The sequence below is a fragment of the Salmo salar genome, chromosome ssa22, assembly GCF_905237065.1.
Source record: "Salmo salar chromosome ssa22, Ssal_v3.1, whole genome shotgun sequence".
Lineage (NCBI taxonomy): Eukaryota > Metazoa > Chordata > Actinopteri > Salmoniformes > Salmonidae > Salmo > Salmo salar.
Window position 1 is genome coordinate 16,165,731 of NC_059463.1, and position 144,179 is coordinate 16,309,909.

At 41.2% G+C, this 144,179-nt stretch overlaps 7 protein-coding genes across 24 annotated transcripts in view; 2 read left to right on the forward strand and 5 right to left on the reverse strand.

Annotated features, from left to right (window-relative positions):
- Positions 1 to 1,663: 1,663 nt before the first annotated feature.
- On the reverse strand, positions 1,664 to 27,316 carry LOC106582873 (coiled-coil domain-containing protein 120). Of its 2 annotated transcripts, none has more exons than XM_014166441.2 (11): positions 27,173 to 27,316; positions 8,906 to 9,068; positions 8,712 to 8,814; positions 8,131 to 8,249; positions 7,192 to 7,296; positions 6,966 to 7,086; positions 4,771 to 4,830; positions 4,182 to 4,338; positions 3,969 to 4,070; positions 2,584 to 3,612; positions 1,664 to 2,481 (listed from the first exon to the last, which is right to left on the reverse strand). In XM_014166441.2, the coding sequence occupies exons 3-11, from the start codon at positions 8,758 to 8,760 to the stop codon at positions 2,385 to 2,387; spliced, it is 1,839 nt and encodes a 612-aa protein (XP_014021916.2). In that variant the 5' UTR covers positions 8,761 to 8,814; positions 8,906 to 9,068; positions 27,173 to 27,316; the 3' UTR covers positions 1,664 to 2,384. The 2 variants fall into 2 exon arrangements, with proteins under 2 accessions (XP_014021916.2, XP_045561524.1); XM_045705568.1 differs by lacking the exon at positions 27,173 to 27,316 and adding an exon at positions 26,595 to 27,161.
- Positions 27,317 to 28,606: 1,290 nt separating this feature from the next.
- On the reverse strand, positions 28,607 to 41,102 carry LOC106582874 (uncharacterized). 8 transcript variants are annotated; one of them, XM_045705158.1, is made up of 17 exons: positions 40,864 to 41,102; positions 39,044 to 39,744; positions 38,349 to 38,492; positions 37,908 to 38,046; positions 37,461 to 37,783; positions 36,297 to 36,379; positions 36,085 to 36,134; positions 35,740 to 35,880; positions 35,603 to 35,656; positions 35,380 to 35,400; positions 32,178 to 32,276; positions 31,733 to 31,897; positions 31,325 to 31,513; positions 31,101 to 31,172; positions 30,686 to 30,772; positions 30,400 to 30,573; positions 28,607 to 30,184 (listed from the first exon to the last, which is right to left on the reverse strand). In XM_045705158.1, the coding sequence occupies exons 2-17, from the start codon at positions 39,517 to 39,519 to the stop codon at positions 29,708 to 29,710; spliced, it is 2,694 nt and encodes an 897-aa protein (XP_045561114.1). In that variant the 5' UTR covers positions 39,520 to 39,744; positions 40,864 to 41,102; the 3' UTR covers positions 28,607 to 29,707. The 8 variants fall into 8 exon arrangements, with proteins under 8 accessions (XP_045561114.1, XP_014021922.1, XP_014021924.1 ...); XM_014166447.2 differs by having other exon boundaries at positions 31,044 to 31,172; XM_014166449.2 differs by having other exon boundaries at positions 31,325 to 31,534.
- A 1,188-nt stretch (positions 41,103 to 42,290) lies between these two features.
- On the reverse strand, positions 42,291 to 59,762 carry LOC106582875 (CXXC-type zinc finger protein 1). Of its 3 annotated transcripts, none has more exons than XM_014166450.2 (14): positions 59,629 to 59,762; positions 47,449 to 47,561; positions 47,255 to 47,355; positions 47,029 to 47,171; positions 45,376 to 45,531; positions 45,108 to 45,254; positions 44,847 to 44,954; positions 44,444 to 44,622; positions 44,150 to 44,357; positions 43,893 to 44,003; positions 43,496 to 43,545; positions 43,303 to 43,399; positions 43,029 to 43,181; positions 42,291 to 42,706 (listed from the first exon to the last, which is right to left on the reverse strand). In XM_014166450.2, exons 1-14 carry the CDS (start codon positions 59,629 to 59,631, stop codon positions 42,560 to 42,562), a joined length of 1,716 nt encoding a protein of 571 aa, XP_014021925.1. In that variant the 5' UTR covers positions 59,632 to 59,762; the 3' UTR covers positions 42,291 to 42,559. The 3 variants fall into 3 exon arrangements, with proteins under 3 accessions (XP_014021925.1, XP_014021926.1, XP_014021927.1); XM_014166451.2 differs by having other exon boundaries at positions 59,429 to 59,727; XM_014166452.2 differs by lacking the exon at positions 59,629 to 59,762 and having other exon boundaries at positions 47,255 to 47,302; positions 47,423 to 47,561.
- A 2,260-nt stretch (positions 59,763 to 62,022) lies between these two features.
- Positions 62,023 to 66,180, forward strand: si:dkey-245f22.3 (myoD family inhibitor). The gene is made up of 4 exons (XM_045705731.1): positions 62,023 to 62,221; positions 64,196 to 64,358; positions 64,723 to 64,977; positions 65,126 to 66,180. Exons 2-4 carry the CDS (start codon positions 64,238 to 64,240, stop codon positions 65,437 to 65,439), a joined length of 690 nt encoding a protein of 229 aa, XP_045561687.1. The 5' UTR covers positions 62,023 to 62,221; positions 64,196 to 64,237; the 3' UTR covers positions 65,440 to 66,180.
- Positions 66,181 to 71,915: 5,735 nt separating this feature from the next.
- On the reverse strand, positions 71,916 to 83,107 carry LOC106582876 (transcription factor E3). Of its 3 annotated transcripts, XM_014166454.2 has the most exons (10): positions 82,710 to 83,107; positions 81,514 to 81,638; positions 80,989 to 81,200; positions 80,615 to 80,839; positions 79,892 to 79,987; positions 77,422 to 77,533; positions 77,205 to 77,255; positions 76,995 to 77,070; positions 76,663 to 76,810; positions 71,916 to 74,242 (listed from the first exon to the last, which is right to left on the reverse strand). In XM_014166454.2, the coding sequence occupies exons 3-10, from the start codon at positions 81,178 to 81,180 to the stop codon at positions 73,796 to 73,798; spliced, it is 1,347 nt and encodes a 448-aa protein (XP_014021929.1). In that variant the 5' UTR covers positions 81,181 to 81,200; positions 81,514 to 81,638; positions 82,710 to 83,107; the 3' UTR covers positions 71,916 to 73,795. The 3 variants fall into 3 exon arrangements, with proteins under 3 accessions (XP_014021929.1, XP_045561189.1, XP_014021928.1); XM_045705233.1 differs by lacking the exon at positions 81,514 to 81,638 and having other exon boundaries at positions 82,745 to 83,107; XM_014166453.2 differs by lacking the exon at positions 81,514 to 81,638 and having other exon boundaries at positions 82,710 to 83,106.
- A 13,403-nt stretch (positions 83,108 to 96,510) lies between these two features.
- Positions 96,511 to 99,055, reverse strand: LOC106582877 (red-sensitive opsin-like). Its single transcript, XM_014166455.1, has 7 exons — positions 99,001 to 99,055; positions 98,768 to 98,884; positions 98,175 to 98,471; positions 97,837 to 98,005; positions 97,582 to 97,747; positions 97,205 to 97,444; positions 96,511 to 96,994 (listed from the first exon to the last, which is right to left on the reverse strand). The coding sequence occupies exons 2-7, from the start codon at positions 98,868 to 98,870 to the stop codon at positions 96,896 to 96,898; spliced, it is 1,074 nt and encodes a 357-aa protein (XP_014021930.1). The 5' UTR covers positions 98,871 to 98,884; positions 99,001 to 99,055; the 3' UTR covers positions 96,511 to 96,895.
- A 42,951-nt stretch (positions 99,056 to 142,006) lies between these two features.
- LOC106582878 (host cell factor 1) overlaps positions 142,007 to 144,179 on the forward strand; it is a 13,863-nt gene continuing 11,690 nt past the window's right edge. For 5 of the 6 annotated variants that reach the window (XM_014166456.2, XM_014166458.2, XM_014166459.2 and 2 more), the window contains exons 1-2: positions 142,007 to 142,170; positions 143,331 to 143,525. In XM_014166456.2, coding sequence (XP_014021931.1) covers positions 143,336 to 143,525 — 190 coding nt within the window. In that variant the 5' untranslated portion in view covers positions 142,007 to 142,170; positions 143,331 to 143,335. The remainder of the gene's footprint in view (positions 142,171 to 143,330; positions 143,526 to 144,179) is intronic. The other variant, XM_014166461.2, reaches the window with a different exon arrangement.

Here is a 144,179-nt window from a genome sequence, read left to right on the forward strand (position 1 = left end):
GCACATACACTATAAATACAAAAGTATGTGGACACCCCTTCAAATTAGTGGATTCTGCTATTTCAGCCACAACCATTACTGACAGGTGTATAAAATCGAGCACACAGTCATGCAATCTCCATTGACAAACATTGGCAGTAGAATGACCTTACTGAAGAGCTCAGTGACTTAACGAGGCACCTTCATAGGATGCCACCTTTCCAACAAGTCAGTTAATCAAATTTCTGCCCTGCTAGAGCTGCCCCGGTCAACTGTGAGTGCTGTTATTGTGAAGTGGAAACGTCTAGGAGCAGAAACGGCTTAGCAGCGAAGTGGTAGGCCACAAACGCTCACAGAACGGGACCACTGAGTGCTAAAGCGTGTAGCGCGTAAAAATCGTCTGTTCTTGGTTGCAACACTCACTACCGCGTTCCAAACTGCATCTGGAAGCAACGTCAGCATAGTAAGTGTTGGAGCTTCATTAAATTGGTTCCCATGGCCGAGCAGCCGCACACAAGCCTAAGATCACCAGGCGCAATGCCAAGCTTCGGCTAGGGCGGTGTAAAGCTCGCCACCATTGGACTCTGGAGCAGTGGAAACGCGTTCTCTGGAGTGATGAATCACGCTTCACCATCTGGCAGTCCGACGGACGAATCTGGGTTTTAGAGGACGACAGAACGCTACCTGCCCAAATGCATAGTGCCAACTGTAAAGTTGGTGGAGGAGGAATAATGGTTTGGAGCTGTTTTTCACGGTTTGGGCCCCTTAGTTCCAGTGAAGGGAAGTCTTACCGCAACAGCATACAATGACATTCTAGACGATTCTGTGCATCCAATTTTGTGGCAACAGTTTGGGGAAGGCCCTTTCCTGTTTCAGCATGACAATGCCCACGTGCACAAAGCGAGGTCCATACAGAAGTGGTTTGTCGAGATTGGTGTGGAAGAACTTCACTGGCCTGTAGAGGCCTGACCTCAACCCCATCGATCACCTTTGGGATGAATTGGAACGCCAACTGCGAGCCAGGCCTAATCGCCCAACATCAGTGCCCGACCTCACTAATGCCCTTGTGGCTGAATGGGAGAAAGTCCCAGTAGCAATGTTCCAATATCTATTGGAAGGGCTTCACAGAAGAGTGGAGGCTGTTATAGCAACAAAGGGGGGGGGGATCAACTCCATATTAATCCACATAGTGTCCACATAGTTTTGGTCACGTAGCATATCATGGGAAGCTTATAAAAGGGTCGTTCTTGAATTGTGGTGGCATTAATGACTTAAAATATTTTTGACCATTATGATAACATTGTGCCAACACGATGCACCTGCGTATGACAACATGATACATTGGAAATGGAATCTCCAACTAGCACAGTTCTGACACAGTTTTCTTATTTGCTCAAACTTGATACCCTGTCAACCATGTTCTGGTTTTCAAGTGTTCTCTCTTGGGGGAAATGTCCCATCCCACTGTTCTACTTGTTTTGAAGGGTTAAGGCTTTTTGACATTCATAAAGTGCTCTGAAGGAAAACATGCTACGCAACTGAATGAATAGAAATGACTAGAAAGTTCATTAAACGACTGTCCTAGACCACTAAAAGCCCCCAGGTGTTTATCTGAACTTTACTATTATGACATTTCAGCAGCTGGACTCAGAAAATGCAGAAAAATTAGATTGCATGAAACAACTCAATTTGGCAACAACAGGCATTACTTTCATTTGTTGATTGAAGACCAAGCTTTGAAAGGATTTGTGTTAGCATTGCAGATTATTAGAAAGCACTAATGTTTTTACAAAAGGTAGGGTTCTGTATTAAACACAGAGCCACAGCTCCTGTTCATCAGTCTACGATATTGCAATGTAAGTCCCCATTCGTTTTACAAAAAATGAGAAATAGCAAGCCAATGCATGTTTGATGGACAGATGAAAAGACAGATGTAATATATTCATCTTTACAAACATGTACATTTACACATTCACTGGTGTCTAAATACTTTTTAGATCATATGAGTTCATTACATATTTTTCTAAATCACAAGACTAATGAGCAATAAATTACCTCTTCTATATCTATTCTTTATATCTCATAAGATACAAAATAGTCATTTAGAATACATATAATATATTCTGTAAAAAATGATATCTTGGGAGATTTGTTAGGTTAAACAAGGAGGATGTTTGTTACATGTGGCTTGGGTCTGACCAACGATAGAATACAATACAGCATACGGTAGCTACAGAATAACAGGGCATTCAGAACGGCTTTACAGTCTTTTTCTGCTGGGGTTGTAATGTGTTTTTTTTAGCTTGTGAGGTCACCTTATATCAGCTCCTTTTGCATTGTTCGGATCTGTGTGTGTGTGTCCGTGAGTGTGAGCAAGTATGTGTTTAAAAAATGACTCGGCTACATTAGACCAACGTGCCAGGGTCAGCACTGGGCTCCTTCGGAGTCATGTCTTGCATCTGAGGATGAACGGGCTCTTGATAGAGTGAGAACTCCATTGACCTGCCATAGAGAGGGCACAAATCATCACAGCACTCAAAAGTACCGTAATCTGCACCTGTGTGAATGTTACCAACAATCATTACAAAGTACAGAAATACTCACCTTCCATGCAGTGGGTGGCCATGGAAGCTGGCTGACTGAGACATCTGGGACCTATGGAGTGGATCACCTTGTATAGACTGAGCCTGGTGCACCAAAGGGTGGGGGTGTGAGAGGCGGGAGACCCCTGCATCATGCCCCTTTGACGTGGTAGTAGGGTAGCCGAGGGCGTTCCTCAGGTACCAGTCTCTGAGACCCTCCAGTGCCAGGGCTTTATGTAGACTCCTCGTCGAGTCCTCAGCGGTTGGGCGAGAGAACTGGGGAGGCCTGTGATTGAATGAGGGGCCGGACAGCTCAGTCTGGTAGGGGTGCAGGTTGGGAATGGAGGAGGTAGTGGAGCTTGGGGCAGGGTGGGGAGACTCATAGGCAGAGAGCAGGATGGTGTCATGCTGCAGGGGGATGAAGGGTCCACAGGACTTGGTCCGTGTGACTTTGACTCGGTGAGGCTCAGCCTGGGAGCCACGGATCACCATGGGGCTGTAGGGTGGGGCAGCACTGGGAAGATGCACCTGGGATAGGGAGAAGCCGTTGGCTTGAGGAGGCACTGCAGCAGTGGACGATCGAGGAGAGGAAATGTCCTGCCAGATTCTACCCGTTGATTGGTACAGCTCGTGTTGCACTTGAATCCTCTGTTGCTTCCCCCAGATGTAATCCATTAGGAGCTCGTTGTAACCCCCTCCCCCTGCTTCTCCTCTCCCACCCATGGACAGTCGCATGTTGCCCTGCTCCACAGAGTTGTCCAGGTGTCTCTCAGGACTGCCCAGGTGGATGTGCCTCAGCTTGCCATCAGTGAGGGTCTCAGAGCTTTTGTAAGGCCCTCCTTTGGGGGGCATCCCGTTCCTGGGGCCTGGGTCCTCGGGGAGACTGGAGCGGTCAAGCAAGGCCTCAGAACTGTTGCTCCGCCGGGCACGGGAGCTGTAAGGGCAGCCTCTGCGCTCCGAGGAGGAGCCTTCCTGGGTTAAGGGCACCATATGAGGTACATCCATGCTGCCAGACCACTGCTTTAGTGCAATCCCACCAGAGCCGTCCGATCTGAAGGAGAGAAAGAGAGCAAGGAGCAGCATTTGATGAGCTTATTGTAATAGGTTAGTCCTAATGTAAACACAGTATCTTTACAATTCATATTCCATTGATTGAATGTGTTATATCAAAGGGAACATGATATAAGTATCTATGGCACTAAGCATCTGACTTCTCACAAATAAATAATATTGAGAGCTTTGATGATAAAATGTTGATGCAATGTTTACCATGGCTGGCATGTTCTGTAGTTTAATTACTTGCTACACTCATCTGTTATTCTGTCAGTCTCTCTGTCATCATAGTGGGTGGGTAGCAGTGGATGTGCTGCATTAAGCAGAAGCACTGGACCAGAGGAGGAATATTACCTGACATGAACACTGATTGGGGCAGTCCGGGCGATGAGGGGGGTAGCAGGAACACTTCTGCCTTCAACATTAGATGTACTCCTTGGTAGAGAATGACTAGGGCTAGGAAAAAAACATGAGTTCATAGCATTAGACACAAGAAGGAGTGCGTTACACACACACACACACACACACACACACACACACACACACACACACACACACACACAATACCTGATGGAGCTGGTCACAGAGTTACGCCGCGTCCTCATTTCATAGTATATCTCCACTGGGGACAGTTTCCTACAGACCTGGTGGTCTGGGCTGCCCAGGGACAGATGGGGCTGGGACATGGAGCAGTGGTCTGCTGCCACACTGGGAGAGGACTCCTCTAAGGGAGGGAGAAGATGGGGTTTGGTCAACTTGAGTCACTAACTCACAATGGACATGCAAATACAGTAAACAGAACATTCTCTTTCATGAACATAATCAGACAGCAGCCGTGTAATTCTGAATTTAAGGAAGACAAATGTAATTCTTCGCTCTTCTCATTTTTACGATAGGTACTGAAATGTGATCTGTCATCTAGTAACTGATTATAAACTGTGAATATGCACAGTACCAATCCTCCAATCTCTCTTTTTCTGTAGCCTCATCGAATAATGCAATGAAAACAAACTCTGTCTAGACGTTTGGATAATATTTTGCAAGACTTCAGTGTTTGGGTGAAACAGACAAAGATAACTGCTCATTGATTTTTACCCTACTAGCATTAACAGATTGGGTTGTTATGATTGTTTTTGCAGCTCAACGGCTGACTCACCATTGTCATGGGATGTTGAATCTGACATGGAGCTAGTACTCTCTGACATCACCGTGTCCTCTGCAAGAAAAACAAACAGAACTTCTTTATATCAGGGAGTAGAGACCAAATACACATACCATCACATCATTGGAGGAGACAGGAGAAGAAACTGGCTCATATCAAAGTGAACTTCTGTGAGGTTAACCTTTCTCTGCAGTGGGCTAAATCAGGGTCACACAGAGAGTTTCTTGGTAGTCTTAAACAAATACACCTCACACACATGGTTATAGGCTTTAAAACAACAACGTACCATGTACGTGCCATGTCCGATATACAGTCGTGTCCAAAAGTTTTGAGAATGACACAAATATTAATTTCCACAAAGTCTACTGCTTCAGTGTCTTTAGATATTTTTGTCAGATGTTACTATGGAATACTGAAGTATAATTACAAGCATTTCATAAGTGTCAAAGGCTTTTGACAATTACATGAAGTTGATGCAAAGAGTCAATATTTGCAGTGCTGACCCATCTTTTTCAAGACCTCTGCAATCCGCCCTGGCATGCTGCCAATTAACTTCTGGGCCACATCCTGACTGATGGTAGCCCATTCTTGCATAATCAATGCTTGGAGTTTGTCAGAATTTGTGGGGTTTTGTTTGTCCACCTGCCTCTTGAGGATTGACCACAAGTTCTCAATGGGATTAAGGTCTGGGGAGTTTCCTGGCCATGGACCCAAAATATCAATGTTTTGTTCCCCGAGCCACTTAGTTATCACTTTTGCCTTATGGCAAGGTTCTCCATCATGCTGGAAAAGGCATTGTTCGTCACCAAACTGTTCCTGGATGGTTGGGAGAAGTTACTCTCGGAGGATGTGTTGGTACCATTCTTTATTTATGGATTCTTTATTCAAGAGCCCACTCCCTTGGCTGAGAAGTAACCCCACACATGAATGGTCTCAGGATGCTTTACTGTTGGCATGACACAGGACTGATGGTAGCGCTCACCTTGTCTTCTCCGGACAAGCTTTGTTCCGGATGCCCCAAACAATCGGAAAGGGGATTCATCAGAGAAAATGACTTCACCCCAGTCCTCAGCAGTCCAATCCCTGTACCTTTTGCAGAATATGAGTCTGTCCCTGATGTTTTTCCTGGAGAGAAGTGGCTTCTTTGTTGCCCTTCTTGACACCAGGCCACCCTCCAAAAGTCTTTGCCTCACTGTGCGTGCAGATGCACTCACACCTGCCTGCTGCCATTCCTGAGTAAGCTCTGTACTGGTGGTGCCCCGATCCCGCAGCTGAATCAACTTTAGGAGACGGTCCTGGTGCTTGCTGGACTTTCTTGGGCGCCCTGAAGCCTTCTTCACAACAATTGAACCGCTCTCCTTGAAGTTCTTGATGATCCGATAAATGGTTGATTTAGGTGCAATCTTACTGGCAGCAATATCCTTGCCCGTGAAGCCCTTTTTGTGCAAAGCAATGATGACGGAGCGTGTTTCCTTGCAGCTAACTATGTTTGACAGAGGAAGAACAATGATTCCAAGCACCACCCTCCTTTTGAAGCTTCCAGTCTGTTATTCGAACTCAATCAGCATGACAGAGTGATCTCCAGCCTTGTCCTCGTCAACACTCACACCTGTGTTAACGAGAGAATCACTGACATGATGTCAGCTGGTCCTTTTGTGGCAGGGCTGAAATGCAGTGAAAATGTTTTTGGGGCATTCAGTTCATTTACATGGCAAAGAGGGACTTTGCAATTTATTGCAATTCATCTGACCACTCTTCATAACATTCTGGAGTATATTCAAATTGCCATCATACAAACTGAGGCAGCAGACTTTGTGAAAATGTATATTTGTGTCATACTCAAAACTTTTCGCCACGACTAGAGTTGAAATGTATTACATTTTGAGTTTGCATCCCAATATTACACTTTATATACAGTACATCATAGAAGACTGAAATATAACAAAACCGTTTGACATAGAAACACAGGATTTCTGGCAGTAAATTTGTATTTATTTTATTAATTATCAAATTATGAAAAATATGATTAACATTCCACCAATGAAGCCACTAGGTAATTTGACTGCAGGAAAGGGCTACCCAGTACCCTGGTGTTTGGCCTAGATGGATATCATGGAAACATTGATCAAGATATGTATGTATAGCTGTTAAAACGTCTTTGAACTCTGCTGTATACAGCACTGCCTTGCCTGTGTGGCATCCCCGGTGAACGGTCCTCTTGCTGTTTGGGACATTCCTGTCTGACTCTGAGTGCCTGTACAGAGCACCACTGAAGATTGTTTTCATCTGCCTTCGCTGACCTGTCTCATCCTGCACAAAGCAATAACTTAAGTCAGTTATGTGGTGATAATCAGTATTAACAGACATACAGGACCTCTGTGACCAGTGTCATAGTATTTGAGAAAGTTCTCTGACCTCTCCCTTGGTGTTGTTATGTGGCAGGCCAACCCTGCGCTGTACAATGGGAGCTCTCTCTCCTGTCTCCAGGGGAAAAGCATGTGGGACCTTCCCGGTCAGCTCCTGCAGACAAAATACATGCCACAGAATTAGCCTAGTTAGATTAAAAAGCGAACACTGTTTTCATATAGCCAATGCCAAGTCAAATGTCATACTGTCTGTTATATAATATAGTTATATAATTGAGCAACAGAAACAAATGTAATAAACACTGATACATATACTGTTACAGTCTCCAGCCTTTGTATTTTAAAATAGTTGATTGTTGCGCCGGAATAAATGTGCTAGAACTAATGTGATAATAGTCCAATGAAGATTAAACTACGTTGGTCAAGAATAGTATAATTTGAATGGTGGTACATCCGACCACCAAATAAAAAGTACTGTATATAGAGAGTATATAGAGAGCGTTCCCATGCATTAATAATATTATTCTAGGGAGAAGCTGAGACACATCTGTGTTCAATTTCAAACCAAAAGCAGGGGGATGTGTGAAACAGCTGTGAGTGAAAAGCTGGAGCTGCTGCCTGGTATGTCTGGCTCTGGAGAAATCAGGCTAACATTGATACGCTGCCGCTACATATTCTTGACTCATGCAGCTCTGGAAGGGGAAAGCTTTAAACTTCGCTATGTAACAAAAGCTGCCAAATGTTGTTCTTTCATCTGTGTAGCCAAACTCAGTGAGCCTGATTTACAATTTCAGGTGGTTGAGGTTTACAGGGGTTTAGAGCTGCTCCGTAGTGAGTCAGATACAGAAAACAAACCCAAAGTTGGTTTCTGCTTTTCAATAATCTGATAAAGCGCACGTCTCTATATCATGGCTTGGGTGAATGGAGCCATTCCCTCTAACCTGCCCTGAGACCTACAATGGTTAAAAGGTAGGAGAGAGGAACTGACCGCCTCCAGCAGACACACTTGTCTCAGCTCTCCCACTCGGCTGCTGAGGAGGTCCTCCAGGAGTTGCTTTCTCTCCTGCAGCGCGGAGATGCGTTCAGCTTGCAGCTTGCTGTCCTGATCTGCACACCAACACACACATCAACACATTCAGCTGAGCAACAACCATTTATACAATTACTTTGTAGCAACAATGGTGTTACCAGGTAATTACAGTATTACTGAGTACTTAAAATATTGTGTAATTGCATCAGATTATCAATTAAATTCTGGGGGCAGACGTGTTAGAAAAGATGCTAGAACGAGGAGCGGAAGCAGGGCGGTAGTTCCAACCCCCTGTCTCTTCAAGTTCCGGCAAGTCTATGGGCCAAATGTCCCCTCCCCGAAAGATGCGAACACCTGCGAAATTGGGATTTGTCCGAATGATCAGTGACGGAAAAATCTGTGCGCCGGAACAAAGTTCGTTGTTAGTCGTTACATCCCACAGGCTGTTGACAGATGCTACGATACCATCTTATGTTACATGCGTCTGTCCACGAGAGATTAGTAAGTACCCCCAAATCTCTTTGTGGTGTAAAACTCACCTGGAGCCCCCACACCCATGGATGTGATGAGGCGCCCTTTGACCTCCATGTGGTCTGATTCGTGAGGTCTTGCTTCTCAAACCTCAGCCAATCAAAACCTCACCTGTTGAGAGAGAGCACTGTGATTACCTAATAGAAATGGGACAAATAATGTAGGCCTAGAGCACAGGTTGGTTTAAATACATTCATCTTACCTAGCAACTTCAAGCATGTGTTCTCCAGTAGTTTGGTTAGCCATCTACTTTTGTTAAACCAGTAAGAATGGGCGTCTCCACTAGTCAAAAACAATAAAGTGATCCCAGCCACCGCCAGTGGGGGGAGCCTCTGTGACTCTTTTCAGGTGTCTAATGCTAAATCCTGTAACAGAGAGGCAGAGAGTTTCAATTTTCAGTAATGTGACTAAAAACGAATAGGCCTACAGTTAATAATATAGAATAACAACCGTGTGTGTTGTTTCAATGATAGACTATCAGGCCTAGCCTGTCTATGTCCATCGTAAGTGCATTATATAAAATGTATGCTTGGTGGCATTGGATGGCTTCATCTTAACAGGTTCATTTAAAAGTTTGCTTAATAGAGTGATTCAAAAATTAAATAACTTAAGTATTTAACATGATAGTGTAGACTGTGCCAACATAATAAATAATATTAAAGCAATTCTACACAAGGGCATGGTAAACAACTTTTTTAGCACTGCTGTGCTGCGATCATAGGTATGCCTGCCTGCCTGCGTGCGTAAAATGTATCTCTTAGCTCTGACAAACATGTCTTCGAAGAGGAGTGAGAGTGAAACAGAATTAATAACATTTGGAGAAAAACAGATGGAGAGAAACCTAAACTGTGTTTCATGTCTCAATTTCCAAAAGGTAACCAACACAAAATAAAATAATGAACCAAAAGTAACAGCAATAACTTTGCACTGAAAGTAAGACACAACCTGCTCTGTTTATGCGCAGTTGCACACATTCAGTGAAGACAACTTACACCCAACAGTTTATTTCAAGTGACAGCATTCTCCACACGTTCTCTAAAACAGTGGCTCCCAAACTTGTTTGTGTTGTGAGCTGAACCTTCAGGATTTTCTTGTGACTCACCCAATAAACCAAAAACAACATTTCTAATCAGAAACCCAGGAACACATCCCACAAGTGGGTCCTGATTCATCATTTTGGAAACATTGCTTCAAGATATTTAGCTGACATCTCAACAGAACCTTTAAAGGCAGTCTAGCACCTATTTCTCAATGCCAGAAACGCATATAATAGTAACTTAAAGCACCCCAATAAAACATTCTCAAATGACAAACTCTTCAATTAATTGTTATAATAGTGTAATGTTGTTCTAGAAGGTGGGTTTGAGGTTCTCTCTAAATCAAACTTCAGAAACAATCCCACAACGCTCTGCAGTCAGCGTCACTTGGTGAATGAAAAACTGGGATAAATTTGTGAATGTTAGGCGGGCGAATTGGGCGTCTACTCGTCAATCTGCGGGCACATTTCATCCGAGAACTTCCACGGCAATAAACAATGAAAGGAGGGCTTCAGCAAAAAAAATATTCTAAAAGCAGATGCTGTGCCTACCATTAATGTTACTTCTTAAGCATCTCAGACAGCTAGCAGCACCAGCAGAGACCGCAAGTATGATCCCTGGCATGGAAGTGAACCAGGTAATTGAAAGAGCAAGCTAGCTTGCTACCTCTATGCAAACGTTAGCTAGCTATAGAACTACCGCATTTAGCTGACGTCGTCCATCTAAATAACACTGATAAAACTAACCACATGTAAACATGTCTGCCAGCTGTTGGTAGCTAACTGCTGATGCTGTCATAGATAGTACAAGCCTATGGGAAAGAGTAGTTTTCAAGGTATTTTTGGGGGCTGCATGTTGCGGTAATTTGTCACTCTGTGGCTCTGGGGGAATTTTCTATACGGCCTGCTGAGTGCGGGCTAAACTGAAATGCTATGCTTTGGCCATGGCTCGGATCGCGGATCAGGTGTCACTTCAGAGAAGCCCAGGAGCCATGTTTTCTTTGGAGGGATGGATTTTGGTCCATGGGAAAGTTTTTTTTGGGATCTTAGGATCAATGTGGTCACAGTTTTTTCTTGTTGAAGAGGCAGCAGATAACTTTAGCTTGCTATCCTCTTACTCCATTTCTGGATGACTTTTTGGCTATTTCTTTCTAGCTGACAAAATAAGGGAGCTAGATTTTGTTTGTGTACTACCATATGTCGATAACATAGCTGCGTTTATCACTGGTATGGGCTAGTAAATATCCTAAACCTAGCCAGTTAAACAGTGATAGCTGCAAGCTAAACCCTTGGAGAGAGGATGGAGAGAATTCACTTTCTGTTTCATCTGTAGCTGGCTTTCTGATATTCACTCAAATATGTTTTTACACATTTAATTAATGAAATTATATTTTTACTCTAGAAAGATTGTAATTGTATCAATATGTTGTGAATATTGTTGAAAATCCTCAGAGCCATTTTACATTTAAAAAAAATTAAGTTCCACTTGGTGCGCCCCATCTTACCATGGGTGAGTCATAGAAATTACAATCTTGCGTTCAGGGCTTTCCGGCAGTCTACATGGTTTTTATACGCGGGGAGCATAAATTGTACAATTGTAAGTAACAAAGAATTTTTCAAGTTAGAACCCATGTATTCTGAACAAAAATATAAATGCAACATGTAAATCCCAGAAATGTTCTAAACTCACAAAATGCTAAATTCTCTCAAATTTTGTCCACAAATTTGGTTACATCCCAGTTAGTGAGCATTTCTTCCTTGCCAAGATAATCCATCCATCTGACAAGTGTGGCATATCTAGGAGCTGATTAAACAGCATGATCATTACACAGGTGCACCTTGTGCTGGGGACAATAATTCTGTATACTTCTGGCCCTTCTTTGGACACTGTGTTAACCAATCTCCAGACAAGCTTCAATGCCATACAACACTCCTTTCGTGGCCTCCAACTGCTCTTAAATGCAAGTAAAACTAAATGCATGCTCTTCAACTGATCGCTGCCCGCACCCGCCCGCCCGTCTAGCATCACTACTCTGGACGGTTCTGACTTAGAATATGTGGACAACTACAAATACCTAGGTGTCTGGTTAGACTGTAAACTCTCCTTCCAGACTCACATTAAGCATCTCCAATCCAAAATTAAATCTAGAAACTGCTTCCTATTTCGCAACAAAGCATCCTTCACTCATGCTGCCAAAAATACCCTCGTAAAACTGTCTATCCTACCGATCCTTGACTTTGGCGATGTCATTTACAAAATAGCCTCCAACACGCAAATTGGATGTAGTCTATCACAGTGCCATCCGTTTTGTCAACAAATCCCCATATACTACCCACCACTGAGACCTGTATGCTCTCGTTGGCTGGCCCTCGCTTCATATTCGTCGCCAAACCCACTGGCTCCAGGTCATCTACAGTGGGGGAAAAAAGTATTTGATCCCCTGCTGATTTTGTACATTTGCCCACTGACAAAGAAATGATCAGTCTATAATTCTAATGGTAGGTTTATTTGAACAGTGAGAGAAAGAATAACAACAAAAATAGAGAAAAACGCATGTCAAAAATGTTATAAATTGATTTGCATTTTAATGAGGGAAATAAGTATTTGACCCCCCTCTCAATCAGAAAGATTTCTGGCTCCCAGGTGTCTTTTATACAGGTAACGAGCTGAAATTAGGAGCACACTCTTAAAGGGTGTGCTCCTAACCGCAGCTTGTTACCTGTATAAAAGACACCTGTCCACAGAAGCAATCAGTCAATCAGATTCCAAACTCTCCACCATGGCCAAGACCAAAGAGCTCTCCAAGGATGTCAGGGACAAGATTGTAGACCTACACAAGGCTGGAATGGGCTACAAGACCACCGCCAAGCAGCTTGGTGAGAAGGTGACAACATTTGGTGCGATTATTCGCAAATGGAAGAAACACAAAAGAACTGTCAATCTCCCTCAGCCTGGGGCTCCATGCAAGATCTCACCTCGTGGAGTTGCAATGAGCATGAGAACGGTGAGGAATCAGCCCAGAACTACACGGGAGAATCTTGTCAATGATCAAGGCAGCTGGGACCATAGTCACCAAGAAAACAATTGGTAACACACTACGCCGTGAAGGACTGAAATCCTGCAGTGCCCGCAAGGTCCCCCTGCTCAAGAAAGCACATATACATGCCTGTCTGAAGTTTTCCAATGAACATCTGAATGATTCAGAGGACAACTGGGTGAAAGTGTTGTGGTCAGATGAGACCAAAATGGAGCTCTTTGGCATCAACTCAACTCGCCGTGTTTGGAGGAGGAGGAATGCTGCCTATGACCCCAAGAACACCATCTCCACCGTCAAACATGGAGGTGGAAACATTATGCTTTGGGGGTGTTTTTCTGCTAAGGGGACAGGACAACTTCACCGCATCATTTGACGGGGCCATGTACTGTCAAATCTTGGGTGAGAACCTCCTTCCCTCAGCCAGGGCATTGAAAATGGGTCGTGGATGGGTATTCCAGCATGACAATGACCCAAAACACACGGCCAAGGCAACAAAGGAGCGGCTCAAGAAGAAGCACATTGAGGTCCTGCAGTGGCCTAGCCAGTCTCCAGACCTTAATCCCATAGAAAATCTGTGGAGGGAGCTGAAGGTTCGAGTTGTCAAACGTCAGCCTCGAAACCTTATTGACTTGGAGAAGATCTGCAAAGAGGAGTGGGACAAAATCCCTCCTGAGATGTGTGCAAACTTGGTGGCCAACTACAAGAAATGTCTGACCTCTGTGATTGCCAACAAGGGTTTTGCCACCAAGTACTAAGTCATGTTTTGCAGAGGGGTCAAATACTTATTTCCCTCATTAAAATGCAAATCAATTTATAACATTTTAGACATGCGTTTTTCTGGATTTTTTTGTTGTTATTCTGTCTCTCACTGTTGATATAAACCTACCATTAAAATTATAGACTGATCATTTCTTTGTAAGTGGGCAAACGTACAAAATCAGCAGGGGATCAAATACTTTTTCCCCCCACTGTATAAGTCCTTGCTAGGTAAAGCCCCGCCTTATCTCAGCTCCCTGGTGACCATAGCAGCACCCACCCGTAGCACGCGCTCCAGCAGGTATATTTCACTGGTCATCCCCAAAGCCAACTCCTCTATGGCCGCCTTTCCTTCCAGTTCTCTGCTGCCAATGACTGGAACGAATTGCAAAAATCACTGAAGCTGGAGTCTTATATCTCCCTCACTAAAAGCATCAGCTGTCAGAGCAGCTTACTAAAAGCATCAGCTGTCAGAGCAGCTTACCGATCATTGCACCTGTACATAGCCCACCCAACTACCTCCTTTCCATATTGTTATTTTTTGCTCCTTTGCACCCCAGTATCTCTACTCGCACATTCATCTTCTGCACTTCTACCACTCCAGTGTTAATTGTTAAATTGAAATTATTTCACCATTTATTGCCTTGCCTCCCTAATCTTACTACATTTGCACACACTGTATATAGACTTTTCTATTGTGTTATTAACTGTACGTTTGTTTATCCCATGTGTAACTCTGTGTTGTTTGTGTCACACTGCTTTGCTTTATCTTGGCCAGGTCGCAGTTGTAAACGAGAACTTGTTCTCAACTGGCCTACCTGGTTAAATAAAGGTGAAATACAAAAATAAAAAGCCACTAAAATGTGCAGTTTTGTCACACAACACAATGCCACCGATGTCTCAAGTTTTGAGGGAACATGCAATTGGCATGCTGACTGCAGGAATGTCCACTAGAGCTGTTGCCATAGAATTGAATGTTCATTTTTCTACCGTAATCCACTTCCAACATAGTTTTAGAGAATTTGGCAGTATGTCCAACCGGCCTCACAACCGCAGACCACGTGTAACCACGCCAGCCCAGGACCTCCACATCCGGCTTCTTCCCCTGCGGGATCATCTGCGACCAGCCACCTGGACAGCTGATGAAACTGAGGAGTATTTCTGTCTGTAATAAAGACCTTTTGTGGGGAAAAACTGGCTCCCAAGTGGGCGGGCCTGTGTTTTCCCAAGCCCACCCATGGCTGTGCCCCTGCCCAATCGTGTGAAATCCATAGATTTGGGTCTAATGAATTTATTAAGATTGATTGATTTCCTTATATGAACTATAACTCAGGAAAATCGTTGAAATTTTTGCATGTTGCACTTACATTTTTGTTCTGTAAATATCAGTGGAGACCATCCTCCTCAGTTAAAAATAGTAAAACATTAAAAAAGTTATCCTTTTTAGATAAGACTGGTCACCAAATAGTTGATTAAAACACACTGTTTTGCAATGAAGGTCTACAGTAGCCTCAGCAGCACTCTGTAGGGTAGCACCATGGTGTAGCTGGAGGACAGCTAGTTTCCGTCCTCCTCTGGGTACATTGACTTCAATACAAAACCTAGGAGGCTCATGGTTCTCACCCCCTTCCATAGACTTACACAGTAATTATGATAAACTTCCAGAGGACATCCTCCAACCTATCAGAACTCTTGCAGAATGAATTGACATGTTGTCCACCTAATCAAAGGATCAGAGAATGAATCTAGTACTGAAAGCATAAGCTACAGCTAGCTAGCACTGTAGCGCATAAAATGTGGTGAGTAGTTGACTCAAAGAGAAAGACAATAGTTGAACAGTTTTGAACAAATTAAGGAGAAGCGAGAGAGAGAGCTAGCTATATTTCGTAGTATATATTTTTTTTACTTTCACTTACTTAGCTAGCTAGTTTAGCCTACACAAACACCTGGCTCAAACAGAGAGGGATGACATGTTAGTTAGCTGGCTATGGCTATTCAACACTGGAACTCTTCCAAGTCAAGGTAAGCTTTTGGTTTTATTAATTTATTGCCACTGGGGCCCACCGGTATAACTGCTTGCTGCTGATAGTTCTAGTAGCTAACGCGTTAGTACAATGTTGACTATGACGTGACAACGATGTAGGCTGTGTAGCAGTTAGTGGTCATGATATGAAGGTTTGGCATGGAAAAGTTGTTTCACCTGGTCACAGACAGCTGATGTGTTGTGTACTGAAGTCCACAAGCGAAGGGAAAAGGTGAGAGGAGGACAGCGCGTAAAGAGATGCGAGAAGGAACGATATATACAACGAGCTACTTGTATTTGTCTACTATGAAAGTGAACTGTGTTTGCGTGTGATGAAGGGTGTGTTCATTGCGCCGATTATGTTGAAACCCTTCTCTTAAACGGAAGCAAACGGAATGAAACGGAGATAAAAAAATACTTGAATTTCTCCAATAGAAACTCTCGTTTACAACTGTTGGACTAGTGATTACACCATAGATCAGCTAGATGCAGGCAAGAGTGTAAATGTGTCACTGTCTGTCACCTTGATTAATCAAAATTCTCTCGACCTGTACACCTACAGTTGAAGTCCAAAATTTACATACACTTAGGTCATTAAAACTCGTTTTTCAACCACTTCACAAATTTCTTGTTAACAAACTAGTTCTGGCAAGTCGGTCAAGACATCTGCTTTGAGCATGACACAAGTAATTTTTCCAACAATTGTTTACAGAGATGATTTCACTTATAATTCACTGTATCACAATTCCAGTGGGTCAGAAGTTTACATACACTAAGTTGACTGTGCCTTTAAACAGCTTAGAAAATTCCAGAAAATTATGTCATGGCTTTAGAAGCTTCTGATAGGCTAATTGACATTATTTGAGTCAATTGGAGGTGTACCTGTGGATGTATTTCAAGGCCTATCTTCAAACTCAGTGCCTCTTTGCTTGACTTCATGGGAAAATCAAAAGAAATCAGCCAAGACCTCAGAAAAAAATTGTAGACCACAAGTCTGGTTCATCCTTGGAAGCAATTTCCAAACGCCTGAAGGTACCACGTTCATCTGTACAAACATTAGTACGCAAATATAAACACCATGGGACCACGCAGCCGTCATACTGCTCAGGAAGGAGACGCGTTCTGTCTCCTAGAGATTAACGTACTTTGGTGCGAAAAGTGCAAATTAATTCCGGAACAACAGCAAAGGACCTTGTGAAGATGCTGAAGAACACCATCCCAACCGTGAAGCACGGGGGTGGCAGCATCATGTTGTGGGTGTGCTTTGCTGCAGGAGGGACTGGTGCACTTCACAAAATAGATGGCATCATGAGGTAGGAAAATTATGTGGGTATAATGAAGCAACATCTCAAGGCATCAGTCAGGAAGTTAAAGCTTGTTTGAAAATGGGTCTTCCAAATGGACAATGACCCCAAGCATACTTCAAAAGTTGTGGCAAAATAGCTTAAGGACAGCAAAGTCAAGGTATTGCAGTGGCCATCACAAAGCCCTGACCTCAATCCTATAGAAAATGTCTGGGCAGAACTGAAAAAGTGTGTGCGAGCAAGGAGGCCTACAAACCTGACTCAGTTACACAATCTCTGTCAGGGGGAATGGGCCAAAATTCACCCAATTTATTGTGGGAAGCTTGTGGAAGGCTACCAAAAACATTTGACCCAAGTTAAACAATTTAAAGGCAATGTTACCAAATACTAATTGAGTGTATGTAAACTCATGACCCACTGGGAATGTGATGAAAGAAATAAAAGCTGAAATAAATCATTCTACTATTATTCTGACATTTCACATTCTTAAAATAAAGTGGTGATCCTAACTGACCTAAGACAGGCAATTTTTACTAGGATGAAATGTCCGGAATTGTGAAAAACTGAGTTTAAATGTATTTGACTAAGGTGTATGTAAACTTCCGACTTCAACTGTACATTGTCAACTTTTATTCATAGGCTAGGTTGTCACAACCTCATGATGGGTACAGGGAACATTCTAGCATCATGTAGTAGCCTAAACCTATCGATGTTACATTGAGCTGGGTGAATGGAATATGAATGGCAGTCATCCAATACGCTGTAATAAAAAAAATCTAATCCTCTAAATGGCACCGACCACCACTGATGTATATTAGTTAATATACAGCACCAACTAAATAAATATCAGATAAGGTCCATCATCTACTGCCTGGACTTTTAAGCCTGAGCATCTCTCACTCCACAATCTTAGTCATAAAGAACAGGCAGCTCCTTGCAGTCTACTAAATTATCAAATCCTTCTTTCCTAAGCAAAACACCATCAACAACACAGAATGCCTCAAGGGCTAAGACTAAGGTTGGAAATGTTTTAAAGATGTGTACAGAGAACGGCACCATATTATCATCGTAAACAAATAACATGTATCTACCACCTCAGTCATACTATATGGGAGATTCATGCTTCAAATACCTCACACATTTAACATGGGGTCCAGTCCTGGAGTTGAGATGGTCCTGTTTGCGCATACTAGTGTGAAATTCCCCTTGTGTGACTTGACATTGATAGACACAGAGGAGCCTCTTAAACAAACAACTGACACAGTAATGATTCACTGTCCATTGACACTGAAAGTCTGACCCAACCCATCACAATAATCCACTCCAGTCCTAGTCAATCGATTATTCTTCATTTAACTTCATCTGCACTCAAGAGGAAATCATGTTATTGACCAGAGGGAGGTGGTGTACCAAACTTCGACCAAAATTATTAATAATGTGCCATTCAATTGTCTAAAAACATGGGGAAAAGGGGCAAGACTGAGAGATTAATAGGAAAAATGGCGAGACAGACAGGAACAGTTGGGTGTCCACTCCAAACAGGAACCGTTGGGTGTCCACTCCAAACAGGAACCGTTGGGTGTCCACTCCAAACAGGAACCGGTGGGTGTCCACTCCAAACAGGAACCGGTGGGCGTCCACTCCAAACAGGAACCGGTGGGCGTCCACTCCAAACAGGAACCGTTGGGCGTCCACTCCAAACAGGAACCGGTGGGTGTCCTCCTGGAGGGAAGGGGGTGAGTTGATGCCTGGAGCCATAAGGCAGGCACGTCATCTAGGAATGTTTTCTTCCACACAAACCAAATAATACACACACAGCACAGAAAGGCAGTGTGAGCAGCTAGATCTCTACTTTCCACAATCCGTTTAGAAAGTTCATAAATAATGAAGGTACGTTCATAAATAATCAAGGGAAACATGGCATGAGAGGGATGAGGAGCGGGGGAGCTAGTAAAATACAACGGGACTCCTATCTCACTGTTCTGGATTTACTGCCTTTTGAACCTAGAACCAAATAAAGCCCACCTGAAAGGACTACTGATCCCATGGTGTGAGTCAGAGGTAACTACTGGCACATCTGGAGGGCAGATGTGTTCAGAGAAACAGGTACAATAACTCAGCACTAAGCTCACATTCCTGAGTGAATCCTACGGGAAAGAAAGAAGGTTTAGAGGAAAATCATCAGTCAGACCAAGTGAGGTAAGAGACAGTGAGATGAGTGGGATGATCAGAGAAACGAGAGGGAGTGAGTATTGACAGTTTAAGAACCAGATGGACACTTGGGAGACCCGGCTAGAATATGCTAGGAGGGAGAGAATGGTTATCGTGATACAGATGAGCTGTGGAGAGAAACACGCTGATTAAAACATGAGCTGTGAGCGCAGGCAGGTAGCCCCTGTGCAGCTCGCGTCACACGCATGCAAAATGTAAATCAGCCAGGAGTTTAATATTCAAGTCCAGGGGGGCCACATAGTCAATGCTGCAGGGCTGGCCTCTCTTTCTCTTCTACTATGTCCACACTCACAACACCACATATCTTTACAAGCTTAGCCTATTATTTGATAATATTCACAGGCCGTATAGCCCCACCACTGCAGGGCAGGCAAAAATTCATCACAGCTCAGTAAACAATGCGTCATTCCAGCCCATTATAGATACTAAAATGGTTTTCTTCTGTAGTTTGGATTGTCCAAATACATATTCATTTGCATATTTTCATGCATACTACTATGAATACTGTGATGTAGGCTACTATATCTTTGCCAAATGGAAATGATTTCTTATTTGTAGGAACCCAATGCTTTGATACCATATAATGTTGATGCTACTAGCAGAGAACCAGAGAAGAGAAGCTGAAACGTGTCCTTGGCTCCAGTGCAGATAGATCGGTGATGCTACAGTGACACACTCAATCCTGGTGGTGGCTATAACCATTGTTTACACAGCTGCTGCCTGTTCCTGTCATGAGTTGTCAAAGGACACAAACTCACCTCAACAGATATGCTATGAATATATATACTCAGCATCAGAATTTAATAATAACTAACCAATTGTATTTTTTTTTTAAACGGACCAGCATCCTTCTTTAAAAAAAATTATAAGCGATCTCTCTCATAAGTAAGCATTGCTGTATCAAACAGATATATTGAATTTACCTGCTCTCTTCTGTAGCTCTGCCACATTTTCTCTATGTTCATTTGTGTAACTTTCCTGAATTGACTTCCGATAATAATAGTATAGTAAGTATGCAGTACTCCTGGAGGACAGTTATGGAGACTAAACCATTAGAAAGTTAACAATATAACAGAGGAAATGTCCACACCTGGGAAGGAACTTCAATTAAAAATGCAGAGTTTGAAATGCATATATCTTACCATATGCATTTTGGCCAAAAATATGTTTTCCGTTAAGTTCATTTTATAGTCATTTTCATTTGCGTACCCCTCTAAAGGTCCCTGACTCCTGTTGCTTTTGCAAGAGATACACTACATGACCAAAAGTATGTGGACACCTGCTAGTCGAACATCTCATTCCAAAATCATGGGCATTAATTTGGAGTTGGTACCACCTTTACTGCTATAACAGCCTCCACTCTTCTGGGAAGGCTTTCCACTAGATGTTGGAACATTGCTGCGGGGACTTGCTTCCATTCAGCCACAAGAGCATTAGTGAGGTCGGGCACTGACGTTTGGCGATTAGGCCTAGCTTGCAGTCGGTGTTCCAATTCATCCGAAAGGTGTTCGATAGGGTTGAAGTCAGGCCTCTGTGCATGCCAGTTCTTCCACACCGATCTCGACAAACCATTTCTGTATGGACTTTGCTTTATGCAAGAGGGCATTGGCATGCTGAAAAAGGTTGCCACAAAGTTGGGAGCACAGAATCGTCTAGAATGTCACTGTTTGCTGTAGCGTTAAGATTTCCCTTCACTGGAACTAAGAGGCCTAGCCTGAACCATGAATAACAGCCCCAGGACATTATTCCTCCTCCGCCAAACTTTACAGTTGGCACTATGCATTGGGGCAGGTAGAGTTTTCCTGGCATCTGCCAAACTCAGATTCATCATTCGGATTGCTAGATGTTGAAGCATCCCTCCAGAGAACGCGATTCCACTGCTCAAGAGTCCAATGGTGGAGAGCTTTACACCACTCTAGCCGACACTTGGTATTGCGCATGGTGATCTTAGGCTTGTGTGCGGCTGCTCGGCCATGGAAACCCATTTCATGATGCTCCCGATGAACAGTTATTATGATAACGTTGCTTCCAGAGGCAGTTTGGAACTCGGTAGTGAGTGTTGCAACTGAGGACAGACAATTTTTACACGCTATGTGCTTCAGCACTCGGCGGTCCCATTCTGTGAGCTTGTGTGGCCAACCACTTCGCGTCTGAGCCGTTGTTGCTCCTAGACGCTTCCACTTCACAATAACAGCACTTACAGTTGACCGGGGCAGCTCTAGCAGGGCAGAAATTTGTTAGAAAGGTGGAATCCTATGAAGGTGCCACGTAGAAAGTCACTAAGATCTTCAGTAAGGCCATTCTACTGACAATGTTTGTTTATGGAGATTGCATGGCTGTGTGCTCGATTTTATACACCTGTCAGCAACGGGTGTGGCTGAAATAGTCGAATCCACTAATTTAATAGGGGTGTCCACATACTTTTGTATATATAGTGTAAATTGATATTGATTGTTTATTCAGGTGAGTCAAGGGACTCCAAGGGAAAGTAGGCCTATACTTGTTTTGGCTCTAACTGTTCTCCTTCTATCACAACAATATCATTATTTCCTAATCTAATGCCAAAGGATGAAGATCAAAGACGTGAAGTCAAAAAAAGCTATATTGGTGCACTAAAATTCGTAATGTTTTAAGTACACTCTTTGAAAAAAGGTTTCCAAAAGGGTTCTTCGGCTGTCCCCATGGCATAGGAGAATCCTTTTTGGTTCCAGGTAGATCCATTTTTGGTTCCAGGTAGAACCCTTTTAGGTTCTAGATGGCAGCTTTTTTAAGAGTGTAGACAGAGGGAGGGAAGCCATTTCGTTGGGGGGGGGTGGTGAGTGAGGCGGTGAGTGAGGCTTCGATTAAAAAAAATATATTGTAAATACAGTCTTCAAGATTTATTACAGTCATTCTGTCTCTCATTCAACAAGCTGCACCTGAACAGCCAGCCACCAGCTGGACCCTGTGGAGAGATTATGGAGGGTGAGGTGACCTTCCAATATGATATCGTCTCACTCTCTGTACCTCCCTGAACTACTGATTATAACATGCTTATCAGCAAGACCTAGAGCAGTTTAGCACATGGTGGCCAATCCTATGGCCAGCGCAGTATTCCCATTTTGAAATCCTGCTCCCTTCCCTCTGCCCTTGATGGCTCGCTACCCTACACAGATCTGAAACAACAGTATAGGTGAAAGCAATCTGGTGATTCCTCCCACTACTAGATTTCTGGTAGGTTCAAGGTATAACAGAATGTAATAAAAAAATGGAATGTGGCCATATGTCCATGGAGATTATTACTATACTGTTTTCCCACATGAAGGAATCTCTGTATCTATTCGAAATCCTTGCAGTGAAAATGTTTTGTCCTAATCCCCAAGCCCTTTATATTGGTTCAAATCCTCGCTGTTGGATGAGACAGAGACTCATTGACACATCACAATGTGTATGATACAAGGTAACACTTTCAGCACTTTCACCTATCCAGCTGAGTCTGGATCAGTATGTGAGTGGGTGGGACCCAAGAATATTATTGTGTAGGCTACATTACACAGAGTGTACAAAACATTAAGGACACCTGCTCTTTCCATGACATAGACTGACCAGTTGAAAGCTATGATCCCTTATTGATGTCACTTGTTAAATCCACTTCAATCAGTTTAGATAAAAGGGAGGAGACAGGTTAAAATAAGGATTGTTAAGCCTTTAGACAATTGAGACATGGATTGTGTACAGAGCCTTTGGAAAGTATTCTAAAATAATAAAAACATGTACTCAGCCATCTACACACAATACCCCATAATGATAAATGCTCTGGATCGACGTGTACGACAGCGTGTTCAAGTTGCCGCCAATATCCAGCAACTTCACACAGCCATTGAAGAGTGAAAACATTCCACAGAACACAAAATCAGCAGCCTGATCAACTCCATGCAAAGGAGATGTGTCGGGCTGAATGACAAAAACGGTGGTTCTGATCCACGGCCCTTTTTCTTTAAGGCACAGTGCATTCAGAAAGTATTCGGACTCCTAGACCTTTCCACATTGTTACATTGCAGCCTTATTCTAAACTGGATTAAATAAATGTTTCCTCAATCCACACACACACACACTAACCCATCATGACAAAACGAAAACATGTTTAGAAATGTTTGCACATTTATAAAAAATAAAACCGAAATACCTTATTTACATAAGTATTCAGACCCTTTGCTATGAGACTCGAAAGTGAGCTCAGGCGCATCCTGATTCCATTGATCATTCTTGAGATGTACATGATTTGTCCAAAATGTGGAAAAAGTCAAGAGGTCTGAATACTTTCCGAAGGCACTGTATGTGTGCCATTCAGAGGGTGAATGGGCAAGACAAACGATTTAAGTGCCTTTGAACGGGGTATGGTAGTAGGTGCCAGGTGCACCGGTTTGTGTCAAGAACTGCATGCAATGGTTCTGGGTTTTTCACGCGCAACAGTTTCCCGTTTGCATCAAAAATGGTCCTCCACCCAAAGGACATCCAGCCAACTAACACACACACATGGACGCAGCGGTCTAAAGCATTGCATCTCAGTGCAAGAGGTGTCACTACAGTCCCTGGTTCGAATCGAGGCTGTATCACATCCAGCCCGTGATTGGGAGTCCCATAGGGCGGCGCACAATTGGCCCGGCGTCGCCCGGGGTAGGCCGTCATTGTAAATAAGAATTTGTTCTTAACTGACTTGCCTCGTTAAATAAAGGTTACACACACACACACACACACACACACACACTGACCAAAAAGTTATTTTGTTGGCATTTACGTATGTCCCCATTACCAGTAAAACATAAACAAAACCTATTTCTTTCACTTACTAGCTGTTTCGCTGTTCAGTCATTTCATTCTCAACCAGGATTTCATCATACATATCAAGCAGTGAAGTTTCAGCTCTGTCTGTCCGTGGCCTCTCTTCCTCGGTACGCACTGTGCCCATTTCCATCTTGTCCAGCTGTGTATGTAACATTTCACGTAAACCCTGTTTCTTGTCTGCATCGAAGTAGCGGTCCTTGTACATAGCATCGAGCATGGTGGCGACACAGTGAAGAGAGAATGCCACCGAATCGCTTGTTCACAGCCTGTCATCAGTTTTGTTGAGCAGGCGTTTCAATGCCATGGCAGAGGGTATCACATCTGCTGCAGACACAGTTGATGAGCTTATTTCTCGAGTCAGTTGTTCGAATGGACCTAGCTAGTGTGTTCATGTTTCCAAGTTTCAAACATGTTCTCAAATGCATTGAAATGGCAGCAGCGGTATGACAACCAGCACATTCATGATCATGAAATACAACTTTCCTCAGTATGAAATCCTCGATGACCCACTGTGCTGTCAGACTCAGCATGCTCATGGGGCTGATATCGCTGGTCCAAATGTCAATCATGAAGCTAATAGCAGTGACGCTCTTACTGTGTAACTCCGGTAGGGCAACATCTGATAAATAGCTCACTCGGTAACTTAGTGTGTACCGGTGCTCGACCAGTCGGCGAAAGCCAACATTACCCACGACAGAGAACGGTTGATTGTCAAGGGCAATGAATTCCATTATCTTGGCGTTAATGGATTTCGCCTTTTGAGTTGTCTCGCTGAAATTGTCTTACTCTTTCAAATGACTGCTCGACTTGGTGACTGCTCGATCCACACAGCAGACATTGTGGGCTAGGTTAGGAATGCTGTGTTGCATGTGTAGCACTAAATTTTACGTGGTGTCATTACGTCATCTACCTACGTTATATAGGTATGCACGTCAGCTTTGACATCGGTTTTGCACATCGCCGTTAAACTAGATATCGGGCCGATGTCGATGTTGGCATTTTTAGCTAATATCGGCCGACTCCGATATCTTCACCAATATATTGTGCATCCCTATTAGGAAGGTGTCCTTCGTGTTTTGTACACTCAGTGTATGTCTGGTAGCTGATAACTACATTCATGGAACATCAAGCCAGCTGCTCAAATCCTGTCAGTCCGTTCCAGTTCAACATCCAATAAATGGCATGGACATGGTGTCTCCTTGGCGTAACAGCCAATTATAATGTTTGTGTTCACCTGAGTCTGAAAACTCAATTTCCACACATTGTGAAGTGGAATTGACTGTACACAAGGTCAGAGCATGCTTTATAGAAAAGTAGAATGATAATTATACTTGATTTATATGAAACAATGACATGATGAGGGGAAGAAGGCCAAACCAACCTGCAGCTCTAGTTAACTTTGAAAACTGTGCACAAACGATACTCCTAGACAAGCATTCGAAAAGGTTTACTGTCTTCCGCCCACTGATTTCCAGACCATTCTTTAACTTCATGGATGTACTGTGACATCCTCTAATGGTCATGCTCAATGAACTCAAAGACCATGTGAAAAGGATAACTTCTAAAGTGACCAGTGCCAAGCATCACTGCATTTGCAACAATATAGAAAATCATTTTCTGAGAACACTGCAGTGTTTCCCAGACAGACCAAAGCGGCAGCAGCAGTGAATTACCCCGAGGCGCTGTCCGGGTGAACAGTACCTCAGATCCTGGCAGCTCTGGATATCCTTGTTCATGAATGTTTTTATAATAGTGTTAATATCAGTGCCGGTCAATGAGTGTGGGAACATGCACACCCTACAGACCTTGTCTCTAACAACTCCACTGTTAAAGCTGAAATGATAAATATAAGTAACATAATTAACCATCTTAAAGGTTTAGAAAATATACAAATATTTATCCTAAATATATATAACATAATTAACCATCTTAAAGGTTGAGAAAATAAAGAAATATTTAATTATGTTGGATAGTCAGACAATAACTGGGACAGATTACATGAAAATTGCTTTTGAGAACAACAAGTAAAGGCTCTAGGTAGTAACTGTATAAACTATTGATGGGCCCAGTGTATGTATGTATGTTCCATATCATCATCATATGCAGCAACAGCTCAAGGACATTAAAGCTCCCCCATCATACATGTGCCTCAGTAAATCCTACAAACATAGAATTTCATAGTATTCAGAATAAAATCTTGATATCTTTTTGGAATTTAGTATGTGTCCAACATGATATGGGAATTCATCAATGTGTCATGAGGAAATGTCAAAATGTAAGGTACAACCAGAAGAAATCACAACCCAAAACAGGCAGATGTTTTGGTTTTTCATGTGACAGGAACACAGTGGGGAAGGCTACAAAAATATTACAGTAGCAGTGGTGAGGTTGTTGAATAGAAGATATATAATTATGAAAAGTATATTTCAAAAAGAGCATGCTACATGTGGCCACCTCCCCATTCAATTAAGCCCAGCTTAATAGGCTAAAAGAGCAGTTGCCTACCCTACATCTGCATAGATGCTGCAGATGGACACATTAGACTGGTACAGCCTAATCAAAAACAGCTGTGGGTTGATGAAGGCATCTCATATTGCATTGCGTCAGGAAAGACTTTTAATGCACGTTTTTGTTGTAAAGCAATTCTACAACATGATATTGCAGAAGGTTTTACTTGCCTGAAAGGGAACCCCGTGATGACGAAGATTTGAATCTCAAATTAATTAAGACGTGCCATGAACTCATGGCTTGAGTATAGTATTGGCTATAGGCTAATATTTTCCATGATGTACACTTGCCTATACTGTTACAACGAAGAGGACATATTAGAGCCTATAGAATCCCCATCACTGGGAGTATGACCGGTGTGTGCGGAAGTCTCCATGATGCTGTTCAATGTGGTAACGCCACGGGAGACGGCCCGATCAAAGCGGCCGATCTTTGACTAAAATGTTACAGTGGAGCAATCAATGGCCCATTCGCTACAATTTCACGATATTCTTCTTCTGCTTATCCAATGTGGCTCCATATTCCAATTGAAATGCATCAGCTGCCCCTTTCTCGCGCGTCTACAACCCCCATTCTCCCTTGCGTCAACGCCTTCCGCATCTCAAACGTGAAATCTGTCTTCACGGAAAAGGTTGTCCTACCTAGTGCAACCGACAAGATATAGAACGTTTTGAATAGCAGGTTTCATATCACACAGACCTATTAGTATAATGTCACTGTCGGTCATGTTTCAGAATTAAATAAATACCTGCGTTTTGCAAGCCTACATTTCCAATCCGTGGCGCGCTCCGTGTCGTCCTACATTATAGCCTATACCGTTTGCTAAATTCACAAGCCATGGTCACCACACCTTGTATGTAAATTAGTAACGTGCTCAGTCCTTGATAAAGAACCAAATAGGCTTGTAGCTAGAATACCTCGTTTTTATTTTCATACGGTCCTTCACTGCCTCCTGTTGTAGCCTAACTGACATTTTACAATTAGTCCTATCCTGATAAAAAAAAATGTATTTGCCCTAAACACTATATAAATTCGTATAGTGAATCACAGCCACAATACTTCTCATATTTTCATCATAAACCACCACTTTATTTATTTTTTAATAGGCTTTATTATATCACCAGATTTTTCCCACTTTACAGATGCATATTTCTCTACGATACCAACAGTTTTAAAGAAACCATATGGAATAACTGCCTGAAGTAGAAAAACAAAAAATACACTGACCAAACTCATAGGAATAGAATTCACATGCTTCAAACAAGGGGCAATAACAGGATTTTTTTCAATCATGATAGAATAATTTCGGGGTTAATTTAAAACAAATTAAATACAAATATTACTTATGGAAATGAAATGTTTTCAAAAATAGCTGTACAGAAAACAAATTAGTGCTTACATTTTAGCACATCTGTTTTTTTCAGATGTGAATATCTGAAAAGTACATCTTCAACAGAGACCTGACTGTAGTTACATAGCAACGTTTCCATGAGCACTGTGAAAGATACAGCATAACATGCTTAATTCAAATCAAGCAAGCCATTTGGCTGTGGTTCTCTTCAGATGATGATTGACAGTGGCAATAGGAAGATAATGCTTCTGAAAATTATCACAGTCTGTCACCCTCTAGAAGAGGTTCTGGAAGCCCTTCTCTCAAAACAACAACATTGTGTTAAATAGTTGACAATGTGATAATCCCATCACAGGAGGTTGGTGGTACCTTAATTGGAGGAAGGGCTCGTGGTAATGGCTGGAGAGGATTCAGGGAAACGGTACCAAACACAGGTTTTTGATGCCATTCCATTCGCTCCATTCCGGCCATTATTATGCACTTTCCTCCCCTCTGTAGCCTCCTGTGAATCCCATCCATGTAGGTCTTCATTTGGGGCATTGGTTTCACATACTGATGTGCAAATCAATGATCTAATCAAACAATACTCATGTGCTAATGGTCAATAACTTGTCTGGAGGTTTCTTACTTTCCCAAGATAATCAGTGGTTTATCTACATGAGGAAATGTGGACGCACTGACCTTCCACATCGAGCACTAAACAGGAGAAAAATAAACAGGCCACACAGCTCACATTGGACTTCAGAGAGCAGCTGAAAGCTATATCTGTATTTTGTACTAGTTCTCCAATCAACCTGAACACCTATTGGGAAAAAAGCAGGCTTTAAACCCTCATGATTTGTACATTTATTTGTAAGACAGACTAACAAAATGGGAAATAAAAAACACTTTCCTCAATTTCTTAACAAATATCATTGCAAAGTCTAGTGGTAAAAGCGTAAAATACTAGACAGTCCTGGTTGTCCATCGCCAGCAGACTTGAGATGTTCTGTAAGGGCAGAGCTGTGATGCTCTGTACTGTGACACTGCTAAGTGCTGGTGACTCTTAACCCTGCGCTGCGGCACCAAATGTTCATAAGGCCAGGCACCACAGGCTGAAATGACATCACAGCATCTACCTATCCATTTTTAGATTTGTTGGTATTTTGGTCCATTAATATTAGTATTTTCAAAAAGTAAACAAAAATGACAATCTTGATAAACTAAAGAAAATATGCATTACTATCATACTACAGTCATCAAAATGTCATTAATTTGAACCACTTTAAAATGGACATACACCCATAATTTCAAAGCCCACTACATTAGATTACACAATTTATAAGCCCATTTCATAGAAAATGTAAAAAACTGAACTATATGTAGTAACTTACTTTGAAGAGATGGTGATTGGGTCTAAATAGGTGATTGGTAGTCTAAATTCAGTGTACTTGTCTTTAACTGCCAATTCCGAAAAGTCAAGACTCTTCCCACACGCCAACTTATTTCCACCCGCTTTAGAAGCATCTGTATTCACCAAATAGTGAACCTTAGATATATTCTCATACTTGCCCAGAAGGAATTGTAATTTTTTATTATTCTCAATTATTTTTTTATGTGCCAAAATGCATTTTACTTTCATGTCTTTAGTATTTTACAGATACAAATATTTAAAAAGTATTTGTCCACAATGCACTGAGTAAGTCCGGTCCTGGAGTGTCTTAACAATATGAAACCAAAAATATTTAGGCTGACTTAATCCAGTGTCCAGACTTTTTTTGTGTGGGATATGCAAATATGCAATGAGATGTAACCTAATTTGTATAGTTCAATAAAAAAAAAATGGAAATTGTAATACAACAAAATATTATTTGTGTCTACATTCAACTGTAGAAAGTTGATTGTGATATGATTGGGGGGGGGGGGATCCCTATTACGGTGTGGCGTCTGGCCTTAATAGCTGCAGGATAAGGCCTTACACCTCGCACAATGCTCTGTTTCTTTAAGTACCAGAAAGTCACAGGTTGATGCCCGCTCAATGATGATTGGAGCCTGGCTGAATGGCTGCTCCTTGGTCGGGACCCCCTGGCACAAATTGTACTTCTCCAGATCCAGGAGCAGGTTCGCCACCTGGGGCACAGACGTCAAGCAGGATGGGTGAGCTTCATACAGCGGGTGGGTGAGGAGCAGCGGCTGGCCCTGTACACAGATCTGATAGTAGAAGCTCGAGTCAATCTGCACGGTTGTGTCCACCATGTGGGAGAGCTTGGAGCACTGCAGTAGCTGTAGTGTCGGACCCTCCACCATTATGGCAAACCAGAGTGTGGGGAGTGCAGAGCTGTGAAGGGACTTCAGTAGCTTTAACAGCTCATGTTCTTGGTCGATCCCACTTGTTCCTGCACTGTCAGCCAGACTGAAGATCTGGGTGATCTACACAGAACATAATAGGGGTAACAAAATACAGTTGGAATCAATTCCACTCCAACTCAAGTCAATTACAGATTTACTTTCACATGAAATATCCAAGCATAATTGTAATCCCTAACTTCCTGTAGTTTGAAATTGAAAGGTAATTATTGGCCTTAAATATCAGTTACGATGTTGTAAAGTGTACTTATGCACGAAAGCAGGAAGTGGTCACTTACCATAGGTGTGACCTCCACTTCTGGCTCCCCAGACGGCATTTCTACATTTGTGTCCACACTTGGCCTTCCTCCGTTCATTCCACTCTGTCTGTCCGGAGCTGCTGAGGACGTATTCTCAACTGGTGGTCCAACATATTTCACTGCGGGGTCTGCCGGTTTGAACAGTGTGCAATACTGGGCAATAAGAAAGAAATACACCATTACACCATACTCCAGTCTAAATATTAAAAAGGTAAACACTGAAGAGCTTAAGAGAATTTCAATAAGGTAGAGAAGGGTGACTCACTGCTGGAGAACTTATAAGGTTGAGGATATCTGGGACATGGTCCAGAAGTGAATTATTTTTGACAATTTCCACAGTCTCTTTGTGAGCCTGTAAAATATGAAAAATCTGTTGAAAATATTGCGCATTGGAAAGATAAGAGTATTTTTTACCAATATAAAATGCCAAAAGACAAATGCCACAAAAGTAAACCTAAACAAAAGCTTAAAGGGAAAAGCCATTGCATTTTGCACCATCATGATGTGGCCAGTGACACTTTGCTTCTTGAAAGTCCTAGATCTTGAAAACCTGACTGCTGACATATAAACATTTTTTTGGGGATCAACAGTGGACTAATGAAAAAAATAAAATAAATAAACACCAAAAGATAGGTTTGAGTGGATGTTCTCTTTAAGGTTGAATCCAAATTGATTCCAACCTGGACTGTCGGTATGTGGTTTCTGAAGTTCTCATCCTGGGGTTTGCTGGGAAGCATAGGGCGCCAATGTGCCTACAACAATAACAGACACAATTAATGCACGTATCAGTATTTGCATGGAATCCTGTACTCAAGACAATGTGAGGTTAAAATGGGACAACAATAATACAACTTTTTAAACACTGCCTTTCCCTATTGTGCCATCTCCACATAGCAGTACTCACTGTTTCCATGTAGCGATAATCCTCTTCTTCCTGCAGTGGCTCATCTTCATCATCAGTGAACTCCATGTCCACTTCCAGATGCGGTGTTTTTCTTTTCTTTGGGGTTGTCTTGCGACTGTATGTAAAGTGAGGCCTAGGCCTGCCAAGCTGCACCCACCCCTCTTGGGACCCAAAATCAGTCTGGCCCAACTGAAAGGGCAACAAGTGTCTCTGTCAAACACATACATACACATAAGAGCACCATTGAAAGCGTTGTTAGAAGTCCATTCATGGCATAACAATGAGTACGGCCATTGCTTAATTCCAAACAGGGACTAATTCAAACGGTACTTTCAAAAAATATTGTCACCCTCAAAATGCTCATATGACTGACAATTATTTCAACATAGGTGAGTTATCAACCCTTACCATGGCTTGTCTCTGGCACTGCCGTAGACGGCACTTCTGTCTCTTCTTATTGCTGCCTCCAAACTTGGGTTTGTCTATGCAGAAATCACAAGTGCCACAGTCTGTCCTACTATTACAGGCTTCACATATCCCACAGGAGCGCCGCTTACGTTTCCTCACCCAAGCCTGAAAGTCAGAAAGATTATTAAAATGTTTTAAAAAAAGACAAATCATTATTTGTACTACCATCGTTAAATGTAAAAAAAAAAAAAATCCAACAAGTAAATGTCACTGTCTAAATATTCAGTGGACCGATATAAGGTAGCTTGTTGGCCCAAACTGTGACCAAATTCAGATGGAGACCTCACTAGGAAGAGCAGGGTTTAAATGTGGGAGAGGTTGTAAGTGGCCAGCAGAGGGCACTCTTAGATAGAAGTGGGGTAAGATATCTTGAAGCAGAGCTCACCTCATAGTCAGCATCATCACCATCAAATTCTTCATCGTCATCTTCTATATCGACATTCACAGAGAAGTCCTCAGGGTCACTGTATTGAGGAGTGGAGTTCTGTGGGAATAATGAGATTTATCTATTCTGCCCTCTCCTCTTTATTCAATACCAAATCCAATTTTATTTGTCACATGTGCCAAATACAACAGGTGTAGAGCTTACTGTGAAATGCTTACATACAATCCCTTAACCAACAATGCAGTTAAAGAAAATAGAGTTAAGAAAATATTTACTAAATAAACAAAAAAATAAAACAAAAAGTAAAAATAACGAGGCTATAAACATGGGGTGCCGGTACCGAGTCAATGTGCGGGGGTACAGGTTAGTCGAGTTAATTTGACTATGTAGGTAGGGTTAAAGTGACTATGCATAGATAATAAACAGCGAGTAGCAGCAGTGTAAAATCAAAAGGGTAGCTGTGCCACTAGAGATTCTAGGTTCGAGTTCAGGCTCTGTCGCAGCGGGCCGCGAATGGGAAACCCATGGGGCGGCGCACAATTGACCCAGTATCGTCCGGGTTAGGGGAGGGTTTGGCTGGCAGGTATGTTCTTGTCCCATCACGCACTAGTGACCCCTGTGGCGGGCTGGGCGCAGTGCACGCTGACACAGTCGCCAGGTGTACAGTGTTTCCTCCAACACATTGGTGCGGCTGGCTTCCGGGTTAAGTGGGCATTGTGTCAAGAAGCAGTGCGGCTTGGTTGGGTTGTGTATCGGAAGACGCACAGCTCTCGACCTTTATCACTCCCGAGTCCGTATGGGAGTTGCAGCAATGAGACAAGACTAACTACCAATTGGATACCACGAAATTGAGGGAGAGGTTGTTGTCACATTGACGGAGAGGTTGTTGTCCTGGCACCACACCTGCCAGGTCTCTGACTTCCTCCCTATCGGCTGTCTCATCGTTGTCGGTGATCAGGCCCACCACTGTTGTGTCAGCAAACTTAATGGTGGTGTTGGAGTTATGCTTGGCCACACAGTCGTGGGTGAACAGGGAGTACAGGAGGGGACTAAGCACGCACCCATGAGGGGCCCCAGTGTTAAGGATCAGTGTGGCAGATGTGTTGTTGCCTACCCTTACCACCTAGGGGCAGCCCGTCAGGAAGTACAGGATCCAGTTGCAGAGGGAGGTGGTTAGTCCAAGGGTCATTAGCTTAGTCATGAGCTTTGTGGGCACTATGGTGTTGAACGCTGAGCTGTAGTCAATAAACAGCATTCTCACATAGGTGTTCTTTTTGTCCAGGTGGGAGAGGGCAGTGTGGAGTGCGATTGAGATTGCAGATCTGTTGGGGCGGTATACGAATTGAAGTGGGTCTAGTGTTTCCGGGATGATGGTGTTGATGTGAGCCATGACCAGCCTTTCAAAGCACTTCATGGCTACCAACGTGAGTTCTACGGTAGTCATTAAGGCAGGTTACCTTCACTCTCTTGGGAACAGGGACTATGGTGGTCTGCTTGAAACATGTAGGTATTACAGACTCGGTCATGGAGAGGTTGAAAGTGTCAGTGAAGACACTTGGCAGGTGGTCCCGCGCATGCTCCGAGTTCACATCCTGGTAATCTGTCTTGCCCTGCGGCCTTGTGAATGTTGACCTGTTTAAAGGTCTTGCTGACATCGACTACAAAGAGCGTGATCGCAGTCATCCGGAACAGCTGGTTCCCTCATGCATGCTTCAGTGTTGCTTGCCTCGAAGCGAGCATAGAAGGCATTTAGCTCGTCTGGTAGGCTTGCGTCACTGGGCAGCTCGCAGCTGGGTTTCCCTTTGTAGTCCGTAATAGTTTGCAAGCCCTGCCACATCCGACGAGCGTCAGAGCCAGTGTAGTAGGATTCAATATTTGTCCTGTATTGACGATTTGCCCGTTTCATGGTTCGTGAGGGCATAGCGGGATTTCTTATAAGCGTCTGGATTAGTGTCCCGCTCCTTGAAAGCGGCAGCTCTAGCCTTTAGCTCAGTGCAGATGTCGGCTGTAATCCATGGCTTCTGGTTGGGATATGTACGTATGGTCACTGTGCGGACGACACCGTCGATGCACTTATTGATGAAGCCGTTGACTGCGGTGATATACTCCTCAATACCATTGAATGAATCTCGGAACATATTCCTGTCTGTGCTAGCAAAACAGTCCTGTAGCGTAGCATCTCACCACTTCCGTATTGAGCGAGTCACTGGTATTTCCTGCTTTAATTTTTGCTTGTAATACAGGAATTAGGAGGATAGAATTATGGTCAGATTTGCCAAATGGAGGGCGAGGGAGAGCTTTGTATGAGTCTCTGTGTGTGGAGTACAGGTGGTCTTGAGTTTCTCTCTGGTTGCATATGTGACATTCTGGTAGAAATGAGGTAAAACAGATTTAAGTTTGCCTGCATTAAAGTCCCCGGTTACTAGGAGTGCCGCATTTTCTTGTTTACTTATGGCCTGATACAGCTCGTTGAGTGTGGTAATAGTGCCAGCATCGGTTTGTGGACGTAAATAGATGGCTACGAATAATACAGTTTTCATCTATATCTTGGTAGATAGTGTGGTCTACAGCTTATCATGAAGTACTCTACCTCTGGCGAGTAATACCTCGAGACTTCCTGAATATTAAACTTTGCGCACCAGCTATTATTGACAAATAGACACAATCCCACCCCTCATCTTACCAGAGGTAGCTACTCTGTCCTGCCGATGCATGGAAAACCCAGCCAGCTCTATATTATCCGTGTTGTCGTTCAGCCACGACTCGGTGAAACATAAGATATTACAATTAATGTCCCGTTGGTAGCATAGTCTCGATCGTAGATCATCCAGTTTATTTTCCAATTATTGCACGTTTGCCAATAGAACAGATGGTAGAGGCGGTTTACCCACTCGCTGATGAATTCTAGCAAGGCACCCCATCCTCGGCCCCCTGTATTTCCGTCTTCACGCGAATGACGGGGATTTGGGCCTGGCCTCGGGGAAGCAGTATATCCTTCGTGTCGGACTCATTAAAGAAGCTCTTTTCGGCCATGAGACGGTAGCAGCAAAATTATGTACAATATAAGTTACAAACCATGTGAATTTTTGTTTTTTTTAAGCCCCATTATTATTAAATTACATTCATAGTTTCCTTTGCATATTAAATGATTACTAAGATAAGGATTAGAGGAGTATTATTAGAGAGGGCTGGGTATTGTTACCTGCAATTCTCTGCTGTCAATCTGCAAAACAAATGCTTTACATTCAGTTATGGGAGCTTTTCATGGAGAGGTGAAGAGAATATTCCAAATTCACATGTGAACTTGTGGGACATACTGCTCTATACTGAGTAAGCAAAATATATATAAATAGACAATAGCCTTCTGCATTTGTCATATACATGCAAACTTGGATATGCTAGGTAATGGAGTTCTAGAAAATTACCTTAAAATTCGTCATGGGATAGGAATCCAACATTTGGGGACCATCGGGTTTATACTGAAATACACATACATAAACAATCAAAATAAACTACCACTTGGATTTCTTCAATCTCTGTCTGTTCTATGGTAAGTCTGTACCTTGAGGATAGGACATAAACATTTGCGTTTCCGACAGCGGACAAGTTTTTTGGTGTCAGGGTTCAGTGTTTTTTTGCAGTTCGCACAACTCCCACAATCTTCTGTGGTAAGACAAGCCCTACAGTTACCACAGGGAATCCACTAAAACAGACAAGAAGAATTCTGGAGTTAGAGTATTCCTATCCATTTAGACCTATGTTGATAAATCATTGTTTAACTACGTAAAACTGAAATAAGTAAAAGGGAAAGACTCAAAAATACAAAACGGGAAGTCAAGGAGCCTGCACGCATGTTAAAAACAGAAATGGGAGTAGTAGACTCGTTAGTTGAGGAACACTTGTTTACCTTTCTGAATCTTTGATAAAGTGGAATCTTGGCTATAGCTGGATTGTTGGCTAAAATCAAAGAGGGATACTGTTAACACAATATTAAACGTATACTTCATAAACAGTAAAAACAGGCACATTTACAATGTTTATAAACTTAAAACTATGTCAATTCTGTTCCTCTTTGAAACAAATTTGTAAAATGGTTTTCCTTTAATTGGATTGACATACCCCTGCATTTGGTGCAACAGGGATTCTTCATCTGCCTTTCATACTCAAAGCCTGTATATGAATTACCACAAATGGCACAGATGCTGAAATAAAGAGTATCGAAGCAAGTTACCTAAGGTACCAAGTGCATAATATCACAATCATCCTCAAGATATAAACATCAACCCCTTCAATCAGTCCCATGTATTCTTCGCTTATTTTACATTAAAAAAAGCTGTATCTCAGGGGAAAACACTCAAGCAGACATGCAAAAAAACATTTCCAATTCACACATGCGTATAATAGGGCAAATATAAGCAAATAAACAAATATGTACTGAACAAAAATATTAAACGCAACACGCAACAATTTCAATGATTTTACTGAGATACAGTAAATCTGTCAATTTAAATAAATTCATTAGTCCCTAATCTATGGATTTCACATGACTGGGCAGGGGCGCAGCCATGGTGGGCCTCAGAGGCAGAGACAGCCAATCAGAATGATTTTCCCCCAAAAGGGCTTTTTTACACACAGAAACACTCAATTTCATCAGCTGTCCGGGTGGCTGGTCTCAGATGATCCCGCAGGTGAAGAAACCGGATGTGGAGGTCCTGGGCTGGCGTGGTTACATGTGGTGTGCGGTTTTGAGGCCGGTTGGACGTACTGCCAAATTCTCTAAAATGACGTTGGAGGCGGCTTAAGGTAGAGAAATTAACATTCAATTCTCTGGTGGACATTCCTGCAATTCACATGCCAATTTCACACTCCTTCAAAACTTGAGACATCTGTAGCATTGTATTGCGAGACTAAACTGCACATTTTAGAGTGGCCTTTTATTGTCCCTTCACAAGGTGCACCTGTGTAATGATCATGCTGTTTAATCAGCTTCTTGATATACAACACCTGTCAGGTGAATGGATTATCTTAGCCAAAGGAGAAATGCTCACTAACTGGGATATAAACAAATTTGTGCACAAAATTTGAAAGATGCTTTTTGTGCTTATGGAAAAATGTCTGGGTTCTTATTTCAGGTCATGAAACATGGGACCAACACGTTACATGTTGCGTTTATATTTTTGTTCAGTGTATATATAGCCTAAATCATGATTATGTATGAGGAATGTGTTAAACTTAAATTCTCAGAGATAAAATTATAGGATAACATAGGAGCATTTGACTCACCAAAAGCAGGGCTCTGAACCAGCCATCCCATTGATGGAGACTGAAACTGACGATGCAGGGCTCAAGGGCAGTTTAGTTGCATTTTGCTTCATACCTTCCACATCATGAGCGACAGAAGGAGAACTAATCTTTGCGAGAGACGAGTTCGGTCTTGGGGGAGTGGTATGTTGGAGATCTTTGCTTGGCGTGCCCATAGAGCTGCGACTCAGAGGGGTCAGTCTGTGATTGGAGTCAGGACTGTCTGCCCGGTCCCCTCTGTCCTTCAAGCTGGACTCTGAGGAAAATCCACAGTCCACTAAGGGAGGAGGATCCTTCTGTATGTTCTAACAGACCACAGGTTGGAATAGACAAGATGGTAGTTGTTAGAAAATACATTCAAATTAGTGAAGTGAAAGAAAACGTATAATTTCAAGTAGATACTGGGAGCTTTTTTTTTTTTATTATTACCGTCTTTCTCGCACGCAAGGGCTTGGGTTGTCCAACACCCCTGAACACCCCTGCTTTGTAATCAAACATTGTCATGTCCAGAGTATCTGCCAGGACTTTGGAAAGCTCAACCCTACTTCTCACACGCTCATTACTCGGACTTCAGGTTCACAGAGAAGAAGGGAATAAAGATAGTGTGATCCATTAGTGGCATCAATGGTTTATAAAGTTACCTTAAAGCATATAATACTGACAATGAAATGAATGCGCTGTGGGCCTGTATTATTAAGAAATTGGTTTTGCCGTGTTTTTATTTCAAACCAATGGCTTATTCAAACAGGTACAGCAAGTGAGCTCTCGTAAATAACAATGAACCTCATGTCATCAGACAATACCGATGGTTAAAAATCTAGACTGGCACTTGGTCTAAAAATGAACCGAGTTTTGCCAGAATGTTTTTACCTCATGTAATAAACGTCACTCTGGCCAACACTAGAACCTGAACGACGAACAACCGCTTTGCGCTTCCACCCCTTTCCAAGTGCCGGCCAGTCCTCCCAGCCCTCTTCAACAGTTACTCTTTTCTTCCGTCTATAAACAGAAAACCTGGCATAAAATAAAAACAAATGTCAGCAAAGTATATCAGCATAAGAGCATAAAACATACCAGCAGAGCATATCGACTGGCTAGTCTGTATAGTTTGACTGTCTACATATTTGCTACAAGAAAGAACATATGGGGCCCATTACAGAAGGTTGACGTTAATTTTGATGAATCTTGCCCTGGAGGCAGAACTGAGCAATTTCTGCTTGATAGGCCAGCTGCAAAGACAAAATTGTCTATATTGCAAAAAAATATGAAAATAAAAATGTGCTTTAGGTCTTAATTTAATGTTAAAATTTGATTGGATGACGTTGTGGCTGCGCCAGCTAACCTCCAGAACAAGATTCATGACAAAAAAAAAAAACACTAAACTGCCCCAATTCACTGCCCCAGATAAATCCTTCTTAAAAAAGGTAGGGTACTTATGTTGGGGAGTAAATTAGCCAACTTCTGTATTGATTTATGGGCCCTAGAAATCCTGACATGTTTTAATAACATTGATACAACAGCAGTCAAAGCTAGTCAAATCAAGTGTCACATCTCACTCAACATACAGGTTGTTGCTATTGATTTTCTTCTCAAGGCCTGCCACGCTACCGCTCCTTTCACTCCCTGCAACACTCTCCTCTTCGGCATCCCCTTTGCCATTCACGCGTCGCTCCCCCATCGCAAGGCCCAAGTTCCAACCCTGTGTGTCATCTTCATAATTGTCATCCTCCAGGGGCTCAAACCAGTCTACAGGTTGTTCCTCAGCAACTCCCCCTGGGATCTTCTCTGTCTGCCCATGGCCTGTCATCACAGGAACAGAGGTGGCATGGTCCTGAATGTCAAGACTGTCCGAGGGAGCCAGGGCCTCCAGCGGCGATAGGACCTGAGAGGTCCTTTCCATCCCATTGTCCCCGACCTCAGTCCTCTCCTCCTTTTCTATAAGTATATCATTTGTAGGTTTGAGTACCTCTCCGTTTATCTCCATGTCTTCCTCCCCTGGCCCTCTCCCGGAACCTAGGTTATCCACCAGTCCTTCACTCATTTCTGGGGCTCTATACACTCATGAAGCCACAGGTCTAAATGTTCTCCAAAATGTTCTTGAACAATGACTTCCAAGGTTCACACATCCAAGACTTTGCATAACAATACAGAGGAGTGCTCACATCCAGTTGAGTCCTAGAGTAACTCAAGCATAAACTTTGCTTCTCTGTATATGTTATTGCGTTCCCACAGTGCTTCCCAAAACCTTCCCATTGATGTATAGGACCTGAAAAGACAAAGTTGAGAAATTACAGCATTGGCTTTACGCAGGCTTTTAGCAGAATTTCACATGGGTATACCCTGAATCAATGCATCCACATCATAACACCATCCCAATACAGTCAGCTGAGCTGTTCAAGAAGTTTCAGCCTAATCAAGCCACTGACATTAATCATGATACTTGCTTGACTGACAGTCTGCTATTGCCAGAGACTGCTACTCATAATATATTTGTCTTGACAGTCAGTTGTCCGGTAATTGAAAGCGTGTAAGTTTTGTTAACGATTAGAAACATCATGTGGAGATATATATAAAAAAATAATTGGTACTTAGTTGTAATAGTAGTTTTTATTAGTTGTATGGCTATTAGTAGTTGCACCACAACTTTATTTTGTTAAAAATAAAAAGTATTAGTATTATTTGACAGTATTTGCCAATTATCGTTTCTACGGGTTTTTTTACACTTGAAACAAGATGGAGCATCATTCAAGACATTGTATCTTCCATGTCAATTCCTAGCTACTGTAACGTTAGCTACAATAATCAAACCAACGTTAATCAATTAACTCTAACAATGTAACAGTTAACTAATGCTCCTCTCCCCTATGTACTGATTATTTTAGTGACGGCGTTACCAGATATTATTTGGTAAGAACGACATAAGTGTTAGCTAGTAGCATCACACAGACAAGCTAGTTAACGTTAGTTAGCTAATGCTACCATACTTCGTCGCCTTTTGATTGTTAACTAACGATAGCTAGCTTGTTAACATAGCAGCTAACGTTAACAAGCAAGCGACAATACACGACCACCATGGCAAAAAGACTAAAGTCATTTCAAACACATTCACATATTAAAACCGCGAAACAGCTACCGAGATACCACAGACAAATATATGAAACATATTAGGGCTAGCTAGATAACGTTACCTATTCATATAATCGATGTTAGCGGAAGTATAGCTAGATGAGTTAGCCACATTAGCTAGCAAAAACGTCGTTAGTTGTTTATTGGACAGAGCTAACCCACCACTTGCGAGGAGAGACATACATGTGATAAATGGACGCAGCTCCAAAACAAAACGGCAGAAATATTTTCAAAACAGCATCAAATATCGAAAACTTACCATCGACGGTTAAGAACCGGAAACGACATGCAACATAACAGGAAACACAGATTAAACGCAAAAATGGATGCTTGGGTGGTTCCTATCCTCTACCCCTTACTATTTCTATTGCTACCGTCAGTTTACCCCTACCTTACCTTAACCTAAGACGGTGTGTATTACATTGACAAGACATTCGCGTGACCGCTACAACAATGGAAACTCATGTCCTCAAAGATGGAAGGCAGGCGGGAGGTGAAATCAGGTGGGACCATTCTAGCCAATAAGAGGGCAGATACTTATGTGACCAATGTCACCATATAGATAGATATTTGTTAATACAACCTGTATTTATTTTATTAACACTTTATTAACAACTATTAACACTGTATATAGACATATGACATTTGAAATGTCTTTATTCTTTTGAAACTTGTGTGAGTTTAATATTTACTGCTCACTTTTTGATTATTTCACTTTTGTTGATCCATTTCACTTGTTTTGGCAATGTAAACATATGTTTCCCATGCCAATAAAGCCCCTTGAATTGAATAAAAGACTCATCTTTGTATCTGTGACATTATAGCATCTTTAACAGCATGGGCAGGGCCAGAGACTCTCCATTTTAAAGTAGTCAATTTTCTTCTTCATTTGCTGATTGCTTGAAAATCATAGGAATAGCCACGCAGTTGACTACTTTGAAATGGTGGAACCCCTCAATGGCAATGTCCATGCTAAAACAGGTTATGTCCATGATGACTCAGTCCTCTATCTCCATGACAACAGGCATAACTCCAAAATAAAGTATTTTTTCAAAGTTGCCGAAATGCCACGTGCATCCACTCATAACAACCTAGCCATTACGAAACATCTATTCAACCAATAAGCCTCACGTAGAAAATTAGCAATTCAATGTATTTCTGCCGAAATTCGACACTCATTGACCTCCATACAAAAATTCCTCACTTCATAGGCTTATTTTCGTGGCCAGATTTTGGGCGGAGTTAAACCTCTCGCTTCGCTTAACCGAACTTCGAGTGGGGTGACGTGAGAGTTGGGACGTCTAGACGTATCCGTTTAGACGTATCCTTCCTCGCTCGCGTGAAACGCCTGCTTTTAGTAGCTAGTGCGTTTGTCTTTTTGTTGTTGTTGGTATACTGTGTTGTAAAGTATGACTGTATATTTTATATTTCTTAATAAAAAAAAGTATCTAGCTAACGACTACTAAACTAACTTGTCGTGTGAATGTGTGGAATATTCCATCTCATGACAACTTAACAGTTGACTGTGATAGTGCAGCTAAAGAGGTTGGGAACCACTGGTGTACCTGTTTCTTAGTGGGTGCATAACAGAATGACATTACACGTGGTGAGACAAACATCAAACCAAGATACAAAGCAAAATACTCCAAACAAATATAAATGCAACAGAAAATTATCAACTTCTTGTGTTGTTCACATATCCTTTATTTTTTTGACTAGAGAGATACCAGCAGTGACAGTGCAGCAATAGTACTGGACACAAGGAAAAATATATTCATTTACCATTCAAATATTTCAGTTCATCAATTTCAGCACAAAGGTCTTAAAATCCTTAATAAAAATAGCCAAAGTCTCTACAAAAAGATGGAAAAGATTATATTCTAAGATATACTATAAATCTGACAAATGTACAAAAATGCCACTCAGAAATAACATGAAGATGCAGATGTGGCTGTCTATCTGTCCTTGTTGCAACGGAGATCCGTTGTCAGGGGGTCGTGCTGAATGGTTTGGTGCAGCATGAGAGCAAGTAGACCTGCTCTGTTGGTCATAGCAGTCCTCATGTTGCGCTCCTGCTCAAAGAGCTCGTCTAGTTTGTACCACTGTTCACAAATACATTTTGGGAGAAAAGCAAGGTGTAATGATTAATATACTAAAATAATTTTTGAAAACTGTCTTTGAAATCAAATGTTGTTTAAAATTCACTTTCACGATCGTATCACCTACCACTTATGAAGGTCAATTATATGTTTGTTATAACCAGGGTCTTAGTCAATTCCAATTCAAGTTAGCTAGAAATCAAAAGATGAACTGGAATTCTGGGATCTTTCTGATTCTAATCTACAGGAATTCTAATGGAATTGACCCCAACCTGGATGACGTGGCCTAAAATAAGAGAATGATGTGGTGCATTCCACTACTAACCACTCGGACACGCTCCAGGTCCACCTCGGCTCTTCTGAGCTTCTCCCAGTTGTAGTGCTTATTACATTTGCGCTTAGAAACCCTGCAGTATTCTCCCGTCACCTCAAACACATTACGGACCAGAGGACAGCCGCACACCTCATCCCCTGGGACCTACCCACAACACATGAGAAGGGCAAGAGAAGCCAAGGTACAAATCATAAGTCAAACAGCAGGACAATTAGTGTGCTTTATGACAAAGTTCTTTGGATTTGACTTGCCAATCATCACTGACCTTTGGGTCCCTGGAATGCTCTGGGCACAAGACCTGAAGCCTCTTGCAGTAGGTCTTGCTCTGGGGATTGTACACATCGCAGAACAGTCTTGTTGCTCTGAGAAAACAAAAAGCACATAGAACACCTTGGTGAAACAATATGGAAACAAAGTCCACTTCTAGCAAACCCATTCAAAGTGCTTGACTCTCTTACCCTTCGATCTTAGTTGGGTACATGGAACCAAAAGAAGTCTGGCTCTCATACTGTCAATGCAAAAGAGCGAAATACAGAATGTTATCAGTTTATACAGTAAAGAGTACACATTTCCTTGGTCCTTTTGGTAGGAGTGCATATTTGCAACTTATATATTCGTATTGTTAGTACTCTATATTAAGTGTTCATTCTGTACGTTTCATCTTCTCCCCATATAGGATGTTGCAGTAACTGCAAGCAGACACTTATCAGGCAAGTGCACTGCAGTCTGGATGTATACCACAAACTGTCAGAACCAAGATCAGAGAAACTAAACAGGAAGTCTCTGTCTGAAGCCTCTCGCATGTTTCCCAGTCAAAAACGTTAGCGCATATATTATGATGATCTACAGGCTCACCTTAGCATAACATCTCTCCATGTGTCGCAATGCCACTTTTGGGTTGATAGGGTGACTGCAGGACACACAGAAAATCAGCAGATCTGTTTCTTCGTTATCCCCTTCATTCGCCTGAAACAGGAACCAAAAGATTTTAACAAAAGAAAGATTTTAACCCAAACGGGAAAAACATAGCTCTAGTTGAGGAGCTTCGACCTTACTGGATAAATACTGCAGTGGGCAACAACAACAACAATTCTTATACTGAAGGGGCTCACCTCCTCATCCTGCTGGACCACCTGCTGCTTGGCCTTGGCAATGATGCCCTCCAGCTCGTGGAAGCGTTTCTCCATGTCGGTGAGGCGTATGCGGGCGTTCTGCTGATCCCTCCGGATCCGCTCTAGTTGCTTCTTCCCCTGCTCCTCAGCGACGCAGGGGCTCTGCTGCCACTGCTGGATACGCTGAGGGAGAATCTCAAAGATCCGGCTGCACAGACAGAAATACAAAGTATTTTACAGTTTACACATTTTCTTACTGTTGCATTGTGTCAGTGTTGTAGTTTGTGTTCTCACTTGGTAGCCAGCTTTATGCCACATTCCTCTGAGCAGTATTTGGAATTGGCTCGTGCTGCCTCCACACAGCTGGGCCCGAGGCACTGCCGCTGCCCTCCTCCATCTCTGGCACCGCCCTTATTGTTGTGCCTAAGTTTGTCCTTGTGCTTCTGCTTCTGTTTGTGCCGCCGTGACTCTTTCTGATGTAAATTCACAAAAACAAATCCCATTGCACACATATTATATTGTCATGTAAAATCATTGCACTTTTATGTATTTTGTCACAACAGTAATATTCCCATGATGCCATAAAAAACTAAAGCTGAAATATTCAAATATTTGGTAGATGTGGACGGCAACTGCATGGATACAAGTAACAATAATCTTTGTGTGTTTGCTAGATCTAAAAATAAAGTTTGCTTACTTTCTTGTCAAATTTATTTTCCCGTCTCTTCACATGCTTGACCTTAACAGCTTTCTTTCGCAGGACAGGGCTGAAGGGAGGGCCGTCATCCTCATTACTGAGCCATGGCTGGGTTGAACAAAAACAATAGATGAACCCACATTCAAAATACTTGAAAGTGCTGCCCAAGCTAAAGATGATCTGTGTGTATTTTGAATGCATTTCAATTTGTTGTTGTTGTTAGATAAATGAGAAACTAGGCTGAAAATTCTATTGTAATACCATGTTTTCGTCGTATCCTGTCGCCTTGTACTTTTCGTAGAGTTCTGCCTCACTATCGTAGTCATCTGAATATCGTCTTCGCCGGTGGTAGGAATTGTCCCTCCTTTCACGCAAATTAAACTCTTCATCCTTTACACGCAACATTTTCTGCAGAGAATAAGAGACATTATGTCACATAGTTTGCAAGACTACAACTGTTTTTTGACCAGTTGAAAATAAGTTAGGAGGAAAAATAAGATTGATTGCATAGTTTCATTAGGAAACTGACCCTGGCTCGGACATCACACTGCCTAAATCGACACTTCTGTCTTATTTTGTTGGGACCACCAAATTTCTTCATATCCTTGCAGAAGTCGCATGTGGCACAGTCCTCAGTCCTCAAGCAGGGCTCGCACTCCCCACACATACGAGCGGAGCGCTTAACCTGAGAAACACAAAAGAGACAAAGATACAGTGCCTTCAGAAAATATTCACACCCCTTGACTTTTTCCACATTTTGTTGTGTTAGACTGAATTTAAAACTGATTACGATTTGTGTCACTGGCATACACATAATACCCCATAATGTCAAAGTGGAATTATGTTTTTCTAAATTTTAACAAATTAATAAAAAATGAAAAGCTCAAATGTCTTGAGTCAATAAGTATTCAATCCCTTTGTTAAGGCAAGCCTAAATAAGTTCAGGAATAAATATTTGCTTAAAAAGTCACATAAGTTGCATGGACTCACTCTGTGTGCAATAATAGTGTTCAACAATAATAGTGTTATCCCTTTGAGCATGATGAAGTTATTCACTAAACTTTGGATGGTGTATCAATACACCCAGTCGCTACAAAGATGCAGGTGTCCTTCCTAACTTTGTTGCCAGAGAGGAAGGAAACTGCTCGGAGATTTCACCATGAGGCCAATGGTGACTTTAAAACAGTTACAGAGTTTAATGGCTGTGATAGGAGAAACGTGAGGATGGATCAACAACATTGTAATTACTCCACAATACTAACCTAAATGACAGAGTGAAAAGGAAGCCTGTACAGAATAAAAATATTCCAAAACATGCATCCTGTTTGCAACAAGGCACTAAAGTAATACTGCAAAAAATGTGGCAAAGCTTTTTGTCCTGAATACAAAGTGTTATGTCTGGGGCAAATCCAATCCAATACTGAGAACCACTCTCCATATTTTCAAGAATAGTGGTGGCTGCATCATGTTATGGGTAAGCTTGTTATCATTAAGGACTGGGGAGTTTTTCAGGATAAAAAAATAAATGGAATGGAGCTAAGCACAGGCAAAATCCTAGAGGAAAACCTGGTTGTCAGCTTTCCACCAGACACTAGGAGAGGAATTCACCTTTCAGCAGGACAATTACCTAAAACACAAGGCCAGATCTACACTGGAGTTGCTTGCAAAGAAGATAGTGAATGTTCCTGAGTAGCTGAGTTACAGTTACAGACTTAAATCTACTTGAAAATCTATGGCAAGACCTGAAAATGTTGGTCAAGCAATGATCAACAACCAACTTGACAGAGCTTGAACATTTTTTTAAAAGAATAATGGGAAAATGTTGCACAATCCAGGTGTGGAAAGCTATTAGAGACTTACCCAGAAAGACTCACAGCTGTAATCACTGTCAAAGGAGTGTGAATACTTATGTAAATTAGATATCTGTATTTAATTTTCAATAAATGTGCGCAAATGTCTAAAAACATGTTTTCACTTTGTCATTATGGGATATTGTGTGTAGATGGGTGAGAGAAACATTTTATTTGATCCATTTTGAATTCAGGCTGTAACACAACAAAATGTGGAATAAGTCAAGGGGTATGAATACTTTCTGAAAGTACTGTATGTTCGCCAACAGAGTAGCTCCAAAGATACATTGAAAGAAAGTGGGGACATAACGTTTAGACGTAAAATAACTAACATTTGATCCACGGCGCTTTTCAGATGTATAATCTGGAGTGCTGTTCTGTCTTTCAAAATTTCTCTCTGGCTCTCTCTGGCTCTCTGCCTCCTTTTCACGGCTCTTCTTTGGACGGTATTTTATCTCCAATGATGGGTTGTCGTCTAATCAAAAGCAACGGACATTGTGTAAGGTTAGAAAGCACATGTGAGTAACCAATGTGAATGATAAACCATTAAAACCTCACCTTGGCATCGCAGGCAGTACCACTGCCTGATAGCTTTGGCCATCTTCTCTGTGAGATTGATGCAGTTACCATGAAACCACTCATTGCAATTGTCACAACCACTACAAGAAAAACAGATGTGAGCCCTATGAAACCAAGGTTAATGTTTCAAAGTCATTTCATGTTTACCTGTATGATCATCTGATTAAACTCACATCATGAAGCAATTGATGTCAGGTTTTCGACAAATGCAGTACACCGGTGCCTTCTCCCCCTCCATACTGCTCACAAGCGCCGGTGCAGGCTCGAAGTCTGACACTTCACTGTCCTGGAAGAGATAAACATCAGAAGATCATAATCATCTTGCCAATCAGATCAAACCTCCAGTGGCTTAGCTAAACTAGCCCATTGAATAGACGGTAATATTTAATTAAGGATCGGACCCTTTTTTTTAATTTTCGCCTAAAATGACGTACCCAAATCTAACTGCCTGTAGCTCAGGACCTGAAGCAAAGATATGCATATTCTTGATACCATTTGAAAGGAAACACTTTGAAGTTTGTGGAAATGTGAAATTAATGTAGGAGCATATAACACATTAGATCTGGAAAAAGATAATAGAAAGAAAAACATGCGTTTTTTTCCTTGTTTTTTTACCATCGTCTTTGAAATGCAAGAGAAAGGCCAAAATGTAATATTCCAGTTTCGGTGCAATTTAGATTTTGGCCACTAGATGGCAGCAGTGCATGTGCACAGTTTTAGACTGATTCAATGAACCATTGCACTTCTGTTCAAATGTTGTATCAAGACTGCCCAAATGTGCCTAATTGGTTTATTAATACATTTTCAAGTTCATAACTGTGCACTCTCTTCAAACAATAGCATGATATTATTTCACTTTATTAGCTACTGTAAATTGGACAGTGCTGTTAGATTAACAAGAATTTAAGCTTTCTGCCCACATCAATTTAAGCGTTCTGCCCATGTCTATGTCCTGGGAAATTGTCTTGTTACTTACAACCTCATGCTAATCACATTAGCCTACGTTAGCTCAACTGTCCCGCGGGGGACACACCGATCCTGTTAAAATCCTACACTGTTCGCTCAATTTCAGTTTGAGAGAAAACAAGCACTGAATAGTGTAGGGCAGGGGTGTAAAACTCAATCCATGGAGGGCCTTGTGTCTGCGGGTCTTTGGTTTTTCCTTTCAATTAAGACCTAGACAACTAGGTGTGGGGAGTTCTTTACTAATTAGTGACCTTAATTTATCAATCAAGTACAAGGGAGGAGTGAAAACTCGCAGACACTCGGCCCTCTATGGAATAAGTTTGACACGTGGCGTAAGGAATCATGGTACCATCTAAATCGCTGTGAAATATATTATTATAAATTGCGCACAGTAAGTGTATATTTTGTATTTGAAAGAAGATTTCTCGTTTTTATGAAAACGTTAAGTTTCAAAGGTTTACAAAACCGTATCGCAAGTGAGGTGTATTTGCGTTTAGACAGAGCGTTGGGATTAAATAGTACGTCCGAATTGTAGTTCACATGGAGCCAGCTGTGGTCCGTACTATCAGCTGAGAACCCAGCTGGGTATTCCCCCCTTGAGTACGAGAGCTATAGCTAAACTAGCTTGTTCTGGAGGTCGATCCGATAGGCTATTGAAAGCATTGTACATTTATTGTCAACCAACCTTGCCGAAACTTTCTTAATTCTCGATTCGGAAGGCACGGGTGTCTTATAGACGTCTGTTTCCAGTTGCAGGTGGAACTCTAATAAACAGAGTTCCCTCATTTTAGCTGCCAGATATCTCGCAAACCCAAACAAAGATTTACACACATGCGAGAAGCCATTTCTCAGTCAATACAAAAAGTGGATATAATATTTTTCTGAATTCTGTTTTATGGGGTTCCCCCTGAAACTGGAAACAGACATTTATAAGACACCAGTGCCTTCCAAATCGAGAATGAAGTATAGCCAACTAAAGGTTGGATGAAAATAAATGTCCCATGCATTCAATGGACCATAGGATCGACAACAAGCTTGCTGCCCCAGTATCTGTGCGATGAGTATGACATAGGGCTGTGACAGTAATTGAATAACCGTGTAACTGACGGTTATGAATGAAGACGGTCATGAAAATAAAATAATCGTCAAACCATATAAATAGGCCTACATTACACGTTACTATTTATCTTTATTAACTTTAATTTCATGTAGATAAACTTTACGTAATAGCTGGAATGTTTACTAATTATAAGCAAACAAATACAACTAACTTATTCTGTCTGTTAAACTTTCTACATCTCCTCTTACCAACTTTCCTTTGATGCTAGAGCAGCTAAATCACTAGATGCAGGGATGAACAGTGCTATAGGTTATGGCACTTCAGTAAAAAACAATTGTGGACTTTCTTTGATACAATGCACGTTTTCATTGCTTGATAGTATATATAAAAAAAAAGGTTGTGCGTGTCTTGACTATTCATTAATTATTCTACAGCAGTCGTCAAGGTTGTTCTGGCTCTGAGGCCTAAAATGTGCTAATGTTGTGTCAAATGGACAATTCGCCAATCCTCTCCAACCTGACATGTTATAATTTGATGCGGAATCTTTTCTTAACTTAGACTAATCAACGCTGATCAGGCCCGGTCCTGGCCGATATGCGGCCCTAGACGAGGCTAAAAAAATGTCCACCCTCCTATCCCCGCAAAGTAGAATAGTAGCCTAGGCTATTCAGTGTGAAATCAAATTGTATTTGTCACATGAATCGAATACAACAGGTGTAGACCTTAACGTGAAATGCTTACTTACAAGCCCTTCACCAACAATGCAGAATTAATAGCAAAAAAAAAAAGCTATATACAGGGGGTAGCAGTACCGAGTCAATGTACGGGGCTACAGGTTAGACAAGGTAATTGAGGTAATATGTACAGTACCAGTCAAAAGTTTGGACACACCTACTCATTCAAGGACTTTTCTTATTTCTTTTTTTATTACTATTTTCTACATTGTAGAATAATAGTGAAGACATAAACGATGAAATAACACATGAAATCATGTAGTAACCAAAAAAGTGTTAAACAAATCAAAATATTTCAGATTCAACAAAGTAGTCACCCTTTGCCTTGATGACAGCTTTGCACACGCTTGGCATTCTCTCAACCAGCTTCACCTGGAATGCTTTTCCAACAGTCTTGAAGGAGTTCCCACATATGCTGAGCACTTGTTGGCTGCTTTTCCTTCACTCTGCGGTCTAAACCATCTCAATTTGGTTGAGGTTGGGTGATTGTGGAGGCTAGGTCATCTGATGCAGCACTCCATCACCCCCCTTATTGGTCAAATAGCTCTTACACAGTCTGGAGGTGTGTTGGGTCATTGTCCTGTTGAAAAACAAATGATAGTGCCACTAAGCCTAAACCAGATGGGATGGCGTATCGCTGCAGAATGCTGTGGTAGCATGCTGGTTAAGTGTGCCTTGAATTCTAAATAAATCACAGTGTTACCAGCAAAAGCACCCCTACACAATCAAACCTCCTCCTTCATGCTTCACGGTGGGAACTACACATGCGGAGATCATCCGTTCACCTACTCTGCGTCTCACAAAGACACGGTGATTGGAACCATAAACCTCCAATTTGGACTCATCAGACCAAAGGACAGAATTCCACCGGTCTAATATCCATTGCTCATGTTTCTTGCCCCAAGCAAGTCTCTTCTTCTTAATGGTGCCCTTTAGTAGTAGTTCCTTTGCAGCAATTTGACCACAAAGGCCTGATTCACGCAGTCTCCTCTGAACAGTTGATGTTGAGATGTGTCTCTGTGAACCATTTGGGCTGCAATCTGAGGTGCAGTTATTCTGGGTCTTCCTTTCCTGTGGCGGTTCTCATGAGCCAGTTTCATCATAGCACTTGATGGTTTTTGCGACTGCACTTGAAGAAACTTAAAGTTCTTGAAATGTTCTGAATTGACTGACCTTCATGTCTTAAAGTAATGGACTGTCATTTCTCTTTACTTATTTGAGCTGTTCTTGCCATAATATGGACTTGGTCTTTTACCAAATAGGGCTATCTTCTGTATACCACCTCTACCTTGTCACAACACAACTGATTGGCTCAAACACATTAAGAAGGAAATGTACTTTTAACAAGGCACACCTGTTAATTGAAATGCATTACATGAAGCTGGTTGAGAGAATGCCAAGAATGTGCAAAGCTGTCAAAGGCAAAGGGTCCTCTTCATGCAAATGACAGGGATTTGGGCCAGGAGGAGCAATAAATCTTTCACCTCCGATTCTTTGAAGAAAGAATCTTTGTCCAGCCCGAGGTGAATAATCCCTGTTTTGATGTCCTGAAGTACATTATGTACAAAAAAAGTTACAAACAACTCAAACACACAGAATAGCACAATTTGGTTAGGAGCCATCCCCTCCGGCGCAATTATACACTCCCTTTCCCTTTTATGAATGCCCAGGGTCGACATTATGGGCGGTCTTTAGGGGCCTGCCTTATGGTATCTCCTTGCCCATATACATTTTATTTCTAAGTTGTTTAACCGAGACGCACACCGACAGAAAGACGCATTGATTTTAGTTAAATAATCTCTGCATGTGTACACCATGTATCTGATGCTGTCTGGATGAAAAGAGTATGATATGTCATTATTTCTGTCCAGACAGCATCAGATATGGGCTACATATACTGCCCTACCAAGCAAAAAGGCAGTAACTGTTCATTTGGTCAAATGTGTTAATGTCATTTTTGCTACATTAAATACATGCTTAACCATGTGGACAAGTATCATGCGTTTTGGAGAAAATGGGGGTCATGTTAGCAGTAACTGCATAAAGTTACAGTGAAACCAAGGTATATAAAAGCAATTTTTCATTGTTCCAAGCTTTGAGCAGTTATTGCCTTTTTGGGGAGGGGGGAAGGGGTCTTTTTCTGGTGATATACAGTGACTTCAGAAAGTATTCAGACCCCTTGTATTTTTCAAAAAAAAAATTACATTACAGCCTTATTCTAAAATTGCTTATATCGTTTTTTTCCCTCATCATTCTACACACAATACTGCTAATTTATAATAAAAGAAAAAACTGATATCACATTTACATAAGTATTCAGACCCTTTACGCAGTAAGTACTTTGTTGAAGAACCTTCGGCAGCGACTACAGCCTCAAGTCTTCTAGGGTATGATGCTACAAGCTTGGCACACCTGTATTTGGAGAGTTTCTCCCATTCTTCTCTGCAGATCCTCTCAAGCTCTGTCCGGTTGGATGGGGAGCGTTGCTGCACAGCTATTTTCAGGTCTCTCCAGAGATGTTTTGATTGGGTTCAAGTCCGGGCTCTCGCTGGGCCACTCAAGGACATTCAGAGACGTGTCACAAAGCCACGCATGCGTTGTCTTGGCTGTGTGCTTAGGGTCGTGGTCCTGTTGAAAGGTGAACCTTGGCCCCCAGTCAGGTCCTGAGCGCTCTGGAGCAGGTTTTAAAATCAAGGATTTCTGTACTTGGTCTGTTCATCTTTGCCTCAATCCTGACTAGTCTCCCGGTCTCTGCCGCTGAAAAACATCCCCACAGCATGATGCTGCCACCACCATGCTTCACCATAGGGATGGTGCCAGGTTTCTTCCAGACGTGACACTTGGCATTCAGGCCAAAAAGTTCAATCTTGGTTTCATCAGACCAGAGAATCTTGTTTCTCATGGTCTGAGAGTCTTTAGGTGGCCTTGGGCAAACTCCAAGCGGGCTGTCATGTGCCTTTTACTGAGGATTGGCTTCTGTCTGGCCACTACGATAAAGGCCTGACTGGTGGAGTGCTGCAGAGAATGTTGTGCTTCTGCAAGGTTCTTCCATCTCCACAGAGGAACTCTAGAGCTCGGTAAAACTGCTTCCATTTAAGAATGATGGCGGCCACTGTGTTCTTGGGGACCTTCAATGCTGCATAAATGTTTTGGTACCTTTCCCCAGATCTGTGCCTCGACACAATCCTGTCTCGGAGCTCTACGGACAATTCCTTCGACCTCATGGCTTGGTTTTTGCTGTAACGTGCACTGTCAAATGTTTTAACTTTTCATAGACAGTTGTGTGCCTTTCCAAATCATGTCCAATCAATTACATTTACCACAGGTGGACTCCAATCAAGTTGTAGAAAAATCTAAGATTATAAATGGAAACAGGATGCACCTAAGCTCAATTTCGAGTCTCATAGCAAAGGGTCTGACTACTTATGTAAATAAGGCATTGGGTCATTTTTTTTAAATAAAATTTGCTAAAATGTCTAAACCTGTTTTTGCTTTGTCATTATGGGGTTGTGTGTGTAGATTGCTAAGGATTTATTTAATCCATTTATCCATTTATTTAATCCATTTTAGTAATTAACATTACGTAACAAACTTTGGAAAAAGTCAAGGGGTCTGAACACTTTCCAAAGGCACTGTATACTAAACAAAAATATAAATGCAACATGCAACAATTTTACTGAGTTAGTTCACATAAGGAAATCAGTAAATTGAAATACATTCATTAGGCCCTAATCTATGGATTTCACATGACTCGGATTACAGATAGCTTTTTTTTTTAAGGGCGTGGCTCATAAAACCAGTTAGTATCTGGTGTGACCATCATTTGGCTCAGGCAACGCAACATCTCCTTCACATAGAGTTGATCCGGCTGTTGATTGTGGCCTGTGGAATGTTGTCCCACTCTTCAATGGCTGTGCTAAGTGGAATACACTGTCATACACGTCGATCCAGAGCATCCCAAACATGCTCAATGGGTGACATGTCTGGTGAATATGCAGGCCATGGAAGAACTGGGACATTTTCAGCTTCCAGGAAGTGTGTACAGATCCTGCGACATGGGGCCGTGCATTATCATGCTGGAACAGGAGGTGATGGTGGCAGATTAATGGTACGACAATGAGCCTGAGGGTCTCATCACGGTATCTCTGTGCATTCAAAATACCATCAATAAAATGCAATTGTGTTTGTTGTCCGTACCTTATACCTGCCCATACCATAACCCCACCACCACGGGGCACTCTGTTCAACCGTTGACATAAGAAAACAGCACGCCCACACGACGCCATACACGTGGTCTGTGGTTGTAAGGCAAGTTGGAATTACTGCCAAATTCTCTAAATTGACAGAGGCGGCTTATGGTAGAGAAATTAAGATTAAATTCCCTGGCAACAGCTCTGGTGGACAATCCTGCAGTCAGCATGCCAATTGCACGCTCCAGGATCATTAGCTTCTTTAAAAAAATAAATAGCTGTGGGTTGTTTCAAATCACAAATGTGTAGGCCTATGCCTATTTGGGAAGGCCGCAATTTGGGTAGTGCCCGTGGCAATACGTCTAGCTAATTGAGTTGCAGCTGTCAGTGAAAGAGTTACAGTTCATATAGGGAAATCAGTCGATTGAAATAAATTCATTAGGCCCTAATCTATGGATTTCACATGACTGGACAGGGGCATAGCCATAGGTGGGCATAGGCCCACCCATGGGGGAGCCAGGCCTAGCCAATCCAAATTCAGTTTTTCCACACAAAGGGGCTTTTAACACACACAAACACTCCTGAGTTTCATCAGCTGTCCGGGTGGCTGGTCTCAGACGATCCCGTAGGTGAAGAAGCCGGATGTGGAGGTCCTGGGCTTGCGTGGTTACACGTGGTCTGCGTTTGTGAAGCTGGTTGGACGTACTGACAAATTCTCTAAAACGACGTTTGAGGCATATTATGGAGAGCAATGAACATTAAATGTTCTGGCAACAGCTCTGGTGGACATTCCTGCAGTCAGCATGCCAATTGCATGCTCCCTCAACTTTTGACATCTGTGGCATTGTTGTTTGACAAAACTGCACATTTTAGAGCAGCCTTTTATTGTCCCCAGCACAAGATGCACCAGTGTAATCATCATGTTGTTTGCAGCTTCTTGATATGCCACATCTGTCAGGTGGATGGATTATCCTGGCAAGTGAGAAACTCTCACTAAGAGGTTTGTAAACAAATTTGTGCACAAAATTTGAGAGAAGTAAGCTTTTTGTGCATATGGAACATTTCTGGGATCTTTTATTTCAGCTAATGAAAAATGGGACCAACACTTTACATGTTGCATTTATATTTTTGTTCAGTATGTGTGTGAAGATGTGTCTTGTGTGTCATTTAAAATACTGCATAAAGAAGATGGAGGGGTGTGTGGCAAAGATATGGTGTGTCTCTCCAGAATGCATGCATATGTAGGAAAGTGACATTGTCAATGTCTGTCTTAAAATCCCCACATACACCACTAATAAATTGAGCTTCTCAGTCATTTTCTCTTCCCCTCACACAAGTAAATAAAGTCTGTTTTTTTAACATCCATTGAGAATGATAGTTCCTCAGTATGTGAAAAATCTTTCCAACACTGCCGGCCTCGATAAAACAACAAGCCTTGTGTGAAAGAGAAAAATATCATGATCTGATGATCCCACATTTTATTTATTTATTTATTTATTTTACCTTTGTTTAACCAGGTAGGCAAGTTGAGAACAAGTTCTCATTTACAACTGCGACCTGGCCAAGATAAAGCAAAGCAGTTCGACACATACAACAAAACAGAGTTACACATGGAGTAAAACAAACATACAGTCAACAATACAGTACAAAAACAAGTCTATATACAATGTGAGAAAATGAGGTGAGATAAGGGAGGTAAAGGCAATAAAAAGGCCACGGTGGCAAAGTAAATACAATATACAGTGGGGGGAAAAAAGTATTTCATCCCCTGCTGATTTTGTACATTTGCCCACTGATAAAGAAAGGATCAGTCTCTAATTTTAATGGTAGGTTTATTTGAACAGTGAGAGACAGAATAACAACAAAAATATCCAGAAAAACGCATGTCAAAAATGTTATAAATTGATTTGCATTTTAATGAGGGAAATAAGTATTTGACCCCCTCTCAATCAGAAAGATTTCTGGCTCCCAGGTTTCTTTTATACAGGTAACGAGCTGAGATTAGGAGCACACTCTTAAAGGGAGTGCTCCTAACCACAGCTTGTTACCTGTAAAAAAGACACCTGTCCACAGAAGCAACCAATCAATCAGATTCCAAACTCTCCACCATGGCCAAGACCAAAGAGCTCTCCAAGGATGTCAGGGACAAGATTGTAGACCTACACTAGGCTGGAATGGGCTACAAGACCATCGCCAAGCAGCTTGGTGAGAAGGTGACAACATTTGGTGCGATTATTCGCAAATGGAAGAAACACAAAAGAACTGTCAATATCCCTCAGCCTGGGGCTCCATGCAAGATCTCACCTCGTGGAGTTGCAATGATCATGAGAACGGTGAGGAATCAGCCCAGAACTACACGGGAGGATCTTGTCAATGATCTCAAGGCAGCTGGGACCATAGTCACCAAGAAAACAATTGGTAACACACTACGCCGTGAAGGACTGAAATCCTGCAGCGCCCGCAAGGTCCCCCTGCTCAAGAATACATATACAGGCCCGTCTGAAGTCTGCCAATGAACATCTGAATAACTCAGAGGACAACTGGTGAAAGTGTTGTGGTCAGATGAGACCAAAATGGAGCTCTTTGGCATCAACTCAACTCGCCGTGTTTGGAGGAGGAGGAATGCTGCCTATGACGCCAAGAACACCATCTCCACCGTCAAACATGGAGGTGGAAACATTATGCTTTGGGGGTGCTTTTCTGCTAAGGGGACAGGACAACTTCACCGCATCAAAGGGACGATGGACCGGGCCATGTACCGTCAAATCTTGGGTGAGAACCTCCTTCCCACAGCCAGGGCATTGAAAATGGGTCGTGGATGGGTATTCCAGCACAACAATGACCCAAAACACACGGCCAAGGCAACAAAGGAGTGGCTCAAGAAGAAGCACATTAAGGTCCTGGAGTGGCCTAGCCAGTCTCCAGACCTTAATCCCATAGAAAATCTGTGGTGGGAGCTGAAGGTTTGAGTTGCCAAACGTCAGCCTCGAAACCTTAATAACTTGGAGAAGATCTGCAAAGAGGAGTGGGACAAAATCCCTCCTGAGATGTGTGCAAACCTGGTGGCCAACTACAAGAAACGTCTGACCTCTGTGATTGCCAACAAGGGTTTTGCCATCAAGTACTAAGTCATGTTTTGCAGAGGGGTCAAATTCTTATTTCCCTCATTAAAATGCAAATCATTTTATAACATTTTTGACATGCGTTTTTATGTTTTTTTTTGTTGTTATTCTGTCTCTCACTGTTCAAATAAACCTACTATTAAAATTATAGACTGATCATTTCTTTGTAAGTGGGCAAACGTACAAAATCAGCAGGGGATCAAATACTTCCCCCCCCCCGACTGTAGCAATTAAAAAACACTGTAATTGTAGATTTGCAGTAGGTGAATGTGCAAAGTAGAAATACTGGGGTGCAAGGGAGCTAAATAAATAAATACAGTAGGGGAAGTGGTAGTTGTTTGGGCTAAATTATAGATGGGTTATGTACAGGTGCAGTGATCTGTGAGCTGCTCTGACAGCTGGTGCTTAAAGCTAGTGAGGGAGATAAGTGTTTCCAGTTTCAGAGATTTTTGTAGTTCGTTCCAGTCATTGGCAGCAGAGAACTGGAAGAAGAGACGGCCAAAGGAGGAATTGGCTTTGGGGGTGACCAGAGAGATATACCTGCTGGAGCGCGTGCTACAGGTTGGTGCTGCTATGGTGACCAGCGAGCTGAGATAAGGGGGAACTTTACCTAGCAGGGTCTTGTAGATGACCTGGAAACCAGTGGGTTTGGCGACGAGTATGAAGCGAGGGCCAGCCAACGAGAGCGTACTGGTCGCAGTGGTGGGTAGTATATGGGGATTTGGTGACAAAACGGATGGCACTGTGATAGACTGCATCCAATTTGTTGAGTAGGGTGTTGGAGGCTATTTTGTAAATTACATCACCGAAGTCGAGGATCGGTAGGATGGTCAGTTTTACGAGGGCATGTTTGGCAGCATGAGTGAAGGATGCTTTGTTGCGAAATAAGAAGCCAATTCTAGATTTTACTTTAGATTGGAGATGTTTGATGTGAGTCTGGAAGGAGAGTTTACAGTCTAACCAGACACCTAGGCATTTGTAGTTGTCCACATATTCTAAGTCAGAACCGTCCAGAGTAGTGATGCTGGGCGGGCGGGCAGGTGTAGGCAGCGATCGGTTGAAGAGCATGCGTTTAGTTTTACTTGTATTTAGGAGCAGTTGGAGGCTATGGAAGGAGAGTATATATCCAGTGGCTGTCTTGAGCTCACTGGCACATCCAAACTCTGAGGGCCCTGAATAGGCTAGTTAATACAATGTTGCAATTTAGCTAGCTAGCAACAGGCCCAACCCAGTGATAATTTGATACATTGCACTTCACTAGCAATAGCTCAAATCAAGACAGATTGAGAGGCAGACATGCGTAGTAGAGATGAATGTAATTGAAGGAACACGAATTTTTACCAGGATATTTTCTGCTGTTTTTATTTTGTCGACTTTAGGTCCATGTATTTCAATTAGTTGATGATGGAAGGTATAGGCCTACTGCTGTATTGGCCATAAACTATCTCGGAGTTCCTGGCTCTCATTTCTTTAACCGCCAATTGATCACAGTGTATTAATGTGTCCATAACTAGGCTGGTGCTCTCGCCTTAGTTGAATTCCAACTTTTAGCACAAATACTGGGGCAAAGTTTTCAGCCATTAAATTCGCCCACATTTGGCTCCATGTACACTACAATTACGACACTAGGTTTTAACTTATTTTTAATTGGTCCGTGGGCCATTTGCCCATCCCTGGATTAGACCAAGCCTCTGGGCTCTTAACAAAACACACCGGGTCAGAAAATACTATCGTGGGGTGGTGCAAAGCTATCTACAACGCTGGAGTTTCGATCTGATCGGCTAATCATATATATATATTTTTTTTAACTACCCTGATGGCAAACACAAGATAAACATTTTAAATTGTGTCATATCTACTATTTTACTTAGTCTCTACATCGAGTCGTACTAGTCTGCGCAATGAGACATTTGTTTACAATCGAATTCTGCCGCGTTCCAGATGACAAATTCGTTAGTAATATGGCTCTTGATAATACCACAGACGAAAAAGGAAGCGAGACAACCCACTCGCTGTTTTTTTCTGGTTCATTGCATTGGTGCCTATGGGAGACACACCCAGTTAAGTTGACCGGAACTTACCTTTTTTTCAATGGTAAACTGCAAGGGTTGAACTATAGTCCTTTATCCACCATCTTTGCTTAATAACCAAAATTGCTGGCTAGCTAACTACCTACCTTAGCCTGGAAAAAGCACGATTCTACCTCAATGCTAGGCAACTAAGCGTGAAATTCACATTAAATAAAACGCCTCTCTTTATTAATTTAGCCAACCAAAATTACCATTTGCGATGTCTTTGCAATCCTCGATCAAATTTCAACGATAGTAAACAACTGCACAGAGTCAAAATCTTGTTCGACGACGCCGTAAATCATCGGCTGAACTCGGATGGATTCGGTATACAGCTGGCCAACCATTGGTTGGGTCTTCTTCTTCTATGATGTCATGGCGGTCCGCAAACAAACGTTTAATGTGCATGCCCCCGCGTACTGTGCTGGAGTGTGCGATCAATCATGGCGTGCCTAATTCTGTACTACTAAGAAAATAAAATGTAAAAACCAGATAAATCCCTACTAATTTATACCCCCCCAAACAAAAAACCTCCCAAGCCCCCCAAGCCCCCCAACCATTAGACTTGATATCATGCTGAAACAATCCCCCCTAAGGATTATTCAGCATGTCAACAACCATTTCGGCAGTAGCATCTGTTACCCTGAATATCTATTTTGCCTTATCCACAATAACCTTCAATTTCTGCTCTCCACAACCTGAGGCGTGTTGATAAAATGAAATGAAAGCTATGAAGTTAACTTTATTTCACTATCAAAGTGTCCTTTGACACAGCACATTCATGAGCACAAGATTTCTGAATAGGTCTCGAAACCATGCCAGGACCAGCAGAAGCACCAGCCACCACATTAGGTCCACTTAGTACAGGAGCAGCCATGGAAGCTCCATCTGCCTGCACTGTAGTTCCACCAATCTGTCTTACAGCCTTTGCATATGATACATCATGACTGATTCTATATTGCTGAGCCTCTCTAGATTCTCTCTGCACCTGACATCAACCAAATTCTGCACTATGTCGTCGTCGTCCCCCCCCCACACACACAATTACAACACTTAACCTTCACATTGCTCCCACATTCACCATAATCATAATCCCCTCCAGACTTGACACAAGTCTTTCCTTTACACAGAACATGTCACATTCTTTGGCATTTAAAACACTGCAATGGGAACAGGACAAATTCTCTGATATTGAAACTAAGGAATCCTATTTGTACTTTTTCCCAGGCAAAACCTTATCAATCCTCAGCAGCAATGATAAGCTTTCCCTTTTTTGACCCTCATCCCAACTGATCAACCTTTTGGCCTCAATCACTCTGCCTCCCTTCACATTTTCTTTAATATCATCTGTGGACATAGATATTGGGACCCCAGTGATGACTCCCCTCAATATAGTATAAGCACCAGGGACATGGCATTTAATCTTCTTCCCATTAAGCTTTTCCATTTGCAGAATCTTCCCTTGCTGAGCCTGACTACCACAAAATATTAACAATCTACCATGTCCAATGAACCGGGCTAGTTTGACTTCACCTGTCTTTCTCTATGGCATTGGTTAGTCGGATAGGGTGTAAATGAGGCCCTGTGGTCTCAAACACCATCACTACTCTCCACTCCGGCACATTATTACTCTTGCTTCCTACCTTGGTCCTCTTTATGCTTTCTTTACTAGACACTCCACTGCTTTCTCATGATCTCTTTTCTTCGTATGTCTTTCCACTACCGACCATTCCGGTCCTCAACCCTCATCCTCCCACTCCACGCCATCAGAACTGACACCCATATTGTTCACAATCCAGCACAGCTCTTTCTTCTCCAACCTTTTCTCCATTTCCTCCATTTCGTCCACACTACTCGCCGCCATTTTCAACCAACTTCATCAAACCAACAATCACGCTTCCTTTTTTCCTCCAGCCATTAGTTGGTTCTTCTTTGAGGTCTATTGGCAGACTACAACCGATACGGTCTATTGCCGGCACCTACTGTATGGTATAGTAAACTATAGAAAAACAATTATTTGCAGGAAAGGGAAGGTTGGGGGCTGGAGACATCATGCAAAATAGAAAAATAGACACGTTAAAAAAATCCTCCCACTCCTTCAGTCACAGTCCAACTCGAATCACATCCCAACAGGCTCAGGGGCCTGTGAGGGTGGAACATTCTTCAACAGGATTCATTGCAAGGCCTCAGTTGTAAAACATTTAGTCCTAAAAAATGTTCAGCTGATACCAATGTTTTCAGATTACATCTCTGTTTACGCTGTGCATTTTATGACCAATGCAATAAATGACATAAAGTCCACCTTTTTAACATGCATTATATTAGCATCCCTCAGATGCCTAGAAACATTCACTGGTGCAGGCTCTACTACCATTGCATGATCAACATTACTCAATCCTTCGACTCTTTTCTTTGCTTCCAGATAGGAGATACGCTGGCCAGCCCTTACTCTTGTCACATCTTTCTACTTCACCCTAACAGGGCAATCAGGAAATTCGGGTGCATGTTCGTCATCACAATTGCAACATACAGTATAACCTCCGCTGGCACTCAATACTCTTCCCGTATGCATGCACTTCCCACATTACCAAATCTTTTGCACTTATAACACTGAAAGGGTTTATGCACAAAAGCTCTTAAAAAGCCACTGAACACACCGACGAGCACATGTGCTTTTCTGTTGCTCATTAGAAAAACAAAATTTCAGTCTTGGATGTGTGTTTCCTGACCGATTCTGCATTTGGTTAATGATGTTTGTTCCTCATGAGACACTAGATGCGGAAGCCTATTTCCCTTCTTTAAAAGGTAACTCAAGAAATCTGTAATTAATGTTGAAGTTTTTGCCATGTTTTAGTTGCACAATTTTACATCTAACTAAGGTGTTTGGTGCAGTATTTCTCAAGTTAAAAAATATGCAACGTGTTGTCTTAAGTAAACAAAGTCAGAGCTTCTGGGCAGGTCTGTCTCACTGTCTATGCATAGAGAGCAATCAGCGCAGCTGTTCACCTCATGTTGGTGGGCAAATGGATATTGTCAAAACCAAACCTTCATTTACCCGTTGTGACACACGGATGTTCCAAACGTCGTTTTAGACGATACTGACTTTATGAGAAAACACGTTGTAGTAAATTTTGACACTAGAATAACTGTTTCTGACTTATATTGATGCCACATAGGACGTTTTCAAAGGGATTCGTTGGCAGTCACTCTTTAAGGGTATCTCATAACGCCTATTTTTAAATGAGATGGGAGACTCTTCATCAAAGAACAAAAGTATGGATGAAGTGAATTTGTTCAATCCATCCACCATATGGGTCAAATGACGGGTCACCTACTTCCTCATGTATTTAATCTGCATGCACTTCATGCGCTAACCCCCTTGATAGGCACTCTGCTCCCAGATAACACTGGTCCAGAACCCTCACTCTGACTAAAAACACATCTAGACTAGGCTTGGATTTCCTAATTTCCAGCGCAACTTTACTTCTCTTGTTTACTTTCTTTTTCGGCACTGTAGCCCACTCATTCTCATTCTTTGTGCTCTTATCTTCACCCGACATGCTGTCAGTTTCAAACAGAACACCTGTGCAGTCAAGTAAATCTCCTACGGTGATTCATCAAGGTGTCACTTAATCAGGTGCATTCAAATGTAAAACATTTTACCTTGTTTGGCTGGGTAACATTCAAGATAGCAGCATTACATTCCATATATTGTTTCTGAATCCAGTATCTAGAAATATTAGTCTCTAATCCCACTTTATGTCATTTCTTATTTAATCTCATCAGTCACTTCTCTCTCGCACACACGCACACACACACACACACACACACACACACACACACACACACACACACACACACACACACACACACACACACACACACACACACACACACACACACACACACACACACATAAACGCATGGGAGGGAGGGGAGAGGTAGTCCTCAGTGTTGTTTAGGTTGTTAGTACAGTAAGCTGTATCCACTTTCAACTACAATGCCAGAGAGATTCTATCCATGCCAAGGCTTCCAATGTAGGTACATTTCATTATTGCAGAATATGTAATTACAGTGGTTGCATTGCAAAGTTTTTATTAATCTATTAGTAAAATTTGTTGCCGTGTGTGATACTGCTGTCCCGTGCAAAGAAATTATTCTCAATCTATTTACAAATAGATTCACAATAAGTCAAATATATTTGCTATTAATTTGATAAAACCAATATGCTTTTCAATATTTCATTTAGTATACTTTGGGAGTATGTCTTGAAAAACATGAAAATAGAATTGCTTCTGAATGTGATGTGGATTCTACTCTATCGTTCATTGTAGTCAAAGCAAATTCATTTTGCTTTGACTACAATGAATACATGTTTTTTTTTTTAAATGTATCAATGACATGCTGGCTGATCGGGCCATATATTGGGCCTGGTGGTCAAGACTCTTACCTCAAAAGAGACTCTTGGCCAGGGAAGGGGGTTGTGCTGATGTGACGGTCAATTATTACACTTACAGAACTCTCAAACCCTTGCTGATTACTAGCAAAGGCAAATTGTGTGCTCTTATACTTTCATTAGGATGTCAGCATTTCCTCATCCTGGCCAGTATCCAGATGTATTTTTCAAAATGTAGATTAATAATAGATTAACTATGCTATTTGTTGCGTATCTGTGCATTTCCACCAGGTCCTGATTGTAAATTAAAGTACCTGAAACTGCTGCCTCCAACCAATTTAGTGAATAGCTGAAATATCCTTTGTCTCTTTCATGCCTTTTAGATTTAAAATTGATTGAGCTGCTTTGGAGACAGCAAATGTTTCATGACTGATGCCATGGATGGGAACCTTGAGTCTGGAGATGAGAACAAAAAGAGATCAGAGTTGTGCTATGTAATAGACGACCTAAGTGCACAACATGCTCCTAATGGATTGGACCACACAGGTACTTCATGTACTTCATGTGTACAGATTGCTAGCCTTTCAAAGTGAATGTTCAGTATTTCTGGGTGTATTGTAATTTCATAGCTATGTGTTATGTTCCCCTCACCCAGGAAACAAATGTTGTATGTGGTCATTTCTTCCCAATCAAAGAATCTTTGACTTTGTCAGACCAGATGCACAATGACAGTCAACTATCTTTGACTGAAGTCTCTGCCAATGAGAGCTCCTACCTGCTACCTATTTATTCTGTATTAGCAACAAAAAGATTAGGTATCACTTTGAATGAAGATTGAAACAATCTGTACATTGCATTAGCTGAAAACGTAACTGACCAGCACTTATGTCTTGATCTAATTTCATATCAGGTCTGTCACATTCAGAAACTCCTATTGATGAGAAATCTGAATTTCATCACCAGAACATCTGTATAACCTTACCAACAGACAACATGAATGAAGCACAACAATGGTCGGTGGCAAAATACCAACCACAGCTTACTTCCCCACAGTTGACCCCCGCAAACCATTGCCCACCATACCAAATGAGACAGCCATCCACTTCAATCAGCAAGAGCAGCCACAAATCTTCTGCTGCACAGATCCACCAAGTGGATGGAGATGGTGAGAGCCTATTCTGAATGTGAAGAAATTAATTACTTATAGATTTAGATAGTATAAATCTAGTTTTTTATTTATAGTGTTGTACTTTCCAAATGCCTCTGCCCTTCCAATCCATTTTTCCCTGCTTCTTGTCTTATCACACCTTTAGGCCTGTGTGCCTCCATCCTGTTGGCATGTCTGTTCTGCCAGCCTTGGGACTGTTTACTGGCCACGGGGAAAGGATGCCATGTCTGTGCCTCGTCCCTGTGCTCTTCCCTATGCTCCACAGTGTGCTGCTGTGAGCCTGATTCCCTGGAGCCTCTGCTGGACACGTCCCATCACTGTGGCTGCTGTGGGTGTCTGGATGCCCACTGTTGCCTGTGTGGAGGTCCAGGATTTGAGTGCTGTGTCTGTGATACATGCATACATGCCACAGAGTGTCTGGATCTAGGCATGGAGATCTCACAAATGCTCTTCCACTAACCAGATCAGTGTCAAACAAATGTGAACACTGTAAAGAGTCAGATATTGTAGAGATTGTGTGGGCCAAACTCAAAGGACAGTAATGAATCCACTAAATCGTCTAATAAATGTAGCTGTTGTACAGTGGAGGCTCATAACAATGTCCGGAACGGAGTTAATGGAATGGCACCAAACACCTGGGAACCATGTTTTTGATGTATTTGATACCATTCCACTGATTTCGTTCCAATCATTGCCAGGAGCCCGTTCTCCCCAATTAAGTTGCCACCAACCTCCTGTGGTGTTGCATTTAGATCTTGGGGTAACTGACAACGTCTACTTGGTTCTTTGTATTTCTTAGTCTGCACTGGCAACCGTATTTTCTAACCAATGACTCAAGGTGAACCACAATGTAAAAGAGAGCTCACTGTAACCACACACAGACAACTCTGTGATCATTTATTGCTGTTTATAAGCTGTCTCGATATTGGCAGCAGAGAGAAAGGATAGGAAGTGAGTGTGACTATTGAGAGGGTACCGCTGCACTTTAAATTAATTGAGGTTAGTGATGAACTAAATCATGAATCTGCTCATATACAAGTGTACATTTAATTCAGAGCATAGTGGCCCTAAGTGCTGAGTGAGTTGGGGATGGGGTAAATTATCTGGAATTCTTAGCTGCAAGGAAAACATCAGCATTTAGAAAGACAACTGAGAATGAAAAATTAACAACAGCATGGTAATATTATTATGGACAATAAAGAGTATGAATTCTACAAATGTAATGTATTGGGCACATTTTCAGTATGGCTTGATATTCAGAAGTTTCTTAGGTATACTGTATACATTTATAGAAAATTAGTGTTGATATTCTTAGTGTTCAAGAAAAAATATTTATAATGTAATTAAAGTTATTAAAATGAACCCACTTACACAGAAACAGTATCTCTAGACAATTGCACTCATGTATTGAATATCTGTATTTTTGGAGCCAAGGACCATAGTTGAAACTCCCATCTGATTCTGGTTCATTTGACGTGAGCAGTTCTAAAAACCCAGCACAATACCTCATATAACCATTATGGGTGGTAACTGTAACACATTACACTATATCGCAGCTAAAGCCCGTTAAGGGTGATAGACTGTAACAAGGCTCAAGATAGAGGGCTGCGGCCCCGACAGAGATCATTGCGGTGCGGTCAGCATATTGCGGTGCGGTCAGAATATTTCATCCTGACACTAGGCCCTCCGTGGAATGCGTTTAACACCACTGCAATGGCAACCCGTCATTCAGGGTAGGTATGCCAGCGGAAAATACGGAGCGTAGGGCTTGGTAATGTTCTCTAGTTGGGCCGTGATTGGCTTAGTGTTCGATCTGTCATGGGGACACTACATCACCGCAAAATCTACGGTGAGAGTTAAAAAATTCAAGCCCCTTGGGCGCTGTCATGAACCACGTTGACAATCTACTGGCAAATCCTTTTCAATCCTTGTCATATAAAGAGAAATTATAAATAGAACATATCGGTGCTCATCAGCCATTGGACATAAACATTATACAACAAGTTGGAAATAGCAAATTCAACAATGAGTGGTTTGGAAGGAATCTGTGGCTATTTATGTGTCATCACATACGCCTAAAATAACATTGGTGGACTGCGGTTGGGTTCGGGACCAGTTGCGGTAGGAGATGGGAGTTGGACAGAAAGCCAGCGGGTGTGGCCTACCGAGTGGATCAGCGGTCTAAGGCACTGCATCGCATGCAGTGCTAGAGGCGTTACCATAGACCAGATTTATTTCCAACCGGCTGTGGCCGGGAGTCCCATAGGATGGCACACAATTGGCCTAGCGTCATCCGGGTTAGGGGAGGGTTTGGCTCGTGGTGCTTTACTTGGCTCATCACGCTCTAGCGACTCCTTGTGGCAGGCTGGGTGACTGCGGGCTTACCCTGGTTGCCAGTTGAATGGTGCTTCCCCTGACACATTGGTGCAGCAGGCTTCCGGGTTAAGCTGGCGGGTGTTAAGGAGCGCGGTTAGGCGGGTCATGTTTCGGAGGAAGCATGACTCCACCTTCACTTCCCCCGAGCCCGTTGGGAAGTTGCAGCGATGAGACAAGATACAAAAAAATTGGGGAGAAAAAGGGGGTATTTTTTTTCCTTCAAAATAAACAAAAAATAATGCCAGCGGGTGTCGTATGAAATCAGTCGCACGCAGACATTTAGCTCAAGATTCAAGGCCAATTATTTCATGTTCTTTAATGTTTATTTTTACCTAATGAAACCCATAGTGGGTGGTAATTGTAACAAAAGCCCTTCATGTTTAAGTGATTACATGTTACCCCAGGAATCCCTGGCCAAATTAGGAGAGGACGTCAAGTCATTATTATTCTTTGTTTGCCATTATAGTTAAGATCAAATGATGGTTATTGGCGAGAGTGGAGATGGGCTCTATCTGAGGGATCAGGACAGGGGAGCTTTGAGGTCATCGGACACTTCCCTGAAGTATGTATGGTGCCTCCACTCATCTCATTTCGGTCTCTCGGTGGACCCACTCTCCCCAAATAAAGCCCCACCTGCCACTATACTTTAATTCACAAGGTTTTACAAACTGACCACTGTATTTAAGTGGCAGTCGTTCTTCAATGTATTTACAATGACATAAACCACAGATTCTTGGTACGTTAGAGGAGGAGTAGGATCTTTAAAGTCCTAAAAAGGCATAGCCCATCAAAGAACAAAGAAGTACTTGCTTTATGTTTTTTTGTGTTTCTGTTAAATGTTTACTCAGCCTACATGTTCACATGTTTTATATATGTAAAGTATGCAATATGTATTCATACTCTGACTCTTCCATGTCATGTCCACTGTCCTCATGTGACATGTCTGCTAAAATGTTTTATCTGGTCCTACAGATGGAACAGTAAATGTTAACTTTGATTCTATTCTATACAAGTTAATAAAATCCAACTTATTATATGGAACGTGCACAGGCTTCATGATGGCAAAAAAAGCATGGTTCTTTAACATTTAAAGAGATTGTCAGCAGATGTGGTTTTCCTGCAAGAGCTACAAATGTATGTCTCTATGTCTACAAATATAGACATAGAGAACAGAGAACAGCTGACCTCTGACATCATTTGGGATGTTTTTAAGGCGTACATAAGGGGAATGATAATATCATACTCAGCTAAAGTTAAATCTGAGTTTAAAATGATAAAGAAATCACTATCTTAGAAAAAGCCCATAAAAATCTTTACAAGGTAAAGATGATAATACAATTTCTGAACTTAGGCAGGAATATGGCCTTCAACTTTTGAAGAGAGCCAACAACTACAGGTTAAACTCAAATAAAGCATACTACTTAATGGCAAATAAACCTTGCAAATCCTTTCGCAGTTCTCACAAAACGAATACACACCAAACCAGTTATAATTTTAAAAGATAAGGATACAAATGCTTTAATTAGAAATAGCAATGCAATTAATAACAATTTTAAAATATTCTATGAAAATCTATATAAACCAGAATTGGACTGATCTTACAGCCTTCTTAGACTCAATAACCCTGAAGCAGATTTAAAAACAAATATCACTAAACATGGAAATCACTCAAAAATAAATATTAGACACTGTTAAAAACATTTGTGTGGAGAAAAGCACCATGGATGGACAGCTTTCTCATAGAATTTTATTTGAAATTCTGTGTCTCCCCTATTTACTCAAATGACAACACGTCACTCAATTCAGTGCTTCCAAGTCCCATATATCTAACAGTTATTTCAGTTATATTAAAAACAGGAACATCTGGAGAGTCCCCTTGAAATTACAGACCCATACATTTAATAAATTGCAACAATAAAATAGTAACAAAACTCATAAGCAACAGAATGGCAAAAGTTTTGATAGGACTTTTTTTATAGCATTTCTTTTGTCAATTTAAACCCCTTATAATTCCCCAATTTCCTGAATACGATCTTATCTCATTGCTGCAAATTCTCCAACAGGCTCGGAAGAATCCCCCGAAACATGACCCGCCAAACCGCACTTCTTAACACCCGCTCGCTTAACCCAGTCGCCAGCTGCACCAACGTGTCGGAGGAAACACCGTTCAACTGATGACCGAAGTCGACATGCAGGCGACCGGCCCGCCACAAGGAGTCGCTAGAGCGCAATGAGCCAAGTAAAGGTCCGCCGGACAAACCCTTCCCTAAGCCGGACGACGCTGGGCTAATTGTGCGCCGCCCTATGGGACTCCCGGTCACGGCCGGTTTTGACACAGCTTGGGTTCGAACCCTAGGCTGTAGTGACGCCGCAACACTGCGATGCAGTGCCTTAGACCGCTGTGCCACTCAGGAGGCCCTTTGAGTGGCCTTTTCTATTCAAAACTTTTTAACCTTTAACCTTTCATAATTAAGAACACTAACATCATGTAAGAAAATGTAATGGATTCTACAAGAACCAATATCAGTCCTTAAAAACACACCTCTATGGAACAATCCTTGGATAGCATTTCAAAATTCACTGATAATTTGGTCCACATGGAAAACTGAAGAAATATAAACTGTAACGTGGTAATAGGATAAACAGTTGAAGTCAGAAGTTTACATACACCTTAGTCAAATAAATTTAAACTCAGCTTTTCACAATTCCTGAAATTTAATCCTAAGTAAAAGGTCAGTTAGGATCACCACTTCATTTTAAGAATGTGAAATGTCAGAATAATAGTAGAGAGAGTGATTTATTTCAGCTTTCATTTCTTTCATCGCATTACCAGTTGGTCAGAAGTTTACATACACTCAATTAGTATTTGGTAGCATTGCCTTTAAATTGTTTAACTTGAGTCAAACATTTCGGGTAGCCTTGCATAAGCTTCCCACAATAAGTTGGGTGAATTCTGGCCCATTCCTCCTGACAGAGCTGGTATAACTGAGTCAGGTTTGTAGGCCTCCTTGCTTGCACACACTTTTTCAGTTCTGCCCAAACATTTTCTATGGAATTGAGGTCAGGGCTTTGTGATGGTCACTCCAATACCTTGTCGTCCTTAAGCCATTTTGCCACAACTTTGGAAGTATGCTTGTCCATTTGGAAGACCCATTTGCGACCAAGCTTTAACTTCCTGACTGATTTCTTGAGATGTTGCTACAATATATCCACATCATTTTCCTTTCTCATGATTCCATCTATTTTGTGAAGTGCACCACAGTCCCTCCTGCAGCAAAGCACCCCCACAACATGATGCTGCCACCCCCGTGCTTCACGGTTGGAATGGTGTTCTTCGGCTTGCAAGCCTCCCCCTTTTTCCTCCAAACATAACAATGGTCATTATGGCCAAACAGTTCTATTTTCGTTTCATCAGACCAGAGGACATTTCTCCAAAAAGTTTGATATTTGTCCCCATGTGCAGTTGCAAACCGTAGTCTGGCTTTTTTATGGCGGTTTTGGAGCAGTGGCTTCTTTCTTGCTGAGCGGCATTTCAGGTTATGTCGATATAGGACTCGTTTTACTGTGTATATAGATACTTTGTACCGGTTTCCTCCAGCATCTTCACAAGGTCCTTTGCTGTTGTTGATTTGCACTTTTCGCACCAATGTTCGTTCATCTCTAGGAGACAGAACGCGTCTCCTTCCTGAGCGGTATGACAGCTGTGTGGTCCCATGGTGTTTATACTTGGGTACTATTGTTTGTACAGATGAATGTGGTACCTTCAGGTGTTTGGAAATTGCTCCCAAGGATGAACCAGACTTGTGGAGGTCTACAAATTATTTTCAGATTTTCCCATGATGTTAAGCAAAGAGGCACTGAGTTTGAAGGTAGGCCTCGAAATACATCCACAGGTACACCTCCAATTGACTGAAATGATGTCAATTAGCCTATCAGAAGCTTCTAAAGCCATGACATCATTTTTTGGAATTTTCCAAGCTGTTTTAATGCAGTCAACTTAGTGCATGTAAACTTCTGACCCACTGGAATCGTGATACAGTGAATTAATCTGTCTGTAAACAATTGTTGGAAAAATTACTTGTGTCATGTACAAAGTAGATTTCCTAACCGACTTGCCAAAACTATAGTTTGTTAACAAGAAATTTGTGGAGTGGTTGAAAAACGAGTTTTAATGACTCCAATTTAAGTGTATGTAAAACTTCCGACTTCAACTGTACAATCATTTCCATGACAGAATTTAAAAGACATTTTGGACTGATCAATGTAGACATTTTGAAATATATTGTCCTTGTGATGTACTTGTCTGTTAATGTTATGCATTACCTCATGTTTTATGTTTTGTGTGGACCCCAGGAAGAGTAGCTGCTGCTTTAGCAGATACCAGTCTGAGAAAGCAGTGGGTATGCAAGGCAAGGGTGTTTGGAACAATGAAGCCCAACCATTGAGACACATTGCACTCTGAAAACCCTTTACTTTGTCCATTATGAAATATCATGATCAACAAGAAAAGCATGGAATTGAAATGTCATCACTGTAGTGAAAAGCATAAAACAAGGGCAAAAGTTTTCAAATGTTTTATTTTGGTTAAACTAAAACATACCAGAAAACAGTAAAGAGTGACAGTGCTTAATATTGCTGAGTATAGATAAAGCAAGAAATTCAATACACTTTCAAATATAATTCAAAGCGGCCAACAACATATTCCCATTAAAGCTGTTAAAGGTTTGTGTTCCAGTAAACGCAGAACCATAAGTGAAAATCAGAACAGCAATATATATTTTTCTAAATGATTTAAAATAGAGGATCTCATATCAAACCACAGCCGCAGTTCAAGTAACCCTAAACTGCAATAAAAAATAAAAAAATTCAGATAATCAGACATATTGCATTGTTTTTTGAGTTTGTCAAACATTTCTCTTTTTATGTTTAAAAAAAATAAAAGCCTGTTAGGAGAGTACACTCTGCATCCATCTTCCTTGACATGGAGGAAAGGCACAAATGTTTCAACAGTGAGAAGCATCAATTGACAACACATAGAAAAACAGAGTTCCAGACGTGTAAACAGATCCCTAACATATACTGCTAATGAACGTACTTTTCTTTGAAAAGCTTGTCAATACAAATGAAAGAGAGACTGAGGGCTAGAGGAGTGATACACACTAACCATGCACGGATTTCAGTCTCTTGGAAAAACATGTGGAATGTTACACATTTTCAGATTAGATGACTCAGAAAAAGGTAACTTTATGTCTAGAGCTAGAAGTCTGTGACAAGGCCTTGGAAAATCGCTATATAAATCTTAGTCAACATAATCATATTATTATCATCACAAATTACCATATGATCGTCTAAGAAATATACTACATAGCCCAGTACCTTTCTGCAACACACACAGCATGCAGTGTTTCAGAGATTAGTGCCAAACGTTAAAGCTATACTTCCATTGACTATAAAAAATATATATATATAATGCACCCGTATAAAGACTTAAATCTATGATCATTCTGTGAAATGTGGCCTGCTTTGGCTGACTAGCTGCAGCAGCTTTTGCTTTACTTCTATATTCATTTTGTTCATTGTAAGTTCAGTTACATACCGGCTGTATAGCCATTCAACAGACAAAAGCTTTTTAAAAATGCATAGACAACAGGAAAAGGTGCAACAAACATGTTTTGAAAGTTCACAAATATTTTTTAAATGTAAGATACAGTAAATATATATTTTGGTTTTTAGAGGTTATCAAATCTTTTTATATCACAAACTATGTGCCTTATATATTTAATAAAATATCCCTTTGGTACATTTTGTTAGACAAACACGAGATCTGTAAAATGCATTCACTTGTGTACTTTAAGCTATACAAATCCTGATTTTCAACTAGTAAAAAAAAAAAAACTAAATTCAATAAAGCACCGGTTATGTAGTTCATGCCAATTTCACTAAATAGACAAGAACCTTTCCACAAAAGTTACAAAGTGCACAAAGTATATACTCTACAATGAAGCAATAATATACTGTACTTAACTAAACCACCACTCTATTTCCTCTTTAATGTCTGTGCAGGGAAATCTTGGTTGAGTTGAGGCTTGCAAGAAAAAGTTTTAATCAGTGTCCATATCTTAATTGTACTATGTTCCATTTGAAAATGATTGCATTTATCATTGATGGTGTGCTGAAAAAAAAAGGGGGGGGGTTCTAAGTTCAGGGACCAATATTAACTTGGTAAGGGAGGAAAGGATAGCCATTTATTTTGGACTAATGCATGATTCAGATCAAAGTCATTTTTTGTGAAACCATTGGCTGTTTGTTTTAAAGCAGAGTCCAGTGCCATTAGCAGTGTTCTAGCTCTTATTTTCCAGTGCTCCTCCTCCTTTCCCCAACCCTCTCATTACCCAACTCCCTGGTCTCTCTCTACCAGTTTGACCCCAGTATGTCCCTGCTACAAGTCCTCCTCCATACTGAAGCTGCTCCTACGACTGCTGGTCTTTGAGGCACCTGGTGACACGAAAAACTGTGGGTCCACCCTCTCTGGGGACAGTGTGTACCCCTCGTCCATGATGATATCCCCCAACCCCACGTCTAGGTACAGCCCAGCATTGGACGGGTCATCCAGCTCGGTGAAGCTGACACTGCCCAGGTCCAGGGGGCTGTTTATGTTCACAACCACAGGGGAGTCAGAGGAAGGTGGGGAGGAGGTAAGGACAGGCTGCGCCATGGCTGCTGCCCCCAGGCTGAGAAAGGTTTGGGAGCAGGCCTCTCCAGCGCTGGGCCCCAGTTTATGGTCTCCCTGCTGAAGGTGCTGCTGCTGAAGGAGGGAGGGGTCTGAACTCAGGCCAGGGGACATCGGGCTGGAGAGGCCATGGAGCTGAGCCTGCATCTCCAACTCCTTCACATAAGAACAATAAAATAATAATAATCTCTAAATATATTGTATGATAACATTTCTAGATTTTTTTCTCCTTATATTCATGATAACTATAGTACCTTCAGAAAGTATTCACACCCCTTGACTTGTTCCATATTTTGTTGTTACAAAGTTGGATTTATATTGATTTAATTCAATTATTTTGCCAACGATCTACACAAAATACTCTGTCAAAGTGGAAGAAACATTTTTACATTTGTAAAAATAAAAAATATATTAAATAAAATATAAACTCAGTGACCAGTTTATTAGGTACACCCATCTAGTACAGGGTTGGACCCTTTGCCTCCAGAACAGCCTGAATTCTTCAGGGCATGGCATTCAATCGTTGCTCAATTGGTATCAAGGGACCTGAAGTGTGCCAGGAAAACATTCCCCACACCAGTACACCACCGCCACAAGCCTGTCCCGTTGACACCAGGCAGGATGGGTCCATGGACTCATACTGTTGACGCCAAATCCTGACTATCAGCATGACGCAACAGGAACCGGGATTCGTCGGACCAGGCGATGTTTTCCACTCCTCAATTGTCCAGTGTTGGTGATCGCATGCTCACTGGAGCCACTTCTTCCTGTTTTTAGCTGATAGGAATGTAACCCGGTGTGGTTGTCTGCTGCAATAGCCCATCCGTGACAACGATCAACGAGTTGTGCGTTCCAAGATGCGTTCTGCACACCACTGTTGTAACGCGCCGTTTGTGGCACACCTGTTAGCTTGCACGATTCTTGTCATTGTTCTCCAACCTCTCTCATCAACAATTCTCCCACAGGACTGCCGCTGACTGGATGTTTTTTTTGTTTCTCGCACCGTTCTCGGTAAACCCTAGACACTGTCGTGCGTGAAAAACCCAGGCAGGAGGGTAGCTGTTTCTGAGATACTGGATCTGGCGTGCATGGCACCGACGATCATACCACGCTCAAAGTCGCTTAGATCACTAGTTTTGCCCATTCTAACAATCAATCGAACAGTAACTGAATGCTTCGATGCCTGTCTGCCTGCTTTATATGGCAAGCCAAGGCCACGTGACTCACGGTCTGTAGGAGTGATCCATTTTTGTGAATGGTGTGGATTCAAAAAAAATGTGTGATTAAATTTTTTTTTTTTAAGAATCACCTTTGGCAGTGATTACAGATGTGAGTCTTTCTGGGTAAGTCTAAGAGCTTTGCACAACTGGATTGCACAATATTTGCACATTATCCTTTTTACAATTCTTCAAGCTCTGTCAAGTTGGTTGTTGATCATTGCCGCTATTTTCAAGTCATGCCATAGATTTTCAAGCTGCTTTTAGTCAAAACTATAACTAGGCCACTCAGGAACATTCAATGTTGTCTTGGTAAACAACTCCAGTGTAGATTTGGTGAATGTCTCCCAGTGTCTGTTGGAAAGCAAACTGAACCAGGTTTTCCTCTATGATTTTTCCTGTGCTTAGCTTTATTCCGTTTCTTCTTATTCTAACAAACTTCCTTGCCGATGACAAGCATACCCATAACATGATGCCGCCACCACCATTCTTGAAAATATGAAGAGTGGTTCTACGTGATTTATTGTGTTGGATTTGTCCCAAACATAACACTTTATATTCAGGACATAAAGTTAATTTATTTTAGAGCCTTATTGCAAACAGGATGCTTGTTTTGGAATATTTTTATTCTGTAAATTTGTATTCTTCTTTTCACTCTGTCAATTAGGTTAGTATTGTGGAGTAACAACGTTGTTGATCCGTCCTCAGTTCTATCACTGCCATTAAACTCTGTAATGGTTTTAAAGTCACCATTGGCTTCATTGGTGAAACCCCTGAGCGATTTCCTTCCTCTCCAGTAACTGAGTTAGGTAGGACATCTGTATCTTTGTAGTGACTGGGTGTAGTGATACACCATCCAAAGTGTAATTAATAACTTCCCCATGCTAAAAGAGATAATCAATGTCTGCTTTTTTATTTCTACCCATCCACCAATAGGTGCCCTTCTTTGTGAGGCATTGGAAAACCTCCCTGGTCTTTGTGTTTGAAATACATTGCTTGACTGAGGGACTTTACAGATAATTGTATGTGTGGGGTACAGAGATAAGGTAGTCATTCAGAAATAATGTTAAACACTATTATTGCACAGAGTGAGTCCATGCAACTTACGCGACTTGTTTAGCAAATTTGTTGCCATAACAAAGGGGTTGAATAATTATATACTCAAGACATTTCAGCTTTTCATTTTTAATTAATTTTGAAAAACATAATTCCACTTTGACATTATGGGGTATTGTGTGTAGACCAGTGACAAAAAAATCTAAATTTAATCAATTTTAAATTCAGGCTGTAACAACAAAATGTGGAAAAAGTCAAGAGGTGTGAATACTTCCTGAAGGCACTGTATGTCCAATAACTGACCTGGATGCGCAGCATCAAGCTGTGGTTAGCATGTTCCAGCTTCTTCTGACGCATCTCTACCTCCTTGGCTCTCTGCTGCTCCTTCTGCAGCTTCCTGATGTAGTCCACCGAGGCCTTCAGAATGGTGCCCTTATTCCAGCGCGCCTCCCTACAGCCATGAGAAAAAGAGAAGGTTGTTAGAGAGGAATATCAAATCTGATACAAATTGAATATTGCTTTTCATTCCCAAAATGTAAAATCTGATTGAGATTTAATTTGTGTCAATACCACCACTGATCAAGTCATCCAAAGTAAATGTCCTGAATAAGAGAAGAATAACGACACAAACTCACGGGTCATTTGACTTGGGTATTATGGCCCCCAGCTCCGTTATGCGGTCATTGATGTTAAACCTCCGCCTCCTCTCAACTGTCAAGAGAAACAATGGGGAAAGAGATTTAGAACTGAAACTCACTGCCACTCCAAGAGGAACAAGAGCTGTCAAGCATCAGAGGGTAAAGAACAATACAGAATTGAGCAAAAATAAAAAAGGTATGACTCACTGAGGTTATGGTTGTCCTTCTTCTGTCTCTCTTTCACCAGCGCTTTGGTATCTGCATATTGAACATAACATATACTTGAGGTGCTGCTGTGCAATCTAAAAATCCATTCTTACAATTTAACAAAATGGAAAGTTACATAGGACATTACATAAGAAGTTTATAATCCCCCCCCTCAACAAAAAACATTCTTAGTAGAGGGAAAGGAACAAGGCCATACCAGAGTATTCCCTTTTAATATTGGTCAGATCTGCAGGGCAGGAGTTGCTGACAGTGAGGGTAGGTGCTGCCATTCCAGGACTATGGTATATATCCAGAAGGTTCCCAGGGAGCTGTAAGAGGCAAGGGAAACCACTGCATTAACATCAAAGCAAACACAGTTTAACACTGACAACCTGGACAAGCTTCCAGGACAAACTATTGAAACATAAAAACTCAACTCAATATATTTTGTATTGTCATACGTTTTCTTGTTCTACATGTATCAGAATACTCATTTAACTGTCATAACTTTCAAAACAGGCTGTCTCGTAGCCATCGGCGATCAGGCCCACCACCGTTGTGTCGTCTGCAAACTTTATGATGGTGTTGGAGTCGTGCGTGGCCACGCAGTCGTGTACAGGGAGTAGAGGAGCAGGCTCCGAGACTGCTGAATAGCTAACTCTAGTGGTCTCCCAACAGAGACCTGCACCTTAGAAACGATTTGCACTGACTACCCACACAAACACACACTCAACGCTGCCGTTCTATTGTTACATTTTCGAAAATTAGCAGATGCTCTTAACCCTAATTGCTCCTGTAAGTCGCACTGGATAACTGCCTTGCTCAAGGGCACAGAGATTTTTCACTTAGTCGGCTTGGAAATTCAAACCAGCGACCTTTCGGTTAGGGGGCCAACACTAACCACTAGGCTACCAATAAACTATTTATTCCACTGTGTGATCCAAGTCACTACCCACTTTATATTTGTAAATACAGTGTAATACAGTCCATTATTACTATGCATACTATCTCTCTTATTACTTGTCATTTTTGACTTGACCCTTTGTTATTATTGTTATTGACTAATGTACAGCCTTGTTGAGGGAGTTAGCACATAAGCATTTCACTGCGCATTTTATACCTGCTGTAAACTGTGTATGTGACAAATACAATTTGATAATGGGAATTCAACATCCTATATTTCCAATAACTCAAATTTGTATCTATCCTGGTAGAAGTAGAACATTTTTAAGATAAGCTACATTGTAGTACTGTACTATATTTGACCTTTAATGACTGTACACAAGGATACTAAATTACCATACGACAAGTTGGCTGGCTTATATGGAATATAATTTCAAGCAAGTCATCACAATTTATTACAAGCCTAATACCTTGTTGAACCTTCAATTAAGGAAAAGTTATCCAAAAGCATTAACGCATTTGAAACAAATCTGACATGTGTTGCGGTAGGCTATAAATCCTTATAAATGTGAGAGAAATTGCTAAATGTCTATTCCCCTTATTAAAACCTCTTAATAAGGATTGGCCCCCTTTTTTTTCTCTCAATTCGCCTAAAATGACATACCCAAATCTAACTACCTGTAGCTCTGGCGCTGATGCAAGGATATGCATATTCTTGGTACCATTTGAAAGGAAACACTTTGCAGTTTGTGGAAATGTGAAAGGAATGTAGGAAAATATAACACATTAGATCTGGTAAAAGATAATACAAAGGAAAAAAAACGTTTTTTTTTGTACCATCATCTTTGAAATGCAAGAGAATGTATTATTCCACCCCAGCATGTATTATTCCATCCCAGGTGAAATTTAGATTTTGGCCACTAGATGGCAGCAGTATGTGCAAAGTTTTATACTGATCCATTTCTGTTCAAAATGTTTTATCAAGACTGCCCAAATGTGCCTAATTTGTTTATTAATAACTTTTCATGTTCAAAACTGTGTACTCTGCTAAAACAATAGCATTGTATTATTTCACTGTAATAGCTACTGTAAATTGCCGTGCCGTTAGATTAACAAGAATTTAAGCATTCTGCCAATAGCAGATATGTCTATGTCCTGGGAAATGTTCTTGTTACTTACAACCTCATGCTAATCGCATTAGCCTACATTAGCTCAACCGTTCCGCAGGGGACCCACTAATCCTGAAGAAGTTTTAACAAGGCCACTTTGCGATGTGCTGCCAAACAACACGATTGATTTACCTCAAAGTTCTTTCTTTTCTTTTCATGCTCCTGAAGCAAAACCAAAATCCCAATTCTCTGATGCGGAACGCAATCTCTTCAATCTCTTTCCCTCTAACAACTCAACTGTTAAAAACGTATTTTGAGCACCCTCTGAATTGTCCACCATTCCAACTTCACATACTGCCATGCCCTGCATGCTTTGTCCTCCTCTCCCATTTCCCCTGGTTGCTACCCCACCCAGACAACACTGGCCTGACGAGTCTTAGTTCAGTGCCAGAAGAGTATGTTTACTCCTACAGCACCAGTGAATTCCAGTTTGAGAAATTCAACCAAGACAAAACAGATATAGCAAGATAATTCCAAAAATGATAGGCTAGTTGTTAATTGAATTCCACTGCATAATTGTCACTAATTTGACAGATCCATACATTTGTCCATACTTGTGTTTTCAGATTAGCCCAATTGCAATTGACAAATACACATTTCCAAATTTCCACATACTGTACTAGGCAGCTGTAGACCCAAGTCAATTAACGTCATGAAGTCATCATTGAAACTTGATTCAAGGCTGATGATGTCGTCAATTACGCCATCTATCTGGAAAGACACACAGACACCCAACCAATGCATAGAATAACTTAGCTTTACATTAATAGAACTGCTAATAAAATATATATTTTTTTAATGTGGAAAGTTAAAGGACAGCTTGAATTTAACTGTATTACATTACTTACTTGAAATGTGTATATATATATATATGAAAGGTACAATGACACAAAGTAATTATCTTGCCCTAATGAAGCATGATTTGAAAAGCAAAGGCATGTGTCTAAGAGAGGTGCAGATATCATTAAGCTGCCAGTGTAGTATTTAACAGCAGACTGCAACTAAGCCAACAATGGCAACATGACAAGAGGCATTACAGAACAAACAAAAAAGTAATTAAGTGATCAGTAGGTTAGGCCTTCAACCTAAACTTTCATGGAAAATATGTCTGGGAATAGACAATGAGAAGCCATTCAATTGTGAACTTTATCCATGGACTTCCCATAGCTTTATTCCACTTAGACTAACCAAAACGTCTGTAAATTGCGGGAGTTTAGATTTGTAACTAATTTGATGCCTGCCGCAAAAGGCTGTAGCATGATAACATCCCACTTAAGACAACAAGCCAAAGTGAGTGGTGTATTGCAGTGTAATGCGGTCTTCAGTCATACCACATACCTCCTCTTTGTTGGATCCCAGGTTGAGTAAAGCCATTGGGCTGTTTGGAGCACTGAGGGCTGTGGGAGTCATCTCAGGTGCAGAGCTAGACGGTGGCAAGGGAGATACACCTAGGATTTGAGGAGCCACCTTATTGCCGAGGGTGGTGGAGAGATACTCCTTCACCTGCTGCCTCTGAGACTGCTGGATGTGATACTTGGTGGGGTTCTCCAGATGGGTCTGCACCTAACGGATTTAAAGAACATGTCAGTCAAACAGCATGCAACTTGTAACATGCCAATTTAGTATGGAGGTTATAAGCTACTATTTCATGATGTGGCATGCCATGCTAGTGTAGTTCCTCTGGAGAGAAGCCTTTAGAAGTGGAGTCTCACCTTCAACACCTCCACGGGCACCTGTGCGGGTGGAGGGCGAGCAGCCATTGGGGGCAGAGTGACATAGATGGCAGGGGTGGAGTCAGTTGCCCTGAGCTGAGCCACAGAGTCCTGCTGCTGGGCCTCCCGTCTCTCTTGTTCCTGGGCTTGTTCCCGCATCAGCTGCTGCCGAAGCAGCACGCGCGACGACATGGTTCAATTGGGTTATACACCTCCATTCAAACAGGAGAGGGAAGAGAGAGGTAAGAATATATACATGTACGATATGGCCTGGCTGTATAGGCCTACCTCATCCTCAGATAGCAAGCCCTGGAAGTCAGACTACTGAACAAGATTATATTTCCAACACCCAGATGAACCAGCAGAATAAATTGAAATGGGATTTATTTCAACATTCTCACTTGCTGGGCTCCTTTCATTGATCCTGTTTTGTGGTAGAGCATGCAGTCATTGGTGCAGGGTCTCATATGGTTAGTTCGCTTACTCTAGTTCTTCCTGACCAAACACTTAATTTATGGGCCTTACTTCCGTCAACCCCTTTTGGCTCCAGATACATGCCCCCAGAGCTGTGGTATTCAAACTTGTTCAGCGGGGACCCCATTTTTTTTCCAGTCAGAGTTTCTGGGGACAGCATTTTTTCCACCCAAAATCTAATGACACAACATCAACAAATAACCTTCAATTCATTACATGTTCATCAAAGAAACCAATAAATACATTTACTCATTAACATTTTATTTTTCAAATGATCTTTCTCAAAAACGTTTGTATATTGCCCCTTTAAATAATCTGTACTCTTAATTTTGTTACACGACCACGACTTTGAATACCACTGCCCCAGAAGCAAAAGGTCAAAACAGCCATGCCAATATCTTAGAGCATGGATATACTGACAAGATACACGTCTCTCCGCCCTAACAATGGGAGACGTTGTCCACACAGCGGCGCGGTGGGCTGTCTAGTTCCCGCCTATCCCTTCTTAAGATTGGTGGATACGTCTCATTGTAATACTTTAAAAAATATATTCCATGAGGGTTGTTGGCGTCAACCGCCGGTATTCAATGGCGAGAAAAGACACTATGCTACTATCCTCATGACGTCAATATGCATAGCCATCTCCGATAAACGTTTTCACCAACGTTGCTTATATCAGCACACTCGTAACAACTTAAACATTACAACACTTTTATTCGATTAAATAAACCTCACGTAGCAAATAAGTCATTCATTTTTTGTTGACCAAATTCGACACTCATTGACCTCCATACAAAAACAACTTCCTTGGTGGGCGAAAGGAGGGAGACAGATTTTCCGACGAGTTGGGCCTCTCGCTTCCTCTCTGCTGATTACCAACATATTGAGTCCAGTTCAAGAATTTAACGATCTGTATTGGAAAGCTCTTACATTGACTGAATTGAAATGGAATTCACCCCAACTGTTAATCAGATTAAAGCCTGTACACTTCAGTTTGTTTACTCCTTTTCTATTAAAAGGCAGTGGATAGCTAGACCATAACGAGGTTGGCTAGCTAGTTACACAATAATGACGACTTATGTAAAGATGTGTGGACATACTAGCTAGCTAGCTAGCTGCTAACGTTACGGAGAAAACAGCTACGCTTCCAAAGTGTTGGACAACAAACAAGACAAGTTGGTCAGTGTGGCCACTATAATACGATTGTGTTACCACTTCAACACTTTAAAAACAAGACAAAAACATACCTTTACTTCAGTTCAAATAATTCAGAATGAGGCACCTGTGTGTGAGCAGCAGTAGCCAACGTTAGCAGGGAGTTTTTTTTGGGGGGGGGGGCAGGAAGTTGTCAAACTTGACAATTAGTTTGTCAAAATAACAACTGGAGAATTCGTGTTCCCTGTCATGTCTGCATTTAGCATGACATTTAGAATTCTGGCGAGCTAGATACAGTATCTAACTAATAATGTGCCAATTGCTGAAAATGCCTCCAAAACAATCGATTCCTCCACTCCTTGCCCGTCTACTCCCATTTCCCGGTGTCAAGCTTCAATCGACTCCTACGATTCAGTATTTTTGCAACGACTAAAATATTTTCCGTAGTCTCCTTGAAAACACAAGCTCTCGCATCTTTCACAGCAAAGAAAGAGCGAGTGAGAGAGATGGGAGGGGCACAGCTTGTAATGTCGGCCACTAATCAAATAAAATAGTATTAGTCACATACACGTTATTGGCAGATGTTATTGCGGGTGTAGCGAAATGCTTGTGCTTCTAGCTCCGACAATGCAGTAATATCTAACAAATTACACAACATATACGCAATACACACAAATGTAAGTAGGAATGAATTAAGACTATATACACATAAGGACAAGTGATATCGGAGCAGAACCAACTAAGATACTGTAGAATAGTATAGAATACAGTATATACATATGAGATGAGTAATGGCAGATATGTAAACATTATTAAAGTGACTAGTGTTCCATTCCTTAAAGTGATCAGTGATTCGTAGTCTATGCCTATAGGCAGCAGCCTCTAATGTGCTAGTGATGGCTAGGCAGACAGACAGAACTGTGCATCAGTAATCAACAGATGTAAGCTATAGCAATGCTGCATTTAGCAATTTCTTGGCCTACAATGTCTTGAGCAAGTTCACTAAAGTAAAGTAGGGGTTATCAATGAGTAGGCTGAGCTATTCAACACACAATAGACCAAACACACACTAGCGTTTTTTTATAGCGAAGAGAAAGAGGAGCAGGCGAGGGATCAGAACCGTGCGCATAGGCTATATCTTGGTAGTCTGGTAATCTAGCAATGCCTCGTAAATTCACCTAAAGTATATAATAGGTTATCAATGAGTACGGTTAAGCTATTCTTCATAGCACCAGTGAATTGAAGTTGAACATTGTCAAATGCATCAGTTTAATATAGTGTAGGATGCCACCCTTCCAACAAGTCAGTTCGTGAAATTTCTGCCCTGCTAGAACTGCTCCAGTCAACTGTAAGTGCTGTTATTGTGATGTGGAAATGTCTAGGAGCAACAATAGCTCAGCCATGAAGTGGTAGGCCACACAATACCTGTTAGGAGCTTATTGAAATGGGTTTCCATGGCCGAGCAGCCACACAGAAGCCTAAGATCAACATGCGCAATGGCAACCATCGGCTGGAGTGGTGTAAGGCTTGCTGCCATTGGACTCTACCTGCCCCAATGCATAGTACCAATTGTAAAGTTTGGTGGAGGAAGTGAATAACGGAACAATATTTCTAACATAATGTGGGATATGGTCAATGGGGAACTATGGAGAAAAGAATGTAACATTGGTTTTCATTTTGTGATGTCATTAAACACTGTATGGATGAAATACTGTAACTTGGAAAGTATATCCCCTTTATCAAGTTTCCATCCAATACGTTGTGCATATGAAAAATGATGAAAGTGTTTTTGTTAAGACCAGATGTGATTTTAGGACGTATAAGAGAAACTCCTATAAAAACTGTAGCCATGGCCCAAGTGAGGTCAGAGAGCTTGTCAGGCGAACAGAGCTGTCCCCTTTGGCCAGATTGCATAAAAAGCCTTGGTAACGAAATTAACATTAGACCAGGAAACGAGGCGTTAGCTACATGTTTGAAATGGTTGAAACATGTTTGAAACCTTGAATAATCAACGAGGGAGAAAGGACAAACTCCCCTCTGAGACAATCACTGGTACAGCTGATTAGCTGTCCTGAGTCAAATATCTTGAATTCTTCAAACAATCCCATCCTACTACGAGTCTCAAATCACCCCACTGGAACCATCGGCACGGCTGGCTTCAGAAGGGAATGGAAGAGTGAACTTCCTGTTCAGGACAAAGACACCCATATGTAAATACAGTTGAAGTCAGAAGTTTACATATACCTTAGCCAAATACATTTAAATTCAGTTTTTCACAATTCCTGACATTTAATTCTAGTAAAAATTCCTTGTCTTAGGTCAGTCAGGATCACCACTTTATTTTAAGAATGTGAAATATCAGAATAATAGTAGAAAGAATTATTTATTTCAGCTTTAATTTCTTTCATCACATTCCCAGTGGGTCAGAAGTTTACATACACTCAATTAGTATTTGGTAGCATTGTCTTTTTGGTAGCATTGTCTTTAAATTGTTTAACTTGGGTCAAATGTTTTGGGTAGCCTTCCACAAGCTTCCCACAATAGGTTGAGTGAATTTTGGCCCAATCCTCCTGACAGAGCTGGTGTAACTGAGTCAGGTTTGTAGGCCTCCTTGCTCACACATGCTTTTTTAGTTCTGCCCACACATTTTCTATAGGATTGAGGTCAGGGCTTTGTGATGGCCACTCCAATACCTTGTCATCCTTAAGCCATTTTGCCACAAATTTGGAAGTATGCTTGGGGTCATTGTCCATTTGGAAGAACCATGCGACCAAGCTTTAACTTCCTGACTGATTTCTTGAGATGTTGCTTCAATATATCCACATAATTTTCCTCCCTCATGATGCCATCTATTTTGTGAAGTGCACCACAGTCCCTCCTGCAGCAAAACACCCCCATAACATGATGCTGCCACCCCCGTGCTTCACGGTTGGGATGGTGTTCTTTGGCTTGCAAGCCTCCCTCTTTTTCCTCCAAACATAACGATGGTCATTATGGCCAAACAGTTAAATTTTTGTTTCATCAGACCAGAGGACAATCATCCAAAAAGTATGATCTTTGTCCCCATGTGCAGTTGCAAACCGTAGTCTGGCTTTTTTATGGCGGTTTTGGAGCAGTAGCTTCTTCCTTGCTGAGCGGCCCTTCAGGTTATCGTTTTACTGTGGATATAGATACTTTTGTACCTGTTTCCTCCAGCATCTTTACAAGGTCCTTTGCTGTTGTTCTGTGATTGATTTGCACTTTTCGCACCAAAGTACGTTCATCTCTAGGAGACAGAACGCGTCTCCTTCCTGTGACGGCTGCGTGGTCCTATGGTGTTCATACTTGCGTACTATTGTTTGTACAGATGAATGTTGTACCTTCAGGCGTTTGGAAATTACTCCCAAGGATGAACCAGACTTGTGGAGGTCTAGAATTGATTTTTCTGAGGTCTTGGCTGATTTCTTTTGATTTTCCCATGATGTTAAGCAAAGAGGCACTGGGTTTGAAGGGAAATCTTGAAATACATCCAAAGGCACACCTCCAATTGACTCAAATGATGTCAATTAGCCTATCAGAAGCTCCTAAAGCCATGACATCATTTTCTGGAATTTTCCAAGCTGTTTAAGGGTACAGTCAACTTAGTGTATGTACATTTCTGACCCACTGGAATTGGGATACAGTGAATTATAAGTGAAATAAGCTGTCTGGAAACAATAGAATGTTATAGAAAGTGTCCCCCTTTCTCTGTCTCTTTTTTCCCCTCTCCATCTCGGGGGAGCAAGACATATCTTGTCAGTCCACTAGGGACCTTTGTCTCATGTAAAGGGTGTATGTTTATTCTGTGTTATTATTTAGTTAGCTAGTAAATAAATAATTAAACCAATTGGTGTAGTACTGAATCATGAGCATGGCTGAGGTTTTTGCAGATCCAAGGTTACGACTGGTCAGAATAATAAGAGATAAGGTTTAATAAGATGACTGTTTATCGATGAAATAGATATATACACGTTATAGTGTTTAATTCGGGAGATGGTAACTCTAAACAACCTCTTCCTTGGTGCCCCAAATCCTAATGAGTACATTTTTACATGATTCATTTAAATCAGGTAAACAATTAAACATAGTTAGTGGATTAAATAAATAGTCATCAGATGAATGAAAGTAAGTCACGACACTTGTTTCTCTCAATAAACCTTTAATTCACCTGATCTGTGTAATCGGAATGACTTGATAAACTATTTACACCAGGGTAGTCCATACATCTTCCTGGATATCTACCCTCATGTAGGTCTGCTCATTTGGAGTGAAAACCTTCAAATGGGCAGACCTACATCAGGTTTTATATCCATTCAGAAAATGAATATAAAACCATTCCAAAAGTACAATAATGACATGGTAGGCAAAAATGGTCTAATATGTTTTCTCACACAAGTTTGTTTCCCAAAAACGTCCCTTATTTACATTTGGTTGTAGGCCCCATTGTTTCAACAACATTTGAGTCCTCTGTAGGTTCAGTACTAACCGCGGGCCACAAAGACTGACAACAATAGGGAAAGCTCTGGTCCTTCATAGCTCTAAGGTTTGCTAACTGCATCATGTGTCGTGTGGCGACTCCTCGAAGGTGTGGTGGCGCCTCAGGGGGTCTTCTTATGTATTAGTAAACTGCTCACGCACCAATATTTAACAGGTGGTCACTCAAGACTGGAATTGATTAGCTTGTTCTACTGTAATCATTGGGTGCACAAATTAATCACTCACATTGACATTTGTAAAGAAATCAATGGAACTGGGACCACGGTGACAAGACAAAATGTGGGCACTCTTCCTGATTTGGCATTGGAGAAATATAAGATTAATCCATAGGCCTCTCTCTCTGTCCAGTCTTAGCCTGTAATTTCTGTAGTTATCCAAGTTCCACCTGTAAGAAACAGTTTGTTTGACACAGGTTCCTTCCAAATCGAGAGTGAATTAAGTATCGCCAAGTAAAGGTTGGTCAAAAATATTAGGATCATATATTCCGTATGCACAACCTCAGACACACGCTTCAGATATGCCGGTGAGGTTCAAGTTCACATGGCTACTAATGTCATTTCTGCCTTTCATATACCAACAAGTCTATCTGTACTCAAGTTTTGATATGGAAAATGTTGACTGAATTGCACGTCATGCTACCACTAGGGGATGTTTTGAAAAGGGTATGACAATATCGACTGAACAGATATCATTCTTTTTTTTAAACACCCCGTCTTAGATGACCTTTTATTTTCAGCCATCTGAAAATGCAAAGTTCATTGCTGTCATCAGGCTATCAGAGTTCGGTAGCAATTTTGTCTGAAAAGAAAATGGTGAGAAACGGGAAATTGGATAAACTCACAGATCAACCTATCAATTACAGTACTAACAGTAGAATAACAAAAAACAACTAACCTCAAAGTAACAAAATAGGATTGTCATGTGATCTACAAACCAAGGATTTACACAACAAAATGTTAGAACATAATACATACCAGCTCTTTTCTGCTGTTTTTTCCTTTTCTTCCCAGCAGCCATGAGTGCTTGGCCCTGCTGAATTTCTTAGTTTTTATTTTACCTTTATTTAACCAGATAGGCTAGTTGAGAACAAGTTCTCATTTGCACCTGTGACCTGGCCAAGATAAAGCAAAGCAGTTCGACACATACAACAACACAGAGTTACACATGGAATAAACAAACATACAATCAACAATAGAGTAGAAAAATCTATATACAGCATGTGCAAATGAGGTAGGATAAGAGAGGTAAAGCAAAATATAACATTCAAAATATTCTTTAAATCCACGGCATGGGGGCAGCAGCATCAGCTGAACCACCCGTCTTTGCCCTTTTATCTCCACAGTCATAGATCTGAACTTGTGACAGAAAAATAAAGATATATGAAGATTCAATTCATCAAAGGACTTTGAAGTGGGCCCCTGCCCAAGTTATAATACTACTGTAAAAATGAAACGATACGTGATCATCTGGGTTGTGTTCAGTATAGGGTTGTCCGCCAAAAAATATCTCCTGACCAATCGATTGGTTGACATTTTAAATGTGTATTCACTGAACTTGTCGGATGCTTTAAGCACAGTTTGATTAAATAATTAAGACAAACAAATGACTAGAGAGGGTCCGACAAGCAATTGATTATGCCAGGTCAGGCTCAGACTTTGAGCTGTGTTAAAAAAATAAGAAATGTAAAAAAAGACATGGAGTGACTAACTAGCACCTGTTCTCGCTTACCTCCCTACTGCAGCAACCACCACAGAACATCAAATTGTTTATCACGCAACATAAATTACAGCCATTTCTGACTCAAAAGTTCTGTTACCGAAATCCCTCCATATTCCCTCAACCCTTGCTCTCTTTACGTGACACATGTACGCATCGCATACGCGTGACCAAAGACCTATTTGCACGGGACTAGTATTACTAGAGAACGTTGGTTACGTAATTATTACTCCAGAATTCCCGTTATTCCAGTGGACAATTCGGATGGGATCAGCTTTCTCCAAACTGCCCCCTGTAATAATTTTCTTAAATATATATAAATTGACAGTTATGATAGAATCCTGGAGGTTTTTATTCTAGTCGTGAAGATACAGTATTTCAACATGTATAGGTGATAACTCGAGCTTAGTTCCCAAGTTTCTAAACCATACCAAACCATCTTTGGTCTAGTGTCGCCATAATATTTGAATTGAGGAAGTGTGATCATTTCCCCCCACTCATGTGCATTGATAAGCATGTATTTGATAAGCACACCAAAGACGGCATTAAAGATATGCAATAAAAGACAGACGGCACATCTAGTAGCCTATTTCATACCATAGGCAGCTGAATTTGCAAGATAACTTTTCTTTCATGTTGATTTTGGCAAAAATTACAAGAGGCCGTTTGCGCTCTTTTAAGGTCCTTATTACTGAATAGTGTCTGTTCCAGGCGGGTAGGAGTCAAAATAAGAATACTGTAAAAGATGGAGACTGGCACACTGTCAAAAAAGGGAATAATCCAATAGAGGCCTGAATGCAAAGTAAAGATGTTTTAATAAATATCATGGTGCAATCAAGGGTATAAATGAAAGGTCAAAACAAACATTTCGGCCTCAGGCCATCATCAGTGTAAATCGTCAGCACACACACCTGGCTTCTATTTAAAGGGCAATTGCATGGCACATGATCAAGCAAGAAAACACATCTGTCAAACTATGAATCAGTACCTCCTACAATAGAATGTACGATCTACATTATATACAAAAGCGGTGAGAGAAATATGAATTATTGCTTTTACATATACCATGTGAACAATTCCTCAGAATAAATAATACAGGATTGTAAGGGTAGGGAGCAAGATCTACCACTAGATGGAGGTATCGAACACCAATGAGGTAATGTACCAGTTACAGAAAACACACAATAACAATTCTTAATTCATGCCTGATGGGTGGAGTTTTTAAACAACCACCTGCATTCTATCTGGAGAAGACTAAGTTCAAGATTACCACCCCATGTGAACGTTTTATCTGCTGTATAGTACAGAACATAGTACAAGCATTATGTGCAATATGGGATTTAGGGTAATTTCTCTTTACAGGACTCTTGTGTTCTATAACATGTGTACTTATCTGTCTACTGGTTTTGCCCACGTATTGCTTATTACATGGACAAGAGATAATGATAGAACAGCTGCATGTGATAAACTGTGATAGTGTATTGTTTGCCAGTGGCAGAGCTGCTGAATAAGCTCACTCTTTTTGACAGGAATCCCTTCATGCCACACAACTATGGCAGGGATAGAAGCCAATCACCTCGCCCAGTCCATCATCATTTTCAATGAAAACGTGGCATTGACTCGCCCATGGATTGATGTTTTTTCCTTGTCTCAATTAAGAGTTCGGCATTCGACTAGCCACATGAACGCGCAATTACAAGCCTGCTAGAGGTAGCGGCAGGCGGACGAGCAATAGCCACCGTCTTAGTACAGCCTGAGCTGGAATGTGAAACTAACTGAAGCTAGCTAATGTCAGAAAAGCCTGTGTACATCTAGCGACATATGTAGTATACCCCTCTGCATGTAAAGAAATGTAATGTAAATAAATGAGTATCATCACTCAAGCGCAATACTGCAGTGTTACCGTGCACACTCAGACAACTGGAAAGAAAACATACCTTTTTGAATTCCCTGTAGTACGCCTTTCTTGAATTCTCATTTTCAAAATTGACAAGCTTCTCTAAACACTGCATTTCAGTTTCCTGCAAACAGAACACAAAAACACTCATGACAAGCTCTCATTCATTGATAAAAAGAGCATTGAGAAAGCTGGTCTTCCTTGACTAACCAAACAGACTATAATCACACTAGTTAAATTACCCTCTGCTCAAACTCTCTTTGTCGCTGAAGAACATCTCTGAAAACGGTCCAGACTCCTCCTGTTCATCAGCTCCAGTTCCCTTGAGAACCTCTGCTTTTCTTGGAGCTCTTGAAGCTGATCATGACAAAGAAGCAACACATTTTAAATACCTAAAAATCTACTTTGAACCAGAATTGCGCTATTGTCATGACAGAAATGAACAATTATAATAAAACAAATATTTATATCATGGTGCACCCTTTTCTTCTGGACTTCTTCTGGTTTTCCATACTCTTTAGGATGTCATGCAATGGACAGCTCTGAATTTCTATTCCCTTCTTGAGCGTCAGTCAGTTGTACATCTTTTCCCTCCAATTGAAATAAAACTAACATGAGATATGGCCAATGATGTTAGCATGTCTAAGCTATAACTTAGTTGCCTACAGTATACAAAATGTGTAGTGCGTCTACTTCACATTGAGTCGAAACCTATTATTATATTGGGCTGCAGAGACCCTTCTCAGTTCATTAACTACTGTTATGTTTCTGTAAAAAAAAAAAAAGGTTTTCTGAAGTTGTGTCAAGGTTTTACAGTTTATGCCAAAGTGTGATCAGCTGGCTGGTAGTTTGGTGTCCACTGATCACAACAGGCTAGCTAGTAGCTGTTATTACCAACTCTGGTGTATTGCCATACTCAGCAGCGTCGCAGGTGAAATTCATATTGAATTGTATTCTACATTCTGGCTTGCAGCGCACTAGTCTATTTGAAATTGTCCGACAGTGAATAGCATGTTACTAGCTAACACCGAGGTAAAGACAGTTACAGGTTGGATATTCGATGGTTATTCGCCTGTAGTTTTCCTTACCTCCACCCACAGCAGTTAGGGACCGTCAACATAGTGACAAATCAAATTTTTTAAATTTCAATAGCTATTTAACCTGTTGGGGGTAGGGGGCAGTATTGACACGGCCGGATAAAAAACATACCCGATTTAATCTGGTTACTACTCCTGCCCAGTAACTAGAATATGCATATAATTATTGGCTTTGGATATAAAACACCCTAAAGTTTCTAAAACTGTTTGAATGGTGTCTGTGAGTATAACAGAACTCATATGGCAGGCAAAAACCTGAGAAGATTCTGTACAGGAAGTGCCCTCTCTGACCATTTCTTGGCCTTCTACACTCTCTTTATTGAAAACAAAGGATATGACACTTCCTAAGGCTCTCAGAAGGCACCAGAACGTTGAATGATGACTTTGCAGCCCATGGCTGAAAAACAGTAGCGCATTTGGATAGTGGTCGATCTGAGAACAATGAGACGTGCGCACGCGTGCACGTGAAGAGTCCATTTTAGATTTTGAGTCTTTGAACGGAAAGGACGTTTCCCGGTCAGAATATTATCGCTTTTTTACGAGAAAAATCGCATAAAAATAGATTTTAAATAGCGTTTGACATGCTTCGAAGTACGGTAATGGAATATTTCGATTTTTTTTTGTCACGATACGCGTCCGCACGTCACCGTTCGGATAGTGTCTTGAACGCAAGAACAAAACAGAGGATATTTGAACATAACTATGGATTATTTTGAACCAAAACAACATTTGTTATTGAAGTAGAAGTCCTGGGAATGCATTCTGACGAAGAACAGCAAAGGTAATCAAATTTTTCTTATAGTAAATCTGAGTTTCGTGAGTGCCAAACTTGGTGGGTGTCAAAATAGCTATCCCGTGATGGCGAGCTATCTACTCAGAATATTGCAAAATGTGCTTTTGCCGAAAAGCTATTTTAAAATCGGACACCGCGATTGCATAAAGGAGTTCTGTATCTATAATTCTTAAAATAATTGTTATGTTTTTTGTGAACGTTTATCGTGAGTAATTTAGTAAATTCACCGGAACTTGATTGAACAAAACATGCATGTATTGTATAACATAATGTCCTAGGAGTGTCATCTGATGAAGATCATCAAAGGTTAGTGCTGCATTTAGCTGTGGTTTTGGTTTTTGTGACATTATATGCTAGCTTGAAAAATGGGTGTCTGATTATTTCTGGCTGGGTACTCTGCTGACATAATCTAATGTTTTGCTTTCGTTGTAAAGACTTTTTGAAATCAGACAGTGTGGTTAGATTAACCTGTTGAGGGTAGGGGGCAGAATTTGCACGGCCGGATAAAAAACGTACCCGATTTAATCTGGTTATTACTACTGCCCAGAAACTAGAATATGCATATAATTATTGGCTTTGGATAGAAAACACCATAAAGTTTCTAAAACTGTTTGAATGGTGTCTGTGAGTATAACAGAACTCATATGGCAGGCAAAAACCTGAGAAGATTCTGTACAGGAAGTGCCCTCTCTGACCATTCCTTGGGCTTCTTGATTCTTTTTATTGAAAACTTAGGATCAGCTGGTGAAAAATGCTTATTGAAATGATCGATTATCTTGGATTTATCGGTGATGACAGTGTTTCCTATCCTCAGTGCAGTGGGCAGCTGGGAGGAGGTGCTCTTATCCTCCATGGATTTTACAGTGTCCCAAAGCTTTTTGGAATTGGTGCTACAGAAAACAAATTTCTGTTTGAAAAAGCTAGCCTTAGCTTTCCTAACTGACTGAGTATATTGGTTCCTGACTTCCCTGAAAAGTCGCATATCGCGGGGGCTATTTGATGCTAATGCAGAACACCACCAGATGTTTTTGTGCTGGTCAAGGGCAGTCAAGTCTGGGGTGAACCAAGGGCTATATCTCTTCTTAGTTCTACATTTTTTGAATGGGGCATGCTTATTTAAGATGGTGAGGAAAGAACTTTTGAAAAGCAATCAGGCATCCTCTACTGGCGGGATGAGGTCAATATCCTTCCAGGATACCCAGGCCAGGTGGATTAGAAAGGCCTGCTCGCAGCAGTGTTTGAGGGTGGTCATTTGACCGCAGACCCATTACGCACGTAAGCAATGAGGCAGTGATCGATGAGATCCTGGATGAAGACTGCAGAGGTGTATTTAGAGGGCAAGTTGGTCAGGATGATATCTAAGAGGGTGCCCGTGGTTATGGATTTAGGGTTGTACCTGGTAGGTTCCTTGATAATTTGTGTGAAATTACCTTAGATTGTAGGATGGCCAGGGTGTTAAGCATGTCCCAGTTTAGGTCACCTAACAGTACAAACTCTGAAGATAGATGGGGGTCAATCAATTCACATATTGTGTCCAGGGCACATCTGGGGGCTTTGGTTGGGTCTATAACAAGTGGCAATGGTAAGAGACTTGTTTCTGGAAAGGTGGATTTTTAAAAGTAGAAGCTCGAATTGTTTGGGCACAGACCTGGATAGTATGACAGAACTCTGCAGGCTATCTCTGCAGTAGATTGCAACTCCGCCCTCTTTGGCAGTTCTATCTTATCAGAAAATGTTATAGTTAGGAATGGAAATTTCAGGATTTTTGGTGGCCTTCCTAAGCCAGGATTCAGACACGGCTAGGACATCTGGGTTGGCGGAGTGTGCTAAAGCAGTGAATAAAACAAGCTTAGGGAGGAGGCTTCTAATGTTAACATGCATGAAACCAAGGCTTTTATGGTTACAGAAGTCAACAAATGAGAGCGCCTGGGGAATGGGAGTGATGCTGGGGGCTGCAGGGTCTGGGTTAACCTCTACATCACCAGAGGAACAGAGGAGGAGTAGGATAAGGGTACGGCTAAAGGCTATAAGAACTGGTCGTCCAGTGCGTTCGGAACAGAGAGTAAAATGAGCAGATTTCTGGGCGCGGAAGAATAGATTCAAGGCGTAATGTACAGACAAGGGTATGGTAGGATGTGAGTACAGTGGAGGTAAACCTAGGCATTGAGTGACGATGAGAGATGTTTTGTCTCTAGAGGCACCATTTAAGCCAGGTGAGGGGGTGGAACAAAAGGGATAGCTAAGGCATGTTGAGCAGGGCTGGAGGCTCTACAGTGAAATAAGACAATAATCACTAACCAAAACAGCAATAGACAATGCATATTGACGTTAGGGAGAGGCATGTGTAGCCGAGTGATCATAGGGTCCAGTGAGTAGCTAGGGAGCTGGAGACACTGCGATTCAGGCAGCTAGCAGGCCGGGGCTAGCAGATGGGCCTCAGGGGGACGTCGCAACGGAAGAGCCTGTTGAAACCCCCTCGAACTGTTACGTCAGCAGCAAAGGGTCCAGGCCAATTGGCAAAAGAGGTATTGAAGACCAGGAATTGTCTGATGGATCTCTTCAGCTAGCTGGGAGATGGGCCTAGCTCCAGGCTAGCTCCAGGCCAACTGGTGCTTGCTTTGGGACAGAGACGTCAGCCAGGAGTAGCCACTCAGATAGCAGCAAACTAGCTGCGATGATCCGGTGTAAAGGTTCAGAGCTTGCCGTAGGAATCCAGAGATGTGGTAGAGAAAAAGCAGTCCGATATGCTCTGGGTTGATATCGCAATGTGCAGACTGGCAGGAATTGACCGGGCTGAGGCTGGCTGATGTCCGAGTTAACGATGATGACCACTAGCAGTGGCTAACTGACTACTTGCTAGTTAGCTGGCTAGCTTCTGTCGGGGGTTCCGGTTCTAAAGTATAAAAAATAGCAGATCCATACCACATTGGGTGAGGAGGGTTGCAGGAGACTATGTTGAAATTGACATAAAAAATATAAAAATATATACACGAAGAAAAACAATATATATCCGGGACAAGACAAGACAAAGACGTCTAACTGCTACGTGTGTCCTCCATCTGAGTAGGGTTAATGCTGTACTTTTTCATTACAGTCTTTATTTGATCATTGTAGCACCTTGTAGAGCAGTGGCCCCGGTGCAGTCGACCATACAAAGAAAAGGACTATTAAAGGCCCAGTGCACTACTTTTGTGAAAAACATTTATTTTCTTTTTTATCCAGGTTTTTCAAGGGAGTGCTGCACCTCAGCCCCTCTACTTCCTGCGGCTATGGATGTGGCGACTGTAGATGGTCCAGGTCTTGCAGCTGTTGAGGAGAGTTAAGATGACCACTGCCTGGTAAACAGACCAGACCATTTTTGTCTGAAGCTTGAGGGCTTTGTTCTTTTGGACACACGTGTCCGAAAGGGGAATTAACCTGATGACTTTTCAGATCAAGCATCCTTGCATAAGGAGTGACTTAACCGGCCAGTATGGGTCACATTTCCATCCACTTTAATTCCTAAGGTCAAGATTATGGCTACTTCAATGGGTATGACCAATCCAATGTCACTGTATAATCCTTTACATACACAGACTCCATACCAAATGAGCTATTTAGAAAACACGCATTCACATTCAATTCTAACTCATGTTGTACCATCTCAGTATTGATATTGAATTGAAAAATGACGTGTGCTTGTTTGTGAGATATGAAATTATCATAATTGTATCAGAGTCCGTCTCTGATTCACATTTATGTTTTTGATGTAAATAAAAATCCTATATACTGTATACTGTATATATGATATCGTTTCCGTTTACTATGAGAAGGTAGCAGATGGGGGTTATCATGGGTTATTGTATTGTAATATAAACAACATAAAACAAAATGGTCATTTCCAGTTTGCTGCATATTTTATTTTCATCATAAAACAGTCCAATGAAAACATAACATACAAATATATATATTTTTATAAATGTTGTGTATTTGCAAGTCTGTCTAAAATAAAGGTTTGCTTCATGGCAGAAATTTAATGAATGAACAAACAATTTTATGCATGCTCAATTCTCAGTGTGGTATAAATAATCTACAAATGAATATGTACAATTCTCCCCAGATCAACATTGATTCAAAGGATGTTTTGAGCCTGTACTCGCTTTTGGAAATAGATTAAACACATGGCAGCAAAACATACATACAAGTTCAATGTAGAGAAGTTCCTTTTAGTTTCCTTTCATACATGTCTGTTTCCAGATCAGTTTGATGAATATGGAAAGTTTATGCGGGTGTCACAGAGGAAACCTCTGTTTTGGATGTAGACACTTCAGTGCCATCATCTTCTGCCTTGCCGAAGAGCTGCATGATGCAAGTACGGAACTGAAGAGAGAGGAATAATTAAACATAAGAAGACTTTGAAATTGAATGTCTATCTACAAAGTGAGCGAACACATCGTGATCTGATGCTTTTTAAAATAAAATAAATGTACACAACAAAAGCATTTGTGAAACATTTAGAAAAATGTGTATTGTTTTGTAACATGAAATCGGTAAGAAAAAAAACTGTCTGAGAATCTTGTTACGATTTACCTGTTTGTTCATGAAGACATATATAACTGGATTGTAGATGGTGGCGCTCTTGGCAAAGTAGGCAGGGATTGCGGCAGCCAGAGGGTGGAAAGCATACCCAGGGTTAGCCGCAGCAAAGCAGGCAAAGCAGGTATAAGGTCCCCAGCATACACAGTAAGCTATAATCATGACAACCACCATCCTGGACACTTCCTTCTCAGCTTTCTGTGTTGACTCAGAGTCTTTCTGCTGTGCAGCAACCTGTGGTCATTCAGAAGGAATATCAAATGGTTAGATTTATCCCTCTAATATGCCTTTTCATAAGGTACACTTGACCATTACTGTATTTACCAACATAGCTGCTTGCTACATTATAGTATATTTAAAATATCACTTACAGCACGGATGGCGAGCCAAACGAAGATGTAGCAGAAGATGATCACGAACAGGGGGAAGAAGCAGCATGTAATCATGAGAGTAATCATGTAGGACTTGACTCCAGGATCCTCATTGCCTCCGAAGACATCAGGTCCACATGAAGTCTTCAAGCCATGAGGCCAGTACCTGGTGGAGGGAGAGACAGAGAGAAATTGGTTAAATAATGACATGTTTTGAACTTGAATCCTCTGTGAAATAAGAAGAGAAATACCCACCTGCTCCAGCCAAAGATGGGGGGAGAACACCAGAAAGCAGCCCAGACCCAGGAGAAGATAATGCCTCCCATGGCCCATTTGGCATCAAACTTGACACTTCCAAAAGGCTTACACACCACCACCCATCTCTCCCAGGAGATGACAGCCAGAGACCACAGAGCAGCAATACCTGTATAAGATTTACATATACATTAGACAAAAGAGACATTCTGATTACTGTCACTATGCTATGGTGCTCTAGCAACTGTCAATTACTATTTCTCAGCACTATGTAGAAATGTAGAATTTCCTTGTTAAATATTATATCAAATTGTTGTCCATGTAAAACTGCATTTTACCACAAGTGGAGACAGTGAATCCCTCAAAGACACACATTGGGTGTCCCAGAATGAAGTAGCCAAAAACCTGGTTGATAACGCTGATGGTGCTAGCCAAAAGTGTCTCCCCGATGTCAGCAATAGCAAGGTTAACCAAGATCCAGTTGAGAGGGTGTTGGAGCTTCTTGAATTTTGCAGTGGCCACCAGTACCAGGCCATTGGTGAAGACTGAGAGGATGACCACTAGGATCATCCAAAGTGTTGAAACATTGTACACCCATCTTGGAGCAATGTGGTAGTTGGGGCCCTCAAAGGGATCTGAGTGAAAAAAGATTCAATCATTTTGTAAGAAGGAGAAAATGACAGGTGCAAGTGCCTGGTTAGATGAGCTACATGCTTTTAAATGATCAGTGAAGATGCAAAAGCAATGTAAATTACATCAATAATATTCATTCATTAAAATTATTATGTATGAAGCACAATTTCACTTATGCCATCTATGTTGTATATAACATCAATACATACAGGAAACATAACCTCATGATTTAAATAAAATAAAATATATGAATTGGAAGTTGCAATCAAGGCAGAAGCAGTTGCTTGTTCTCTCCCACCTTTGGTGTTATTGCTATTGGTGTAGGTGAAGGACGATTCTCTCGTTGTCTCTTCGTTATGTCGCCTGGCTGCATAAGCTGCATTTCCCCAAACCTCTGCCATTTCTGAGAAGGAATCTGAAGAATATGCAAATCAAGAAGACAATATATTATATCCCTTTCAGTCATTAAATTTTTCTAAAATTTTCACCTTGCCAGTTGTTTGTTGCCACAGTTGTGTTTTTTGCCTTTACCTGTTGCCAGCTTTTTCTGTCTTCTGGTTTGCTTCTCTTGCTCTTCACCTGTTGTGGTGTTAGCAACCAACAAAATGGTGTACCCCAATCTGTGGGGTTTTATACCAGCCATGTCCTCATCGAGATTAAAATCTAAATCAGAAATGGTTTCACACACACACACACACACACACACACACACACACACACACACACACACACACACACACACACACACACACACACACACACACACACACACACACACACACACACACACACACACACATAAACAAAGTTCAATTGCTGTATGCTGACCCGGAAGAACTGATGACCAAGGTTTGAATTTAAGGTTAATCCTTCTTGGATAAGAAGTGCTTTTGGTGTTGCATTCAGGCGAAATTGCTTATCCTCTTCATGCAAGAAAATAGTTGACTTAACAATTATTCTTAGAGAAAATGTATTTTGACAATACAAATGGTTTTACTATAAAGAAGTAAAAAGGGAAGTAGTCTTTGACAATCAGACACTGATTACATTTACTTCATTCTATGCTCAAGCTTTTACTGTTGTAAATACAAACCAATAATGAGGAAAGTGGATCACTTTGGTTCTTTAGGCTGATTGGAGAGATAATCTCTATCCTATCCGCTTTACAAGAGAGTTCATATGGGGTGTGTCATGTGAGTTTAGTCTTTAAACAATCATTCATAACAGGTAGCAGTGAATAAACATTGAGTAAACAGTTGAAAAACATAGAAAGTGAGACCAGAAGGTATTTTCATTTTGCTGCATGCATGACATTTATTTTAAGCAGAAAAAAAACATTGTTAAATACATTGTATATATATATATACGCAATTGTATATTTACATGTATTCTTTTTTTGTTTGTTTTTGCAAGAGGGCTACAAAATATTTACCTCACAAGTTACTTTGAAAATGAGAGGTTTTGAAACCAAATTGTTCACATAGTTTTGAAATGATCAGATTTCCAATGGCAGTTCATTTCAGTTCTCCTTAATAGTGATGCTGTCTAGTTTAGCCACTGAAGAGTGAAGGGAATGCCTTCCAAGATGGCAACTTTTTCTTTGCCACTTGAAGAGACATTGATAGTAGTACTATATATACACATATTCCCATAATGTACCACTACAATAGCTATAGTATGACTCTGGTTATTTCGAAAACTATGGATAAAAAAAACCTCCAAAGACTGATAGCAATTTAGGTTTTGTGGGTAAGGTTTGCACATGAGTTAAAGCTTAATAATCTCCTAAAAAGTTGTGGGAAATTATTTGTTTAAGAAACACAAGAGGATGTACTGTACATTTGTTTCCAAGAGGTTGTCTGGGGTTTATACAGGTGCCACAGAGGAAACCTCTGTTTTTAATGTAGACACTTCAGTGCCATCATCTTCTGCCTTGCCGAAGAGCTGCATGGTGCAACTGGAGAGAGAGGAATAATTAAACATAAGAAGACTTTGAAATTGAATGTCTATCTACAAAGTGAGCGAACACGTCGTCATCTGATACTTTTTAAAATAAAATAAATGTACACAAGAAAGGCATTTGTGAAACATTTAGAAAAATGTGTATTGTTTTGTAACATGAAATCGGTAAGAAAAAAAAGAAGACATATATAACTGGATTGTAGATGGTGGTGCTCTTGGCAAAGTAGGCAGGGATTGCGGAGGCCAGAGGGTGGAAAGCATACCCAGGGTTAGCCGCAGCAATGCAGGTATAAGGTCCCCAGCATACACAGAAAGTGATAATCATGACAACAATCATCCTGGACACTTCATTTTTCATTTTCAGCCTTTCTGCTGTGCGGTAACCTGTGGCCATTCAGAAGGAATAGCAAATGGTTCGATTTACCCCTGTAATATGCATTTCCAAAAGGTACACTTGACCATTACTGTATTGAACAACATAGTTGCTTGCTACAGTATAGTATATTTTAAATATCACAGATGGACAGCCACATGAAAACGTAGCAGAAAATGATCACGGCCAGGAGGAGGAAGCAGCATGTAATCATGAGAGTAATCATGTAGGACTTGTCTCCAGGCCATTGGTGAAGACTGAGGCAATGACCACGAAGATTATTCAAAGTCTTTAAATATTATACAACCAAATGTATTGTGCGTACTGCCAGTGCCAGTTACAAATGGCAGGTCTGCTGTTTGTTAAATAACTTATACAAGACTACACTGCAACAAAAGACCTTTAGCAAGATCAATTTAGTTTTAAAAGGAAACCATTACCAGCGGTGTGGACTCGAGTCACATGACTTGCAACTCGACTTTGACTTTAACACCAATGACTCGTGATTTAACTTGGACTTGAGCCTTTTGACTCGAACTGACTTGATACCCTCCCCAAGGCCAAATATAAAACATTATGCTATTTTTAAAAAGTGTGCAGCGCATCAACTCTTGAAATATAGAGAAATATAGAGTTTATTTAGAAAGTAATAAATACATATATTTTTTTAAAGCATTCATGATTTGCGTAAATGTAATATACTAACTATTACTCTTGTTAAAAATATGAAATGGTATTACATTTGGTGAAGACCACATTATGACTTGTTTAGGACTCGAAACTCAAAGTTTAGGACTTGAGACTTGACTCGGGCTTGCCTGTCTTGACTTGGGACTTGACTTGGGACTTGAGACTTACTTGTGACTTGTAAAACAATGACTTGGTCCCACCTTTGACCATTACCCTCTGTAAATCTACAATAACTACAATATTTTGGGGAATGCACAGAATTAGGCTCTTTCAATACTACCAAATTATATCAACCAAGGCACTAAACTGTACAAAATGTACTGTACCTTCGGTGTGATTGCTGTTAGCATAGGCGAAGCCTGATTCTCTCATTGTACCATCATGCCCCCTGGCAGCAAACACTCCTAGCTCTGCCATCCTGGACTGGTTAACAGGAGTTCCTGAAGTTGACTGCTGAAGTCCTATCCATTCTTCTCAACTACCCTAGGGCTTATATACCATCCTTTGGGTCTTTTGAAAGGATTATGGCATTCAAGGAATTAGGGCAAAGTTGGCACAGGGGCCATGTAATAATTTGTGCAATGGCATGGACTTGATTGTCTTTTCTTAACCACGTTCCACCAGCTCATGTCAGCAATTTTTGGGGGGATTGCTTGGAAATGTAGTCTAGCCAGCTATATAAATCTTGTCATTAGCAAATTACCAACCAGGCATGCAGGGCATGTGCTCATCGGACCTGACCTCCAGGAGGCCCCCATTGATTTTGTTAGTCACTCTCACATAGATATCATATGAACACAATGGGCGACCCGTCATTCAGAGTCGCTGGTGCAGAGCCCCACCTGTTTTGAACCCCACATTTTTAGCAAATGGGCTTGCATGTTTTGCATGTTATTTTGGCATTAATATGTGTCACATATCAGTTTGCAAACAGGGGTAAAAATATATATATATATCATTGAGTTAATAAAGCTGCATACAAACATGGTCTCTTTTTTGTTTTCTTGAGTAAGGGAGCTCCAAAATGCAGGTGTTTCAGCCTAGCTCAGTGCTTTCTGTGGTGGTGGGGCAAGCCAGCAGAAAATACGGAGCATTGCGCTGTGATTGGCTCAGTGTTCTGTCATTCATGGGGACACTACGTCACCACCAAGTCTAAGGGTAGAGCTTGAAAATTCAAGCCCCTTGGATGCTGCCATAGATTTACATTAGAATTGCCCATTCAAGAAGGCTCAAGGTCATTGGCCACAGATAAAATTACATCAAATCACGTTCTATCTACAGTAGCTTTGATTGGACTGATCATGTCAACATCATACTTTCACAATCTTAGCTAGCAGTCATCATCATGAATCAAGTCGACAATCTACTGGCAAATCCTTTTTAATCCTTATCATATGAAGGGAAATAATGAAGAGAAATTACAGATATCGGTTCTCATCGGCCATTGGACATAAACATTACACAACAAGCTTGAAATCGCAAATTCAACAATGAGTGGTTCGGAAGGAATCAGTGGCTAACTGCAAGTATTGCAAAGCAATCACTAGCCTGCAATTCAGTGGAGTGGCTGTGTAGTCCCAAGTCTAAGATTAAGGGTCTCTTTTCCTAGTTAAAAACTATAAACATTCAACTTTGGCCATGCTGTCAATGAAGCATGATTTGTGCCGCGCTCAAAACAACTGTTAACTCTGAACTGCAAAATCTGACTTTAGTGAGTTCAAGACAGCTGGGAACTCGGGAAAAACGAGCTACGATTGGGAAAATATCTTTTGAACTTTCATCCAACTCAGAATTGTAAATCGGGAACTCGGGCCTCTTTCTAGAGATATGACCTGAAGAGCACTGACGTCATAAAGATTCAACTTTCTTTTCTTCTTCGAGTTTCCAGTTGTCTTGAAAGCACCATAAATCTAGAGAATGCCAGACTTTGATGACAAAGTTTGATAAAAAGAAATTGCCCACAAAGGACTGCCGTGCTACCTTCCTGAAGTGGGCACAGCACAACAAGGTGAGTCCAACAATGTCTTGTATGCTGCTGCATAAATTATGTAATATGTCAGGGGGATATGCATACTACAGCTAAGAAAGTAATATTAAGTTTATGTTGTGCAGTAAGCTGTTAGTAGCCCATGTGCCTCACCCTAATAATTTGGTATATTTTCACCTCTTAATTTCGCCTACTGTTCTGACTTGGTGGTGCACATGTAGCCTATAACCTGTTTTTGAGAAATGTAATCATTGAATATTGTAAGAGTTTTCATTGTCTGCTTATATGCCCCATTTATTTATCCTACAATTCTGACTTGGTGTACAGGGAGAACACTGTAAGAACGGCTGTTCTGAATTCTGTCGCTGTACATTTCAAAAGTGCTGAACAAATAGTTATATTGGCTACGTCCATCCTAGCTCACTCATTAATGTCTTAATCTCAATTACGGATTGCCTCTTATTCGCTTGTCGTCCCCTTATGCCGTAGTTTGTACATCTCAATTGTCAGTAGAAACCACATTTGTTTCAGCAAGTCGGCCATATCAGCTATGTTTTTTTAAAGGCTGTAAATGAGGCTGAATGAACTGTTTCGCTGCCAGACAAGGCTCTAGTGATAGCCAGGTGTAGCAGTGGTAAGGTGTTGGGACTGCTGTTGGGACTCTCCTGTTGGGACAGCTTTATGTAGGCTCTAACAGTTTGTGGGCACCGTTTGTCATCGTTATAGAGCAATTAATTTATTGTTTATTGTTGTGTTGTATAGTGGCATTGCTGGCATGCGTCACACTTTTTTTTTTTGCAGCACCAAGACTTACATGCTAAAATCGCCACTGTATGAACATGGTACAAGCCATGGCAAAATGTCTAGAATGGCAAGAAATTCGCTTTTAAACTGCCAAAGTTTCTCGGCAGATCATGGAAAAATGTGAAGAATTGCAGGAAATTAGCTTTAAAACTGAACATTTTTCTCCACCCCATGGCAAAATGTGAAGAAATGACAAAAAATGTGCTTTAAAACTGCAACACTTTCTCTACACTCCATGGCAAAATGTGTAGAATTGCAGCAAAAGTACTTAAAACAATGCAAAAGTGGGCGACCTCCCAGCCATCCAAGACATTCATGCAAGGCGGTGTCTGAGAAAAGCCTGAAAAACTGCAAAGGACTCCTGCCACCCGAGCCATGGACTGTTCTCTCTTCTCCTGTCCGGCAGGCTCCGAAAGAGCTTATTTCCCCAGGCCATAAGACCGTTAAATAGTATAAAACTGTTGAATAGCTAACTACCCATGTCCTCCCTCTGTCCCACAGACTATCTGCACAAACCCTATGCTTATCCTCAGGTCTCTACCACTCAACCACACACACCTACATTGACACTCTTTACATTCAATCATTCTCACACACTCACTACTGACACCTTACATATACACCAGTGGCTGTCATTGCCGTTTATGATGAGGGAGGACAATTTATTTCTTCATGAGCATGGCCTTATTTCTATTACAGCATGTTGGATGACTGTCATTCATATTCCATTCACCCAGTTCAATGTAACATCGATAGGTTTAGGATTCTACATGATACTCAAATGTTCCCTATACCCATCATGAGGTTGTTACAACCTCGCCTATGAATTAAGTTCATAACGTAGGTGCAGACAGGTCGAGACAAAAATTTGAGATGATGATCAAATTGATGATCAAATCAAATCAAATGTATTTATATAGCCCTTCGTACATCAGCTGATATCTCAAAGTGCTGTACAGAAACCCAGCCTAAAACCCCAAACAGCAAGCAATGCATGTGAAAGGAGCACGGTGGCTAGGAAAAACTCCCTAGGAAAAACTCCCTAGAAAGGCCAAAAACCTAGGAAGAAACCTAGAGAGGAACCAGGCTATGAGGGATGGCCAGTCCTCTTCTGGCTGTGCCGGGTGGATATTATAACAGAACATGGTCAAGATGTTAAAATGTTCATAAATGACCAGCATGGTCAAATAATAATAATCATAGTAGTTGTCGAGGGTGCAACAAGCACGTCCGGTGAACAGGTCAGGGTTCCATAGCCGCAGGCTGAACAGTTGAAACTGGAGCAGCAGCACGGCCAGGTGGACTGGGGACAGCAAGGAGTCATCATGCCAGACAGTCCTGAGGCATGGTCCTAGGGCTCAGGTCCTCCGAGAGAAAGAAAGAAAGAGAGAAAGAGAGAATTAGAGAGAGCATATTTAAATCCACACAGGACACCGGATAAGACAAGAGAAATACTCCAGATGTAACAGACTGACCCTAGCCCCCCGACACATAAACTACTGCAGCATAAATACTGGAGGCTGAGACAGGAGGGATCAGAAGACACTGTGGCCCCATCCGATGATACCCCCGGACAGGGCCAAACAGGCAGGATATAACCCCACCCACTTTGCCAAAGCACAGCCCCCACACCACTAGAGGGATGTCTCCAACCACCAACTTACCGTCCTAAGACAAGGCCGAGTATAGCCCACAAAGATCTCCGCCACGGCACAACCCAAGGGGGGGCGCCAACCCAGACAGGAAGACCACGTCAGTGACTCAACCCACTCAAGTGACGCACCCCTCCCATGGACGGCATGGAAGAACACCAGTAAGCCAGTGACTCAGCCCCTGTAATAGGGTTAGAGGCAGAGAATCCCAGTGGAAAGAGGGGAACCGGCAAGGCAGAGACAGCAAGGGCGGTTCGTTGCTCCAGCCTTTCCGTTCACCTTCACACTCCTGGGCCAGACTATACTTAATCATAGGACCTACTGAAGAGATAAGTCTTCAATAAAGACTTAAAGGTTGAGACTGAGTCTGCGTCTCTCACATGGGTAGGCAGACCATTCCATAAAAATGGAGCTCTATAGGAGAAAGCCCTACCTCCAGCCGTTTGCTTAGAAATTCTAGGGACAGTTAGGAGGCCTGCGTCTTGTGACCGTAGCGTACGTGTAGGTATGTATGGCAGGACCAAATCGGAAAGATAGGTAGGAGCAAGCCCATGTAATGCTTTGTAGGTTAGCAGTAAAACCTTGAAATCAGCCCTTGCCTTAACAGGAAGCCAGTGTAGGGAGGCTAGCACTGGAGTAATATGATCCAATTTTTTGGTTCTAGTCAGGATTCTAGCAGCCGTATTTAGCACTAACTGAAGTTTGTTTAGTGCTTTATCCGGGTAGCCGGAAAGTAGAGCATTGCAGTAGTCCAGCCTAGAGGTAACAAAAGCATGGATTAATTTTTCTGCATCATTTTTGGACAGAAAGTTTCTGATTTTTGCAATGTTACGTAGATGGAAAAAAGCTGTCCTTGAAACAGTCTTGATATGTTCTTCAAAAGAGAGATGATGATGATGATGATCAATAACGCATTGCGCACTCTTATATGCATCTAGCTTATCTAGGGTGTAATCATTAGTCCAACAGTTGCAAACGAGTGTTTCCATTGGACAAATTCAGGTATGTTTATCCCCGTTTCGTTTGCTTCCGTTTAAGAAGCAGTTTTCAAACAGAATCGGCGGAATGAAAACACTCATAATCACAATTCACTTTCATAGCAGCCATGTTTTATTCCTTCCCGCCTCTATTCACTCTCCTCCTCTCACCTTTTCCCTTTGTTTATGGACTTCAATGATCAACACATCAGCTGTATGTGACCAGGTGAAAAAACCTTTCCAAGCCAAACCATGTCATAACCGCTACACACAGCCTACATCGTTGTCCCCATATTAGCTAAAGTAACGTCCTAGTCAACATAGCTAATACAACTAATGCGTTAGTATACCCGCTACAATCATGCAGTAAAGTTAGTGTATAGTCAGTAAGCAGTTACACCAGCGGGCCCCAGTGGCAATACATTTATAAAACCAAAAGCTTACCTTGACTTGGAAGAGTTCCAGTGTTGTGTTGAATAGTCATAGCCAGCTTGCTAACATAGCATCCCTCTGTTTGAGCCGTGTGTTTAAGTAACTAACCAGCTGCATTTGCTAGCTAAGAAAGTGAAACAAAGTGAAAAAAGAAGACGAAATCTCTCTCTCTCGCTTACTCAATTCTTCTTCATTTTTGAAGAAATTAATTTGTTCAAAACTGTTCAACTATTGTCTTTCTCTCTCTTTGAGTCAACTACTAACCACATTTTATGCACTGCAGTGCTAGCTAACTGTAGCTTATGCTTTCAGTACTAGATTAATTCTCTGATCAGGTTGACAACTTGTCAGTTCATGCTGCAAGAGCTCTGATAGGTTGGAGGACGTCCTCCGGAAGTTGTCATAATTACTGTGTAAGTCTATGAAAGTGGGTGAAAACCAAGACCCTCCTAGGTTTTGTACTGAAGTCAATGTACCAACAGGAGGACGGAAGCTAGCTGTCCTCCGGCTACACCATGGTGCTACCCTACAGAGTGCTGTTGAAGCTACTGTAGAACTTCATTGCAAAACAGTGTATTTTAATCAATTATTTGGTGACGTGAATTATTTAGTATAGTTTTAAATAAAAAGGATAACTTTTTCAATGTTTTACCATTTTTATTTTTCTGAAATTCACTGCGGAGGATGATCCTCCCATTCCTCCTCTGAGGAGCCTCCATTGATATAAACTCACACTCACTCATTACCATGCACGCACCACATACCCTACTGCCAAAATAAATGTATTTATTATAGTGATTAATATTACCATTCATTGCTACTATATTGTTTATTACGATTATTATTATCATTAGTATTTATCCTGCTACCAGACACTTTTACCCCTGTTTACATGTACTTTTACCGCTGTTTACATGTACAATCTCTCCAGTAGCCCTGCACATTGCAATAACAGTGCTGGCACTGTACTGACCTGTACAAGACCTGCAAAACTGAAATACCACATTTACATAAGTATTCAGACCCTTTAAATTAGTACTTTGTTGAAGCACCTTTGGCAGCGATTACAGCCTCAAGTCTTCTTGGATATGACGCTATAAGCTTGGCACACCTGTATTTGAGATCATCTCAAGCTCTGTCAGGTTGGATGGGGAGTGTTGCTGCACAGGTTTTTTCAGGTCTCTCCAAGAGATGTTCGATCGGGTTCAAGTCCGGGCTCTGGCTGGGCAACTAAAATACATTCAGAGACTTGTCCCGAAGCCACTCCTGCGTCGTCTTGGCTGTGTGATTAGGGTCGTTGTCCTGTTGGAAAGTCAACCTTTGCCCCAGTCTGAGGTAATTAGCACTGAAGAGCAGGTTTTCATCAAGGATCTCTCTGTACTTTGATCTGTTCATGTTTCCCTCCATCCTGACTAATCTCCCAGTCCCTGCCGCTGAAAAACATCCCCACAGCATGATGCTGCCACCCCCATGCTTCACAGTCGGGATGGTGCCAGGTTTCCTCCAGATGTGAGTCTTGGTGATTCCAAACTTCTTCCATTTATGAATGACGAAGGTCACTGTGTTCTTGGGTTCTTCAATACTGCAGACATTTTTGGTACCCTTCCCCCAGATCCGTGCCTCGACAAAATCCTGTCTCGAAGCTCTAAGGACAATTCCTTCGACCTCATGGCTTGGTTGTTGCTCTGACATGCACTGTCAACTGTGGGACCTTATATAGACAGGTGTGGTTACAGTCTGAATTAAAAATGGATTAAATTGATTTTTTTTGCACCCATATACACACACGCAATACCCCATAATGACAAAGTGGAAACATGTTTTTAGAAAGGTTTTCTAATTTAATGAAAATGAAATACAGAAATATCTAATTTACATACACTACCGGTCAAAAGTTTTAGAACACCTACTCATTCAAGAGTTTTTCTTTATTTTACTATTTTCTATTATTTTCTACTATTTTCTTTTACATTGTATTTTATATTTGAGATTCTTCAAATAGCCACCCTTTGCCTTGATGACAGCTTTGCACACTCTTGGCATTCTCTCAACCAGCTTCACCTGGAATGCTTTTCCAACAGTCTTGAAGGAGTTCCCACATATGCTGAGCACTTGCAGGCTGCTTTTCCTTCACTCTGCGGTCCGACTCATCCCAAACCATCTAAATTTGGTTGAGGTCAGGGGATTGTGGAGGCCAGGTCTGATACACCACTCCATCACTCTCCTTCTTGGTCAAATAGACCTTACACAGCCTGGAGGTGTGTTGAGTTATTGTCCTGTTGAAAAACAAATGATACCATCCTATCTGGATTGGGCTTAGTGGGACTGTATCGCTGAAGAATGCTGTGGTAGCCATGCTGTTTAAGTGTGCCTTGAATTCTAAATACAGCACAGACAGTGTCACCAGTAAAGCACCCCCACACCATAACACCCCCTCCTCCATGCTTTACGGTGGGAAATACACATGCAGAGATCATCCGTTCCCCCATACCATGACTCACAAAGAAACGGCGGTTGGAATCAAAAATCTCCAATTTGGACTCCAGACCAAAGGACACATTTCCACTGGTCCAATGTCCATTGCTTGTGTTTCTTGGCCCAAGCAAGTCTCTTCTTATTGGTGTCCTTTAGTAGTGGTTTCTTTGCAGCAATTCGACCATGAAGGCCTGATTCACACATTCTCCTCTGAACAGGTGATGTTGAGATGTGTCTGTTACTTGATATCTGTGTAGCATTTATTTGGGCTGCAATTTCTGAGGCTCGCAACTCCAATGAACTTATCCTCTACAGCAGAGGTAACTCTGGGACTTCCATTCCTGTGGCGATCCTCATGAGAGCTAGTTTCATCATAGTGCTTGATGGTTTTTGCAACTGTACTTGAAGAAACTTTCAAAGTTCTTGACATTTTCTGCATTGACTGACCTCCATGTCTTAAATTAATAATGGACTGTCGTTTCTCTTTGCTTATTTCAGCTTTTCTTGACATAATATGGACTTGGTCTTTTACCAAATAGGGCTATCTTCTGTATACCACCCCTATCTTGTCACAACACAACTGATTGGCTCAAACGCATAAAGAAGGAAAGAAATTCCACAAATGTACTTTTATTAAGAAGGCACACCTGTTAATTGAAATGCATTCCAGGTGACTACCACATGAAGCTGGTTTAGAGAATGCCAAGAGCTGTCATCAAGTCAAAGGGTGGCTATTTGAAGAATCTGAAATATAAAATATATTTTGATTTGTTTAACACTTTTTTGGTTACTACATGATTCCATATGTGGTTATTTCATAGTTTTGATGTCTTCACTATTATTCTGCAATGCAAAAATAGTACAAATAAAGAAAAACCCTTGAATGAGTAGGTGTTCTAAAACTTTTGACCGGTAGTTTAAGTATTCACACATCTGCGTCGATACTTTGTAGAAACACCTTTGGTGGCGATTACAGCTTTGAGTCATCTTGGAAAAAGTACCCAATTGTGATACTTAAAAGTATTGATACCTTAACAGAAAGTTACTCAAGTAAAAGTTAAAGTCACCCTGTAAAATACTACTGTATGTATTTGGTTCTAAATATACTTAAGTTTCAACAGTAAATGTAATTTCTGAAATACACTTAAGTATCAAAAGTGAAAGTATAAATCACTTCCAATTTCTAATGTTAAGCAAAGTAGACGGCACCATTTTATTATTTAAAAAAATGTATGGCTAGCCCGGGGCACACTCCAACACTCAGAGTGAGTCCGCCAGATCAGAGGCAGTACGGATGACCATGTGTTCTCTTGATGAGTATGTGAATTGGACCATTTTTCTGTCCTGCTCAGCATTCAAAATGTAACTAGTACTTTTGGGTGTCAGGGAAAATGTATGGAGTAAAAAGTAAAAGTAGTCAAAAAATGTATAGTTAAGTACAGATACCCCCCAAAAATGACTTAATACTTGAAAGTATTTTTATTTAAGTAGTTTACACCACTGAGTATGTCTGTATCATCTTTGCACATCTGGATTTGGGGATTTTCTCCCATTTTTCCCCTGCAGATTTTTTCAAACTCTTAAACTAGATGGGCAGCTGTGAACAGCAATATTCAAGTATTTCCACATATTTTCAATAGGACTCAATTAATGGCTTTGGCTGGGCCACTCAATTACTTTCACATTCTTGTTATGAAACCATTCCAACGTTGCTTTGGCTGTATGCTTGGACAAAAATCTTTACCTCGGTCTAAGGTCGTTTGCACCCTGAAACAGGTTCTTGTCAAGGATTTGCCTATATTTGTCTCTATTCATTGTTCCCTCTACCAGTCTCCCAGTCCCTCCCACTGAAAAACATCCCCATACCATGATGCTGACACCACAATGTCTCACGGTAGGGATGGTGTTAGACAGGTGATGAGCTGTGCCTTTGCAAACTCCAGGCGTGCTTTCGAGTGCCTTTTTCTCAGGAGTGGCTTCTGTCTGGCCACTCTTCCATAAAGCCCATATTAGTGAAGTGCTGTAGAGACCATTGTCCTTCTGGCAGGTTCTCCCATCTCAGCCAAGGAACTCTGTAGTTCTATCAGAGTGGTCATTGGGTTCTTGGTCACCTACCTGGCCAAGGTCCTTCTTGCCCAGTTGTTCAGTTTGGTCAGACAGCCAGCTCTAGGCAGAGTCTGGGTAGTCCCATATTTTTACAGTTTCCCAACGATGGAGACCACTGTACTCTTGGAAACTTTCAACAATCTAGAAATTGTTTTATACCCTTCCCCAGAGACCGTATATGCCTCATCACAATTATATCTCCGAGATCTATGGAGAGTTCCTTGGTATAGTTTAATTTGGAATGTCATAGCCAAAGGTGTGTGAATACTTATGTAAATTAGATTTTCTGTTCATTTCATTTTCAACCAATTAGCAACAAGTTTTAAAAACATGTTTTCACTTTGTCATTATGGGTATTGTGTGTAGATGGGTCAGATTTTTTTTTTTAGGCTGTAACACAACAGGCACTGTATGTGAAATTAGTCAAGGGGTATAAATACTTTCTGAAGGCACTGTATGTGGGTTAGACATTTACATTTTAGTCATTTAGCAGACACTCTTATCCAGAGCGACTTACAGTGGTGAATGCATACATTTCATTCAAAAAAATTCTCCATACTGGTCCCCCGTGGGAATCGAACCCACAACCCTGGCGTTGCAAACACCATGCTCTACCAACTGAGCCACACGTGACCATGTTTACATTAGACAGATGTAAGCATGGAGGGATTTGTCTTCGGACTAAAGCAGCTTATTTGGATAAATGGGGTTCTGCAGGATTTAGCCTACCAATAAAAGTCTAATTACTATTGACAGGAGTGCAGTCAGAAACGTCTTAATCTCTCCTGATTGATGGTTAATTTTGTCGAGGCGGGGTTTATCCAAAAACCAGAATGGAGACAGATTTAATCCCTCGCGGTAGAACACACGCATGGTTAAGGGTTTTATTTAACTCCTGGTATCGTTTTTGTTTAGAGTTGTTAAATGAGACGTTTAACTAACAGACTTCAGAAGACCTCCAAGAATGGGAGAGGATGGAAGCAGCAAATACGATGACGCGCAAGAACACTCTCTTGAAGTGTTACCTCTCTGTGTTTTCTTTTGTGTCTTTTTGTTCTACTTTCATTATTTTTAACTGTTTGACTGTGTTACGATTGACAAATGCTCCTTTATCCTGTTACGCAATTTTTTGGGGTGGGTGGGGGGGGGGGACTATAGCACAACTAAACCATTAAATTGAAGGAACTTCTTGTAAAGCCTACCTGCCATCTCATCGAGCTCCTCCATAAGATGCTGCATCGCTTCGAGGGTAAGTCTGGAATTCCGCTAGTTCTGAACTATTCGTGATTGGTAAAAGTTCACGACTAGCAGAACTCGGATTTGCCCCCGACTATCTTCAAGAAATCTGACCAGAGGCGAAAATAATGCTCTTGTGTAAATAAGGATTTTGATATTGTCTTTGTTGTTTATGATATATCCCTGTAGACCTACATTAGTCTATTGGGATGGAATGGACTTTTAATCATGTCAACGTGGTGTGATCTGAACATGGGTTGCAAATTGTATTTGTATGGCCTTGTGTTCGTTTTACATCATTTCATGATTTAATTTCAATCATATACTTCGTTATTTTTATAATAATACTAATAGTAACAATACTACCACTACTTCTAATTATTTTTTAAATTAGTATTATTAGCCTACTATTGGTGGTATTACTAGTATTGCTGTCATCAATTAGCCTAATTTGTTGGTATTGTTTTATTTAGCATATTACTTTATTAATAATGTGTGAATACTTATCGATAATAATTGTGTTGTTGTTTTTGCTGTTCTGGAAGAATTGTGTTGTTTTTGCTGTTGTTCTGGAAGAAATATCCTCCATTACAATCAATATTTTTCCAGGGAAAATTCTTTGACACATTTTTCAGTAGCCTACAGTACATGGGGAAAACCAGGTAGGTTTTTTAAATTTATTTATTTCATTATAATATAATTTAAATATCCTTATTTATTAGCCAATTACATTCCAACAATGTATACCTTATAAAGGATCTATGATTCTATGTTTTAAATGCTGTAGTCTATGAGGGGGCACAAAGTACTGAGGATGGCTGGGGGATGATCCGAAGGGGGGCTAGGCCCCCGACCATAAATTTAAGAATTTTTCAAACACCTGAAACAACTTTTTCCTGCTATATGGGGCCATAATTATTATGATTAATTCTATGTAAAAAAAAAAAAAAGAATATGCGTATTTTTCTGCTTATGTAAGCATTCCTATATCTGTCTGTATCCTCCTGACTGTTGATAATTTTTTTTAAAGAAAGTAAATATTCTTCTCTGCTAAAATCTGGGTAGAAGATTGAAAGGAATTTGAGCCTTATTGAGTACATTTAGTTATTGCTTGCTTTTCTAAAGTCTACCAACTTTGCCAGCAGGAATGCCAGCTAAAAGAGATAGACAAAGCTAGCTACTAACTTGATTGATAGCCAGAAATGAATTCTTCATAGCTAGTTATGAGGTTAGGAGATTGGGAACCTATCTGTGCTAGCTGAAGCCAAATTCATAAAATTCCTAGGTGGCTAGTAGCATTACAGAGAAACAACCACTAGATATACATTATATGGACACCTGCACGTCGAACATCTCATTCCAAAATCATGGACATTAATATGGAGTTGGTCCCCCTTTGGTGCTATAACAGCCTCCACTCTTCAGGAAAGGCTTTCCACTAGATGTTGGAACATTGCTGCAGGGATTTGCTGTCATTCAGCCACAAGAGCATTAGTGAGGTCGGACACTGATGTTGGGCGATTAGGCATGGCTCACAGTCGGTGTTCCAATTCATCCCAAAGGTGTTCAATGGAGTTGAGGTCAGGGCTCTGTGCAGGCCAGTCATGTTCTTCCACACCGATCTCAACAAACCATTTCTGTATGAACCTCGCTTTGTGCATCTGCCAAACCCAGATTCGTCTGTCGGACTGCCAGATAGTGAAGCATGATTCATCACTCCAGAGAATGTGTTTCCACTGCTTCTGAATCCAATGGAGGCGAGCTATACACCACTCCAGCCGACTCTTGGCATTGTGCATGGTGATCTTAGGCTTGTGTGCGGCTGCTTGGCCATGGAAACCAATTTCATGAATCTCTCGACAAACAGTTATTGTGCTGACGATGCTTCCAGAGGCAGTTTGGAACTCGGTAGTGAGTGTTGCAACCAAAAACAGACGCGCTACGCACTTCCACACTCAGCGGTCCCGGTCTGTGAGCTTGTGTGGCTTACCACTTTGTGGCTGAGCCGCTGTTGCTCCTAGACACTTCCACTTCAAAATAACAACATTTACAGTTGACTGGGTCAGCTCTAGCAGGGCATTTGACAAACTGACTTGTTCGAACATGACACCATCACAGTGAAAGTCACTGAGCTCTACAGTGAGGCCATTTCACTGCCAATGTTTGTCTATGGAGACTGCGTGGCTATGTGCTTTATTTTATACACCTGTCAGCAATGGGGTGGCTGAAATAGCGGAATACACTAATTTGAAGGGATTTCCACATACTTTTGTATTTATACTGTACTTTTGTATATATATACTGTATTTTTTTTAACAGGATAAATCTGAGGGGGCACGTGTCTGTACGCACCTGTGGCTGCATAGTTGAATTAAGGACAGAGCTGTTACGGACTAATTAAGTAATTAAGGACTAAGGGTAATTACGGTGCAGACTTTGCCAATTGCTTTTTAATGTAAAGGAGGCATGAAGATAATGCTTTAATCTGTTTAGCCTTTTGATTTCAATACTTATTGAAATAAATTGCTTTTCTTTCAGAAGGTGAGAACAAAAGCATTTTAATGAAGGAAAAACATCATGACCACAATGACCTCAGGCTGTCTTTTTTAAGATTAAGAGATTAAGATCCCTTTATTCGTCAATTGTACACTGAAGGTCCAACCAAAATGTTACTTTCACTTCATCCTGACCGCTCCAAAAAACACAAACAGGTCGGAGAGGTTGGAGCAGGGGGCTGCCACACTGGGTGGATGTGGAGCAGTTGTTGTGAGGGGTTTAGTGCCTTGCTCAATGGCTCACCGACAGGCAATGTCATCTAGGATTTGATACCAGCAACCCTCCCGTTGCCAGCTAAATTGTCTGATTTTTTTTCAGTCAGACCTGTGATTCAAACTGGCAACCCTCCGGTTGCTGGCTTGTCTCTCTAACCGCAAGGCTACCTGCCGCCCAGGAGAGTGAAATTCCACTTTTGTATTTTGTCTTGTTTTATAAGAATAGACAAAGGTATGAGAAAGCGGGGAGACATATGAGAGGGGACAGAGTGGGAGAGTTTCCAAGTTATCTGATGTCATCTAAACTATATAATTACCACTACTCCCCCTATCATTAGCTGGTCGAATTAACTCTGTAAAAATGAATACCCTTCCGAAATTCTCATACTTTTTTTCAATTTATAAAAAAAAAATATTACACAAACTCGATGGGATTATCTCAGGGTTCCCTTGGAATAAACAAAATTCAAGGATCCGCAAGGTGTACTTGTAGCCAAAAGGCTGGTAAATGGTGATATTGAGTCATTTCATTTTACAATCCAAAGGGAATGCATGGAGCCATCTATACTCTCGCAGTCCCCCGTGGACCCGTTCGTACAAAAAACATTCCCCATTCAGGCTGCTAAGGCGTCAAAATCCTCCTTACCTTTATTTAATGGCGAGGAGGTGGGGGGGAGTAATGGGGAAAATATGCATACTTTCTTTATAAAACACAATTTTTCATCACCATACTACGGTGGCTACTGCTACTTCCTGCCATTGCTTACAGCGTTCAACCAAGGGTAAACAACAGACTGCTGCAACATGATTGGCTGAAGTACAGTTGAAGTCGGAAGTTTACATACAGTTAGGTTGGAGTCATTAAAACTCATTTTTCAACCACTCCACACATTTCTTGTTAACAGACTATAGTTTTGGCAAGTCGGTTAAGACATCTAGTTTGTGCACGACACAAGTCATTTTTCCAACAATTGTTTACAGACAGATTATTTCACTGTATCACAATTCCAGTGGGTAAGAAGTTTACATACACTAAGTTGACTGTGCCTTTAAACAGCTTGGAAAATTCCATAAAATAATGTCATAGCTTTAGAAGCTTCTGATAGGCTAATTGACATTATTGGAGTCAATTGGAGGTGTACCTGTGGATGTATTTCAAGGCCTACCTTCAAACTCAGTGTCTCTTTGCCTGACATCATGGGAAAATCAAAAAAAGAAATCAGCCAAGACCACAGAAAAAAATTGTAGACCTCCACAAGTCTGGTTCATCCTTGGGAGCAATTTCCAAATGCCTGAAGGTACCACATTCGTCTGTACAAACAATAGTACGCAAGTATAAACACCATGGGACCACGCAGCCATCATACCGCTCAGGAAGGAGACGCGTTGTGTCGCTTAGAGATGAACGTACTTTGGTGTGAAAAGTGCAAATCAATCCCAGAACAACAGCAAATGGCCTTGAGAAGATGCTGGAGGAAACAGGTACAAAAGTATCTATATCCACAGTAAAACGAGTCCTATATTGACATAACCTGAAAGGCCGCTCAGCAAGGAAGAAGCCACTGCTCCAAAACTGCCATATAAAAGCCAGACTACGGTTTGCCACTGCACATAGGGACAAAGAGCGTACTTTTTGGAGAAATGTCCTCTGGTCTGATGAAACAAAAATAGAACTGTTTGGCCATAATGACCATCGTTATGTTAGGAGGAAAAAGGAGGATGCTTGCAAGCCGAAGAATACCATCCCCAACGATGAAGCACGGGGGTGGCAGCATCATGTTGTGGAGGTGCTTTGCTGCAGGAGGGACTTGTGCACTTCACAAAATAGAGGGCATCATGAGGGAAGAAAATTATGTGGATATATTGAAGCAACATCTCAAGACATCAGTCAGGAAGTTAAAGCTTGGTCGCAAATGGGTCTTCCAAATGGACAATGACCCCAAGCATACTTCCAAAGTTGTGGCAAAATGGCTTAAGGACAACAAAGTCAAGGTATTGGAGTGGCCATCACAAAGCCCTGACCTCAGTGCCATAGAACATTTGTGGGCAGAACTAAAAAAGTGTGATCCAAGCAAGGAGGCCTACAAACCTGACTCAGTTACACCAGCTCTGTCAGGAGGAATGGGCCAAAATTCACCCAACTTATTGTGGGAAGCTTGTGGAAGGCTACCCGAAACGTTTGACCCAAGTTAAACAATTTAAAGGCAATGCTACCAAATACTAATTGAGTGTATGTAAACTTCTGACCCATTGGGAATGTGATGAAAGAAATAAAAGTTTAAATAAAATCATTCTCTACTATTATTCTGACATTTCACATTCTTAAAATAAAGTGGTGATCCTAACTGACCTAAGACAGGGAATTTTTACTAGGATTAAAGGTCAGGAATTGTGAAACTGAGTTTAAATGTATTTGGCTAAGGTGTATGTAAACTTCCGACTTCAACTGTAGATGTTTCCTCCTGTGTGCCAATCCTCACTGGCGGCTTTGGCCACTCCTCTATTAACTCTGCTACTTCAGGTTATAACCGAGCCAAAAACATTTAAGTAAAAACCACCCTCAAGAGCTGGAACCAGTTCAGACGTAAAACTTTGGATTACAAACCTCTTCATTAAGGGCCCCTCTACTCAGAAATCACATTTTCCGTAGTAGATGGAGCCTTCTCCATGTGGTTAAACCTTTACAAATCATTGAATGATTTGATGCATTGTGACGGCACATTTGCATCGTTCAAACAACTCTCAGCAAAATTCCACCTTCCAAATAGTCATTTATTTATTTACAGGTGAGCAGCTTTGTCCGTGACATGACCTCTCAATTCCCCAGTCTTCCTGTGGGCCCTTCCACTGATGTATTTTTGACACCATCCCCAAATATATAAAAGGTATTATTTCTTATAGCTATGATAAAAGCAACTCTCTTCACAATCGTTCATTAACAGCTATTCAAACTTTATTGGAAAAAATATCTAGTTGAGTTTACTAATGACACATGGAAAGATTTTCTGTACTGTGTCCACTCCTGTTCTTTTTATAGATGTAAAATCCTCCACCACACTCACTGGACTAAACACAGACTACCCTACGTACAGGGTTCCTTTGACAAATTCTGCCAAATGTGGCAGCCTTTATTTTCCCTCTACTCCACTTGTCTGCTTTGTGGGTGTTTAATACCAGCCTGACTTATTATTATAATTGTTCTATTCATTTTGTTGTTATGAATGTATTTTCTGTCTTGAAATTATTATTTATATTTAATATGTTTGTATGGGTATATACACTGAGTGTACAAAAACATTAAGAACACCTACTTTCCATGACATGGACTGACCAGGTGAAAGCTCTGATCCCTTATTGATGTCACTTGTTAAATCCACTTCAATCAGTGTAGATGAAGGGGAGGAGACAGTTTAAAGATGTTTTTTAATTTCACCTTTATTTAACCAGGTAGGCCAGTTGAGAACAAGTTTTCATTTACAACTGCGACCTGGCCAAGATAAAGCAAAGCAGTGCGAACAAAAACAACAACACAGAGTTACGCATAAACAAACGTACAGTCAATAACAATAGAAAAAGATATGTACAGTGTGGGCAAATGTAGAAGAGTAGGGAGGTAAGGCAATAAATAGACCATAGAGGCAAAATAATTACAATTTAGCATTAACACTGCAGTGATAGATGTGCAGATGATGATGTGCAAGTAGAGATACTGGGGTGCAAAAGAGCAAGAAGACAAATAACAATATGGGGATGACGTAGTTGGTTGTGCTATTTACAGATTGGCTGTGTACAGGTACAGTGCCTCTATGGTAAGCTGCTCTGACAGCTGATGCTTAAAGTTCGAGAGGGAGAAATGAGTCTCCAGCTTCAGTGATTTTTGCAATTCGTTCCAGTCATTGGCAGCAGAGAACTGGAAGGACAAGCGGCCAAAGGAAGTGTTGGCTTTGGGGATGACTAGTGAAATATACTTGCTGGAGCACGTTCTACGGATGGGTGTTGCTATGGTGAACAGTGAGCTGAGATAAGGCGGGGCTTTACCTAGCAAAGACTTAGATGACCTGGAGCCAGTGGGTTTGGCGACGAATATGTAGCGAGGGCCTGCCAACAGGAGCATACAGTTCACAGTGGTGGGTAGTATAGGGTAGTATATGGGGCTTTGGTGACAAAATGGATGGCACTGTGATAGACTGCATCCAGTTTGCTGAGTAGAGTGTTGGAGGACATTTTCTAAATGGCATCGCCAAAGTCAAGAATCGGTAGGATAGTCAGTTTTATGAGGGTATGTTTGGCAGTATGAGTGAAGGAGACTTCGTTGCAAAATAGGAAGCCGATTCTAGATTTAATTTTGGATTGGAGATGCTTGATGTGAGTCTGGAAGGACAGTTTATCGTCTAACCAGACACCTAGGTATTTGTAGTTGTCCACATATTCTAAGTCAGAACCGTCCAGAGTAGTGATGCTGGGCGTGCTGGTGGGTGCGGGCAGCAATCGGTTGAAGAGCATGCATTTAGTTTTACTAGCATTTAAAAGCAGTTGGAGGCCACAGAAGGAGTGTTGTATGGCATTGAAGCTCGTTTGGAGGTTTGTTAACACAGTGTCCAAAGAAGGGCAAAATGTATACAAAATGGTGTTGTCTGTGTAGAGGTGGATCAGATAATCACCAGCAGCAAGAGCAACATCATTGATATATACAGAGAAATGAGTTGGCCCGAGAATTGAACCTTGTGGCACCCCCATAGTGACTGTCAGAGGTCCGGACAACAGGCCCTCCGATTTGACACTTCTCAACTCTATCTGAGAAGTAGTTGGTGAACCAGATGAGGCAGTCATTTGAGAAGCCAAGGCTATTGAGTCTGCCGATAAGAATGCGGGGATTGACAGAGTCGAAAAGCTTTGGCCAGGTCGATGAAGACGGCTGCACAGTTATGTCTTTTATCGATGGCGGTTATGATATCGTTTAGGACCTTGAGCGTGGCTGAGGGGCACCATGACCAGCTCGGAAACCAGATTGCATAGTGGAGTAGGTACAGGGGTTGAAACAATTTCAGCGGATAATTTTTGAAAGAGAGAGGGTCCAGATTGTCTAGCCCAGCTGATTTGTAGTGATCCATATTTTGCAGCTCTTTCAGAACATTACCTGTCTGGATTTGGGTGAAGGAGAAGTGAGGGGGGCTTGGGCAAGTTGCTGCAGGGGGTGCAGAGCTGTTGGCCGGGGTAGGGGTAGCCAGGTGGAAAGCATAACCAGCCGAAGAAAAATGATTATTGAAATTCTCGATTAACGTAGATTTATCGGTGGTGACAGTGTTTCCTACCCTCAGTGTAGTGGGCAGCTGGGAGGAGGTGCTCTTGTTCTCAAATTTCCACAGAAATTTGCATCCTGTAGCACTAATTCCAAAAAGTTTTAGTGCTACAGGATGCAAATTTCTGTTTGAAAAAGCTAGCCTTAGCTTTCCTAACTGACTGTGTATATTGGTTCCCTGAAAAGTCACATATCGCGGGGGCAATTCGATGCTAATACAGAATACCCGGGCCAGGTCGATTAGAAAGGCCTGCTCACTAAAGTGTTTTAGGGAGCATTTGACAGTGACGAGGGGTGGTCGTTTGACCGCGGACTGATTAAGCACGCAGGCAATGAGGTAGTCATCGCTGAGATCCTGGTTGAGACAGCAGAGGTGTATTTAGAGGGCAAGTTGGTCAGGATGATATCTAAGAGGGTGCACATGGTTACAGATTTATGGTTGTACCTGGTAGGTTCCTTAATAATTTGTGTGAGATTGAGGGCATCTAGCTTAGATTGTAGGATGGCCGGGGAGTTAAGCATATCCCAGTTTAGGTCACCTAAGTGTACGAACTCTGAAGATAGATGGGGGCAATCAATTCACTTATGGTGTCCAGGGCACAGCTGGGGGCTGAGGGGAGTCTATAACAAGCGGCAACGGTGAGAGAGTTGTTTCTGGAAAAGTGGATTTTTTAACGTAGAAGCTTGAATTGTTTGGGAACAGACCTGGATAGTATGACAGAACTCTGCAGGCTCTCTCTGCAATAGATTGCAACTCTGCCCCCTTTGGCAGTTCTATCTTGCCGGAAAATGTTGTAGTTGGGGATGGAAATTTCAGTATTTTTGGTGACCTTCCTAAGCCAGGATTCAGACACGGCTAGGACATCTGGGTTGGCGGAGTGCGCTAAACCAGTGAATAAAACAAACTTAGGGAGGAGGATTCTAATGTTAACATGCATGAAACCAAGGCTTTTACGGTTACAGAAGTCAACAAATGAGATCGCCTGGGAAATGGGAGTGGTGCTGGGGGCTGCAGGGCCTGGGTTAACCTCTACATCACCAGAGGAACAGGGGAGGAGTAGGATAAGGGTACGGCTAAAGGCTATAAGAACTGGTCGTCTAGTGTGTTCGAAACAGAGAGTATAAGGAGCAGATTACTGGGCGTGGAAGAATAAATTCTAGGCACAATGTACAGACATGGGTATGGTAGGATGTAAGTACAGTGGAGGTAAACATAGGCACTGAAGAATGTTTAAGCCTTGAGACAAGGTTTCCTAATGTTTGGTATACTCAGTGTATGTTGACACGAACACAAGCTTATTGAATTACAATAATCTGTTTAAGTCTAGGGAACTGGGGGGGACATAACTTTTATTAAATGTTATTTATATATTTTTTAAAACATATACAGTACCTGTCAAAAGTTTTTATTTATGTGTCCTATTTTCTACATTGTAGAATAATAGTGAAGACATCAACTATGAAATAAGACATATGGAATCATGTTGTAACCCAAAAACTTTTAAAGATATCGAAATATATTTTCCTTCAAGACTGTTGGAAAAGCATTTCAGGTAAAGCTGGTTGAGAAAATGCCAAGAGTGTGCAAAGCTGTCATCAAGGCAAACAGTGGCTACTTTGAAGAATCTCATTTATAAAATATATTTTGATTTTGATTCTTCAAAGTAGCCACCCTTTGCTTTGATGACAGCTTTGCACACTCTTGGCATTCTCTCAACCAGCTTCAAGAGATAGTCACTTGGAATGCATTTCAATTGACCTTGCTAAAAGTTCAATAGTGGAATTTCTTTAGTTTTTAATGCATTTGAGCCAATCAGTTGTGTTGACAAGGTAGGGGTGGTTGACAAGGTAGGGGTGGTATACAGAAGATAGCCCTAATTGGTAAAATACCAAGTCCGTATTATGGCAAGAACAGCTCAAATAAGCCAAGAGAAACGACAGTCCATCAGTACTTTAAGACATGAAGGTCAGTCAATCTGGAAAATTTCAAGAACTTTTAAAAAGTTTCTTCAAGTGTTGTCGCAAAAACCATCAAGTTACCTCTGAGGCAGAGGATAGGTTCATTAGAGTTAACTGCACCTCAGATTGCAGGCCAAATAAATACTTCAGAGTGCAAGTAACAGACACATCTCAACATCAACTGTTCAAAGGAGACTATGAATCAGGCCTTCATGGTCGAATTGCTGCAAAGAAACCACTACTAAAGGACACCAATAATAATAAGAGACTTGCTTGTGCCAAGAAACACGAGCGATGGACATTAGACCAGTGGAAATCTGTCCTTTGGTCTGATGAGTCCAAATGTTAGATTTTTGGTTCCAACCGCTGTGTCTTTGTCAAACAAAATCAAAATAAAATAAAATCAAATGTTATTGGTCACATACAGGAAGTCCAGGATCCAGGTGCACAGGGCGGGGTTCAGACCCAGGATTCCGAGCTTAATGATGAGCTTGGAGGGCACTATGGTGTTGAAAGCTGAGCTGTAGTCAATGAACAGCATTCTTACATTGGTATTCCTCTTGACCAGATGGGATAAGCCAGTGTGCAGTGCGATGGCAAATGCATCGTCTGTGGATCTATTGGGGCAGTATGCAAATTTAAGTGGGTCTAGGGTGTTATGATCCTTAACTATCCTCTTAACTATCCTCTCAAAGCACTTTATGATGACAGAAGTGAGTGCTACTGGGCGATAGTCATTTAGTTTAGTTGCCTTTGCTTTCTTGGGTACAGGAGCAATGGTGGACATCTTGAAGCAAGTGGGGACAGCAGACTGGGATAGGGAAAGATTGAATATGTCTGTAAACACTCCAGCCAGCTGGTCTACGCATGCTCCGAGGACGCAGCTAGGGATGCCATCTGGGCCGGCAGCCTTGCGAGGGTTAACATGTTTAAAAGTCTTACTCGTGTCGGCCACAGATAACGAGAGCCCACAGTCCTTGGGAGTGGGCCGCATCGGTGGCACTGTGTTATCTTCAAAGCGGGCGTAGAAGGTATTTACTGGTCCGGTAGCAAGACATCGATGTCCGCAACATGGCTGGTTTTTCCTTCCTAATCCGTGATTGTCTGTAGACCCTGCTACACACGTCTCGTGTCGGAGCCGTTGAATTGTGGCTCCACTTTGTCTCTGTACTGACGTTTTGCCTGTTTGATTGCCTTACGGAGGGAATAACTACACTGTTTGTATTCAACCATATTCCCATTCACCTTGCCATGATTAAATGCGATGGGTCGGGCTTTCAGATTTGCGCGAATGCTGCGATCTATCCACGGTTTTTGATTAGGGTAGGTTTTAATAGTCACAGTGGGAACAACATCCGCCATACACTTGCTGATGAACTCAGTCACAGTGTCAGTGTATACGTTGATGTTATTCTCAGAGGCTACCTGGAACATATCCCAGTCCGCGTGATCAAAACAATCTAGAAGCATGGATTCCGATTAGTCCAGGGTTGGGTAGGTTACTTTCTAAATGTAATCCGTTACTAGTTACCTGTCCAATTGTAATCAATAACGTAACTTTTGGATTACCCAAACTCAGTAACATAATCTGATTACATTCAGTCAAATGTTTGGACACACCTACTCATTCCAGGGTTTTTCTTTATTTGTACTATTTTGTACATATAATAATAGTAATAGAATAATAGTGAAGGCATCAAAACTATGAAATAACACACATGGAATCATGTAGTAACCAAAAAAAAAAAAAAGTGTTAAACAAATCAAAATGTATTTTATATTGGAGATTCTTCAAAGTAGCCACCCTTTGATGACAGCTTTGCACACTCTTGGCATTCTCTCAACCAGCTTTATGAGGCAATCACCTGGAATGAATTTCAATTTAAAACAGGTGTGCCTTGTTAAAAGTTAATTTGTGGAATTTTATTTTCTTCCTAATGCGTTTGAGCCAATCAGTTGTGTTATGACAAGGTAGGGATGGTAACCAGAAGATAGCCCTATTTGGTAAAAGACCAAGTCCATATTATGGCAAGAACATCTCAAATAAGCAAAGAGAAACAACAGTACATCATTACTTTCAGACATGAAGGTCAGTCAATCCGGAAAATGTCAAGAACTTGAACGTTTTTTCAAGTGCAGTCGCAAAAACCATCAAGCACAATGATGAAACTGGCTCTCATGAGGGTCGCCACAGGAAAAGAAGACCAACCCAGAGTTACCTCTGCTGCAGAGGATAAGTTCATTAGAGTTAACTACATTTCAGATTGCAGCCCAAATAAATGCTTCACACAGTTCAAGTAACAGACACATCTCAACATCAACTGTTCAGAGGAGACTGCATGAATCAGGCCTTCATGGTCAAATTGCTGCAAAGAAACAACTACTAAAAGAACACCAATAAGAAGAAAAGACTTGCTTCGGCCAAGTGAGCAATGGACATTAGACCAGTACAAAGCTGTCCTTCGGTCTGATGAGTCCGAACTTGAGACTTTTTGGTTCTAACCACCATGTCTTTGTGAGACGCAAAGTAGGTGAACGGATTATCTCTGCATGTGTGATTCCCACCATGAAGCTTGGAGGAGGAGGTGTAATGGTGTGGGGGTGCTTTGCTGGTGACACTGTTGTGATTTATTTTGAATTCAAGGCACACTTAACCAACATGGCTGCGGCAGCATTCTGCAGCGATACGCCATCCGATCTGGTTTGCACTTAGTGGGACTATCATTTGTTTTTCAACAGGACAATGATCCAACACTCCTCCAGGCTGTGTAAGGGCTATTTGACCAAGAAGGAGAGTGATCGAGCTCTGCATCAGATGACCTGGCCTCCACATTCACCTGACCTCAACCCAATTGAGATGGTTTGGGATAAGTTGGACAGCAGAGTGAAGGAAAAGCAGCCAACAAGTGCTCAGCATATGTGGGAACTCCTTCAAGGCTGTTGGAAAAGCATTCCAGGTGAAGCTGGTTGAGAGAATGCCAAGAGTGTGTAAAGCTGTCAAGGCAAAGGGTGGCTACTTTGAAGAATCTCAAATCTGAAATATATTTTGATTTGTTTTACACTTTTTTGGTTACTACATGATTACATATGTGTTATTTCATAGTTTTGATGTCTTCACTATTATTCTACAATGTAGAAAATAGTAAAACATAAAAGGAAAACCCTTGAATGAGTTGGTGTCAACTTCTGACTGGTACTGTACTTTCAGATATTTATCATATCTGTAGTCATTACCTGATCATGTATGGATCCGTATTTCTCCAAAACGTTGTAATTTCAAGAAACATCCTTACATGATATGTAATAAACATCTTCATATGTCTGATTGAAAATGGACTAAATCTGACTCATGATCAATGTCCAGCACCCAAATTAATTTACCTGTTCAGGCGCCAAAAATCATTGCGTTTCTTCACATGAAGGTGACATATCTGAGCATACTTTTGCACCATATTCAGTAGTAGACAACAAGGCTCGGAAAACCAAACATTGTCATGTTTAATCCTCAGCATATCTGCCATTTCTTTTTTTTAAATGCAGCACAGCAATTCCAAAGCTGCAATCACAACATGTTTTCTGTAAGGACGCAAACGTAGGCCAATCTTTGCTAAAAATGTATTTTATTTATTTAACAGAAAATACAAGTTGCACACAGTTGTTATGGATGTGATGGCTGCAGATTGGGTCATCAGCGGCGGTCCCTCGTAGTCCAGACCCAAGGTGGAAGTAGTGTTGGTCTGTGATCCACTCCAAACTGTCAATGCATAAACCAAAATTGTGTCTATTGCAAGAAAATGGCATTTCACATAACCATACCAAAAGGTAGCTACTCTACCTGCTTCATTCATGATGAGAAAACGAACTGAAACAAGCTGGCTAGCTAAATTTTAACCAGTAATACAAAATACACTCAAACATTTTAAAATGTTAGCTGTCACCTTGAGGATTGACGGGGTAAAAAAAACATCCCTGAAGGGAAGTAAATGTTGTTATTTGTTAGGTAGCTAGGCTACCAGTTAGCTTTTACTCCCCTATCAAGCCTAGCTAGCTAGCTCGCCCTACTGATTGCTGGCCAAATTAGCTAACGTTCTTGATTCTATTTACTAAGATAAATAAAACATCTCAAATTAGCTACTCTAACTTCTTTGAAGTATTTTCTGAACAGCTTCTCACTTCGTTTCTCCAGTTGTCAATTCGACCACATACCGCTTACAAACTCATAAGTCAATAGCCGGCCACACCATGAATGATATCCGGAGGGATTTCATATTTGACAAATTATTGCTTTAAACTCAGAAATACATAATAAATCATCTTTATTTTCAGCATATCAAGGTCCAGATATGGACCTCAGCCAAGAGAAGCATATCTGGAATCAATATACCTTGTTATCTTGGAATGTGTTGGGAAAACATATGCGATGTATACAGTCAGTATTTGCTAACATGAAGAGAGAAAATAGGATATCACATACACTACATGACCAAAAGCATGCTCATTTCATTTCAAAGTCATGGGCATTAATATGGAGATGGTCCCCCCTTTGCTGGTAGAAAAGCCTCCACTCTTCTGGGAAGGCTTTCCACCTGATGTTGGAAAATTGCGTCAGGGACATGCTTCCATTCAGCCACAAGGGCATTAGTGAGGTCGGGCACTGATGTTGTGCGATTAGGCCTGGCTTGTAATTGGCGTTCCAATTCATCCCAATGGGGTTGAGGTGAGGGCTCTGTGCAGGCCAGTCAAGTTCTTATAAACTGATCTCGACAAACCATTTCTGTATGACCTTGCTTTGTGCATGGGGGCATTGTCAAGCTGAAACAGGAAAGGGCCTTGCCCAAACTGTTGCCACAAAGTTGGAAGCACGGAATCGTCTAGAATGTTATTGTATGCTGTAACGTTAAGATTTCCCTTCACTGGAACTAAGGGGCCTAGCCCGAACCATGAAAAACAATCCCAGAGCATTGTTCCAAAGTTTACAGTTAGCACTATGCATTGGGGCAGGTAGCGTTCTCTTGGCATCCGCCAAACCCAGATGTAGTCGGACTACCAGATGGTGAAGCGTGATTCATCCCTCCAGAGAATGCGTTTCCAGTGCCCCAGTGTCCAATGGCGATGAGCTTTACACCACTCCAGCCGACGCTTGGCATTGCGCATGGTGATCTTAGGCTTGTGTGCAGCTGCTCGGCCATGGAAACTCACTTCATGAAGCTACTGACAAACAGTTATTGTGCTGACGTTGATTCCAAAGGCAGTTTGGAACTCGGTAGTGAGTGTTGCAACCGAGGACAGATGATTTTTACACACCATGTGCTTCAGCACTTGCCGATACCATTCTGTGAGGTTGTGTGGCCTAACACTTTGCGGCTGAGCCGTTGTTGCTCCTAGGCGATTCCAATTCACAATAACAGCACTTACAGTTGACGGGGGCAGCTCTAGCAGGGCAGAAATTTGACGAACTGAATTGTTGGAAAGGTGGCATCCTATGACGGTGCCACGTTGATAGTCACTGAGCTCTTCAGTAAGGCCATTCTACTGCTCAATTTTATACACCGGTCAGCAACGGGGGTAGCTGAAATAGCAGAATCCACTAATTTGTCAGGGTATGGTATAAATCCACAAAACATTAATTGGAAATGGTCTGTATCCTCTAGAATATGAAAAACATGTAATGTGAAGATATCCCCTGATATGGACCCTTTTCGCCTAGTGCCTCTCATTGATTGAGACAGTAGTTGCGGTCAGTAGTTGTGTGGTTCAGTAGTTGCGGTCAGTAGTTGTGTGGTTGTGGTCTGTAGTTGTGAGCCAGTAGTTGTCAGTAGTTCTGGTCACTAGTTGTAGTCAGTAGTTTTGTGGTTGTGGTTCAAGTTGTGTTCAATAGTTATAGTCTGTAGTTGTGATCAGTAGTTGTGGGGTCAGTAGTTGTATGGTTGTGGTCAGTAGTTGTGTGGTCAATAGTTGTGTGATTGTGGTCAGTAGTAGCCAGTAGCTGTATGGTTGTGGTCCGTAGTTGTGTGGTCAGTAGTTGTGTGGTTGTGGTCAGTAGTTGTGTGGTCAATAGTTGTGTGATTGTGGTTAGTAGTAGCCAGTAGTTGTGGTCAGTAGTTGTGGTCAGTAGTTGTGTGGTCGGCGTTATGCAGTGTAATGTTAGTCAAATGCAAAAGTAGGGCAGTGCTGTTTTCCTTCATTCATTTTCTACATCTTGTTTTTGCTTGTTGAGGTCAATCAAAAATTGCAGTCTGTTGAAATGTGAGAAAACAAATGATGGTTCTGTGAATAAGTATCCATAGCAACGGACATGAGAGCTGTTAGCTGACGTTAACTAGCTACTTTCCATCAATCAAAACTCAGATAAACAGCTTTAACTTTTTATTGGTAAAAGCAAATTTTGTTCCAATTTTTTTATTTAAATAGCAGAGAAGTGGACAAAGATTTCATATACTCTATGTTTTAGTCTAACTTGTTGGGGGAGTGGTCAAACGGCAGTTGTTTCTAAGAGTTCACAGAAAATGTTATTGATGTGGTTACTAAAAACAGCTGTAACTTTGATCAATAAGAGATATTTTTGTTCAGACAACAGATTTGAATGGCAGATAAGTAGACAAACTTGTCTAATTTGTTGGGAAAGTGGTCAAAATGTCAGTTGTTTATAAAAACAAGTTAGAGGAAATGTCTGACTCGGTTAGTTAAACAGCTGTATCGTTTGATGGTATAAGATATTTTTGTTCTGAGTTCAGATTTGATAAGCAGAGAAGTAGAGGAAGATTTCATACGCTCTAACTTTTTGTCTCAGTTGTTGGCAAAGTGGTCAACATAACGGATATGTTTCAAAAGTTGTATTGTTGCATTTACAGTAAATGGAAGTGATGATGTCACAATTGGGAGATTTAGAATGTTGAAAAAGGTCCCATGAAAGTGAATGAAGATGGACAAAAGGACAAAGTTGTATACAAGCAACTCAATCCATACCCATAAACACAATTTAAAGTTTGGGTGGCTTTTTTGGCTTAAAGGGTGAAAGAGGAATTTGGTGCTAAAGCATAACTAGAAGAAAAAGAAGACGTAGTATGTCAAAGATTTAAAGTGGGGACTTATGCGTCGCAAGCACCATTAATAAATTGCATGAATTCCTGCACAATGCGATCAGTTCTGTTAACAGTTCTAAACATGTATTTTTATTCTATGGGCTGGCTGCGGAATTATCAATTTTCTGGCGTGCACATATGATAGACAGTTAACATATCCGGAGCCGCTTAGCTGGAGGAACGCGGTATTAATCCTGCTGTAGGATTCATTGCAACCAGTATGTCAAACGAACTACTAAAATGAACGAGTCACTCGGAAAAACGAATCATGACTCTCAAGTCAGTAAAAATAGTCGTTCAAAAAGAATGAATCGTTCTCAAACTGCACATCACTACTCTGAACCACCAAAAAGTATTTACTTGATTCAAGATAGTGTAGGTAGACAAAGCAAGGAAAGTACATTTCTAAATGGGATGTCGTTTTTGATGGGAATTTGCTGCTGTTGTTGGTAAGTAATGCATCTTGCTAGCTTCTAAAACAACCTTTAATTTCTCTTTTTACGGAATGTGCTTCTGCAGGTACTTCCACAACCTCATTAGTAATTAACACATTAGCTAGTTAATACAGGTGTGTCACCATAATTAAAGGTGTAATTCTGGACAGAATTCTTGCAAATGACGTTGGAAAGGCGTAATTTGTGCTAATTACATGATACATTGATTTGATTAAAGTTATCAACACTTGGTTTACTGACCTCTTGAGAAGGTACATTTACCCTTAATGTCAAGGGCAAAAACAGAATAACATGATATAAATGCTTATTTAGATTTTTTTAAATGTACACAATTAAGATGCAATGGCATCTCAGAAAAATATGTAGTGTATATGTAGTGAGCTCATGTCAAATTAAGAATGTATTGATTGTAGGCAACCAAAGCCTATCAAAGTATGAATAAAAAAGATTCCAAAGCATCCGTGGAAATAATTAACAATCATTTTTGGCAGAGAAACACAAGAAGCATTTCACTTTTCTAATTATAATAACTAAAGACATGTCTGAAACTGAAGCCATGGGCAAGATGTTTAATCAAATTATGTCTCGTTGACATTTATTAGCGTACCATACTTTTAATTATGTTAATCGGATAATTTGTTATTTCATTTATTACCCTCCCCCGCGCATCACACAGCTCTCTCTAACACACAGCCTACACATGTTCAAAGACACACACTTATTTCTTTACCTATGAAGTTCTTGAACAACCATGAGATCATAAATGTTTTAACTGTTAGTTTCATGTGTATATCAATCAAACACATTTATTTATAAAGCCCTTTTCACATCAGCAGATGTCACTAAGTGTTAAACAGAAACCCAGACTAAAACCCCAAACAGCAAGCAATGCATATGTAGGAGCACGGCGGCTAGGAAAAACTCCTTAGAAAGGCAGGAACCTAGGAAGAAACATAGAGAGGAACCAGGCTCTGAGGGGTGGTCAGTCCTCTTCTGGCTGCGCAGGGTGGAGATAAGAGTACACGGCCATTTAAGGCCAGATTCTTCTTCAAGATGTTCATAGATGACCAGCAGGATCAAATAATAATCAGTGGTTGTAGAGGGTGCAACAGGTCAGTACCTTAGGAGTAAATGTCAGTTGCCTTTTCATAGCCGAGCATTGAGGTCCAGACAGCAGGTGCAGTATAGAGAGAGTCGAAAACAGCAGGTCCGGGACAAGGTAGCACGCCCGGTGAACAGGTCAGGGTTCCCTAGCCCAGGCAGAACAGTTGAAACTGGAGCAGCAGCACGACCAGGTGGACTGGGGACAGCCAAGAGTCATCAGGCCAGGTAGTCCTGAAGCATGATTCTAGGGCTCAGGTCCTCCGGCTAATAGTGAGTAGCCTGAAGGAGAAATTTTGTTTAACACCTAACCTTTTTTTTGTGTGTGTGTGTGTCTACTTCACAGATAACATCATCTAATAGACCTAAATAATAAAGGTTTGCTGCATTATAAAGTCCAAACGGCATATTGTGATATTATGTGAGGAAGAAGAGATGTATGTATAAGAAGTAGACCTACAGTCGTGGCCAAAAGTTTTGAGAATGACACAAATATTAATTTTCAAAGTCTGCTGCCTCAGTTTGTATGTTGGCAATTTGCATATACTCCAGAATGTTATGAAGAGTGATCAGATGAATTGCACTTAATTGCAAAGTCCCTCTTTGCCATGCAAATGAACTGAATCCCTAAAAAACATTTCCACTGCATTTCAGCCCTGCCACAAAAGGACCAGCTAACATTGTGTCAGTGATTCTCTCGTTAACACAGGTGTGAGTGTTGACAAGGACAAGGCTGGAGATCACTCTGTCATGCTGATTGAGTTCGAATAACAGACTGGAAGCTTCAAAAGGAGGGTGGTGCTTGGAATCATTGTTCTTCCTCTGTCAAACATGGTTACCTGCAAGGAAACACGTGCAGTCATCACTGCTTTGCACAAAAAGGGTTTCACAGGCAAGGATATTGCTGCCAGTAAGATTGCACCTAAATCAACCATTTATCGGATCATCAAGAACTTCAAGGAGAGCGGTTCAATTGTTGTGAAGAAGGCTTCAGGGCGCCCAAGAAAGTCCAGCAAGCGCCAGGACTGTCTCCTAAAGTTGATTCAGCTGCGGGATCAGGGCACCACCAGTACAGAGCTTGCTCAGGAATGGCGGCAGGCAGGTGTGAGTGCATCTGCACGCACAGTGAGGCGAAGACTTTTGGAGGATGGCCTGGTGTCAAGAAGGGCAGCAAAGAAGCCACTTTTCTCCAGGAAAAACATCAGGGACAGACTGATATTCTGCAAAAGGTACAGGGATTGGACTTCTGAGGACTGGGGTAAAGTCTTTTTCTCTGATGAATCCCCTTTCCGATTGTTTGGGGCATCCGGAACAAAGCTTGTCCGGAGAAGACAAGGTGAGCGCTACCATCAGTCCTGTGTCATGCCAACAGTAAAGCATCCTGAGACCATTCATGTGTTGGGTAGCTTCTCAGCCAAGGGAGTGGGCTCACTCACAATTCTGCCTAAGAACACAGCCATGAATAAAGAATGGTACCAACACATCCTCTGAGAGCAACTTCTCCCAACCATCCAGGAACAGTTTGGTGATGAACAATGCCTTTTCCAGCATGATTGAGCACCTTGCCATAAGGCAAAAGTGATAACTAAGTAGCTCGGGGAGCAAAACATCAATATTTTGGATCCATGGCCAGGAAACTCCCCAGACCTTAATCCCATTGAGAACTTCAAGAGGCAGATGGACAAACAAAAACCCATAAATTCTGACAAACTCCAAGCATTGATTATGCAAGAATGGGCTGCCGTCAGTCAGGATGTGGCCCAGAAGTTAATTGACAGCATGCCAGGGCGGATTGCAGAGGTCTTGAAAAAGAAGGGTCAACACTGCAAATAGACTCTTTGCATCAACTTCATGTAATTGTCAAAAAAAGCCTTTGACACTTATGAAATGCTTGTAATTATACTTCAGTATTCCATAGTAACATCTGACAAAAATATCTAAAGACAGTGAAGCAGCAAACTTTGAAAATTTATATTTGTGTCATTCTCAACTTTTGGCCACGACTGTACAGTCTTTACCCGCTGTTCCTGACAAACTATCAGCTATCACTGCTAAGCTTATCCAGTCCAACTGATCTTCCGTCACTAAATCCATTGCGATCCCGAACCTGTCAATGCATAACACATGTCCTCCAGTTTAAAACATCTATTCTAAAGCTAAGACTACCCTCCATTACTGAAAAACATGCTGACATGTTCCAAGTCGGAATTGTTTTTGTTCAGATGCCTGTCAAAAAATGTTCTGTCATCGTGACATGTTGGACATATTTAAAAAGCAACTGGTATCAGACAGGTTTACTTCTCTTTTTCTTGAGATTAGAAGTCATATTTTACTAGTCATTTTTTAATGCAAAGTAATTTTACCTTTTCCATTACTCTTGTGCCATGCACTCTTTAAAAAAGACCATGCATATACTACGAGCAATATACAAAAATGCACATAAGTGCAAATGTATATTGCAAATGTATGTTGTTTCACATCTTAGATTATATGATAGACGAAAAGGACAAATTTAGGCTAATAGAAAAACAATCAGATAAGTCAAATAAGAAAAGAGTGTAATGGGTAAATCCAATCTCTTTTACATATTTGCCCATTGTAGGGGCTCAAAGTGCATTTTTGGACAGATTTATTTTCTTCTTCATATTCGCATAGGTTGTATGTTATACCCTATTTTACATCATCTTAGGTTTTTGTGTTGTGCTCGCCATCAGTTGAGACACAACATGCTCTTGAATAGAGGGTGGGGTCAACTTTCAAATGGTAGCATAAAGATGGTTAGAGGTCCACACATCAGAGAATGGGACTGTTGTTTTAAATTATACTGTCAATCCTCCATAGAAACCTATTGAAATCGTAGAAATATCGATAATAGAATAGACACGCCCAATTAGGTTGACATCCGACGGTGGGTGGACCGGAGGCCATCTTTGTGGTAGTAATTAGAAGATAAAATTGAAATTCAATTTACATTTCAATGGTGTACCAGCTAAATTGCAGTGGTCTGAAGGGATGTGTCAATTCTAAGAATTCTATTTCTATGATTGAAATAACACCCACCCTGTATTCAAGAGCATGTTGTGTCTCAACTGATGGCAGGCACAACACAAAAACCTCAGATGTAAAGTAGGGTCTAAAATACAACATATGCAAATATTTTACACGTTTTTAGATAATTGATGTTGAAGGCTAAAAAAAGTCTTAATTTTTATAAAACTACATTGAACAAAAATATAAACGCAACATGCAATGTTAGTCCCATGTTTCATGAGCTGAAAAAAATTAATTAAACTTAAATCACAAATGTTCCATATGCACAAAAAGCTTCCCTCTCAAATACATTTTGTGCACAAATTTCTTTACATCCCTGTTAGTGAGAATTTATCCTTTGCCAATATAATCCATCCAACTGACAGGTGTGGCATATCAAGAAGCTGATTAAACAACATGATCATTACACAGGTGCACCTTGTGCTGGGGACATTAATAGGCCACTTTAAAATGTGCAGTTTTGTCACATAACACAATGTCACAGATGTCTCATGTTGAGGGAGCATACAATTGGCATGCTGACTGCAGGAATTTCCACCAGAGTTATTGACAGATCATTTTATGTTAATTTCTCTACCATAAACAGGTATTTGGTAGAGCGTCCAACAGGCCTCACAACCGCAGACCACAAGGGGGGAGTGGGCTGCACCCCTGCCCAGTCATGTGAAATCCATACATTAGGGCCTAATTTATTTAAATGGACTGATTTCTTTATATGAACTGTAACTATAAAATCTTTGAAATTGTTGCATTTTATATTTTTGTTAAGTATATCTTTTTTAAAGAAATTATAAAATAGTTTGAAAGCTTTTAAATAATATCAAACTCAACCGTTTATCTTTTCCAGTGATGAAGACATGGATGTCTCATGGTATGGGGCATGCAAAACAAGTCAAATTTGAGCACCTTTATCTCCTGAATGTTCTGGCATTCATGTCCAAAATCACTTTCTGACCCGTTCTTCCATGAGCAAACATATACGGAAAAGGTTGTTTAAATCAAAAGGGATGTTGTCAAAAAGTGATTGAATTTAAATGGGTTTACCCTAATCAGAAATCCTGAGACAAAGATGACCAGGTCAGATAAGGATTTTGAACACTGAGGTGAGAACAGAGGAATCAAATGCAGAGAAAGGAGGAGTATCTGCTTGCTATAAAGAAGAGTGCGAGTGGGTTGGCTGGCAGAAATGTTGCTCTGTAACGCTCTCCATTCCTTCAGCTACATTATGAGAATTAACTTAACAGGAGAAAACAAATCCCTGTTCTAACTACCTATACATTTCCCATACGGAACTGGACAGGCAATGTGAAGAGGTAGGCTCATTTGCTCTGCCCTCAAATTGCAATTTAGTGCAAAGCATCATGGTATAAGTAAAGCATGCTGGATGCCTAACAGGGATTTGTTTTCACATTTAATGTAGATGAAGGCACGGAGAGGATGAAATGAAGAACTCTCAGTAAGCACCTGAGACATTTTGCTACGATTAGACTGCCCCCTGCCAACCTTTTGCAAGCACAAGAGAAAATGCAGTTCTGTTCCATAGAGGAAAGCGCCCGCATCCGGCAGATGGTCAGAATATAGGCCCTATGTCCCCCATAAACCAAAAGAGCAACAGTGAAAATAGTAGAAAAATGTCTCAGGTGTAAAGGCTTACTGAGAGTGCTTTCTTTCCTCCATCTTCATTTATGAAATGTGAAATTAAATCCCTGTTAGGCATCCAGCATGCTTTACTTATACCATTGAAATTCAATTCAATAATTGAAAAGTAATTCATTTTAAATTCTTGAGATTGAATTTCAATTCACTTTATGAATTTACCCTACATAAAATGTATGCTGTTCATAGCCAGGCCTACCTACCTACGACTGAATAGCCTACTGACAGAATAACCTAAAATAGTCCTACCCCCTAGGCTGGCTCTTTGAATGTAGACATGTTTTATCCATGTTCCTCAGCATTTTTGTTGGAATTATGTTTTACTGTAAGAAAATAAACATATCAAAAACCACATAAATGCTTATCCTTTGCAATAACCCATTAAAGGACATGAACAGTCAAAATCATGCTTTTCATTAAATTGGATGATATTTGATGGAAACCAGATCAAAGTATGATGACCAAAATAAGAAAAATGACTGTTGCTTCTATATTGATAAAGTTTGATCATAAAGTTACTGGTCCCCTACCCCATGTCAACCACTTGGATTCATTATTAAGGGGACAAGGTGACATCACCTTAACTCTCATTTTAATACACCAATGGTAACATGATATTCTATTACCCAATTTAAATAAGTACCGCCTTGTAACCAACATCGGAGAAGGCATGTTTGCAGAGGGGCATAGTTTATATAGCTAGAAAGCTACTCTACTGATGCCAACATTTGACTTTAGGGTGTCAGCAAATATAATTAAACGTTTACCCTATTAATCTATGGCAAAGCTACATTTCACCTTTCATCTGTTTCTGGTGTTAGGTAGTTACTGGCTAGCTAGATCGTCAGCCAGCATGGAACAAAAGGAGGGAAGGGTCATTCAAAACTTAGTCGCAGTTGTCAAGTCAACACATCTGCCAGTGCTGCTGTGAACCGCATCACAAGAAACATGTCAAACGGGAGATGTATAAAACTAACTTGATATCATTGATGCAATTTCAATGTTGTTTGGGTTAATTTGTGACATACAAAGCATCTTGATGATTTTAATGCAACACTGCATCCAAGTTGCTCTACATATGCATATCAAAGTGCTGTCAGTCAGCGAGCTCATCAATTTAAGCTCCCTGCCCACTCAGCCGGTGTTTTTTTGTTTCGTTTTTTACCCCCTTTTCCGCCCCAATTTCATGATTAAGATCTTGTCTCATTGCTGCAACTCCCCAGCAGGCTTGAGAGAAGCGAAAGTTGAGTCATGCGTCCTCCGAAACATGACCCATCAAACCACGCTTCTGCTTAATCCGGAAGCCAGCTGCACCAATGTGCCGGAGGAAACACGTTCAACTGACAACCGAGGCAGCCTGCAGACACCCAGCCCGCCACAAGGAGTTGCTATAGCGCGATGAGCCAAGTAAATCCCCCCGGACGACACTGGACCAATTGTGCACCGCCCTATGGAACTCCCGGTCACAACACAGCCTGGGATTGACGCCACAACACTGCCATGCAGTACCTTAGACTTGGGTGACCAGACGTCCCCGTTTTTGGTGGCCTGTCCCCGGCTGGAGCTGTCCCCGGAAATGTCCCCGTTTTTAACTGTGTATTAAAAACAGACCGCAAAGTGAAATATTTTACTTGGCAAGAAAGACCGGGCAGCAGAGCCTACCGGTTGACGTCTCAATCGCGTTGTGCTTGTTTAGGCCAACAGAGGGTGCTGCTCGCTATAACAGCTTCATTCACACTTCTGACTACTTGCTCGCGATAGTTTTAGAGAAAACTGCTGTGGAAAACTCGGCCAGAAGCTAGCAAGTATCAAGTGAATCCACAACATCACCACAAACGTCTTTTCAAGACGGGTAAGTTACAATCGTTTGAGATACTAGCTAGAGATGTTATGTCACAATTTATTATATAGATAGATGATCTGCTCTATAAGGTTTTAAATAGGTTATGCTAGCTAACGTTAGCTATGTAGACGTAAGTTACCTAGCTACTATTATGGTAGCTAGGTTAAACGTTCACATGCAGTGGACGGGCTATTTTCAAAATATGATTATATTAAATGAATCCACATAATTATGAGAATATTTTTGTAGATTAATTTTTATGGTTTGGCATTATAATAAGTAATGTGAAAATGTATTTAGAAATGTTCATGGATAACATTAGCAGTGGAGAGGAGGAAGACTGGATAGGAAGAAGAGTGAAGGAGACAGAGGAGGAAAGGTAAAGATATGGTTACAGAGCCTGCCAATTTATTATTCCAAACGATGTTTTTGAGATAAAATACAAAAATGAGGCAAGCAATGGGAATATGTTAACCAAAGTATTTTATCTAATAGTATACTATTTATTATTACAGATTGGAGAGGAAGGAGAAGGAAAAATGAAGGGAGTAAAAACAGTGAAGCAAGGAGAGTGTAGAAGAGTGAGGTGGAAAGGTAAAGAGGAGAAGAAAACGTTGAGAGTAAGAAGAGTGACACAAGGAGAGTGAAGAAGAACAGACAGAGGAGATACAATGACTCTTTCCAAGAAACGGAAATGCACTTTTTATGAAAAACATGAGAAAATGTGCATTTATACGCTCAGGTCAAGACAATAGAATTGTTCACCGCACCCTTTGTAATTCCTCTCTTTCAATTGGCAGCCGGAGAAGAACGGCAGTGGTAGAACATCAGCAGACGAAAAAGCATAAAGCCTCTCTGATTGCCCGTGTTGGTATGCCCTCTGTCACCACATTCTTCAAGAAGGTAGAACCTTCCCAAGAAGAATATGGTTTAGCTGTGCAGGAGGGTGTCTTTGCATACCACACTATCCGACACAATCATAGTTACAGATCTATGGACTGCACAGCACAACTGGCACGGAAGCTTTATGAGCCAAAGTTTACATGTGCTAGGACAAAATGTGACGCCATAGTGAGTAAGTTGTTAGCAACATGGGCAACTACTTTGCTAACACAGGACCTAGACCAGGTTGAATTTGTGTCCCTGTCCATTGATGTGACCTATCATGGACATGTAAAGCTGCTGCCAATAGTAGTCAGATATTTAAGATATATGATGGCAGCACATCTGTGGAAACAAAACTGCTTGATTTTGTTGATTTGAATGGAGAAACAGCAGAGGAAATTGCAGCTGAGGTCCTGGTGGTCATCCAAAAATGTAACCTGGAAAACATTCTCTGCCGACAACAAATACCAACTTTGGAGGACTGAATAGGCTGCGGAGGGTCAATGTCCATATGCTCTGCAGCGGGAGGTGATTTGCTTAGGTTGTCCTGCCCACATTCATAACATGGCCAGAACAGTTTTGGATATGATGTTGAGTACCTGCTCAAAGATATTTGGATATGTTCATATTTTCACCGTCAGAATAGAAAGACTGAAGGGCTTTTGAGTTTGTTGGCCAGGAGTACCATAACATTTTAGGACACAGCAATGTTCGCTGGATGTCCATGCTCCCTGCTCTAGAAAGAGTGCTGAAAATGTATGTGCCATTGAAATCCTTTTTTATTTCTGAAGACAAATGCCCTGTTGTCCTGTGAACAATGTTCGAAGATCCACTGACTGAACTTTGGCTGGCCTTTGTCCATGGAATCTTGACCATATTCAGTGACACAATCAAGATGCTTGGAGGCCAGGACCACTGTGCTGTGGAGTCCGCTGCAATTCTGAGAAACGGTGAGGCAAAATTGACTGCAAGACGTGATGACAACTTCATTCCAGTTTTGGTCAGAGGACTTTGAGAGAACTAGAGGACAATGGAGCCATGTCTAAAGAGAGCTTTCTCAAAACATCCCAATCATTCTTCACTATTGCTGTGAACTACTTGCAAGCATGGGGAAAGCACACAGATAATCTAAAAGATTTACATTGTCTCCTTTTAAAAAGGCAACCTCAGCGTGAAGAGATCCAGAAGACAGCAGGCACACTGCAGGAAAAATGCCCCAATGTGACCATCAATGAGGATGCATTGTGTGACGAGGTTACTGGTCTGCAAGAGTTCCTAAAGGGGGGATCGCTTGAAGAATGGAAAACATCTGAGACACCGCTTAGTCAGAGATGGAGCATGGTGGTTACCCACTTCAAAGAGAATGACATCCCACACACTAACCTGGCTAGATTAGCGTCTGTTGTCATGTGCTTACCTGGAAGTAATGCACCAGTCGAGAGAGTGTTCTCCCAAATGAATGATATATGGACAGCAGCAAGAAATAGGTTCACTGTTCCTTCCATCAAGGCCATGCTTATTGTGAAGACAAACTTCAACCTCCCCTGCCAGGAGTTCATGGAGAAGCTGGCCAAAGACAGAGTAATCCTGAAGAAAATACATTTTTCTGAGAAATATACAGATTAGGTTGGTATGAGTATATTATGTAGTTACCAATATCATCAGCATCGAATTTCACATATACTATTGTCTGTTTTTTAAATTTTGCTCATGTTCTCTTCTGCTCTTATTCTACCAGGACCACTGAATGGCAGTTCAGATCGGACAGTTCTGTCTTGTCTGTAATGTTTCTGTAATATAGTTGTTTTCTCTGTCTATCACAGTGTGCCTGTTAGACTAAATACATGAAACCGGAATTGTCCCCCATTTTTATTTCATAGATAATAACATTGGATATTTTAATGATATATTGACCGCCGAACTGGAAATGACCCCAGTTTTCATTTAAGAAATCTGGTCACCTTACCTTAGACCGCTGTGCCACTCGGGAGGCCTCAGCCGGTGTTTTCAAACGTAGTTAGCAATGAGAGAAAAAGTACTTTTCAGAATGAATGTTCAGTACCTTTAAGCCATTTGAAGCTAAAGAGTCATGTCCATTGACCAGTCTTGTGCTTTGGGTCTGGAATTTTCCCATGCAGCATGTGCCTGCAGTGCCTATCCCTGTTTTCCCCTCATATGTTACTTTGCATACAGACAAGAAATGTGAATTGCCTCTTTGCAATATTAAAGTGACTGTCTTCATATGGCTTACTGCGTACCTGTAGAGCAGGCTATTTACCTTGTTGATGCCTTCATTGCATACATTCAGATACGCCAAAACACTTGTAAATTCGGTACCCCACTGTCGCTTTATTGAAAGTGGGGGCGTGGCAATTTAGCAGTGGGTGTTGAATGGGACTGTAAAGTCCCCCAAAACAAAATGTTCATAATTCCAGTTTATTATGTGTTTTGTTATTTATGTAATTTAGATAACATAAATAGCACAACTCTTATATATGCTTAATCGTGTACTAAACTGAAATATGTGTGCATCGCCATCTTTATTAAGGGACAATGTAGCCCGTGCAAGTATGATAACTTCCAACGAACTAAATGAAATATTTGATGTCCAAATGTAAATGCCAATTTCAAAGATATTACACAAAATTGTGTAGGTTGTTTTGAAGTCAAAACGCACGTTTAGTTTAGTCCAATATGCATTAATTGATAGCGGTTCTATACCAGTCGCCATGTTTGTTTTGGGTGACGCCAAATTGCTGTTTTCCTCCCCTTTTGGTTGTCAAGAAGATGGCAGCTTCCAGGCAGGCATGAGAGGGAATACTTCTTCACAAATCGAATGAACTTGGGCTAGTGATTCATGAGTAGACACCCAAATCGTCTTATTGCAAATAGTACATCGAAAGAAGTAAGTAATATGTCTTATGGACGTCAGATTTTGTAAATATAGGTGTTTTGTTGTGGCGAACTGTACGGCCATTTTTCTTGAGGGAGCTTAAAAGTAGGCCGATTTTCGAAAAGATGGCTGATTCCAGAGACAGCATGATAAATAACAACACTTTATTTGAAATGTTACATATTGAATTACATTACACTGGCTATATAATGCATTTATATTTATCTAACTATTGTATGTAATTGGTAAATGACGCTGTGCTAATACGCCTACCATGCTAACATTGTGAGTTTGCTGGCTACGATAGTCTATTAGCTATAACTCTGTTAGTACATGCGCGGTTTTCTAATTGATGTGTTGTGAAAGTTTCAGATTTCACGTGGTATTGTGCATCTGAGAAATTACGTTCGATTCCACTTGAAAGATGTATACAATTGTAATGCAAAGCAGAAGCGGCGATAGATTGAATGAATGTGACAAATATGGCGACTCCCAGAGAAGCGTGAAAATAGCAATCCACAAACGGGTCTAATTGCAAATGCTTTGCGTGTATTATTAGTGGTGCACTTCATCCACATATTTCGTAATAGGATTGTAGTTGGATATGGCTAGTACACCTGCTTGTTGAAGCAGTAGGTTAAAGCTTAATTTAACACACGTATGTCTTTCATTTGTCTTCTCTTCCGCCATTTTTCAGACTGGCGGAGGTTTGTTTGGTTGTTATACAAGATGGCGGCTCCCATAGTGGCACTTTAAGGTTGTTTCAAAACTTTAACTGCAAGATGCAAACGTACAAAAAAAAATTAAGGACGCGCAATATAACTTTTAAGCATTGAGTTGTGATGTCGAATATATCTTTTATCATATCTTTAGAGTGAGTAGCTATTAGGTGTATCATAATTCATTATTATAAATACCGGCTTTTCCTTTTTGCGAAACGTCAGTAAAATGGCGACTTCCCTGGAGTTTACAATATTATTTTTTTCAAATGCACGCTATCAATGCATCGGGTTTGGGCCCAACATTCTATTGCCCCTGCAATTTTCACTCTGCACAATTTGTCATAGTTTTATCTTCACTTCGCAAGTATCAATAGACTTCATCAGAACTTGTCATCAATCTTGCTTTGGAGTTCTCATTTTTTGTTTAAACAACCCTTTTTTCCCCTGAAGAGGACATGACTGGTTCCATGGTGTCTGGGACCACTGGTTCAACTCTACAGCCACGATGGAAGCGGGTACTGGGATGGTCTGGCCCTGTCCCTCGGCCCAGACATGGTCACAGAGCCGTTGCTATAAAGGAATTGATGGTTGTTTTTGGAGGAGGAAATGAAGGAATTGTGGATGAGTTGCATGTCTACAACACAGGTAAGATAACTTCACCATGCAGCCGAATCTGCATATTGTCAACTCTCCATACACTAATTTATTTTATATTAGCAATTACTGTAGGAGATGCGTCATTCTACTATACTTTTTGGCTTCTAATCCAATGGACCCGCTTTATGGTGCATTTACCCGCTGTAGTCACGAATAGTAGTCTTTTGTGTAGTGTGCTGGATATCAGATTTAGAGAAATGTAGTCTGACATTACCTGACAAACTGTCGCCGCCTGGTGGCAAATAACTGAAAGCGCACAAATGAAAATGGCGCGCTAAAATAAAATGGACGACAGGAGCACTGTTTTGAACACTGTCAATTATTGGATGCACTCAATTTCTGTTCACTTTACTGTACTGATATTGTCCCGAGTAACATGTAGTTTTTTCAACATTTTAGTCCTAAGAAAGACTTATGTAGTCAACATGCACAGTTATAAGTGTTAAATTATTATTATGTTTTTATGAGAGCGCAATGATGTTAGTTTAAATTTCAGTTGACGTTTTTAAACTTTGGGTTATGCAGATATAAGTACATTGCATAGAACATACACTTCTAATGTGACACTTTCAAACAAGAAGATGCAGGCTACATTTGTCAGAGATGCTTGGAACATGCTCGAGTAAATATTTACTCGAGTAT

Coding starts and splice junctions, on each gene's coding strand:
- LOC106582873 (XM_014166441.2), bottom strand. CDS start 8,760: ATGGAGGTCAAAGGGCGCCTCATCACATCCATGGGTGTGGGGGCTCCA. Junction 7,297..8,130: donor AAGTGTGTCTGCTGGAGGCG/GTCAGTTCCTCT, acceptor TTTTGTCTGCAG/GAGCTGACCGGGAAGGTCCC. Junction 7,087..7,191: donor ATAACAACACCAAGGGAGAG/GTCAGAGAACTT, acceptor TGCTTTGTGCAG/GATGAGACAGGTCAGCGAAG.
- LOC106582874 (XM_014166442.2), bottom strand. CDS start 39,519: ATGAGTGAAGGACTGGTGGATAACCTAGGTTCCGGGAGAGGGCCAGGG. Junction 36,380..37,460: donor GGTTCAGAGCCCTGCTTTTG/GTGAGTCAAATG, acceptor TCTTTATTTCAG/CATCTGTGCCATTTGTGGTA. Junction 31,898..32,177: donor GTGATGATGCTGACTATGAG/GTGAGCTCTGCT, acceptor TCTGACTTTCAG/GCTTGGGTGAGGAAACGTAA.
- LOC106582875 (XM_014166450.2), bottom strand. Junction 44,358..44,443: donor GGCATAAAGCTGGCTACCAA/GTGAGAACACAA, acceptor CTGTCTGTGCAG/CCGGATCTTTGAGATTCTCC. Junction 43,546..43,892: donor TGGAGAGATGTTATGCTAAG/GTGAGCCTGTAG, acceptor TTGCATTGACAG/TATGAGAGCCAGACTTCTTT.
- si:dkey-245f22.3 (XM_045705731.1), top strand. CDS start 64,238: ATGACTGATGCCATGGATGGGAACCTTGAGTCTGGAGATGAGAACAAA. Junction 64,359..64,722: donor TAATGGATTGGACCACACAG/GTACTTCATGTA, acceptor ATTTCATATCAG/GTCTGTCACATTCAGAAACT. Junction 64,978..65,125: donor CCACCAAGTGGATGGAGATG/GTGAGAGCCTAT, acceptor TCACACCTTTAG/GCCTGTGTGCCTCCATCCTG.
- LOC106582876 (XM_045705233.1), bottom strand. CDS start 81,180: ATGTCGTCGCGCGTGCTGCTTCGGCAGCAGCTGATGCGGGAACAAGCC. Junction 77,256..77,421: donor TATTAAAAGGGAATACTCTG/GTATGGCCTTGT, acceptor TTCAATATGCAG/ATACCAAAGCGCTGGTGAAA. Junction 76,811..76,994: donor ATACCCAAGTCAAATGACCC/GTGAGTTTGTGT, acceptor TCATGGCTGTAG/GGAGGCGCGCTGGAATAAGG.
- LOC106582877 (XM_014166455.1), bottom strand. CDS start 98,870: ATGGCAGAGGTTTGGGGAAATGCAGCTTATGCAGCCAGGCGACATAAC. Junction 98,006..98,174: donor ATTCACTGTCTCCACTTGTG/GTAAAATGCAGT, acceptor AATCTTATACAG/GTATTGCTGCTCTGTGGTCT. Junction 97,748..97,836: donor CCCATCTTTGGCTGGAGCAG/GTGGGTATTTCT, acceptor TCCCTCCACCAG/GTACTGGCCTCATGGCTTGA.